This window comes from Manihot esculenta, chromosome 1 (genome assembly GCF_001659605.2).
Source record: "Manihot esculenta cultivar AM560-2 chromosome 1, M.esculenta_v8, whole genome shotgun sequence".
Classification (NCBI taxonomy): Eukaryota; Viridiplantae; Streptophyta; class Magnoliopsida; order Malpighiales; family Euphorbiaceae; genus Manihot; species Manihot esculenta.
The window spans coordinates 1879458-2023636 of record NC_035161.2 but is presented as its reverse complement, the minus strand read 5'-3'; the positions used below and the strand labels follow the sequence as shown (position 1 = coordinate 2023636).

Here is a 144179-nt window from a genome sequence, read left to right as displayed (position 1 = left end):
GTAAAGATTAAGTGACGTATGTTTGTAATGTGGTAGTTTATATTTACGTTACAGTTTAGTAGTTTTAGAAGTGGACATGTAATATAAGTTAATGTAATGTAAATTGAGATAATGTATGTAACTGATAGTAGAGTTAATGTTTATGGATTAGAGTGTGCTTGGCCCTATAGATTGGTTAATCCCTGTTGATGCATGGTTATGTAACGTTTTAATGTTGAGATGAGAACCAGGCTTGATGTCTGTAATGTTGACCCAGCCAGAGCATTTGATGAGGGCTCTAGCATGGGAAAGTTTATGTTCACAGTTATGTTGTAGCATACGGATCAAGTTTGGTGTATGTTCAGATTTCAGGTTTTATGTTAAAGTTTTGATCATGCATGGGATTTTACCAGGTAATAGTTTGTAGGTTTGGCTTGCTACGGGTCCCGGCGGCCTTAAGCCGATCTGGATCCTAGCGCCGGTGGCGGTTCGGGCCGTTACGGTAGGGTATCGGTTTCCGGGCTGTTACAATACCCTATCCTAGTGGACATGATTTCCTATTGTGCTTGACCTCCTCTAGCCTTTATGAGCCCGACACTGTCTCTATAGGTCCGATCATGTGAACCGAGGGCTCTGATACCAATCTGTAACGACCCCAAAATGGACTGTCACCGGCGCTAGGATTCAGGTCGGCTTAAGGCTGCCAGAACCCGTAGCAAGCCTGCTATACTCTCTGTGTACGTGTAAATCTCATACATGATCATACATTTTCTGTGAAAATAAAAACTCGTTTCTGAACCAAGGCTTAACCTGTGCATGCACTATCTCTGTACTCTGTACCCCTGGCTAGAGCTTGCTCTAGATGGGTAACTCATACCTGTTAAGCCTGGTTTTTCACATACTCTATAAAACATCTACATATATAGATCATGTACACAACAACAGATTTACAACACAAACTACTAAGTCAAGCACATTTGTAACTGAAAACACAACTAATACATCTCTTTAATATTACATGTCCACTCTAGGCTATTACACATTTCTTTTCTCTTTCTGCACTTTGCTGACCCTCTCCTGTACACTGTATACTGAACCTGCAAGTGCTGAACCTCTCCTGTACACTGTATACTGAACCTGCAAGACTGGGGTTAAGGGAGTGGGATGAGCTCTATAGCCCAGTGAGTAGAACAGTAAAACAATTCAGGAAAATATGATCTCATGGAATGCACCATATCACAGACAATCCACATCAAGAGTAAACCTGTCACCACATAGTCCCAGTAACTCTGTGCCAGAGCGTAGAATCGAGCACCTGGTCTTCCTGTCATATATGTATATGTGTATATAACACCTCTGTACTTACCATTGCCAGGGCGTAGTCAAAGGCTCTTGGTCTTTACTATACCTGCCAGGGCGTAGTCAAAGGCTCCTGGACTTTACTATACCTGCCAGGGCGTAGTCAAAGGCTCCTGGACTTCCTGTCTAAGACTATTGGATCATTCAGCATTCACTCACATCACCAAATAACGATGCAATGCAACATATTCGTGGATACTAATGCAATCAACCTAGTGCATAATCATGATGCATGAGATATGCTAAAACATTCCATTGGTCAATTAAAAGAGTTCAGTTTAGTTCCACTCACCTCTGGCTATCTGGACTGACTGACTCTGCAGGCTCTAACTCTGGAGCAGTACTCACTGCTGCTCTCTCTGGTTCCTCTGGTCTGTACCTATACAGATGGACTCAAATGAGGGACCCAACTAGCTTATGCATAACTCTATTAAACTCCCCACGAATCTCCTTAAACTCACACAACTATCCATGCAAAGCATGCAAAGGAAAACTGGACAGGACACTTTCGGCGGTAGGTTCGGCGGCCGAAAGTCCTCTCCAGAGACGAAACTCAAGCACCTTCGGCGGCCGAATCTCTACTTTCGGCAGCCGAACCCGTTCGGGGGCAAGTTTCGGAGGCCAAAAGGCACTCCAGAGACGAAAGTCTCTAACCTTCGGCAGCACCTTCGGCGGCCGAACTTCCCTCCAGAGCCGAAAGTCCAAAAGCTCGGGGGCAAGCTTGGGCAGCCGAAGCTACCTCCTCATGGGTTCGGCGGCCGAATGTACCTTCGGCGGCCGAACCTGAGTTCATCAGCAGGGCAGAAACTTGCCCTGCCTCTCGCCAAATGCACCAAATTCCTCTCCAACTTCACACCGCACTTCCTCAACTTGCATACACTCATGTATATGCTCAAAGGGGTCAAAAACTACCTAAACACCCCAAACACACAACACAAACAACACCGAAACAAGCTTTATGCACACAATCATCAAAACCTCACAAATAACCCTATTCATGCAACTCTCTCCATAAACCCCATAAAACCTTCAGAAAACATAAACACAAGCTCAAGATCTTCACTTACCTCTTGAAAACAAGAAGATGAACGATCCTAACGTGGAGTTTTGGAGCAACTTGCCTTCAAACTCTCCAAACTTCAAAACTTGAGTGTTTAGCTTAAAACCTTCCAAAAACCATAAAAACTAATCAAAGCTTTGCATGATTCAATGAAAACTTGAAGAAATACTCACAAAGGATAGGGTTTTACCTCAGAAGACAAAAGAAACGGTGCTTGCACCGCTTCAACCGACTGAGGGCCATTTATAGGTGGCTGGCCAGACCACCTTCGGCGGCCACACGTGAAACCGAAAGCCATGCATGTTCGGCGGCCGAACCTCAACTTCGGCGGCCGAACCTCAACTTCGGCGGCCGAACCTCAACTTCGGCGGCCGAACCTGGCTTTTCTGCCTTGGTTCATTTCACTCAAAAACTCATTTCCTTATGCTTAAAACTTGATAAACATATCAAAACATGATAGAAAAACATAAATCTAACCCTTCTAGAGACTTCCGACATCCCGGACTCCACCGGAAAGTAGAATTCCGATGCCGGACTCTAGCAGGGTATTACAGATTCCTATTGTATTTAAATAACATCTCCAAATATTCCTGGTTGATGTTCTTATCATGTTGGACAGTGATTAGAGCTGTTGAAACTAGTATATATTATGATATTTCATTTTAGAGGAAGCAACTGATTTCATAGGTTGAGATATGTGAGATATCTATAACTAATATGTAAGTGCTTATTTTATGAATAAGCACACTGAACCGACTTGCCTGAGAAATCCATATGAACAATAAATTGTGTCTATAGATTTCTCAAGTGATGGTTGTTTAAGTGATCCTTTAACTTGAAATCAATAAATAATCTTATATAGGGACTTTTATGTTTTGATTCATCTTACACGTTACTTAGTTCATAAGTAAGAAATGAGGATGAATTGGATATATTAGGAATTGTATGAAGGTATTTATGAGATTGAGATAGGATTCATCACCCTATATTAAATTAAGGAATGTGCGCAAGGTGGAATGAAATTAGTAAATGAGATTTGAAATTTCATTCAATAGGCTAATGGCTAATAAATGAGAACTAATATGATTTAACATTGGAGACATGTTTCATGCATCAAATATTAAATTGGGACATTTGTTATGAAAGGATATTAATTACACAGACAAATCATGTACTGAAAGGTTAAGTCAAACTACTTTTGCCATTTCGAATATTTGAGTAGTTTTGACATGTTGCTAGATAATATTCTTGACTTTCAAATTAATTAATTAGTTAATTATATTTGTTAGCAATATATTTAAAACTTAATGGGTCATATACATAAAGAATTGCATGAGAAAATAAAATGAGAAGTTAAATCAAGTAGGACTTGATTGCATATAAATTCATGTTAGGATGACATTGTAATTTAAAAGAATTATAATTTTGATCTAATTGATTAAGTATAGACTTAATTAAAATTATCTAAGATTTATATAGGTTACTTATTAAAATTCTGAACTATAGTTGTAATTTATTTATTTAATTAGTTAAATAAATAAATACTATTATACTAAAACCCTAGAGTTTTAGTATAAAATGACATCTTATGAGAGTCTGAAACAACTCTTAGCAGAAATCCTTTTGAGAACCTCTAGAATTTGTAGGAAAGGCACTAAAAAACCTCTCATCTTCTTAATCCCTTAGAATTGTTCTAAAGTTTTTTTATTATCATTTTGTGTGAATATCGTTAAAACCAGACATCTAGATAGTTTGTGGTTTGCAACAATCCAATTAAAATGAACGATCTCGTATTTTGCTGTAACGAAAATAAAAAGTATTTATTTATTTTTAGTTATTATTATTTTTTTCGTTTAAACGTGATTTATATTGATGAAAAATTTTATTTTTTCTTTCACTGCTATCAATCCAATTGAAATTCAACATGAACAAGTCAAGAACCTCAAGGACCTAAGGATAGTAGGGTTATACCATCAAGGTTGGTTGACCTCTATATCATATTGTCAGCCTCAAAACCCTAGAGACCTATATCATATTGTCAGCCTCAAAACCCTAGAGATGGGACGTTGGCATCTTTTCAAAGGAGGAAGACACTTCCTTCACAATTTCATCGTATTTGGGTTTAGAATATTTTGAAAAAAAGCATCGTTGAACTTTAAGAAAAACTAGAAACTTCTTTCACCTTTATTCAGACAAATGTGATTTATCACATGATGGTAGAAGAAATAAAAATCAAATAGTTAATATTATTATCAAAGAGCAAAAAAAAAAAATGAAGATTACAAAAAAAGTGAAAAATTCTATAAGAGATCATTGTATTCAGAAGAGATCATTGTAGTTTTTAGGATATTAAGTCTTTTTGGTTTTTTCAAAGTATCGAGTTATCTTTCTATTCCTTTTCCATTGTTTTAATTTTTTTATGTTTAATTATTAATAGGATTATTTTATTTTTATTAAATTTATTATTAAATTCTATAATCAATTATATAACATATTTGCTATTTGATGTAAAATCCAATATTTTTAAAAAATATTTAAATTTTAAATTTTAAATAAAAATATATAAAAAATTTATAAATATTATTATAAAATATATTTTTTATATTAAATTAATTATTTATATAAACAGATTCAGACAGTGAATATCCTATACATAAAATTTGAATCTAATCTGAATAATTTTTTAAATTTAAATTCGTCTTAAATCCAATTATAACTATCCAAATCCATTCTATTAAAATTCAATCCGATTAGATACTAAAAAATACTCTATTAGTTGCTATCCCTATTTTAAACCTCTTTCATTACGTGTTATGAAAATATATTATGATTTTATTTTATAAATATTTAAATTTTTTTATTAATAGTAAAATATTTATTAATTAGAGAAAAATAAATTAAAATTTTTAAAATTATATTTTAGTGAAATTTCATTTGTATTATAATTAATTTAATAATATTTTATATACTATTAAATGAAAAAACAAAGAAATATAAAATAATAGTTAAATTATCAATAGATTTATTGAATTGAAATTTTATAAGATAAAATAATTTTATTAATAATTAATTTTTAATTTCTGTGATAATGATGAGAGTGATGGAAAGAATATTATTTTTTTAAGAAAATAATTTATTTCTTTAAAAATAATTTAAATTTCTCATTTCCGGATTACTATTTTTTTTTTAAATGTTGCTTGCGTGAAAAAATAAAAAATTTAAAAATTATTTTCGTAAAATTAAAAAAAGCTAAAATAGAGAATATATTTTATAAATAAAATATAAAAAAAGAAACAATAACCAATATTAGTTCATCCTAAATGTTCAAAATAAATAAAAGAAAAAAGATAGAGAAAATAAACGATTTCTGCCGGGGGGCGGTCTTGACATCTACAATCCCTAAGATCTCTAAACTATTTAAAAGCAAAAGGAATTTCTTTTGCTGTTGCTCTTCAAATTCATGCGTTTAATTTGGTGATTACAAAGAAAGATCAAAACTTAACCCAAAAGAAGGGAAAAATTCATCAAAATCGAATCCCATGGGAAAGAGGAAAGATCGTCGCCACGCAGCTCTCAGCAACGCTGGACGTCGCGTCAAGCTGGATCTCTTCGCGGAACCCTCTGGTACTGTCTTCCTTTTTATTATTCTAGTGTTTTGGTTTTTCGTATTCAGGATGCAAGTGTAAGGGAAATCTTGTAAAAAGCCAATATTTTCGTATTAATTTGCCTTTTAGGGTTCCGCTTCCGATTATTGCTTAGTTATGGAGACATAAAAGGAGAAACTAGATTGGGTGTTCGTCGATTTAAGTTTAGGGTTTTGTTTATTCTGTTCTGGTTGAAGAAGTAATGTCTTTAGTGTATTGTGTTGAACGGAACTTCATTGGATATCTGGAGAACTAATTTAGTATGATATGAGTTATAACATGAGGATTACTCTTTGTTTGGATCCTTAATTGCATAGGGGAAATGAAGAGAAATTAAGGAGGAGAAATGAAGAGAAAAGAAAAAGAAAAAGAATAGAAATTTGATTTCTGTCTTTTTGTTTGGATAGGTTTTTAGAAGAGAAAAGAAATGTAATTTCTCTCTTTAAAAAAAGATGAGAAATGACTATTATTCCTTTCTCTCATAATTTTTGTTCACCTTAGATGTCCCAAAATTATTGTCCATTTTTTTTTTACAAGTTAATAACATGTAAATTAACTATTATAATTCTGTTTAATTTTATCTTATTTTCAAGGAATCTCTCAAAACATCTCTTATTATTTAATAAAATTTAATGTCTTTTATATGGGTATAATTGAAAAGTTAACAAAAAAAAAATTATGTTTCTTAATATGGGTGAAAAAGCAAAGTGGATAAAAATTAGATATCTTACAATTTAGAAAAAGAAAGCCTTTAGTTTAAAGGGCATTAAAGAATTTTCACACTAATAATATTAACTTCTCTCCATCTTTCTCCATTTCCCACCAATTTGGAAAGAAATGTTTTAGGTTCATTTTAAGGAATTGAGAATTGCAATTTCTCTTCTTTTCTCCTGGTTTAGTTGTTGCTTTAAACAAGAAAATTTAAAGAAATTAGATTGCTTTTCCTTTCTTTTCTCTCCAATTCTCTCTATCCAAACAAAGCATTAAAATCAATCACTGTAACTACCTCATGCTTAAATAGTATGCTGCAATTTCAAACATGGACTACATGATAACTCTATGAACATTTGTTAAATTTTCTAGGAGGTTTGGGTGGCTCCTCTGTAAATGGCGAAGTTGGAGGGGGCATAGATCCGACACAACGTGCTGGATTACCCAATTCACCTTCATCTTCAGGTGGGTTCCATCAGTTTTCTTCAAAAAGGATTATGTAGAGAGCGCATGAGTTTTGGTGGCATGTTATGTTGTTTGCCTCCAAGTATTTGTTGTCAGATTTTAGGTTGGCTGTGGTCATGGGAATATACATATCAGATCAGGTCGGGCCCTGCCACAGTGAATTTTTGAATGACTTCCGTTCTGTAATCCACTGTTTCGCAGCATCAAAGCATTTTGGAGATTTCGTCTCGAATTTTTTTATATCGGTTCGTATGTTTCTGGCTTTGATTTCTTTATGCCTACACTGACATTTCCTTTGCTGTCTAACAGGTGGCCCTAACCAATGATTCCAAAAATTTCCCAATGGATTTGTTGTCGAATTTTATTGCAAATAAACATCTTCTTTCTTTTGTATTATGTTCTGGCTGTGACTGCTGATGATGCTTGAATATTCTAGTGCATCTATTTGTTTTTGATGTTTAGTTATTGATATTCTAAAAAGAATGTAACATTCTAGTATCTTGTGTTCAGGTCAACCACCACAGAATCCTCTTCTGTTACTTGGACAATATAGTGATGATGAATTGGATGAGGAATCGAGTAAAAAGCCGAACCATGCTGTTGCAGAGAATTCCCCTTCAGACCATGTTGATCAGGTAATGTAACACATGATGCTTAATCTTTTATTGAGCCAGTTTGTAAAATATTTTGGATTGTAAACCTGTAGCTCAGTAGCTTAAAGCTTATGATAAGGCATGTTAGCTAACTACAAATTTCTTTAAAGTACTTGTCCAGTAGGCTTTTTTATACTTTCATGCTATAAGTGATTATGATTAGGGCATAATACCCAGATTTCCCCTGCTTTCATATGTATAATCACATGCATGCATATTAGTTATTGATGTATAGCGAGATTGATCTCAAGTGGAAGTAGAAGTTGATGGTGTTGCAGTCATTATTACTGTGTTGGTTACAGAGCTGGACGTTATCATCTGTGATTTTACTGATAAATTGGTATCGTTTGAATTTCTGGAACTATTTTAAGGACTTGCCATTACACAGTTGATTAATTAGAGCTTATGGTTGGGGTATCGCAATTAACTCATTGGAAATATTTTATCTAAGCAAGAACTATGCTCAAGTGTAGTGTCTAGTACTGATAGCAGTAAATTATTGACTTTTGTGGACTAAACTGGTTTATATTAGTCTGATATTGATTTTATCATCCAACAAATGTTCAAGCAATGCCTATATCTTGTTCTTTTATTTTCTTATGTTTCCTTGAAACTATTTTGTGTTTCTTGGTTGTATGTTCTATTTACATGCAATGTTGAAGCTCTTCACTTTCGTTAGGAGGGACCAACTAGTGATGGGAAAGAGGTAGATTTCAATGCAATTGAAGATATAGCTGATGAGAAGGTTGAACCACGGGACATGGAGAGAGATTCAACTTCAGTTGACATTTTACAGCATCCAGAAGGTGGTGATTCTGGAGAAGGTGATGGAACTGCCTCTGCTGACAAGTGCAAAGAAGTTGATTCCACAAAGTTTATCTCTGTCACTGGAAGTGGAACTTCTGATGCACAGAGTATTGGAGATGTGAGTTCAGGATGGAGGATAGTAATGCATGAGGAGACGAATCAATATTATTACTGGAATACTGAAACTGGGGAAACTTCATGGGAAGTACCTGATGTTTATGCTCAGACTACATCGACTTCTGATCAGAAAGCTCCTGAAAATGAAAATGTGGAAACTGCTCTTGTGGATACAAATGCTGTTATCTCAACATTAGGCATTGGATTGGATAGTTCTTCTGCTCCATTTACTGTAGATGGTTCAACTGGTGCCAATTTGATTAATCAAAGCCAAGAAGTGTTTTTTAGTGGGTTACAAATAGATGAGTCAGTTGAAGGATGCAAAATTGAGACTCTGGAAGATAAAAATTGGGTAACTAGTGTATACCAAAATGAATCACAAATTAATCACAGTGCAGCTAGTGTTCCCTTAGGTGCTGCTTTAACTAATGAAATTGGAGGGATGGATCTTTGTACTGATCTTATGAGACAATGTGAGTGTTTGTTGGAGAGACTCAAGTCACTGAAAGGGTAAGGATCTTATATTTCTCCTTATGCTTTCCGATTTTGCATTTCATTTGTTAAAACTTGTAATTGATTAATTATCTTTATTATTTAATTTTTCTTTCAGATATGGTAACCACCTGCAGTGTCATGAACAGATGTCAAAGTACATTTTAGAACTAGATATTAGACTTTCTGATATCCAGTCACTTTCATCTTATGGGTCAACTTTGCTTCCATTTTGGATCCATTCTCAAAGGCAGCTCAAAAAATTAGAAGATGCCATTAACAATGAAATATACCACCTTGCTGTATCTGCACAAATGAATGATGATGTTGTGGCAACTGCCAATAATTCTATTGAAGAAAAGGAAAAATCTTGGGGAAGTGTCGGCAAGCATTCTGACTCAGATAGATGTGAGAACAATAGGAAATCTGAATTTGCAAGTGTTGCTGCCAATGGTGAGAATGATTCACATAATGATCCTTGCGAAAATGTATATACCAGACATGTTTTATCACCTGAACATTCAGAAGGTGGTGCTGTGGTTAGTGAAAAACTGAATGCGACTTCTCACCTGGATCATTCTGGTGAAGATGATATGGATGTTGATATGGAAGTTGAAGATGAAGTTCCAGAAAGCATCGGAGCCTTGGGAGATGATTCAAGCACCAAGTTTATTTCTCCAGCCAGGCAACCGGGTCAGCCAAATACGCCTGCAGAATACCCAACTTTGACATCAGGGAATGAAACAAGTGTTCCACCGCCCCCAGAAGAGGACTTGATTCCACCACCACCCCCTGATAGTGATCAGGTACCTCCACCGCCTCCTGACAGTGAACAAGTTCCTCCGCCACCCCCACCTGATGAGCCTCCTGAACCTTCATATCCTTTGCTTCCTTCTTATCCAGAGACTCATCAACCTCTCCCATACACAGAACAATACAACTTACCCTATCCAGATCCTAATTTCCAATATTATGGACAGACAGTTGCTGTCCCAAGTAATAATTTATATGGACATGCTGATGGAAGTCAGGTTGGCGTGTCCCATGCATCACTTTATTATGAAACAGTTGCCAATACATATGTGGAAACCACTCCAGTCATAGTTAGCCCAGTTGAGCCAGTAGCATATTATAACCTTCAAGATGGATCAATGCCTTCTCTGCCTGATGTTAGAGTAGAATCTTCTTGTTTGCACTCTGAATCTGTTCCTGGTTGTTATGATGCTTTTGCTTCTGATCAAATTAGAACTGTTGATAAACCAGCTGAAGCAGGACAAAATCTGAAACTTGATGTTTCAGCTGTTGTCAGCGAGACAATCACAGCATCTGAGGGGCTGTCTTCTAACTCAGTCACTACTGAAACTCCTTCCACAACTAATGTGGCAGAGAATGTTTCTGCGCCTGCAATAAATCCTGGTAATGCTGCTAAGGTTCAATCCAAAGGTAATTGTTCTTTTCTGTACCTAAAGTAGTGCTTTCCATCATTGAACTTATTGATATGTTTACAACAATACTACTTTTTAGCTTCCATATGCCTGCAATTAACAATTATTGATGTTCCAGATTTTGATGTTGTAATTTATTAGGGTGTTCTATTGGCATGTCTTAATTTAAACATTCCAAATGGATTGTATTGGGATGATGCAGAGGAATAAAATTGCATGGTTAGTGATAGGAGGTGATGATTGGATAATGAATGATAATAAAATGTTTCTATCTGACAAGTGATGGGGAGAATTTGAGGTGTGTTTCCTGATTTATGAAGCACTTGTTTGAAGTGTAATAAATGCTTGGGTGTTTACGAATTGTGTTAATAGTATTATCCTTATGTTCCCTATGTCTTTATTATAACCAAATAACACTTTTAGGGTTTGTGAAGATTGAGATTTAAGACAATCTAAATTAATGTTAAAATGAATCAAGTGTAAGGTCTTTGCTGGGAAAAAAAATGTCGTCATGACTTACCTCCAATGGCCTTATTTTCCTATTAGAGAATCAAATACTAGCTAGGGATGGAGAAAAGCAAGTAGAGGAGATGATCAAATTTGTTGGTTTGATACTTCTTAAACATATTCTTTGTTTCATCATCATATTTTCTCACATCTGTTCATCTAAAATCTATCTTGGAAGGAATTGTTTGCGTACCTATAACGTTTTGGAAAATGGTTGTTTAGTTCAAGTTAGCAGATCTGGTCCTTGTTTGTGCAAGTAGCATCAGTGTTCTTAACCACATGGTAGTACTGGTAGGATGCAATTTATACAACATATGCTGCTCTGGCAATGGCCCCACTATATAGCTTAACTGTTCTACTCGTAATTATCAGATTGTTGTCCAAACTCAACAGCATTTTGTACTTGTGAACTATATAATTTCTTTATTTTGCTATGTTGTAATGTGAAGTTGCTTATTGAACACTCTAACTTCTTCCTTTTTATCAGTTCCTCGCAGTAAAAAACGGACAGTTGCTGTTGCACCCTCATTGAGGTCTAACAAGAAAGTTTCTAGTTTGGTGGACAAGGTCTACAATTAACCCCTCTTATCTTGATTTACTTAGAGAAATGTTTTTTCATTGTGTATTTTTTGATGTATTTCTGAACAAGTAGTTAAACTTTTATACTTATTTATAGTGGAAAGCAGCTAAGGTGGAGTTGAATGAGAATGAGGAAAACGAACCTGAAAATGCTTATGAGATGTTAGAGAAGAAAAGACAAAGGGAAATTGAGGTCTGTAAATAAACATTCTTTAATTGCAGTTTTAGCATTTTTTTCCCTGATACCTGACATTTCTTTGATTCCAGGAATGGCATGCTAAACAAATTGCCAGTGGAGGGGCCAAAGATAATGCCAACTTTCAGCCTTTAGGCGGTGATTGGTATGCTATTCTTGTGCTTTGTTGTATATATCTAATTATGACTCTACATGCTTCCCATTGGTGTGTTAGTGAGCCTAGTGAGAAAATTAAACGGTTATAAATTTTTTGATATTTGTCCTAGGTGATTTACTTCCACAAAAATATCGGAAAGATCAGTAGCTTGAATAAGAATGTATCTACATACATATAACCTGTTCTTTCGTTGTCTTTGATTCTTGTTTCTTTTTTCTGTTCCTCTCTCCCACCCTCGAGTTTTCCTACCTGCAAACCCCCATAACACACACATGCTTGTATATGTAGCCAGATGTTTGTTTATACACATAGACATGCAATTTCATGCATGGAAATAGAAATCCGATCATTATTTCTATATTCTTTTCATCTCATTTATATATTTGATAATTTCTCCCCCCTTCCCTCCCCTCATATTATATAGGCGTGAGCGAGTGAAGCGCCGAAGGGCTCAAGCAGCCAAGGAAGATGCAAAGACACCACCAGAGGCCCCCATCGTTGAAAACAAGCAACCTGATGTGGCAGAACTCTCAAAGGGACTTCCATCTGGTTGGCAGGTATTATTTTGGCATCCTGATATCCAGAATCTCCTGATGTTTACTAACTTATTATGTATAAACTAGTTTCCTCAACACAAGGACCTGTTCTGTGAATTTTTAGTATTTATTATCTTTCAAGTCCTGGGAAGAGACCTCTCATGAATTGAAACATGTGAAGTATATTAAGATTTATCTACTGCTAACCAATGAGCTTTAGATAGTGGTACTGGGGTTGTCTCCAAGACTAAGTCTGTAAAAGAAAAGGGTTCTATCTCTGGGCTTCTGTTCTTAGCGTTTTATTTGGTTGGGACTATATATAGGTAAAGGTCTTATTTGCATTGTGGTAGTAGGGAACTAAGGAAGGTCAGCCCTATGCTAGCTTATAACTATGAGAAAAAAGATAAAGAGGCAACTGCTTTAATTTAAGAAAGTTGGCGCTGATCATTATAATGACAGTGAGAAAAGAAATGAAATTCAGTTCCTAGGTTTATTGGTGTCCTACCTAAATTGTTGGCTAGTGGGTTTTATTGGATCTTAGAGTTGCTTTTTTGAGTCTGTATGTTGCATTTAACTCCTGATGCAGTTCTATGTTAATTTCATTTCCCCCCTTTTTAGCTGTATTCTGTTTATTTATTTTTAATTTTTAAATTGTTTGCTCTGTTCTGTACCTAGGCATATTGGGATGAAGCATCAAAACAGGTCTATTATGGAAATGTTATCACATCAGAGACGACATGGTGCAAGCCAACGAAATAACCACCATTGAATTTTAGAGATGCAATCTCATTTGTAATTAAATACATTTTTGGTTGTAGTAGTGATGGCTAGTTTCATTATTTCTTTTTGGAGTTCTTTCTTTTAAAAATTTCCCCCCAAATGTCTTCATTTGCCATGGCTCTTCATTGTTTCTATATTTGGTGCTAGGTTCTGGAGTACATGGTTTATTCTTATTTCTTGAGTTTGGTTAAAGAAAATTTCTTGTAACTTTAGGGAGCAATACTGCAGAATTCTAGGCACCGGCTGATCAATGATGATTTCTTTGAAGGGATAACGTAAAACATCTTGCAGAGTGAAATTTTTGCATGGGTAAATTAATAAAATTTCTAGAAACTATAAGTTTATCATTATTACTAGAATTTAATCGGAAAGTGTTTTGAGCTTGGTCATCATACCAACATGATCCTGGATCCTTGCGGGGCCTACAAGGACGTTTCTTGTGTTTGAGATTGAATGAAGGGAGATGGGCAAGATCGCTATGTTTTGCGCCAGTTTACCAACTTTTTCAAGACGAATATGTGGTTCCTGTTTCATCGGTTTATGAATCTGAATTGGTTCTCAAGTTTCTCTTGTGGTTTTTGATGCCTTATAAGTTAGTTAAAAGATCAATTTTGCCCCAAGAATGTTACAAGTCGCATGATATCCAATTCTTGACAATGTATCAATCTAATGTATGAAATGCCTACAAATCTATGTAGATTCCTAAAAGCGCTTAACATTCTTGGTTAAGGAAATATTATTTTATTAAATCCCAATTTCATAGCAAATGTTACGTGCCAATGCACAATTTACAAAAATAGGTTGAAGAAGTCGCAGAGGAGAAATTGACAAAGTGATAGCATGTGGGAGATAATCGATGGGCCGATGGGCCCGTTCTACGGAAGAGGTAAGTTTCAATGCTGCAAACTGGTCAGGCAGCTAGCAGTGTGCAAATGAGGCTCAGTGGATGCTTGGAGGATTGTTGGTAGGCTGTTGGTGAAAATGAGGTTCAGCGCAAGAACAATTCTCACAGCAACAGAGAGCAGTGAGGGTCAGTTGGGACGTGACATGTGACAGTCCCACACCGGCCAATGAATGGAAATATATGAGGTTTATATGAAGTTAATTTAGAAGAATTAAACAATTAACTTATTTTAATGGAGTAAAAAATATATTTAAAAGTTGTTCATTTCAATTTGAACCGAATTACTTGGGAGCCCTAATCAGGATAACCAAGTTAGGTTGGTCGTTGGCGGGGAGGGTTCATTATGTTTAAAGTGTTGGGACAGCAGGTACGCGGGACTGTGGGAGTGACGAGCTCAGGTGCAGAATGAGGCATTAATGACGCTAGAGAGGTTCAAATGGGTCTCTAATATTGGGTAGAAATTGATGGACGTCTAGTGGGATCTGTTTGGGCTGGTTTTTGGACTGTTCTGGTTGCATTCTGGGTTGTTTAAAGCAACAAGAGGAAAGTATATCCAACAAGCCATCCAGATTTTTCTAAGGGCTGGTTACTTTAATTTAGCTTCCCCAGCAAGTCTCATTTCCTAGCCACAAGTTGAAGAGGTGGCTCAACTATAAATAGGTTGAATTATATTAATGCCATGCAGAGAAACAATTAAGTCTAAACTAAGTAATGCCAATCAAAGGATACTTATATTAATTTGCAAATGTAAGTTCTCATTTTCTCTTCCTGGCTAGGTTGAGTTTAGGTTCCTAATTTCGAGTTGAGGTTCATCAAATAACATTTATTTCTTTCTTTTACTTTACTCAATTTCCATTTAGTGAATCACATTTATTTAACATAATTATATATTAGTCATTGAAAAAAATGTAACATTATAAAAAAGAAATCTATTTATTTTTATTAATTAATTTATTTCAGTAAATATTGAATTATTTTTTTAGTTTGCTGTAAAATTATAAAAGGAGAAAGGTAGATCTTCTCTCTTTTCTTGAGCGAGAGGATTAATAATGTCTATATTGTAAAAAGAAAAATTATCATCAGAATGTTTTATTGCATCGTAGACATTAAATTTTATTTCTTTTCCATCAAACTCCATTGTGAGCATGCCTTCATACACGTCGATTTTCATTCTAACTGTGTTAAGAAATGGTCTTTCTAGTAATAAATTTGTTGAGTTGGATGAACTGTCATCTTTCATATCCAAGACAAAAAAATCTGCTGGAAAAATTAATTTTCCCACTTGGACCAAAACATCTTCCAATTCGCCTTTAGGATAGACTATTGATCTATCGGCGAGTTGAAGTGTGATTTCTGCTTGTTTTAAAGGACCTGCATCCAAAAACAAATAAACTGACAGAGACATAATATTTATGGAAACTCCTAAATCACACATTGCCTTCTTGACTTCAAAATTTTCAACTTTACATGATATTGCAAACATGTATTTATCTTTACATTTTTGTGAAAACTTTCTTTGAAGTACAGCTAATACATTCTTTTCTACTTTAATCTTTTCGTACACATACAATTTTCTTTTATTAGTGTAAAGGTTTTTTAGAAATTTCGCGTATCTGGGTATTTGCTTTATAGTTTCAAGAAGGGATATGTTTACCTGGACTTTAAGAAAAATCTCCAAGATCTCTTTTTCTTCCTTTTCTCTTTTTGATTGAGCAAATCTTTCAGGAAAAGGAGGACGTATTACCTAAACTAGGGGCTGTTCTACCTCTGATTTTTGAGACTAATTCTCTACTAGAATTTCTATTTCTGCTTCTGCCTTCAAGTCTGTCGTACTGCCTTGGGCAAGCTTTTTCGGGTTAGCAAATTCCAACTCCTTCCCACTTTGCAGCGTAATTGCGCTTGCGTTCTGTTTCGAATTTGACATGGTTTGGGAGGGCAGTTTTCCTTAAGATTTTAACTTACTCATTGATGTAGCAAGTTGGCTCGTTTTGATTCTTCAAATTCTATATGCTCGATTTTGTTTCCTGTTAAAAAGCAAGAGTGCTATTAACAAGGGATTAAATAATGTCTTCTAGAGACATACCTGATTTTGGAGCTTGATAGTTTGCTCTTGGCTAAAAATTCTGTTGTTTATTCCCATAGCTAAAGTTTGGATAACCTCTCCACCCGAATTGTGAGTGCTTGAAAATGGGTCATACTTTTTTTGTTGTCCATTGAATCCTCCAATGTTATAAACCTGTTGCACCTCTTCCTGAAGGGTAGGACACATATCTGTGGGATGGTCAGCTTGTTTGCAATACTACAAGTTCATACATTATTTCCTGCAGCCAACTGTTGGATTGCTATAGTAAGTTGTGAAATTTTAGAATCTAAAGATACAATACTTACTTCATTCGCATTCCTAGGAACGTCCTCATCTCGGCCATATTATCTAGAGTTGGCAGCCAATTTCAAGATTAAAGTTTTATCTTCTTCAGGTTCCATTTCCGCAATGGCTCCTCCCCTAGCAGTATCTATTATTCTCTTTTCTAATGGTAAAAGTCCTTTATAGAAGTGAAGGTTGAGTTGTTTTTTAGTGATTCCATGTTTTGAAAAACTTGCACTTAATTTCTTATAACGTTCCCAATATTCATGTAGAGTTTCATTTTTTCTTTGTTTGATTCCACTTATTTCCTTTCTTATAGATGATACTTTGGTTGCTGGAAAAAACCTGTCTAAGAATAAGTCTCTAATTTGCATCCAAGTGGTGATTGAACCTAGAGGCAAATAGTAGAGCCAATCCTTAGCGGATTCGATCAAAGTAAAGGAAAAGCTACTAACCTTATTTATTCATTAGTTATACACTGTGGTCTCATATTTGAATAAACCACATAAAACTCTTTTAGATGACGATGGGGGTCTTTAGCGGCTGCGGCCAAAGTGTCTCTTCAGTTGGTGTCAATTGGAGGCTCGGTTGGTGTTGAAGACGAGGTGTCTTTGGTGCATAGAGGGGATCGGGCAGATGGTTGAGAGGCTTCTGAATTGGCCTGTTTTTGCAACTTGATTGTTTTTCTCAATCTTTTTGCAGTCTTCTCGATTTCTAGATCAAACTGAATTCTGCTATTTTCAGACCTAATCATAAAAATAAAAACAAATTGTTAAATGTTTTCGGCAACGGCGCTAAAATTTGACCGGTGTCGAATTTGTCAATTAAAACTTATCTCCCTTTTCTGGATTCAATATGAATTTGTAGATAGGGTAAGTGAGTATCGATCTCACAGAAACTTTAACTCTGTTTAATTTAGATAACTAGTTGAATAAGAAGAATGGTTTAAAACAAAAAGAGAGAAGAATGGAATTTTTGTTTGAAAAAATTGATTTTGCCTTAGGCAAGCAAAAAAAAAAACTTAAAAGATAAGCAAATATCGCAATTGAGATAGTGAGATTTAGTTGAAGGTAATCAAATTGAAGGGTTTGGCAGTTGATCATTGATTATAAAAATAATTCATTTTATTATCTATTGTTTAGTTATAATAGTCAAACACGTAAATCCCACAAATTCTTCATTTTGATTAAATTAATCCGCTTCACACTTAAATTAATTACTAGTTAAATAACAATCCCAACACGCGTGTAGATTTAATTACTTAACTGTTTTAATAGAGAAGAACCCAAACTTGATCAATAATAATACGCGAATTATTTAAATCAAATCTACTAATTTCTTAACATAAATATGTTAATTGCTACTTGTTATTAATCCAATTAAATAATTACGGATTTAGTTGAGTTAATTAGCAATAGGCTGTCTTCCCAAAAGATTCAATGGGCCTCTTGAATTTCTAAGAGGATAACAATGGAGGTGATGTTTCTCGAAATATAACTTAATAGAAAATAGAAATAAGATAAAGAGAATTTAGATACATAATCTCACAACTTAAATAAAATCTCAATTTTGGATTAACCTTCAACCGAAAAGAATTATTTAGCCTCTAAGGGCCATAATAAAATTGCAAAAACTAAAAAAAAAAAAAAGAAAAGAAGAAGGGGACAACAAAGGAGGCGGCCGAATTTGAGAGATGAGAAGAAGAGAAGAAAATATGATGCTAGGTTAATTCTTGGACAACTTTTATATAGGCTTTTCCTCCAAAAAAAAGATAAAAATTCTCAATTTAAAATAAATCCTACTACTTCTATCTTATCCTTATCCTAATCTAATTGTATTTGCTCTAATCTGAAACTGATCTTATCTCTGTACAGCTAGAAAAATCGTGTTGAGTTAGCGAAATTTTGAATTCTAGAGTTGTCCATCACCTTAAAGATGGCTTGGAAGCAAAATAAGTAATATGAAAATCTTTAAAATATACATTGATCAATAGTTGGTTGTACAAAGAGATTCGTCTCACAACCCTAACTCAAGTGCATCACTCAGGAAGAAGGCTTGAAAGGGGTTCAAGAAGATTCAAGAAGGGTTATGCGGAGGCCATGAGAAGCTTAGTCAATTGCTCGCAAGGCTTTCAAATAAGGATTTTATTGGCCAACCATGATACAAGATGCGGATGAGCTAATCTAAAAGTGGTAGAAATGTTAACTCCATTCAACCATCTCTCGAATATCGAGAAAAATGCAGTTAGCAATAAGAGACTCTGACTATTTTTTCAGTAGAGGTTAAACATTCTTTTTTTATTTTCAAAAGCGTCAGGACTAAGAAAGTTCGAGATTATAACTATTGACCATTTTAATAAGTGGAAGTGGATGGAGACAGAGATTGTTCAATCCATCACTTCACAGTAAACTATATCCTTCATTAGTAAAAATATTTTCACCCGGTTTGATATTAATTCTAAAGTATTCATATAAAATATATCAACATTGAAATCCACTCGGCTTCCCAGGATCTATGAGATCATTGAAATCTAGACTTGCATCCCTCATTCTTAGCTCCAACAGACATCTTATAGCTCCCTCAAAGTGTGCTTTTCTCTTGTGCCACACCAAAGAACCAGTATTTCCATGGTGATTTTATTACAGAACTGGCATTATAAGGGGTAAGAAGAAGCTTGAAATTTATTGTTTATTGTTTATTTACTTAATATTATAATTATTTAAAATAATTAACAATTTTTTATTGCTTTTTCAATAACGTGTTCGTCTCACTATATTTTGATAAGTTTTGACTTAAATCGATCGATAATCAATAATTTGGATAAATTTGAGCTAAAAATTGAAAATTGATTTATTTGATCTCCAACTAGTAAATCAAGGGTGTATCTAAACTTTTTGCCATTTTCAATTTATCTATTATATTTTATAATTTTAAATAATTCATTAATACATTGTTGTTGGGTAATGACAGATTTCTAACAAGTTTAATACAAAACATGATGAAATTCTATATAAAAATTATAGAATTCTTCGAATAGAAAAATATATTATATAATTTCTCCAAGGGAAATGTATAATCAACTCTATGAAATATAAGCAGTTAAAAGCAAAATTATGTATTCACAGGTTTAACCTGGTGATAAGTGTAGATCAGTAAATCTGGGAGGTGGGTTCAACTCCCCCAATCCCATTCCCCAATCTCCAATCTCGATTTTTTAAAAAAAAAAAAATCAAAACAATTAAAATAAATAAATGAAAGAGCTAGGATAAATCCTTGATATATATTTATATATAATAATAATTCCAAGCAATTAATTATCATGCCATGGATGTTAACGTCAACATACATATACATATTGAGAATTGAAGGGAAAAATCGCTAAAATCAGATCCATTATGGATCTGAGACATAAACATACGAGTCCCTTTTATTTTACATTTTTCAAGTTAATGATTAATCGAATTTAAACAAAAATTACCCATTAGTTAAAAATAAAGCTGGTTCACAGCTAATCACAATAATTATATATATTCTAAGCCAGGTCTCTAATGGAATGATGATTTTTAGAAGCTAACTCAGAGAGACTTGAGCCAACAGAATGTCCACGAACCATGCCATGAGTTCTATGGAATCTGCACCTAAAAGAGCCTGCATGTGTGGTAGGAGAGCAAAGGCAATTCCACTTTTCTCTTGCTGGTTTTGTCAAAGCCCTTTGCAGCTTTCGAGAATTATTTAATGATGAATCATTGTTCTTCTTATTGTACATTGCTTCCAAGTTTATATCTGGCAGTGGCAGTTGCTCAGGCACAGTTATGTTTGAAGTTTTATGTAGGTGCTGTTGCTTCTCATCAATATTTGAGGCTTTCTCATCTACTGTGTTAGACATTTTCATCTGTGCAAAATACTCAAACTATATAAATCATTTAAACATTATGAAACTTGTAAGATGGTATCGAGCTCTCCTAGAGAATGTTTTTTTTTTCATCGACCTTGCTTAAGAGACATTTAGCTCCTTCCGCTAGATCTAATCATATTGGTAAGTTTGTCGAGTAAAAATTATATTAATTTCATTGAAAAAAATTTCAAATTATGAAGCTAAATCACTAAAATGTTATTGTTTTCGTTAATAAATGAAAGTTAGAATTCGGTAATTTAGAATGTAGAAAATGATAAAGAGAACAAGAAATCATACCTAAGAAATAAATCTGTAATGACGAGAGACTACATATTAACGAAAATTTTCAGAACACAATCGTGATATGTATAGCGATTTTATTATAATCACTAATTATGATGAAATTTACAGAAAAAAATTTAGAATATCTATCTCTATAAGAAAATCTTATATTTGAATCTTGCTAAACAAGATAAAGGAGTTCATTTGAATCATGGTGTAGAAAATTAAATGAAGAAAAAAAAAATTAAAATTTCAAATGTACCTTTGAATTGTTTCCAGTGGAGGCCAAATGGGTACCAAGAGAAGGATAGAGATGGCCCAAGAGATATGTGTTCTTCTTAGGAGAATATAGAGAAAAGTCAAATGGGCAAATGTGAGAATAAGAGAACGAAATTATTAGATACAAATTTTTTGAATTCCCAATTCAGTTTGCAGTTGAGAATATGTGGTAATTCCTATTAAAACCATTTTCAACCACTAATTTTCTTTTCTTCCTTGAGAAAAATTAGGGTTCTTTCCTTTATTTTTCTCAATTAACTAACCTTTGCTAAATGCATGCATGCCCTATTTATTTATATATATATATATGAATTAAATTGATTGATTTTTGCGTAGAAAATGGATAAAATACGGGTCTAAAAAAGTTAAATTATTAATATATTTAAACATTAAGATGTTTAAAGTGGGCATGGGAGGCTATTTTTAGCTTCGTTTGGAATCAAACCATGATATAAATATTTTTTTTTGAAAGCCATGATATACATATTTATATTTTTCTTTTTCGCAGATAGGCAAAAATCCCCACAAATAAAATATAATATATAAGTGTTTAGTATAAGATCAATTTTATATAAAAATAAATTTAGTCGCGACTCAATTTTGAGTCGGACCGGCACCGGGACTTTGGCCGGCTTAAGCCCTCAAACCCATAATAAACTTATTATTTTTCATTTTATAAAAAAAATTCACAAAAAATGTTAAAAATGAAAAAATAAAACAAACAGAATTTTACCATAAACTGAACATAGCATCAAAAAGAAAACTCAACCAACTTGCATGTGAATAAATCTCAACAATTTGGAGAGTTCAGCTCGCTCTCACGATTTATAACATTATCAAATAATCAAAACAATAATAGTAATACCATAGAGAGCTCAACTATCTAAAATAAATCTAATATCACAAGAATATATTAGTTGAAATAAAGATTTCTACGATCTAGGGATACCCTTAATAGTCATAGTAGAGTTTTAGAATTAAAGTTTCAAATATCAAAATATAATAAAAATATACAAAATCCTGCGAGAAAGAATTTGCAGGTTGACTCTAAAAAAAATACACATGTCATCTGAAAAAAAAAATTGAATAGGGATGAGCATTCTACTCAATGAGCATGGATATTAATTATAATCATAAATCATGTAATTGTCTAATACTAATACAATCCAACTAATAAAAATGCATCAATTAATTAATTACATAATCTTCGCACAAGAGAATAAATTGGAGCTACTCACGCACTCATCCAAAAATAAATATTGGGAGTTGAACTCATATCTTGACTCTCTCAATCTAATTCGTTCGCTTAAACCATTTTGCAGTAGTAAGTGAAATATAGCGCCTTACCTACCTCGGGAATCCACATCTATCCATCTCTCTCTATACATATAAGAGTTCCAACTTATCCCAAGGCAGTAAACACAAAACAAAAAATAATACAAAGAGTAGAGAATGCTCCTAACATATCAACTAGGTATATAATATAAGTGATGCATGAGCATGTTAGATAAATATAAATATTATTGAATTTATAAAGATAATTAATATCCAACTCACAAAATGGAGTGACTTCTCATCTAACGGTTTTATTGGGAAGAAGATGGTTGATTCAAATTACCTATATAAAACCATCACAAGGTTATCAGAGCGCGAGGTAACAATTCTCGAAACCACAACCTTTGGGGGTATATATTTGCAGGAGAATCGAGCATTAATAGGGGTGACAATAAGGAGAATATCACAAATGTCCAGTTCCTGAGTCAAACTCCGAGTCTTGAAAACTATCAAGTCAGACGATTGAGTCTTTTATTTTATCCTTAGAAAAATGTTTGTGATTTATGGAAAAGTTATAAAACTAAGATGCATTCTTCAAACTTCTTTTTTGATAGGAAAGTCAAATGTTGGATGGATGAAAGCGAGGAGACAAGTACAAAGGCCAAAAATCTGAGCGTTGGTCTGTAGAAATACATTCATAAAATGGCCACATGGACATCTGGGCATGGGTCTCGCATAATAAGGCATCTCATGCCAGGTCATAAGGCAATCACCAGGCCAAAAATTCGGGCGATGGTCCACGGAAACACATTAAAAAAAACAGCCACAAGGCCATTCAGACATGAGTCCCACACATAATACGGGCGTTGGTCCGTGAAAATAATTTCATAAAAGACTACAAGGCCATCCGGGCATGGGTCCCGCATATAAGTCGGGCGTTAGTCCACGGAAATAAATTCATAAAAGGCCACAAGGCCATCCGGACATAGGTCCCGCATATAATCCAGGTATTAGTCCTTGGAAATAAATTCATAAAATGTCACAAGGCTATCCGAGCATGGGTCCCACATAATAAGCCATTTGATGCTAGGCGAACACGACAGGCCGACTAACTAGGTATTAGTCCTAGGAAGCTTCTAAGACATTTAATGCCAGGCCGCAAGGCGAGTATAAGCTAGGCCAGAAGGCCGGCTGTTAGTTTCGCATCATAAAAAGATTCTAAAGCATTTGATGCCAGGTCGCAAGGCAGGTATACGTCAGGTTGACAAACTGGGTGTTAGTCCCGGAAAGCTTCTAAGGCATTTAATGCCAGGCCACAAGGTGGGTATAAGCCATGCCAGAAGAACGAGTGTTGGTCTCGCATCACAAAAAGATTCTAAGGCGTTTGATATACTCCAGGCCAACTGATAGAGCATAATTTAGACCATATTATCATGATATTATTGATGTTAATTTACACTTTCTCTGCCTAATTTTCTGATTTTAATCTTATTCTACAGAAAATGGTGTAAGGAGACAATTTGATGAAAATGCCCCTAAAACTGTCTAAAATGGAGCAAAAGAGAGCAAGCATGCCAAGTGCAACTTGAAAAGAGCCAAATAAGGAAAGTAATTTGAAATTCAAATTTCAAATCCTTAAGAGAATTCAAAATTCAAATTCAAGATTCAGCTCATTAAGGAAAGTGCTAAATAAGAAAAGTGCTAAATAAGGAAAGTGCAGTCTGCAGAGCAGTTTGAAATTCAAGATCTTCAAGAATCCTTTTCCTTATTAAAGAAGCCAAATCTTTAGAAGATGCACATTCAAATTTGAAATTCAAATTCAGCTTATCAAAGAAGCCAAAGAAGTCACACATGCCACCTCAAGTCTTGCACATTCAAAATTCAAAATTCAAAAGAGAGGCTCCACCTCATCAATGCAAGATATGGGCGGCATGGGCAGCAACTTAACAACTTGGACAACAAGTAAGAACCTAGAACAACACTTTCAACTATAAAAAGACACATAAGGAGCCTCCCCATGCTTTTTCTACTCTCCATTGGACACACATACGGGATTGCAAGTGGCACAATCTCTTCTTCTTCCTTTCTTTATTTTCTTGTTTTGTTTCAGCCATGAGTGGCTGAAACCTTTTATTCTTGTAATACCCGGCTAGACTCCGGTATCGGAATCCCTACCGCCCGGTGGGATCTCGGATGTCGAAAACCTCTAGAAGGGGTAAAGTCATGTTTTCATAAAATGTTTTAATGTATTTTATGGTTTTACTCAAGTAAGAATGAGTTTTTGCATGAAAATAATCTTGGAGGAAGACCCAGGTTCGACCGCCGAACCTCAAGTTCGGCCGCCGAACGTGCATGCGTTTCGGGTGTGCCTTAGGCCCCCGAAACCATGAGTGAGGGAAGTCCAGGTTCGGCTGCCGAACCTTATGTTCGGCCGCCGAACATGGCATGCATGCGGGGGCACGTTCGGCTCCCGAATGTGGCCTGGCCAGCCACCTATAAAGGGGTCCCTTAGCCGAAATGGGCGAGCTCTTCTCCCCATTTTCGGCCAAGGTGAGCTCTCCGCCGTCCCTCACCGATCTTGAGTTTCTTCCTTCAAATCTTTCACGATTTTCACAAGTTTTCACTTTGTTTTGAAGATTTTGAGCATTGAGCAAGTTTTGAAGCTTGGAAGACACAGGAGCTCTTTTCCTTTGGTTTCCAAGTTTAGGTCGTTTTCCTCTCGATCTCCAAGAGGTAAGGGCCGATCTTGAGCTCACTGCATGTTTTAAACAAGTTTTAAGTTGATCTATGGGGTAGAAATGCATGTTTAGGTTTTGGTTGGTTTTATGGGTTATGTTAAGTTTTTTGGGCAATATATGATGTTTGTGGTTGCTTGATGTGTTGTAGTTGGGGTTTAAGATAGTTTAAAGCCCCTAGGAGCTTGTTTGCTTGAGTATGCATGTTGTAGATCAGGTTTATGCATGTTTGAAAGGTTTGGGAGGCGTTTGTGCATGTTGGAGTTGAGTTTCTGCCACTTTGGAGAAACTCAGATTCGGCCGTCGAATGGACTTTCGGCCGTCGAATGGACTTTCGGCCGTCGAACCTGCTTGTGGAGGCAGCCTTCGGCTGCCGAAGCCTGCCCCCGAAAGAGGACTTTCGTCTCTGGAGGGCAGTTTCGGCCGCCGAAAGTGCCGCCGAACATGCATGAGTTTCGTCTCTGTCTGGGAGTTTCGGCCGCCGAAGGTGCCGCCGAACCTGCCTGACTTTCGGCTCTGGAGGGACTTTCGGCCGCTGAACCTGCCGCCGAAAGTGCCCTGTCCTGCCATTTCTTGCATGTTTTCTATGATTGTTTTGAGGTGTTTTAGGGGGTTTTTGGGGGATGTTTTAGGGTTATGTTTATGTATGTTTGGTCCCTCATCTGAGTCCACCTATGTAGGTTCGGACCCGAGGAACCGAGGAGGTCAGCAGTGCTAGCTGCTTCAGAGTCCTTAGAGCATCAGCCAGAGGTGAGTGGAACAGAACTATGTTTTAAATTTAATAAAATGTTTAGCATGATCCATGCATCATAAATGCCATGTTTATGTAGGTTGTATTATATTAGTAATCACGAATATGATGCATTGCATTTTTACTGTTGATGTGGATGGATGTTGGATGACCCATTAGCTCTCAGTATGTAACCTATGAAGTCCAGAGCTGCCCATGCCACGCGTCCTGGCACCATGTTATGAAGTCCCGGGCTGCACATGCCACGCGTCCGGGCAAATGCATGATTGTTTAAGGAAATGAGAGTTATTGGTGACAAGTCCGTCCTTGATGTGAAATGTCTGTGCTATGATGCATTCCATGAAAGCATGAATAATTAAAATGTTTTATGGTTCTGCTCATTGGGCTTTTTAGCTCACTCCATTCCCTTAACCGCCAGGTTTGCAGATACAGGATAGAGCAAGAGGTCGGATAGAGTAAAAGTTTTGTTATGTAATAGCTAGTAGTGGACATGATGGATGTTGTAATGTAATGTTGAATTATGTAATGTAATGACGGTATTGAGGTTTAGAAGTGTGCTTGACCCTAGCTATGTAATCCCTTTATGAATGCATGATCTTTTATTGATGTTTATGTTTTACCAAACTTAATGCATGATTATGGCACCCCATTGGAGTATTGATGAGGACTCCATGGTGGGGTAAATGTTAATGTCTATGTTAATGCATGCACAGGTTGAGTTTGGTTCATGAATGAAAAGAAAAGTTTTAATGTTTATGTATGTCGTTGATCATGTATGGGATTAAACAGGTTCACAGGATGTATGTTAGGCTTGCTACGGGTCCCGGCGGCCTTAAGCCGATTTGGATCCTAGCGCCGATAGCGGTCCGATTTACGGGCTGTTACAGATTGGTATCAGAGCCCTAGGTTCATATGGTCGGACCTATAGTGTGTCGGGCTCATAGATGTTATAGAAGGTTAAGCACAATAGGAAAGATCTTGTCCACTAGGATAGGATGAGTAGTCCTGTCTTTTGATGATGATGTGAAATGCCATGATTATAAGCATGAGCATTAATGATATGTTATGTATGCTATGTATGTGATGCGGGTTCATGTGTTCTCACATGAACCATATGATACTAATGTTTATGTGATGTGTACTGTTTTTTCAGAAAACAGGATGAGGGGAACTCGTTGATCTGCACGATTTACTGGAGTACCACCTGAGGATGAGGGCATGAGTGCCCGTCCCCCTGCATTGCCAAGGGCAATGTCTAGCAGGTCTAGCAGGGAAAGAGCAGTAAGAGACCCTAGAAGGTCTTTGGATATGAGCAGAAGTAGATCAGTGAGGGGAACAGTTCAAGGTGGGATGTCAGAGGATATGGAGGATCAGATGGATGTGGACCAGAGGAGGGATGGCAGTCTCGGAGTAAGTATGTCGGAAGAGGGAATGGGAGAGTCCCAAGGAGGCACTCAGGCCTCGGGATTTGTTCAGCCACCTTACTACCCACCCTTTTCTCAAAACCCCGGGTATTCGATGGGAGGTACATCGGATTACTCCAGCTATAACCCTTATCACTCTCAGATGCCATACCCACCTTACTACCCACCATACTCACAGTACCCTATGTATCCACCCCCTCCCTATCATCCAAATCCAGCAAACTCTACCTCGGGGAATGTTGTACCTCCTCCACCCCCAGCAGAACCCACAGTTCCAGAAACCCACATACCTAAACCTAGCTCATCTGGAGGGAGCAATGTGAAGATGACTGACTACATGAAGCTTGGTGCTCCTCAGTATGACAAAGGGAATGACCCGTTCGAGTACCTCGGAAGGGTCAAAATGATTACAGATGAGATAGGAGCGGATGATAGCAGAGCCATTCAGATGGCTGGGTTCACACTCAAATGCAAGAAGGCCCGTGAGTGGTTCAAAAATTATGTGAACCCGAGGGTGGACAGCATGACCTGGGAGGAGTTTGCAAACGAGTTTGCTGGATGGGCTTTCCCTGATAGCTCCAGGGAATTGAAAATGATTGAGTTTGAACAGTTGAGGCAAACCGATGGGATGAGTGTGGAGGAGCTCACAGATAAGTTTTTGGAGCTGCTGCCGTTTGCAGGGCAAACCTTAGATACAGATCAGAAGAAGGCAAGGAGTATATCATGAAGCTTGACTCCAGGTATTCCTCCTTAATTCAGTCAACAGAAAGGGAGAGCTTCCATGCCATAGTGGATATGGCCCGGAAAATGAAGGCTAGCGCAATCATAGAGGGAAGGGTTAAACAGTCAGTGGATCAGTCTTCAGCTTCTAAGACACCAAGCAGTGCAAAGTGGGACAGATCCAAGTCCAAAAAGAGCAAGTTCTGGAACAAGATAAAATCTAGCCTGGAAATGGGAGGTGGCTCAAGTTCTGGTTTGGGCGGTCAGGTCTGTATGAAGTGTGGTAGACCACACAAAGGAATCTGTCGGGCTGGGACGAACACATGCTTCAGATGTGGACAAGAGGGACACATGGTTCGAGAGTGTCCTAGAGAAGTTTCAGGGGCACAGTCTCAGCAGACGGGTTCTGGTAGTGCAGCCCAACCAGTAGCTCCAGCCATGACACAGGCAAGTGGCAGAGGCAGAGGGAGAGGAGCAGCCTCTTCTTCAGGTTCCCGGGTGAAGGTCTATCAGCTCCAGCACGAATCTTCACCATGACACAGCAGGAGGCGAACACATCTAACACCGTGGTGGCAGGTAATCTCATCATTGGTTGTTCTGATGTGTATGCATTAATGGACCCTGGTGCATCTCATTCTTTTGTGGCTCCGAGAGCAGTAGAGAGGTTGGGTTTGATGGTCTCTGGGTTAGAGTGTCTCCTCTGGGTCAGTGGACCCAAGTGTGACCCGTCAGTGGCAGAGTCAGTCTGCCGGTTTAGTCCAGTGTTTATAGAGGATAGATGCCTGCCAGCCGACCTTGTGGTTCTAGATTTGACAGATTTTGATGTCATTCTAGGGATGGACTGGTTATCTACCCATTGTAATACCCAGCTAGACTCCGGTATCGAAATTCCTATCGTCCGGTGGAATCTCGGGTGTCGGAGACCTCTAGAAGGGTAAAACTATGTTTTCATAAAATGTTTTAATGTGTTTTATGTTTTAAGCATGAAAAAAAATGAGTTTTTGCATGAAAACAACCTTGGAGGAAAACTCAGGTTCGGCCGCCGAACCTCAAGTTCGGCCACCGAACATTCATGCGTTTCGGGTGTGCCTTAGGCCCCCGAAAGCATAAGTGAGGGAAACCAGGTTCGGCCGCTGAACCTTATGTTCGGCCGCCGAACATGGCATGCATGCGGAGGCACTTTCGGCTCCCGAACGTGGCCTGGCCAGCCACCTATAAAGGGGTCCCTTAGCCGAAAATGGGCGAACTTTTCTCCCAATTTTCGGCCAAAGTGAGCTCTCCGCCGTCCCTCACCGATCTTGAGTTTCTTCCTTCCATTCTTCATGATTTTTATGAGTTTGCAACTTTGTTTTGAAGATTTTCGAGTATAAAGCAAGTGTTGGAGCTTTGAGGTTTAAGGAACTCTCTCTCTCCCATTTTTCGAGCTAGGGTCGTTCTCCTCTCGATCTTCAAGAGGTAAGGGTCGATCTTGAGCTTATGGCATGTTTTAAGTAAGTTTTAAGTAGATCTAAGGGGTAGAATGCATGTTTAGCTTATGGTTAGGTTTATGGGTTTATGTTATGTTTTTGGACAATGTGGATGTTTGATGTGTTGTAGATGGGGTTTAAGATAGTTTGAAGCCCCTAGGAACTTGTATGCTTGAGTATGTATGTTTTAGATTAGGAAAAATGCATGTTTGGTTGGTTTTGGGAGGCAAAGGTGCATGAGGAGCCAAGTTTCTGTCCTCTGGCAGAAACCAGGTTCGGCAGCCGAAGGACTTTCGGCCGCCGAACCTGCCTGGGAGGCAAGCCTTTCGGCTGTCGAAGCCTGCCCCCGAAAGAGGACTTTCGTCTCTGGAGGGCAGTTTCGGCCGCCGAAAGTGCCGCCGAACATGCATGAGTTTCGTCTCTGTCTGGGAGTTTCGGCCGCCGAAGGTGCCGCCGAACCTGCCTGACTTTCGGCTCTGGAGGGACTTTCGGCCGCCGAACCTGCCGCCGAAAGTGCCCTGTTCAGCCTTCCTTTGCATGTTTTGCATGATAGTTTTGAGGTGTTCTAGGGGGTTTTTTGGGGGATGTTTTTAGAGTTATGTTCTAGTTGTTTGGTCCCTCATTTGTGTCCACCTGTGTAGGTTCGGACCCGAGGAACCGAGGACCCCAGCAGTGAGTCAGCTGCTTCAGTCATTGTCAGAGCTAGTTGAGGTGAGTAGAATAAATACTTATGTTTTAAAGCAAATCAATATAAATTTGAGCATGTTCATGCATCACGAATGATATGTGATATTCTAGGTTGTTTGCATTAGAATTCACGAATATGTTGCATTGCATAATTTGATGATGATGTGGATGGTTATTGGATGATCCTTAGTCCTCGATATGATGCGATGTAATATGATACGGTATGGTACGGAAGTCCAGGTTGTACCCATTCTACGTCCCTGGCACATTGGAATGTTATGTTATGTTATGTTAAGAGAAAGACCGGTTGACCCATTCTACGTCCCGACACTTTGGAATGTAGAGGACTCTTGGTGACAATACCATTCGTGATGTGATTTGTCTGTGATGTGTTGCATTCCATTATAGCATATGATTTAAATGTTTTATTATTCTGCTCACTGGGCTCTAGTAGCTCACCCCTTTTCCCTAATCCCCCAGGGTTGCAGGTACAGGCTAGACAGAGAAGTCAAGGTGAATGAAGTCCTGAGTTGTAATAGTTAGAATGTAGACATGACAAACTGTAAAATGATGTAAAGTTATGAATAGTTATGTTATGTAATTATTGATTATGAGATTGAGGTTTAGAAGTTGTGCTTGACCGAGTTACATGATAATCCCTCTTGTAAGCATGATCTATGTTTAAAATGTTTTTGTTCCATCAAGCTTGTGTATGATGAGATGCCCCATTGGAGCATTTGATGAGAGCTCCAGTGTGGGGTTTATGTTTATGTTTATGTATATGTTTATGTGCATGCACAGGTTGAGCTTGGTAAAAGAAAAGAAAAGTTCAAATTTTTATGTACCTTCTTGATCATGTATGGGATTATACAGGTTTACAGGTTGTATGTCAGGCTTGCTACGAGTCCCGGCGGCCTTAAGCCGACCTGGATCCTAGCGCCGGTAACGGTCCGATTTTCGGGTCGTTACACCCATGGTGCTACCTTGGACTGCAGGGACAAGATAGTCAAGTTCAGATGTCAGGATGGGTCAGAGGTTGTCTTTAGAGGAGATAGGGGGAGTACACCTAGAGGTTTGATATCAGCCCTATAGGCTCGTAGGCTGCTCAGGAGGGGTTGTCAGGGTTTTCTAGCACATGTGAGAGAGATCGATAGTCAAGTCAAGGAGCCCGCCTCAGTGCCAGTAGTCAGAGAGTTCTTAGATGTCTTCCCAGACGAGCTGCCAGGTTTACCACCTGCTAGGGAGATAGAGTTCGAAATTGAGTTGATGCCTGGAACTAGACCGATCTCTATCCCTCCCTACAAGATGGCACCAGCGGAATTGAAAGAGCTTAAGGAGCAGTTGCAAGAGTTGGTAGATAGAGGCTTCATCCGACTGAGTACCTCACCTTGGGGTGCTCCAGTGCTATTTGTGAAAAAGAAGGATGGGTCCCTCAGACTTTGTATCGACTACAAGCAGTTGAACAAAGTCACTACCAAGAATAGGTACCCATTGCCAAGGATCGACGATCTATTCGACCAGCTAGCAGGAGCGGGTTGTTTCTCCAAGATAGATCTGAGATCAGGGTACCATCAGCTGAGGATAAGGGAAGAGGATGTGCCGAAGACAGCCTTCAGGACCAGATATGGGCATTATGAGTTCCTTGTAATGCCGTTCGGGTTGACCAACGCCCCTGCAGCATTCATGGATCTCATGAACAGAGTGTTTAGCCAGTACCTAGATCACTTTGTTATTGTCTTCATAAATGATATCTTAGTGTATTCCAGGAATGCAGAGGAGCATACCCATCATCTGAGGTTGGTTTTGCAGACCTTGAGGGAACATGGCTTGTATGCCAAGTTCTCCAAATGTGAGTTCTGGCTGAGGAGCATTTCATTCTTGGGGCATGTAGTGTCAGAAAATGGAATCGAGGTAGACCCCAAGAAATTGGAAGCTGTAGCTAACTGGCCTAGACCCACCACAGTGACAGAGGTTTGTGTGGACCGACCAGTGCGAAGAAAGCTTTGAGGAGCTCAAGAAGAGGTTGACTTCAGCACCAGTGTTAGCTCTGCCATCTAGTAATGAAGACTTCTCAGTCTATTGTGATGTGTCCCGTGTGGGACTGGGTTGTGTGCTAATGCAAAATGAAAGGGTGATCGCTTATGCTTCTAGGCAGCTAAAGGAGCACGAGTTGAATTACCCTACACATGACCTAGAGATGGCAGCAGTAATCTTTGCACTCAAGATGTGGAGGCACTACCTCTATGGGGTTAAATGTGAGATCTTCACAGATCATAAGAGCCTGCAGTACATCCTGAGTCAGAGAGATTTGAATTTGAGGCAGAGAAGATGGGTAGAACTGCTCAGTGATTACGATTGCAAGATTCAGTACCATCCGGGTAAGGCGAATGTTGTGGCGGACGCCTTAAGCCGGAAATCACTTGGCAGTTTGTCCCATATTTCGGCAGAGAGGAGGCCAGCAGTGAGGGAGTTCTTCGAGCTCATGAATGAAGGTCTACAGTTGGAGTTGTCTGGTACAGGTGCTTTGATTGCTCAGATGAGAGTGGCACCCGTGTTTCTGGAGCAGGTGGCTCAGAAACAGCATGAGGACCCAGAGTTAGTGAAGATCGCCAGGACTGTTCAGTCAGGCAAAGATAGTGAGTTCAGATTCGACAGCAAGGGGATCCTCCTCTATGGGAGCAGACTTTGTATACCAGATGACATTAGGGGTGAGCATTCGGTCGGTTCGGTTCAAAACCGAACCGAACCGAATAAACCGAAAACCGAAATTTTAGTTTTTATGAAAACCGAACCGAACCGATTTTGGTCAGAAACCGAACCGAACCGAACCGGTCTGATTCGGTTCGATTCGGTTCGGTTTAATCGGTTTCGATTTTTAATATTTTTTTAATTTTTTACACTTTATTTTTAATATTTTAAAATTTAATTACAATATTTTAATTTTAATATAATTTAATTTCTCTATATTATTGAAAAAACATATTATTATCCCTAATCGGTTCGGTTCGGTTTTTTCGGTTTTTTTCTGATCAAAACCGAACCGAACCGAAATAACCAAAATTTCTGAAATTTAAAACCGAACCGAACCGAAATATATAAAAAACCGAACCAAATTTTCAAATCGGTTCGGTTCGGTCGGTTTTTTCGGTTTGAACCGGATTCTGCTCAGCCCTAGATGACATAGGGCAAAGAGGAGACATTATGAGGGAGGCTTATAATGCCAGATACAACGTTCACCCTGGAGCCACCAAGATGTATCAAGATCTGAAGAAGGTTTATTGGTGGCCAGCCATGAAGAGAGAAGTGGCATAGTTCATGTTAGCCTAAGAAGTGTGTCAGAGGGTGAAGCTGGAACATCAGAAGCCGGCTGGAATGCTTAACCCACTACCTATTCCAGAGTGGAAATGGGAGAATATAGCTATGGACTTAGTGGTGGGGTTACCGGCGACGTCCAACAGATTAGACTCCATATGGGTGATTGTGGACAGACTCACCAAATCTGCTCACTTCATCCCTGTCAGGAGTGGCTATTCTGTGGACAAGTTGGCGCAGGTGTATGTTGATGAGATCGTCAGACTGCATGGGGTTCCTGTTTCAATAGTATCTGATAGAGGGCCCCAGTTCACCTCCAGGTTTTGGCGGAGTCTGCAGAACGCTATGGGTACCAGGTTGGATTTTAGCACTACTTTCCATCCACAGACGGACGGACAGTCAGAGAGGACCATCCAGACAATAGAGGATATGCTCAGAATGTGTGTGCTGGACTTTGGCGGTTCTTGGAGGCAGCATCTACCTTTGGTGGAGTTTGCCTACAATAACAGCCATCATGCTAGCATAGGGATGGCCCCATATGAAGCTTTGTATGGAAGGAAGTGCAGGTCACCTGTATGCTGGGAAGAAGTTGGGGAAAAGGCCTTGGCAGGGCCTGAGCTAGTAGAAATCACCAGCAGGGTGGTGCCCATAATCAGAGAAAGGATCAAGACTGCTGCAAGCAGGCAAAAGAGTTATGCAGACATCTGCAGAAGACAAGTAGAGTTTCAGGAGGGGGATTTGGTATTGCTCAAGGTGTCTCCAATGAAAGGGGTGATTCGGTTCGGGAAGAAAGGTAAGCTGGCTCCACGGTACGTCGGACCCTTTGAAATCTTGCAAAAGATTGGGAATGTATCGTACAAGCTGGACTTGCCTGCTTCAATGGAGAGAATCCATCCGGTTTTCCATGTTTCTATGTTAAGAAAGTTCGTGTCAGATCCGAGCAAGGTTCTTAGTGAGCCTGATGTGGAGATCCAAGAAGATCTCACCTATGTTGAACAGCCGGTACGGATCTTAGACACCCAGATCAGAAAGTTGAGAAACAAGGAAATCCCGATGGTGAAAGTCCTTTGGAATCACCACAACATAGAGGAGTGTACCTGGGAGACACGGGAGTTCATGCTCTAGCAATATCCTCATCTCTTTTGAAGTAAGTGTTATGTGTTTTATGTTAATGTGCATGTTGCATGCTATGTATATTTATGTTTTATGCCATGCCAGGTTTGTTGGTGAACATTCGGGGATGAATGTTCTTAAGGGGGGAAGAATGTAATACCCGGCTAGACTCCGGTATCGGAATCCCTACCGCCCGGTGGGATCTCGGATGTCGAAAACCTCTAGAAGGGGTAAAGTCATGTTTTCATAAAATGTTTTAATGTATTTTATGGTTTTACTCAAGTAAGAATGAGTTTTTGCATGAAAATAATCTTGAAGGAAGACCCAGGTTCGGCCGCCGAACGTGCATGCGCTTCGGGTGTGCCTTAGGCCCCCGAAACCATGAGTGAGGGAAGTCCAGGTTCGGCCACCGAACCTTATGTTCGGCCGCCGAACATGGCATGCATGCGGGGGCACGTTCGGCTCCCGAATGTGGCCTGACCAGCCACCTATAAAGGGGTCCCTTAGCCGAAATGGGCGAGCTCTTCTCCCCATTTTCGGCCAAGGTGAGCTCTCCGCCGTCCCTCACCGATCTTGAGTTTCTTCCTTCAAATCTTTCTCGATTTTCACAAGTTTTCACTTTGTTTTGAAGATTTTGAGCATTGAGCAAGTTTTGAAGCTTGGAAGACACAGGAGCTCTTTTCCTTTGGTTTCCAAGTTTAGGTAATTTTCCTCTCGATCTCCAAGAGGTAAGGGCCGATCTTGAGCTCACTGCATGTTTTAAACAAGTTTTAAGTTGATCTATGGGGTAGAAATGCATGTTTAGGTTTTGGTTGGTTTTATGGGTTATTTTAAGTTTTTTGAGCAATATATGATGTTTGTGGTTGCTTGATGTGTTGTAGTTGGGGTTTAAGATAGTTTGAAGCCCCTAGGAGCTTGTTTGCTTGAGTATGCATGTTGTAGATCAGGTTTATGCATGTTTGAAAGGTTTGGGAGGCGTTTGTGCATGTTGGAGTTGAGTTTCTGCCACTTTGGAGAAACTCAGGTTCGGCCGCCGAATGGACTTTCGGCCGCCGAACCCGCTTGTGGAGGCAGCCTTCGGCTGCCGAAGCCTGCCCCCGAAAGAGGACTTTCGTCTCTGGAGGGCAGTTTCGGCCGCCGAAAGTGCCGCCGAACATGCATGAGTTTCGTCTCTGTCTGGGAGTTTCGGCCGCCGAAGGTGCCGCCGAACCTGCCTGACTTTCGGCTCTGGAGGGACTTTCGACCGTCGAACCTGCCGCCGAAAGTGCCCTGTCTAGCCATTTCTTGCATGTTTTCTATGATTGTTTTGAGGTGTTTTAGGGGGTTTTTGGGGGATGTTTTAGGGTTATGTTTATGTATGTTTGGTCCCTCATCTGAGTCCACCTGTGTAGGTTCGGACCCGAGGAACCGAGGAGGTCAGCAGTGCTAGCTGCTTCAGAGTCCTTAGAGCATCAGCCAGAGGTGAGTGGAACAGAACTATGTTTTAAATTTAATAAAATGTTTAGCATGATCCATGCATCATAAATGCCATGTTTATGTAGGTTGTATTATATTAGTAATCACGAATATGATGCATTGCATTTTTACTGTTGATGTGAATGGATGTTGGATGACCCATTAGCTCTCAGTATGTAACCTATGAAGTCCAGGGCTACCCATGCCACGCGTCTGGTCAAATGCATGATTGTTTAAGGAAATGAGAGTTATTGGTGACAAGTCCGTCCTTGATGTGAAATGTCTGTGCTATGATGCATTCCATGAAAGCATGAATAATTAAAATGTTTTATGGTTCTGCTCACTGGGCTTTTTAGCTCACCCCGTTCCCTTAACCCCCAGGTTTGCAGGTACAGGATAGAGCAAGAGGTCGGATAGAGTAAAGTTTTGGTTATGTAATAGCTAGTAGTGGACATGATGGATGTTGTAATGTAATGTTGAATTATGTAATGTAATGACGGTATTGAGGTTTAGAAGTGTGCTTGACCCTAGCTGTGTAATCCCTTTATGAATGCATGATCTTTTATTGATGTTTATGTTTTACCAAACTTAATGCATGATTATGGCATCCCATTGGAGCATTGATGAGGACTCCATGGTGGGGTAAATGTTAATGTCTATGTTAATGCATGCACAGGTTGAGTTTGGTTCATGAATGAAAAGAAAAGTTTTAATGTTATGTATGTTGTTGATCATGTATGGGATTAAACAGGTTCACAGGATGTATGTTAGGCTTGCTACGAGTCCCGGCGGCCTTAAGCCGATCTGGATCCTAGCGCCGGTAGCGGTCCGATTTACGGGCTGTTACAATTCTAGTTGAAGATTAGGTGATACTTTGGTTGTTTTATGGATTGTGAGATCTGAACATACCTTGTTATCTTTGGTTATTCAATATTTGTGCAATTTTATACTTGATTCCATTATTGCTTTGTTATTATAATCAATGTGGCCACTTGATTCTTGATTGCAAGGTAATATATTGTTAGTTTGAATAATTTTGAGTCCGTAATTGCTTGGATTGTTCAAACACAAGAACACTTGGTGTAAAAACTAAGGAAGTTGCATAATCTAGCAATATCACCATGCGTTTGGGTAGCTAGGATTAGATCTCTCTCTTTCTTAATGCAATTGACAGTTGTTTTGATGCCTAAGGCCCAAGGACGTTCCTTGGCAACTTATTGATTAGTGATTAATTAGAGGACGTTCCCTAATTGGTTTATGATTAAGGAGAGACATGGTGGTGAGAAACGTCTTCCATCTCCATAACTAATCTATTGAATCTATCAAGGGAAACTAAGTGTCAATGATCAATCCCAACAACTGAAGTGGATCCAATTCTTCAACTAGATCTTTCTCATTATTGAAATCTCTTTACTTTTATAATTCGCTTTCTTTTATTGCTTTCAGATTTAGATCAATTCAATCAATTTCAAAACCCCCCTTTTTACTTTACTTGCACTTTATTTTTATTTTGCTTTCAGTTTCTTTGCTTTTAGTTAATTCTCTTGGTCTTGACAAGGAAGATAGGTAAGTTTTCAATTTCCTGTGGATTCGATCATTTCACCACTATCTGCAGTTGTAATATTGTTGATAACTGAAAAGGTTATTTTTGATCGGCTTCGACAACTGACTGTCATCAACCTATCGGGTGTTAGTCCCACTTACAAGAAGTCTCTAAGCCATTTCATGCCAGGCCTCAAGGCGAATACAGCGAGGCTGACCTGCCCAGTGTTAGTCTCGTTTCACAAAAAGATTCTAAGGAATTTAATGCTAGGACACAAGGTGGGTATACGCTAAGAAAAAAGATTGGGTTTGAGCCTTGAGAAGTTTCTAATGCATTTCATGATAGGCCGCAAGGTGAGTACACGTCAGGCCGACCTACCGGGTATTAGTACCACTTCATGAGAAGTCTCTAAGGCATTTCATACCAGGCCTCAAGGCGGGTATACGCCAGGCCAGGAGACCTGGCGTTAGCCCCACTCACAAGAAGTTTTCAAGGCATTTCATGCCAGGCCGCAAAGCTGGTACACATTAGGGCGACCTACCAGGTATTAGTCCCACTTTATAAGAAGTCTCTAAGGCATTTCATGCCAGGCCTCAAGGAGAGTATACGCTAGGCCAAGAGACCGGGTGTTAGCCTCGCTCAATAGAAGTTTCCAAGGCATTTGATGTCAGGTCGCAAGGCGGATATATGCTAGGCCGACCTACCGAGTGTTAGTCCCACTTCACAAGAAGTTTCTAAGGCATTTGATGTAAGAAAACTCGTCAGGGCTAAAGAAATCCTAGAAACTCGTAAGGGCTAGGAAAATGCCCAAAAGCTCGCAAAGGCATTTGATGCTCAAAAGCTTGTCAAGGTTAGAGGAAGCCTGGAGGCACATCAAGTCTAGGATCAAGGCTAAGAAATTCATGTAAAGGCTAGAAAAGGCCAAAGGGCTCGTAAGGGTTAGAAAAATGCCCAGAAGCTTGCAAAAGTATTTGATGCTAGAAAGTTCGTCAGGGCTAGAGAAAGTCTGGAAGCATTCCAAGGCTTGAAAATGCTTGAAAGCTCGACAAGGTTGGAAAAGGTCAAGAGTTCGCAAGGGCTAGAGGAAATACCCGTAAAGGCTAGAAAAGGTCAAGGAGCTCGTAAGGGTTAGGAAAATGCCCAGAAACTTGCAAAGGCATTTGATGCTCGAAAGCTTGTCAAGGTTAGAGAAAGCCCGGAGGCACATCAAGTCTAGGATCAAGGCTAGGAAATTCACGTAAAGGCTAGAAAAGGCCAAGGGGCTCGTAAGGGCTAGAAAAATGCCCAGAAGCTCACAAAAGCATTTGATGCTAGAAAGCTCGTCAGGGCTAGAGAAAGTTCGGAAGCATTCCAAGGCTCGAAAATGCTTGAAAGCTCGACAAGGTTGGAAAATGCCAAGAGTTCGCAAGGGCTAGAGAAATACCCGTAAAGGCTAGAAAAGGCCAATGAGCTTGTAAGGACTAGAAAAATGCTCAGAAGCTCACAAAGATATTGGATGCCAGAAAGCTCGTCAGGGCTAGAGAAAGCCTGAAAGCTTGCAAATGCTAGAAAAATGCTCGGAAGCTTGCAAATGCATTTGATGCCAAAAAAGCCCGGAGGCACATCATAGCTAAGATCAGGGCTAGAAAAATGCCCGTAAAGACTAGAAAAGGCCAAGGAGTTTGTAAGGGCTAGAAAAATATTCAGAAGCTTGCAAAGGCATTTGATGCCAGAAAGCTCGTCAGGGTTAGAGAAAGCCCAGAAGCTCATAAGGGCTAGAAAAATGCCTAAAAGCTCACAAAGGCGTTTGATGCCCGAAAAGATCGTCAGGGCTAGAGAAAGCCCGGAAGCACGCCAGGGTTGAAAAATACCCAGAAGTTCGACATGGTTATAAAAGTCTCAGGAACTTGCATGGGCTAAAAAAAGCCAAGGAGCTCATAAGGGCTAGAAAAATGCCCGGAAGCTAGCAAATGCATTTTATGCCAGAAAGTTCATCAGGACTAGAGAAAGCTCGTAAGCACGCTAGAGCAGGAAAACACCCAGAAGCACGACAAGGCTGCAAAAGTCTCGGGAGCTCGCAAGAGCTGAAAAATGGCTAAAAAATCATCAAGGCATTAATATATTATTCGGATCAATTTTTGCCAAGACAAACCTTAAACCTGACTAGTCGGCAAGGCAAGCAAGAAGAAAGTAAGGATATCATGTACTCAGTTTGGACAAACAAGCCATATGATCCAGATCATGAAGACAACTGTCACCTTTAAATCTAAAGAATTAAAGACCAGCGGAGGACCTCTGATGCTATATGAGACTCGCCCAAAGTAAGCGGTGAGTTATTACCATAAGACTAGGCCACATGGTAAGGATATGATAAATCAATACGCGGTCCCATTCGTAGAAAGGAAGGTCCGGAAGATCATGGTGCCCGAAACTAAGAGAAAAGGAGACCTGAGTGCTTCAGGATAGGTCGGCCACAGGTTGGACAATATTCGCCCTCTTAACTTCAGGGTGAGGCTTCATAAGGAAGTTAATGTTAACAGCTACAAACCAGCAGATCTTCTTTACACCTTCGATCACGGGATTCCCATCTAATTAGTGGGTGAAAATGCTTTACCAACGAGCGGACCGCATCATCACCGAATTATCAGGAGAGTTGTTACCATAAGATTAGGCCTTGTAGCAAGGATCTGATAAATCAATACGTGGTTCCACCCGTAGAAAGGAGGCCCAGACAATCATGGTGCCAGGAACTAAAAGAAAAGGAGATCCGAGCACTTCAGGACAAGTCGACTATAGGTTGGATAAGATTCACCCTCTTAACTTCAAGGCGAGACTCCATAAGAAAATTAACGTTAACAATTACAAATCAGCAGATCTCCATAAGTATAATTAATTAAAATGTTTTTATTTTTTACAAAATCAAAATATAGTTTGAAATCACTCCACTAATGTTTTTTGAATTAAAATATAAAAAATAACTAAAAAGTATTTAAATAGAAATATGATTAAAAATTTTAAATTTATATAAACTCTATCGTTAACTATATTTTAAATTTAAATTTAAATTAATTTAATTTTAGCAAACCATTAAAATTAAGTATCTTTATTGTAATAATTGTAGGTTATTAAGGGCATATTAGGAAATTTAATTGTTCTTTTCAATATGATTCACAGTATCCCACAGATTGCGCTGATTCGTCTTCAACCTAGGTGGCGATTCCATTATTTTATCCAGAATATATATATCATGTTGTTGGTACTGATAAAATTAACGTCGACACTATTTATATCTAAATAATTTATTTTCTTAAAAATATATTTTTTAATTAGTTGTTTTCTACAACTACTTTTATTTATAAATTATTTTTTAAAAACAAATTAAATCTTAAATAATGATATTTTAAATTGAGCTAAATATAAAAATTTATTTATATAATATTAAAATAATTATTATCTTGTTAGTTTATCTTAATTAATTAAAATATTTATGTAGTTTTAAAATTATATTAAAATATTTTTATATTTTTATTTTAGTAACTAAACATATATTCATTAATTTTTATTTATTTTTAACGTTAAATTTATTTTAAATAATTAAAATATACATATAATTTTAAAATTACATTAAAATGACTTAATATTTATATTGTGTTAACTAAAAAAATATTTATTAATTTTTATTTATTTTATCTTTAGCTTATTAATTAAAAATAAAAAAATTAAATATAAATTATATAAAATATTTATATTTTTACTAAAAACTATATAAGTCTGATTTTTTTTTTTTTTAAAATAGGGGGTGGGGGAGTCAAACCTTTGACCTCACAAGACTACAAGAATGCACTTTCCACTAGGCTAAGTCTCGGAGTGCTATATATAAGTCTAATTTATTATTTTTTATTAATTAAATTCATATATTTTTATTTAAAGATAAAATAAATCCAGTCATAAAATAATAATATTTTTTTAATAATAAAATACTATTTTTATTATTAAAATGTTATTTTTATTAATAAAATTTCATTTTAATAATTTTAAAATTATTTATTATCTATATATTTTTTAAATATTTTCATGTTAATTAAATTAATACATTTAAATTAAAAAATATTTTGTTATTAAAAAATATTATATCAAATCAGGACTTATTTAGTCATTGAATAAAAATACATGAAATGAATTGGTCAAAAAATTAAATTAAACTTAATTAACTCTTGAATAAAAATATATAAATTTAATTAGATTTATTTAAAAAAAATTATCTTCAATTGTTCTACTCATTAAATAAAATTCACCATCCATCCTTTTGATATATAATTTTTTTTAATTTTGACTAATAAATTAATAATAAAAATAAATAGAAACTAATGAAATTTGTATTTTAGTTAATAAATTAAAAATATAAAAATATTTTAATATAATTTTAAAATTAAAAACATTTTAACAAGTAAGGGGTATAATATCAAAATTGTTTTTAATTTTAATTAATAGATTAATAAAAAAAATAATAAATATTTTTTAGTTGACGGAATAAAAATATAAAATTTTTTTAATATAATTTTAAAATTATAAAGATATTTTAATTAGTTAGAATATATTATAGGGGTCTATAATATTTAATGTGTTAATACAATTTGTAAATCATATAAAATTTTTAATTTTAAAAGAAAAATATTTTCTTTAAAATAAATTAATGTCTATTTAATTAAAAAAATATTTTTATCGATTAATTTTTAAGTAATTTATATGTTAAAAATAAAAAAAATTATTTAAAGATATTTTTATAAAATAAATTAAAGTTAAAATTATAAATATCTTTAATACTTTTTTGTTTGCCTAATTTTAAATCTATCCTTTTTTTAAAATTTTCTAAATAGATTATTAAATAAAAATTGATTTTGATTTTATTTTTCCTTTCCTTATATTCAATTTTCTTTTTTACTTTACTATTTTCAAATAAAGTTTGGCCATGAAATTGGTTCGTTCTCTTATTGACAAAACCCTGAATTTTGTAGTGGGAAGGGTTAATTTGTTTGTCTTCAGTCGGCTAAAAAAAATGGAACCGAAATTTGCTCCCGCAATCAAAGCAAGGCACGAATCCAAACAAAAAGGTCTAGTAATCCATTCCAAGATCCAAAGTATGGAACCAGGCTTAGCTTTAATTCTTCATCTTCCTTTCACAATTACCAGCCAAAATAGTGCCAGTTTGATCCAAGAAAACTATTATTTCTGCTTCTTTTTGGGAAGATTATCAAGAGAAGATGGAGAATCCAATCACCAGAAATTGCTGCAACACTCAACTATGGTTGGTCATTCTTGTCTCCTTCATTTTCTGTTTTGTTTTGTTTGGCTTTGATTATTCAGCTCTAATTGGAACCCAAGAAAGGGTCACTGTTTTAATTACTGATTATGAAAATTCAATCTCTACCCACAAATCAAAATCCCTCCACCTCCCTGAAAATCTCAACCAAACCTCCATTGGACCCGTTAAAGCTGACTATCTTAGAGAGGACAATGTGCTACCAAAACCTGTTAAAGATTCTTGTTTGGGTCGATACGTTTATATTCATCATCTTCCTAGCCGATTCAACCGAGATTTGCTTGAAAATTGTGAGTCTATCACCCCAGGAGCTGAGCATAACATGTGTTCTTATTTGGTTAACTCTGCTTTGGGTCATGAAGTAGAAAATTCGCAAGGAATTTTATTAAACAAGAGTTGGTATTCTACTAATCAATTCTTGTTGGAAGTCATTTTCCACTTTAGGATGAAGAAATACAAGTGCTTAACCAATGATTCTTTCCTTGCCTCTGCTATTTATGTGCCATTTTATGCTGGTCTTGATGTTAGCAGATATCTTTGGGGTTTTAAAATATCAGTGAGAGATCAATCTGCTTCTGATCTTGTCAAGTGGCTTGTAGAAAAACCTGAGTGGAAGAAAATGTTGGGCAGAGACCATTTCTTGGTTGCAGGGAGAATTGCTTGGGATTTTAGAAGGCAAACTGATAATGAGTCTGATTGGGGTAGCAAGTTTAGGTTCTTGCCAGAATCTAATAACATGTCAATGTTGGCAATAGAGTCAAGTTCATGGAACAATGATTATGCTATACCATATCCAACTTGTTTTCATCCCTCAAGAGACAGTGAAGTGTTTCAATGGCAAGATAAGGTGAGAAGACAAACAAGGCCATACTTATTTTCTTTTGCTGGTGCTCCAAGGCCTGATCTTCAAGATTCTATCAGAGGCAAGATTATTGAAGAATGCCTAGCTTCAAAAAACTTGTGCAAGTTATTAGAGTGTGATTATGGTGTCAATGGTGCAATTAGTTGTGATAACCCAGTGAATGTGATGAGGCTGTTTCAGAATTCAGTTTTTTGCTTGCAGCCTACAGGGGATTCATACACAAGGAGATCCATATTTGATTCTATATTAGCAGGGTGCATTCCTGTTTTCTTTCATCCAGGTACAGCCTATGCCCAATATAAGTGGCATTTACCAAAGAATTATAGTAAATATTCTGTGTATATGCCTGTGAGAGATGTTAAAGATTGGAAAGCTGGCATAAACCAGACATTGCTTAGAATACCAGAAAATAGGGTATTGGCTATGAGAGAGGAGGTTATAAAACTCATTCCAAGGATTGTATATGCAGACCCCAGGTCTAGAATGGAAACCATTGAAGATGCATTTGATTTAGCAGTCAAGGGAATTCTTGAGAGAATAGAGAGAGTTAGGAAGGTAACAAGAGAGGGAAAGGATCCTAGTAATGGTTTTGCAGAGGGGGATGATTACAAATATACTTTTTCTGGGTATGTTGGAGAAACTTGAATAGAATTTAATTCATTATTGCATAGGACTTTATTAGTGAATGTTCGTTTTCCAGAATATTTTAGCAAACAACTGATGTAATCATATATGCTTATTGCTGTTAGTTGCGGCTGCTGCTGTTGCTTTTGCTTATGGTTTTTCGTTTTTTGAAAAAAAAATTATAGGAATTATTTTGGGGGTAACGAGCTGTGAGATTTTTGGGTTAGGTTTATTATACATAGATACGATGAATATGTTTTGAAAATTAAGAGGGAATGATAATAAAATATAGTATAACTACAAAAAAATTTTGAATATTCGCATTTTAATAAATATAGTCTAAACTATAAAAATTAACTAATGTACCATGTACTAGCTATTTAAATTTATTTATATTTATCGTTAAGTTGTATAGAGTGTCGGATCCGAACAAAGTTCTTAATGAGTCTAATATAGAGATCTTAGAAAATCTCATCTATATGGAGTAGCCAGTATGAATTATAGACACGGAGGACAAAAAGTTAAAAAACAAGGAGATTATGATGATAAAAGTTTTATGGAATTATTACAATATGAAAGAGTGTACCTAGTGTACCTAGGAGACTAGAAAGTAATCTAAGAGGGGGAGTAAATTGGATTTATAAAAAATTTAAGGTAAGAGACAAATTTAAAAGGGAATAAGGAAGGTAAAGAAAGATCAACACAATGGTTTATAGAGGTTCAGCTATCTCAAGCCTACGTCCTCTCCTCAAAACCCTCCTTGAGAGTTCAATTCCATTGTCAAATCTTTTTTGGGTGAAAATTAAAACTCTTTACAATTTTAGAGCAAAACCCTTACTTTTTTACAAATCTCTTTTTCTCACAAGAGCAATACTTTGCTCAAAATCACATCCACTATAATTAATTCACTCAACAATCTTCACTCAATGTTAAAACTCAAACCAATTACAACTCAAGACAGACTTTCAAGAAATTAATGTTATGGCTCAAGGTTTTGAGAGAGAGAAAGAGTGAAAAAGACTTTAATCTCAATAAGTGTATGCTTAAATAGTTATTTTAACCTTTTCAGATAAAAAATACATTATATTTATAGTTATATTATAAATATGGCCGTTCGGGATGCATTAAATGTAAATAGAGCCATTTGTGTACAGAAATAACCGTTATATCGTGCTCAGAAAAACTCAGATTCAACAGCTTAAGGTTAAAGTTCGGCGGCCGAACCATTTAAGATGAAGAATATCATTCTTGAAAATAGACTTTCAGTTGCCTAAAGTACATGTTCGATGGTTGAACATTTTAGACTTTTGCCTCTGTCCCTTCTCCTTTGAAAGCTGAAGGTTTGTCCTTAGGGGGCATATTGAAAAAGGATTTCGGCAGCCTAAAGTCCGTGTTTATAAACTTTTTAGGATTGAAAGAAACCTTGAGCCATCACAATTAATTAATTGAAATTGACAATGCATAAAGAAAAAATTACATTCTGATCCCTTTCTTGTGGTATGCTTCCAAGATTGGCACTTTTCACTTTTGAAACTGAAGCGAATTCATTCATTTTAATAAGGGACCTACAAGTTCAATACAAATATTTCAAAACAAACATTTTTGAAAGCACACTAATTGTTTATTAATCATCAAAACAAGGATTATAACATTTAGATCCAACAATATTCAATAAATATTTATTATAAATAAGTTCTTATTTTATAAAATCACATATAAATAATATATATTGAAGTATTTTATTGAATATTTATACTCAATATTAGAAATCATGTGTATATTTTTTGTTTCTGAAAAACTTTACTTTCTATTAATAATATTATAAATAAAATGAACTATTATATGCTTTAAATTATAAAGTTTTATTTTTTTTTCATATCTTAAGTTTTTATTAATAATCTATGATATTATAAAAGTGAGAATGGGATTAATAAAAAATAATATTGTTGTAATAAAAATATGTATTTAAGAACTATTTTATTAGTTAAATAAAAGTTTAGGGATGATTTTGTAATTTACTGTTAATTTTTTTCAAATTCAATTTAATTATCTTGCCTATAATTGTGTTAAATTAAAAAAGTTTAGTTTTACTATTCAAAATTTAAAATTTTAAATAAATATTAAATTATAATAAACGTTTGATTTTTTTTTTCAATAGCCCTAATCCAAAATTGTATCTATATTTTGAGATGTTTCATATTTTTATATCCCACATCTTATTATTGAATTCAAGTGATGTTTTAAATGCATAAATTGATAATGCGTTGTTTTATTAAAGAAATATATAAATGTTACTCTTATAATAGCATGGCCTCCAGTGTCCAAACAGAAAACTTTTCATAATAGAAAAGCAAGACTTGTCACACAAAATATTATGGTTATGTATTCTCATGACTTAATTTTTATGGTTAGTCTATATTGCATGCGAAGAATAACATAAAAATCTATGGTTTAAGTGTAAGGATTTCATCTCTATTTGTGTTATATAGTTTAAATTTAATCATGATAATCTAAGATCCAGAAAGAGGTAGGATTTTAGTGTGCATCAGTAAATTATAGTTGCTATCAGACAGAGCCGTACGTACGGACGTACTGCCTTTTCACCATCATCAGGTCGCCATTTAATTTCTGTTCAACGCCCATGTTGATAGGGACATGGCATAACTGGGCTTATTCCCCTACTCCTCCCATCATGTCAGATGAACTGAGTCCCTTTTGGATGAGTCCGATCTACCCGATTGTGAATTGGATTGCATACTAATGTACTAATTTGTGCAGTGAGCTCTGATAGGTTTTGAGCTTGCCTTTCTGGTAAGACTCCGGCTGCGAGTTTAGGTGACAATGGCCTAGCGATCATCAAATCACATGATGAAATATAAACTTAAAATATGGAAAATTACTTATTAGTCCCTGAGATTTAATGTAATTAACACTTCTGTCCCTCTATTTTGGCGACCCAACACTTAAGTCCCTCACTTTCTTTTCTATTCAAATTCGTAGTCCTTCCGTCCAAAATATCCATTTGGGACACGTGAATTGATAAAATTAACCCTCTTCTTCTTTGGACGGAAGAGAAAGTGAGGAACTTAAGTGTTGGGTCGCCAAAATAGAAAGACAGAAGTGTTAATTACGTTAAACCTCAAGAACTAAAAAGTAATTTTTCCTTTAAAATATAATTCACAGTCTAATTATACCTTTTATTAATCAAATCACATGATGAAATATAAATTTAAAATATAAATTTAAAATATAATTCACAGTCTAAATACCCAATAACAATACAAAAAGTCTGACATTTGCATGTGCAATATTATGGTATTATAGCCTTAAAATAAAGAAAGTAAAAAAAAAAAAACATTAAAATTAGTAAAAACTATTAATTAACACAAAAACACTATAATGTAATAAAATTACGCATAAAATAATAAAAATATTTTATAAAATAATATTATTATTTGATGTAATTTTCAAACCCATCATTTATTACACTAACTATAAGAAGATTAACTACTGTAGTAACTAAAACAAACGAAACATGCAACATTACATCAGTAAAATAAAACAAAATCTCATTTCAGCTAAGAATACAGGCCATTTTGAATCTACGGACCGCAATGCACTAAACCTAGATTTGAAGATAGGCTAGTGTTATGTATATTAAAACTAAAAAAACAATACCCTTTAATTTTATTGATTTTCCATTCGATTCAATTTAAATTAAAATAATATTTATAATATCTCGCTATTAACGAATAACAGTAATTTTTAATCACCATCAATTAATATAACACGAGATATTAATTAATTTAATAAAAATTAAACTATTTTCTTTAAAATATAAATTTCTTTTTTTTAAAATACAAATAAGTAAAACTAAAAATAACATTTTTTATATTTTTTTAATTAATAATTATATTTTATTTATTATACCATTATTTTTTTATGCCGTTAAAAAATTAAATATGATATTACGGATATTATTTTAATATAAATCGAATCATAGATCTTGAAATAAAATTGTTTTTATTTTTTTATTTTTATTTTATTTTGTTTTGATTAATTGGTTAATTTAGTATGATACCTAAATTATAATTAAATAAAATAACACCCAAAATTTTTTTTATATATATTTTTATTTTATATGTTGGTCAATTTTATGATTTTACTTGGTATTATTTTTCTAACGTAGATATAAAAAAAATTATCATGTAATTTGGCATTTTTTTAAGTAAAATTTTAAAAAACTCATATATTTTGACATCCTTAGCAAACTGATACTTTTCTTTAAAACAGTTAATATTGACATGTCATTTAATAATTAATTAAAAATTATTTTTAATCAAAATAAATTACATTTTAATTCTTAAAATTTTATAAAACATATAATTTAGTTATAATTTTTTTTATAATAACTAGTTTCTTAGTTATAATTCATCCATACATTTTTTATAAATAGCTTGTTATAATTATTTACAAATAAGTGTTTATATTTTTTATAAATTAATTTTATATATTTATTAATTTTTATATCTTATATTTAGAAATAAATTAATTAAAATAAAAATTAAATTAAAAATCTTAGCACAATATATATTTAAATTTAAATCAAAAATTTTTTACTCATTTAATTTTTTCTTTCTCAACGGTTTATTTTTTTATTTAATTAATTAAGATAAAAATAAAATAATAAATTTTTTATTTAATTTTTATTTTATTATTTTATATATAAAATATTAAAATTTAATAAATAAAGAGATAGATTTGTAAATATAAAGACTTATTAATAATTATAATATTTAAAAATAAAAATGGAAATAACAGAACTCACTCTAATTTTTTTTTCTGTACCAGTTTTAATCCAAATTTCTCTTCCTTTTTTTTTCTCTTTTTAAACAAAAGAAAAAGCAAAAAGCTCAAACTACGCTCCTCAAAATCTACCTTTTCATTATTTTTTATTTTCTTGTGTTTTATCTTTTCCATATTCTCCATATCTTTTTCAACCAATCTTAAGCAAAAATCCAAAATTCCCTTCATTGAAACGCCATCATATTGTTAAAACCTTTTTTTTTTTTTTTTTTTTGCATTTCAGCACCTCACTTGAATCGACGCTTGGCTCAATTAAAAGGATGAAGAAAATGCATAATCAAGCTCGAAGATTCAGATTTTGTTGGATTAAGCTCGTTCGAGTCATATGCTTCCTCATTCTCGACTTCTCAATTGGTTAGTTTTCCTTCATTAAGACTCAAGTTTCTTGAAAAAGAAGTGCATCTCTCTTGCATCTGGTATCTTCATATTGTAGTGGTGTTTAATATTAAATGAGTAATTTATATTTTTTTTAATTAAGAAAATTTTTGTAAGAACATTTTGGATTCTAGGCATTTTTATATAGAAGATGAATTTTGATATTTATCAAAATTCAATTTTAGTTTAATACTATTTGTTTGTTAATTTAAAATTTTTATCAAAGTTTTTTCTTAGATGTTGTTAGATATGAATGCTGCTTGTGGAACATTGAAATTTCAAGGTTTTTTTTTTTTTTTTTTCTCTAGATTTCTTCTATTGTAATTGAAAATATATATTTTTTAAAACTGAAACGATTTAAACCAATCGGTTCAATTCGATTTCAATTTTTATTAAGTTCAGTTTTTTTTATTTTATATTTGTTCTAATCGAAGTAAAATAAACCAGCAGATGCACACTCCTAGATGCATCATATAGCACATAGATGGTAAAAAAGGGAATTCAAAGTTGTGCTTTAATAATGATATTGCTGAGATTAAATTGATAATATTGCCAGAGTAGAATTGACCTACGATTAGCTACAACCTGCGAAGAAGAAAATGTGAGGTGATTGTGGGTGTCCGCAGCAATTCTCTTTTATACTGTAAGAAGATTGAAATAAATATCATAGTTTCTAAAAATTCGGTGATAATGTGGTCGACTGCTCGGTAATGGATATTAGAGAAACTACAAATAAAACACCGAAAAAAAAAAAACAATACAAGGTAGTCTCTTACCATTAGATACTATTAAAGTCAATTGTGAGGCAACTCTAATAGAAAAATGGAAGGTGATCATATACACTCTTAGTATGATTGCTTGAGATTTTACAGGTCAAGTGTTGGCAAAAACCTGTTCTGAATGCTTGAACGTAGGAAGTTGAATACCAAGCTACAATTTTCGCAACTATTATGGTAAGAGATTTCTACTTTGAAAGTATATGGCTTGAAATATATTGCCTCTCAACAATCCAACATTTCCAAAGTTCAACCCCTCCATGGAATGAGTATGGTTCCTGATATGCTTGAGATCCGGTGGGACAAGAGACGATGATATGTAAGCGAGGGTTTGATTCACAGGGAAATTAATGGATCTGATTGGGTAGTTGAGAGCCGAGAGCTGGTAGAGTTTGCTTTTCTAATTTGTGGAGGTTCAAATTTTCGAGAGAGATTGAGAGCCTCTAGTCTTTGGGATAGTTAATACCTTAACCGCATCGGGGCTGTCTGACGGATTATTCTATCGGATAGGATGGCGGAGTACTGTAGCAGAAGTATCAGGCGACTCATTTATGGTGGGTAGTCGGCTAATAAATGCTGAGCCACTGCATCCATGCCTTATCCATGCCAGAGTGAAATTGACCTACGATTATGACCCTAAATGAGATATATGTATTTTAAAGAGGTCGGCCTGTTTGCTTCGAGCATTAGCCTGTTTGCTTCGAGTATTGGTGAGGTCGATTGGTATATTCTGGATATTGATAAGATTGGAGGTGTAGGAAATCTGACCTGCATACTATGACTGTTGGACCTTCCGTAGTATGGTCGGACTGGATATATTGATTTAGACCCTTCTACTTCTCTTGTACACGTGTTACGATCTCAACAAAATTTATCATTATTATGTTATCAGTTCCAGATTGCTTAGCGTGAAAATTTTATCTCCCACCTTAGAAACTTTAAATTGTGTTATACATTTAGAAAAGGTAATACTGTAGTTCATGAGCTTACTAAATGGTCTTTAAATTTTAATATTCAAGTTTCATGAGCTTACTAAGTGGTTTTTAAATTTTAATATTCAAGTTTCAGGTTTGATGGAAGATATCCCATCCCCTTATCTTATTTTGTAATGGCTGAATTACCAATTACTTAATGTCTATCTTATTTTATAATGGCTAAATTACTAATTGCTTAATGTCGATGGTATTTATTCTTAAAAAAAAACTCTCATAAAAACTCAATATATGAAAATTAAAGGAAAGGCTGAATTACCAATTGCTTAATTTCTATTAGTTAATGGTATTTATTCTTAAAAAAAAAAACTCTCTCATAAAAACTCAATATATCAAAATTAAAGGAAAACAAAAATACAAAAAAAAAAAAAAAAAACAAAAAAACAACCTCATCTAATAGAGAAGGAAGGAAATCTATTATATGGTGAGGCGGAAAAAACTCTCTGCCCGAAAAGGACAAAAAAATTATAAAATCGAAAAAAATAATGCCTATCACTTTAGGAGAAAAAATCTAACAAAAAAACTTCTCACTAAAAAATTTAAAGAAACATTTAGAGTGCGTTTTAATTACAGAAAATAATATTTTAATTTCTATACCTATTTTTTTATTTTTTCAAAGAAAATAAAAAGAAAACGTATTCATTTCATGTAATATTAAAAATTATTTTTAATTGAAAAAACTAAAAAATATAATTAAATTATCATTATTTTTTTGTAAAAAATATATTTATTTTTTTAATACTTCGATTTTAATTTTTTATATTAATTTAAAATAAGAAGTAAAATTCATGCTTTTTATATTAATTTAAAATAAAAAAAAATTATAAATGTTTAAATACAAAAACATAATTATTATGTTTTGATACTGTCAATCCAAAACTTGGATACCACCGAACTTTCCTAGTGTCTCTCTATGATTTGATACTGTCAACGTCAATCACAGATGATGATCTGTGGTGCTTTCTCTCTCATGAATTCACAATGATAATTACTCTAGCGTCGTTAACGTTGATTTTCCAAGCAACCCAGAATTGCTTACAAATGAACAAATCCTAGGAGCCCACTTACTGGAACTTCTTGCTTTTGTCTGCATATTTACCAAGCAGCAGCAGAAGCATCATTGGAATTTTCAACTGGGTTCTTTTCACCATTGGTTCGATTCGCATTTTTCTCCTATGATTTACATGTTAAATTTAGAACATGAAGGTGTTCGAGCCATGGCCAAGAAGAGCAGAGATCTGAAAAGGACTGTTCATTTCTACAATGGGAAGATCGTTTATCTCCGCTGTGGATGCAGCTTGGATTTTCAGTGAAGCAGCTTGTTTTCTTTTACTACTATAGGCATTATATTGTCAGAGAGCTGATACTGTCATCTATTTCAAAACAAAATGCCTCTTTCTAAATGTACATATTCATTTCCTGAAACTGAAATTGCAGGCTTCAATTAGTTCTAAGTTGATGACAATTACAGGAGAATTAAGAAACTTTTCTTATTTGATATTTAGTCTGAAGATGTCCATTCAAGATTCATCCACATATACGGACTGAATGGATTATTGCATGCATATTCGTAAACTATGTTCTCAGGCAACCCCTTGCCACCACAATAGTTCAGGTGGATACCTATATCCATATATCTGAAGTGCAGTCACCACCTGGATATCTCATCTCATGGGCAAGGGAAGGACCATCAGGTTCAGCTGCAAAGTCCACGAAAAAGTTTGGGTTTACTTTGAGACCACCTTGCTCACTGTCAACATCGATCTGCAACATGTGGGATCCTTTCTCCAAGATTTCAGGATAAAACTGACGATCCCAAGTGCTAAAGAGTGAGTTGGTGACATAGAGCCTCTTTCCATCTAAACTTAGCTGGATCATCTGAGGTCCTCCTCTCAATCTTTTACCCTGAACAGAAAATATGAAAGTCACCAATCTCTATCAAATATAGAGGTCCTTGGGCAGATATTGATCAGAGTATGCTCTGTGTCATGATGATTTCTATAAATAAAAATTATCCTGGTTAATGCAAGCCACCATCATGCACTGGTAAACAGTTGAACACAATTATTTTTGCTTCCCAGCCACCTAGGAGGTATGACGCTTGATGAAAATGTTTCATCTTCCTACCTAACTTTTTCTATCCTGGCGAGATGATTAATCTGCCAAAGTACATCAAAATGTGTTGGTACGGAAGTTTCTGTGCTGAATGATAGAACTATTTGACCACAAAAACTACATTCAAGGATCACAACATAGTGGCCCTAAGAGTTCCAATCATCAGCAATCATTAACTTCACATACTCAGTGAGTATTAGGTCACATTAATGGCAAGGATGCAACAGTGGACATCATTACAAACCTGGATCTCAGGAACATCAGCCTGCCAAGTGTCACCATCTTCTTTCTCAACAACTATAGGGCTTCCTTTCTGGATCAAGCCACCAACCCAAACGTGGCCTGTCAAGACTGGATTTTTGACATCCTCAATGTTATACTGTCTGACATCTCCGTGAAGCCAATTGACAAAATACAGAAACCGATCATCAAGAGAAATCAGAAAATCAGTTATGAGGCCTGGCATTTCTGGAAGAATCCAGTTTCTCACCTTCAAGGGTTTCACTGATATAGCCAGCTGCAAAACAGAATGAACTTAAACAACCATTTGAAATGTTGCACGTGTTAACAGCATAGACAGCATTTGCCACATGCATACCTCATGGCTCCAAGATCCATCTGGGGTCTTGAAAAATCGCACCATGTTACTGGTCAAAGCACACCCAACAAACCCTGTATCTTTAGAAGGATCATGCAGGAACCTTGTCTGCGAGCAATCAAAACACAAATCAGAGAGTTAGAGCCTCAATTGTTTTCTGCAATGCAGAAAAGACATACATAACTATGTGCATGTTCATTGTTCCACACACAAAGAAATATTGACCATATATAAGCTGCATGAAGCATGACTGTAAATATGTATTTTTAGCACTCACCTCCAAGGGTAAGAGCCCTGTGTCACCAAGATCCAATGTTTGTTTCAGTTCACCATTTGGCCAGCTATAGACATGCAAATGCCTCCCATAAAGACCATCTGACACATGCTGAAGATTAAACCCTTTAGTGAAGGCTGCAGGAGCTCCCCATGACGAGCTGATCATTGTGTTGTGTCGGGGTTGGTACCAGAAATCATAACCAAACAGAGGACTATGCCCTGGTTTCTCCCACCTAAAGAACATGATGATATCCAAAAGGCTCTAAGAATCACATTGGCAAGTAAAAATTTAACAATTCCATTTGCATCTCTCACAATTGAATTGGTCATACTACTTGTTTGAATACTATTGAACCATTGGACAATAACATAATTGTAGAATCAAGCAAGAGCCCAAAACAAACAGATGATTAATGACAATCCAAAGAGTTACAAGAAACCATGCTAACATTTTAAGAGGATGTTAACAAAAATATACCTTCCTTTCACATTGAATTCTGAGTCGAGAAGAAGAAACCCACTTCCCTTTGCATGTCCATCTTTATCTCCTAGGCAGGAGATCATTATATCTCCAGAAGCAAGGCAATGGGAAGTGTGTGGGTAGGCTAATCCTGTCTTCTCTAAAATGTCTGCTGCCTCAACAACTTTGTGCAACGATGGAGCCTTTGGATCTTTTTGAGTGTCAACCACATAAACGTTACCAGATCTGAAAGAATTATAGTATTTCAAGATAACACAACTACACAAAGAAATGAGCTGACTAATGTAGTGCCCTAACTCCTAAACAGCAAGCCCGCCAATATATTGAAGAGAAATTTATAACTGGCTTTTTCCTTCTTGTGCTTGTGCAGTGTTCAGGTCATGTTTTGGCTCTCTTTAAGCATATACTCACTAGACTTATCTGAGAGGATTATGAATTCAAAACACCCACTACTGAATCTCAAACCACGATTTTAAGAGGATACTAGTCATTAGTTTTTTGAGTTGCATAGTTATATTTAATAAATTATCAAGGCACCCAAGAATTTTAAAGCTTCCAAAACATCAGTGCACAGTACAACTGCTGGCTGATCTATCTCTCCCCATTGAACTTCAATAAAAGTGAAGCCTTATTCATCTCTTCTTTATTACCCGCTACTCTTCACAGTTTTGACACCTTGCATCCTTTTGTATTTCCTTTAGTTAATCTACTGATTCTTATACACAAAGAAAATGAAAAACTGGAAATTTGCATTCTCTTACACCAATGAAGGCAGGATTAGGTAACGCCTATCTGCAGATGGTTCTCCATGGCAAGAACTACAAGCATTCCACCCTGAATGATGCAGTTCATCTCCTAGATATGGCACAGGTAGCCTACTGATCACTTTTGAATAAGTGGGTGAGTTTGGATCGACGTCCACTGTAGCTAGATAATCAGGCTTTCCTCTTCCCGTTCCTGTATAGATATTGAAATAAATTTAAGTTTTCGTTGCCCCGATTCAGCAGATAGAATGAATTTCAAAGAAAAACCCAAAATCTATGAAGAGATTGAACCCACAGCATAATCATTTATCATCATGGACTGAAATTCAAACGAATGATGACTTACCAGTGTAGATACAAGTGACATAGATCAGAGACTCCCTAGGACCAGCCATAGCCTCAAGTGGGGAGGCATAACCAGGTCCCTTGTTGCAGCATACATGACCATTACTTGAGCTCACAACTTCTGCAGCCATTTCTGGTTTCTCTCTTACAAAGGTCGCAATTGAGACGATATGTGATAAGATTATGTCCTTGCAACTTATAGCCTGAGAGAGACGTGTATTGTGTCATCATTATCGGGTTTGTGCGATTTATGTCCAGGGGGGATGTATCCGTAATTACACCTTGCCTACGATTTGTAATACGTTCAGTTTCTAATTCTGGGCCCACCCTTAACATCTGCTTGTGATTTGTGAGATGCGACGGTGATAGCTAAGCTCCTTGTCTGTTATAAATGGATGGTATGGATACTAAATGATTCCCATGCGACTTTGTTAAAAATAAAGTAATTAAAAATTAATTAAATTTTATATTTTAATTTAATTTTTAAATAATTTTATTTCTAACTTAATTACTACCCATTCATAACTTTTATTCATCTTTTTTATTTGATTATTTTAAAATTATTTTAAAATTATTTTAAAATTATTTTATTTTATATTTATATAGCTAATTTATAGTCTAGTCTTTAAATTTTAATCAAATTCTCAAATTAATTTCTATTTAAAGCATTTGTAATCTTTCAATCTTTAAGTTTTAAATTCGTTAAATAGATTAGAGTTTTTGTTAAAAATAAAATAAATTTACTGTTAATTAATTTTTTAACACCAATATATTTTTATACAATGTGGATGTCTATATTAGCCAATAAAAAAATTATTTATTGTTAGTTTGAAATTATTAAATAATTTAAATATTTTATATAAAAAATAAATTTAAAAATTATTTAAATTAATTTAAATCGAACTATTGAAATAAGGTGAAACTATTCAAGTCATTTGCGAATTAAATACTTAAAAATCTGATCTTGACTCAACAATTATAACAGCATTAAAAATGTCACAGAATTAAATATAGAAATGGATTTTTCTTATTATTGCATATAATCTCACATTATTCACCACAAATTATTAGATCAATAGCTTCTATTAACTATTGCAAAAAAAATCCACATCATAATCATCATCTTTTCTCCATCATGGAAGACACTTTCCTTTCTCTCTCATGCATGCTGCTCCAATTTTTTCCTCTTTTTCATATCAACTCTTATGGTTGCCCCTCTCTAATTTTGAAAGAGTCTTCTCATATAAATTTTCCCTGTCATCCAATAGGAATCGAGCGAATTTGGGTCATGTTTATAATATTTATTGAATTTGTTAATCAGAAGGTTTTTGCAAAAATGAATGACTTAATGACAAAATATTTCTCAAGTTACGTTTGAAGTGAGAATGTAGCATAGAAGGATCTTGTATTTGAACTTGATGAACCTATTTTAGTTCTTGAGAAATTTTTAGAGAAGTTTGGTTGACGGGTACATAAAATCAGGGAATTTAGTCAGGCATGTTGATGAAATGCCTTAAAGAGATGCAATGTCATGGACTATATATAATGTTTGTCTTCTACGTAAATGCTGCAATATGCTAGAGAAACAAGGTTACAAACTACCTAGCAACCACATTGACATGGACATGAGCTAATTACATGAAAGTTGGCCATGCAGAAACATGTTAGAAATATAATCTGTAACCTTATTTGTTGCATTAGCAGCTAAAGAAAATGAGACACAAACAATATAAGAACTTAAAACTCTAATAGTTATTACAAAAGCTAGGATTCTCCATGGAGGCACTAATTGAGAGGAAATGACAAGGGAGTGAAAGATTTGTATATCTGTTTCCATATATAATGATAGCAGAGGAACTTCTGATCGAAGTAAGATTCATAGTCTCAAGTATAGCTCATGCCTTACCTTGCAAAGGGTATGAATTCTAGATTTTATTACCTATCCCGTCCAAAAAATATACCATATATATTCTGGACAATAACGACCACTGCATAGAGAGAAAATTGACTCGTCTAAGCTACATCAACATTAAATTTCTAACCTTAATGGGAAAGGGGAGCACCAACCTTTCCAGTAGAATGTGAATCTGATGTAGGACTATTTAGACTCCGTCAGGAGTTTCAACCAATCTGATACAGGACTATTTAGACTCTGTCAGGAATTTTAACCAATATCGTTTGGCTAAGACGAAATAAGAGAAAAGATAAACTAGAAGACTAAAAGTCTTATTGAATTTCCTCAAAGATTGAAAAGTGAGTTTCTAATAGCTAAGGGAGGCTATTTATAATAGAAACAAAACCCTAATATGCAAAATTAATCCTAATCCTAATAGGAGTCTAAAATCCTAATAGCCAAGGGAGGCTATTTACAATAGAAATAAAATCCTACTATCCTAATCCTAATAGGAGTCTAAAATCCTAATAGCCAAGAGAGGCTATTTATAATAAAAACAAAACCCTAATGTGCAAAATTATGAAAATACCCAAAATATCCAAAAATAATAATTAAAATACAAAAGTTAGCTCCGGTCTAAGTCTGCCGTAAAATCCAAGGTTAGTTGCTCCGTGTCATTCCCTTCCACTTGTAAAGAACTTGACCTCGAGTTGTCATCAGCAGGGTAGTACTGAAATAGATCTGCCACATTAAACATCTTGGAAATTTTCATCTCATGTGGGAGGTCAAGAACATAGGCATTGTCATTGATCTTCTGAATGATCCGGAATGGACCAATCTTCTTGGCGTCAAGTTTTTTCTGTCCTCCACCACGCTCCTTGCGTAAATACACCATAACTTGGTCACCGATATTGAAGGACTTGAAACACCTATTGTAACAGCCCGGCCCTTTCACCGGCACTGTTACCGTTCACGGCCCAGGGCTATCCCTCGCCTGGCCTCTTGCCATTGACTTCTGTAAGGCATTGTTGTACCTGTTTGAAAACATCCACGTACTGCTTTACCAAGTTGCTTGCTGCAATACTGTTGTGAGCAAATTCCACCTGGTCTTGGAGGATTTCACTCTCCTTTAGACTCATCTCGTAATGAGGCAGATTCGATAATTTTAATCCAGGAATGCGATTAATCTGATGTTGGATATCCCGCGGAGGTGAAAACTTGGATGATTCCTCCACTATCTTAGGAAACTCCTTCAACAGCTCTTTGATGGGTGGTAGTAAAGGTGGTGCATTCTCCATTGTACTTTTTTCTCTCACCAATAAAATCATTGTGTCTCGAGATTTTTCAACTGTGCCTGATAGCTTCTACACTCCCGTAGAAATAGCAACAACATTCTTCCCTTCCACTTTAGAATGTTTCGCAGCACCGGAAGGCAAGATAGTAATCTTTTTTTGATTCCACGTGAACATGTATAAATTCTCCTTCCCCTTATGCAAAGCATCAACATCGAACTGCCAAGGGCGGCCTAGCAAAATTCCACAACAATCCATATCCACAACATCACAATTAACAAGTTCAGTATAATATTTACCGATCGAGATAGGCACGCTGCAGATTCTGTTGACCTCAATTGTCAGACCTTCCTTAATCCATCCGACTTTGTATGGCGAAGGATGCAGCTGTGTAGGCAACTGCAATTTCTCCACCAATTGCTTAGCTATCAGATTCTCACAACTACAGCTATCGATAATTAGCCTGCAAATTGCCTCTCCTACTCGACACTTAGCCTGGAAAATCTTCCTCCTTTGCGTCTCATCCTCCTGTTTAGTTGAGCATAAGATTTTCTTCACTACATAGGTGACTGCTTTTCCCTTATTGTCGACCACAAGATTGGCGGCCACAGGATTGGCGACTGGTTGGGGGTGTGCGGTGGCGGCGGGTTGGTGGATTCCCTGCTGCAAGGTCAATTGTTCGATCATCTCCCTCAATTCTGCCAAAGATGCCTCAATCGCAGCAAGTCGCGCCTCTTGGTTATCTGCCATGGTCGAACTTCGCTCTGATACCAATCTGATATAGGACTATTTAGACTCCGTCAGGAGTTTCAACCAATCTGATACAGGACTATTTAGACTCCGTCAGGAGTTTTAACCAATATCGTTTGACTAAGACGAAATAAGAGAAAAGATAGGCTAGAAGACTAAAAGTCTTATTGAATTTCCTCAAAGATTGAAAAGTGAGTTTCTAATAGCTAAGGGAGGCTATTTATAATAGAAACAAAACCCTAATATGCAAAATTAATCCTAATCCTAATAGGAGTCTAAAATCCTAATAGCCAATGGAGGCTATTTACAATAGAAATAAAATCCTACTATCCTAATCCTAATAGGAGTCTAAAATCCTAATAGCCAAGGGAGGCTATTTATAATAAAAACAAAACCCTAATGTGCAAAATTATGAAAATACCCAAAATATCCAAAAATAATAATTAAAATACAAAAGTTAGCCCCAGTCTAAGTGTGCCGCAAAATCCAAGGCTAGTTGCTCCATGTCAGAATCAACATAAACTCCTCCTTGCTACGACTCTAGCAAGTTAGCAGAAATACAAGCAACCATAACTAGAGGATCATACAATATCTGCTTGAAAATCCGTTTGTTTCCCAATACCTTATAGAGTAATAACAAAAGTTTTCATTATCTTATTGCGATAAAGATGCTTATCTAGCAGTTTCTATAGCTGCGCCCACCATTTCATTAAGGAAGAAAAGCTCGTCAATTTTGGCTTGTAAGCATACCGGCTTAAAAACCAAGTAGCCTTAGCATGGTCATACTAAAAGAGAACATGTTCCAAGGTCTCCGGTTGTGAATTAGAGCACATATGATACATCTTATGAAAACCACAACTAGCCATGTTACTTGTCATAAACACAACATTGTGAAGAAACTTCCAAAGAAACACTTTGACTTTAGGCCGTCACCACATTCTCTTCCAAAGGTGTTGAGGAAAAACATAGAATGAGAGGGATGAGACTTGGCACTAAGATTGCATGAGTGTTGAACTTTGATATGATACCCTGACTTAATAGAGTATTGTCCTGATTGGGTATAGTGCCATATAAAAGTATTCTCACAACCTTCATGAGCCACCAGAATGGTCAAGATAGCTTAGCTTGAGTTGGTGCAAAGAGACAATGAACCAGCCCACAATTCAGTCCAACATGCTAGCTAGGGTCAATCAGTTCTGTCACTATATTAATATTAGTAAGATAATATATAGGTCTCAAAGATCTAAGTTATTATTAAGCGACACCCATGGATCACTTGTCTCAATAACTTCAAGCAACTCTTTCCCTATTTACTAATGAAACTAAAAAATTTTCTAAGAAAGAAAAAGTTTATACAAAACACTCGCCTTCTCAGCAAGGTTAAGCAACTTAGTATTAGTCCCAACATCAATAATCAAATATTATTTACTCTTCTTCTTGACCATTAATTCGAATAGACTCTTCTCAGTTGGATTTGTCACCAACTTTACTCTCTCTTCAAATTTCAAAGCCTTAATCCTAACTTTAGACATGGCTGGAGCTACCACCTTTTCATTCTCCTCCAAATTAAACTTTTCATTTTCTCTTCCTATTTCCCTTTCTCTCTCGAGACCCTAACCATCTTAGTCAAATAATCGCATGCAATTTAATTCCATTCACCTTCAAATCCTCTCTCGCATTTCTATTAAAATGATGATATCACTGACATTCAATCTTGTCGCACACAAAGGAGCGACAGTTACAAGATTGAAGACGTTGCTAGTGATGAGATCCTTGACAATAAGGCAAGTTTGGCCACTCTAGAACATGCCTTCAATAGCCTTAACGATGTCCAGTCTTTAACCTCCTTACAATGCATGACCATAGGGATGTTAATAGAGAGGAAAAAGCAAGTGGCAATAAGGAGGGCAGTGCAAAGGACATCGCAGATAAGGTCGATGGAGGCGAAGGAAGAAACTAATGAGATTAAGGTTTGGGAGATGTGGCGGAAGAGCAAAGGGTATAAGATAATGAGACAGAGGTTGATATAGACTGCGGACAAGATTAGAGTTTTTTTTCCTTAATCTAGTTAAATTAGGGATTATAATTATTAATTTATTAAATTATATTTATTTGAATTAAAAGAAATAAAAAATAAGAATATTACTAATACATATATTGAAAAAAAGCTAAAATCTTTTTACTTTGAAACAGCAACAGCTGATCGTGAACAACTTTATTTTTACAACTTTTCTAATTGCAACGGTTCAAGGGTATATGATCTGAACAACATCTAATTGGTGGGTTTACTAAATAAATACAAAGCAGCTTGGGTATGAAACCTTCGATAAGTCTTTTGAACCTCTAATCCAAATGCCAGAAGTCTAAAAATTCTCAATTTTAAGTGCAAAAAAATTGCAAAATATCAAATTACAAGAAAAAAAAAATCTAAATCAAGAAATTTAGATTTTGTGGATCAACATCAATGAGTAACTTAGTCCGGTTGTTAAAACCCAATGTAAGAAAAAAGAGAGTTAAGATTTTTGATGCCCCAGGGAAAATTTTTTTAGCAATTTTGATTTTAAAAAGACTTAATTGTCAATTTGAGATTTGACTTGTAAATTTTTTTTAAAAAAAGAAATATGTGAGCTTGTATTATAATTTTGGCTACTTTTTTTTTTAATTTTTTAAATTATTAATATATTATAACAATATATTTAGGGAAAATTATTTTTTAGTCCCTGAGGTATAGCGTAATTAACATATTCGTCCCTCTATTTTTAGAACCCAACGCTTTCGTGTCTGAGGTTTAATTCCGTCAAAATTAGAGGTCCCTATGTCGTTAGTGATAGGAAAAATGACCGAATTACCATTTTTTAGAACTCAATACTTTAGTTCCTAAAATTTAATTCCTACAAATTTATAGGTTCCTCTCTCAAAGAATTGAAGGAAAAAATACATTTTTGTCCCTAAGATATTACATAATTAACATATTTGTCCCTCTATTTTTTTGAATTCAACATTTTTGTCCCTAAAGTTTAATTTCGTCAAAAATTCAAGGAAGAAAATCTCAAACTCAATCTCCATAAACAAATAAAAATTTTAATAAATTTAAGATTCAAATTCAGCAAAAATAATAAAAATCAAAATATATAAAATTTAAATTATTAAAAATAAAAAGTTAAAACGCAATATAAATATTTTTTGTGATGTTGTTCGTCATCGATCACTGCTCGCCATTTTAAAAATTCATTAAAATGTCTTTGATATTTTAAAAAATTTACTAGTTAGTCTTTCCGTTAATTTTAGTCGTTAAGTGTTATAAAAAAAATCTAAAACTTCCATGATATGGAGTGACTAATTAGTAAATTTTTTAATAATTTGAGGGACTAATTAATTTTTTTTTTTAAACTATAGGGACTAAATAATAAAATATTTAGTGATAAAATTAATAGAGGAACTAACTAGTAGACTTTTTAAAATGTTAGGGATATTTTAATATATTTTTCAAAATTGAGGGACTAAGTAGCGAGTTTTTCCATACTATAGGGACTAAATAGTATTTTTTTATTTTATTATTGATAAGGGTATTTTTGGGATTATATTTATTCTCTTTCCTTTGACCAGGTTAAAATCATTGACTTAACAGAAATGTTTTACGGAGAGAACTTGAATTTTGACGAAATTACGAAAGTGTTGGGTTCTAAAAATAGAGGGACGAATCTGTTAATTACGCTATACCTCAGGGATTAAAAAGTAATTTTCCCATATATTTATATTATATTAATTTAATAATATTTTTATATTATAATTTTTATGATAATAAATATTTTTTATAATTTTAATATATTTTATTATTAATATTTAAATAAAAAACTACTAGTGTTATATAATTTTAATGTTGTATAATTAATATTATGTTGCGATTAGTTAAGTGTAAAAATATCCATGTCATATAAATATAATTAGTAATAAAATTTTTTAATTATTTTTTATAATATATTGTTTTTATGTTTAACGTATTAATATAATAATATGTAATTCAATAATATTAATGATTTGGTATACTTTTAATTATGGAATAATATCATTTTTTAACTCTAAATGTTTTTTTATGGACTTTTATAGTGTTTTATATATTAAGAATAATACATTATATTAAATATAATAATTATTTATCAATAAATTATTGAATTATTTGTAATTAAAAAATAAATTAATTAATTAATATAAATATTTAATATTATAAAAATTTAATTTAATTTTTATTGAGTCGCTCTCGTACAAATAGAAGTACTATAATTAAAAGATATGGTAACTATTTATTAAAAAACTTATAACTATATTATTTAATTATAATATTACTATACTAATATATTAAAAAAATAAAATTATTTAAAAAAAACTAAATTTATTGAATTCTACCAATTAAAATTAATTATCAATTTAAGTAGTACCAATTATAAAGTATTACTTTTAATATATTATTATAGTAATATTATAATTAAATAATATCAATTATAAATTTATACATAATTATTATATTTTGTATAATATTTTATTATTTTTAATATATATATAAATATTATAAAAATGATAACAATAATACTTCTACATAAAGATATTTAAAATTATAATATTATCTTACTATTAAAATGTTTATAAAAAATTATAAAATTATCATAAATCTCTTTTTTTTTTTTCTTGTTTACTGGTAAATATATTACAAAATTAATATTATTTTGTGATTAGACTTTGAGAGATTAATTTAATAAAATATAAATTTAATTTTTTTAATTTTAAATATTTATATTGATTAATTAATTTTTTTAATAAATTATAAACAATTTAATAATTATTAATATTTAATTATGATATCATTTTATAATTTTAAATATTAATATATTTAATATATTAAGATTTAATATATTTTATTATTAATATTAAAATTAAAAAATATTACTGATATTATATAATTTCAATTTATAAAATTAATATTATTTTACTATTAGACTTGTACGGTTATATAAAAATAATCTAATAAAATATAAATTTTTTTATGATTTTAAATATTTATATTAATTAATTAATCTATTTTTTATAAATTATTTAGTTTAGCGATTCTAATAATAGAATAATATTATAATTTTAAATATTTTTTATTATTAATTTTTATAATACTCTTGTATATTAAAAATAATAAAATATAATAATTATAATAATTACATATTAATAATTTATAATTAATATTATTTAATTATAATAATATTATAATAATATATTAAAAATAATAAAATATATTATGAAAAATTTATTATTATAAGAAATTATATTATAAATAATATAATTAAATTAATATAAATATATTATTATAATATATTAATAATTAAAAGAAATAAACAAATAACTTGCCTGTTGCTCCTCTCAGTGACATCAAAGCTAAAATTAAAAAATCTCACGACGCTTTTGTAAAAACGCCAGACTCTTGACGCGCTTAGTCTCGTGTATGGGAATGGCCCCCAGCGCGCTCAGCCTCGTGGGTAGGGAATGATGAAAGTATTTTTTTTTTAAATAAAAATTAAAGATGAAAAAATACAACTTTAAATTTTTTAAATTTATTTAAATGTATTATCGTGATAAAAATATTTTTAAATTTAAAATATTTTTATATTAATTTAATAATAAATTTTATGAATAAATGATTTATAATTATATGAATTTAAAGTTCAGAGTTTTAATTGTTTAATTTTAAAAATAAAAGTTTAAATTTATTAATTGTGTTAAAATTTAGTAATATAATTTAATTTACCAAATACATAATGGACACCTGGGATCCCTTCTCCTCCAGCTTTTCCAGATCCAACACAATTTCAAAATCAGAATAAAATAAGACCCCTAACACCAAATTCAAAATTTCCACTGTTAACGGCTACATATCTCTCTCCTCCATTCTCTCACTTCTTCCCTCACGTCTGCTCCTCTTCTCTCGCTGCCTTGTCCAAACCCTACTTTCCCTAACTCTCTCTCTCTGTTGTTGTACAATTTCCACAATGAAGCATTTTGTACAGTCAAGAAACGCGATTTTAAGAGAAGCACACGCCAACGGTGAGCCTGCATTACAGTCGCCAAACCCTAGCTCCAATAAATTGAAGCCATCGCCAACGCAGTTTTCTTCACGGAGGCAAAAGTTGTATAAAGAGAACGCTCCGCCGTCAAATCTGAATTCTATTCCACTGCCGTCAGATCAAAAGCCCTCGCCGTCCCCTGCTGCCAAGATGAAGAGTCCATTGCCGCCCAGGCCTCCATCCTTCAACCCTCTCAAGCGCAAACTCAATATGGAAACCGTGCCGGAAAATGCTGTCCTGGATTCTGGTGTTAAGGTTATTATTTATTGTTCCTTCACGCAATTCGTACCGAATTTAGGTTTCTGTTTGGTCAAACTTTGGTTTCAACTTCCTTGTTGCTGCTTTCTTCCCCAGCATGAAATGCCTGGATTTTTTTTAAGGTTTCTTGTTTGATAACTAAGATGCCTGTGTCGGTTTTACTTTAGGCCTTATCTTGATACAGCGGAAGTGTTAGTTTCATTTATTTATTTATTTTTAAATTTTCTCATTGGTTTCTTTCTTGTAAAACATTTTTACCTTTAATCAAATTTAAGTTTGTTTTTATTTGTGAATTCTGTTTTGAATTCACTCTCACTTTCTTTACTTGAGTATTCAGATTTCTGTCAAATTTAAACCCTCTGTAATTGTCAACCAATGCAATTTTTTTGCTTAGTACCTAAATTAAATTGGAATTTTGGTCTCAAGAAACTAAGGACTATATGGGGCTATCATCATCTCTCCTTTTCTTTTACCAATTTTTTTTATATCTTCCGATGTTATTGCTTTGAGCTCAAATAATTTTGGCTTCCTAGCATTAGAATCCTAGTTGATTGTGTTTTTGCCACTTCTTTTCCCTTTTCATTTTCACAAAATCTCAGGTTATTGTGAGAATACGACCAATAACCAAAGATGAAGAGGAAGGGGAAACGATAGTTCAAAAGGTATCCGATCAATCTTTGTCAATAAATGGCCATAGCTTCACATTTGACTCAGTAGCTGATGCACAATCAACACAGGCAAGATCTCTATCATAAATATCTCTGCAATATTGCTTGATGATTTTTATTGGGAAATGCTCAAAGCTTTTCTTTTCCCTTCTTTTTTTCCACAGCTAGACATTTTCCATCTTGTAGGAGCCCCTCTTGTTGAAAATTGTCTTGCTGGATTTAACAGTTCAGTATTTGCCTATGGACAGGTTCATTTGACTCTTGTTAACATTCTTCATTTTGTATTATATTACAATTGGCAATTTCCCAACTTTTTTGTCCATTTCAAAATTAAATTATTCAGACAGGAAGTGGAAAGACCTACACTATGTGGGGGCCAGCTAATGCCCTCTTGGAAGAGAACTTATCCAGTGATCAACAAGGTTTAACTCCTCGTGTCTTTCAACGGCTCTTTGCCAGAATAAATGAGGTAGGGATCAATTTTGTTGGTTGCCAAAATAGTGAAGATCAGATTTTGCAATGCCCTTTTTATCTCCTGTGCAGGAGCAAATCAAAGATGCTGACAAACAACTGAAGTATCAATGTCGCTGCTCTTTTCTTGAGGTTAATTACTGTTCTGGTGAATTCCCCTATTTTTTCTGCATATGTTGCACCCAATGCTTCTTCAAATTTGTTTTTGCAGATTTATAATGAGCAAATAACAGATTTGCTGGACCCAAACCAACGAAACCTCCAGGTGATCAAGAAGATCAGATTTTGCAACCTAAGTTTTTTATTTATATTGACAAAAATTGTTTTTCTTATATTGCATTTCTGCCATCTTTCAGATAAGAGAAGATGTGAAATCTGGTGTCTATGTTGAAAATCTAAGAGAAGAGTATGTGTTTTCAATGAAGGATGTGACTCAACTTCTGATAAAGGTTTGGCTTTTTAACTTTGCTTGTGCTATGAAATAATCTATGTTGTGAAATGCTCTGACTTGTGCTGAGAACTGTCTGTGGGATGGCACTGATAAAGTAAGACAGCATCTGAATGCTAGTATTTACCCTTTTATTGTAGGAAACACACTATTAATTATTAGCTGATATAACAGGAAAGAAAGTAGAGTTGTCAAAGGGGAAAAAGTGGCAAAGTTATTTAGATGCTATCTTAGCTAAACTACGTGTATGTTATTAATTAGGTAGCATAGCTTGTTTGTTCGATTAGGGTGTGTATGTAGATCTGTTGTAAATCACTCGACTTCAATCAACAAAAAAATAGTTGCTTTTCTCTCAAAATTTGTTTTTATAGTATATGCTGCCTGTCCTTACATGTACTAAGTCAACCAAAAAGGCCTTGTTGACCCATAAAGTATTAGCCAATAGTCATATAAGTCTTTAAATATTTTCTAGATCAAAATAAGACCTTCAACTTAAGCCAAATAAGTCTTAATTTTTTTGAAAAAAATAATCGATTAAATATGCTTTAAAGGGACATATATATATCTTTCATATTTTAAAATGGGACAAATAAGTCCTTTAACTTTTAGAGATAGATAAAAGATAGACTAGATTATAATTTGCTTCAATTCAAATCCAACTAAAGTCATACACAAAAATTTTCTAATATATGAGGTTTTCATCATCCATCATATATACTCGATTTGTAACATTACGATGAGTATTTGAAGTATCCTAAAGAAAATTGAATATGCTTTTTGGTTGAATGATTCAAAAAACTACTTTACAGGTTTACTGCCTTCTCCTTAGTTACCATTACTAATTTGATTATTATCTAATGAAGTATGATTTTGATACAATATAAGTTGACAAACATCACCGAAGGATGTTAGTCACATAGTAACAAGATAGAATATGAGAAAAAAAAAATGAATTAGAAATAAGTGCTTATTTGAATATATTTTAAAAATGTGAAGGTTTTATATAACCTTTTCTTTAGAATTTGAAGGGTTTTGTGTTCTTTAGGAGAATAATTAATCTATTATTAAAATTTAAAGGTCTTATTTAATATATTTTAATAGATGAAAAGTTTGTTTAGCTCTAAAAAAATTGAAGAGCTTATATGACTATTGGCCTACACAAATAAGCCTTTTGCTTGCTTAGTCATTGTGTTATGTTATACTGGTTGTGGCTTTAATAGTCCTTTGGCATAACTCTGATGTTTCTACAAACAACGTGTTAATGATGAGCAATGTTGCAGGCATGCACACACAAACATGCATATGATCCATTCACTTAAGGATACTTACAATTGCCTAATAAATTCCTTAGGGGTTAAACAACCGAAGGACTGGTGCAACCAGTATAAATGCTGAGAGTTCTCGTTCACATGGTGTTTTCACTTGTGTTGTTGAATCTCGATGCAAGGTAAAGTTCCATTATCTTTGTATCAATTAATCGTGTCTTATTAAAAGAAATTATATTGTCTTCTCATTTCTCTTTAAGCATCATTATCTCATCAGGTGGGATTCATGCCTCTCTTTCTTCTTCCTCTACTGCTTGCTCTCTAGAAAGGGCATTTTGACCTAAATATAATCGCAAACATAGATTAACGTGCTGACTAAGCAAACTGGCTTTTGTGAAATCTATGTCATAATATTTGTTTCTTGAAACCAAATCTCTTTATGTGGATAGCAACTTTTCAAAAAAAATTAAAAAGTACATTTAATTGGTAGTTTCTTATTGCTATTCCAGTGGAATCCTAAAGTAAACTGTTTACTTATAGGGTGTGACAGATGGCATAAGCAGCTTAAAAACAAGCAGAATAAATCTTGTTGATCTAGCTGGGTCAGAGCGACAAAAATTAACCGGTGCTGCTGGCGAACGTTTGAAGGAAGCAGGGAATATAAACCGATCTCTGTCACAGCTAGGGTACTATCACTTTCTATTTCATTTTTTTTAATTCCTTCTTGAAAATTAAAATTTATAACTTGTTGAGTTTATATATGCAATATGATACAGCAACATGAAGATATTGGATGTCCTGTAAGCTACAATTATATGTTGCTCGTGGTTGTGTGATTGAGTTCAAGCTATGCTGCTGTAAAAAGTAAATATCATTGATCAAATGTAACTGAATGCATAAAAAATAAAACATGTTACAGTAAACAATAAAAAAGTTACATATAAATTAGAATATACATGTTCTGAAAATTGAGTTTGGTCTTGCTTGTTTTTCCATCCAAACTACCCTAAATGTGAGTAGCTTAATTGTCTTCATATCCGGCCATGAGTTCCCTAACAATATTTCATCCCTCATCTCTCTTTCGGCTCAGTTGCTCTCTTTTGATTTAAAATTTCACTATTTTTACTATCTCACTACATCTAGCTGGATAATTATGATGCAAAAGCCACTGACATCAGGTTATTTATTTTAGTTTCTGTTTACTGAATACTTAAGTGAGACCTATTTAGAGCCATTCATGGTATCAGTTTATCTATTTGTTTGTTATGGAAAGCGTGTAATATGAAGAGCTTAGATAGACATATGGCCCAAAAATGAATTGAAATGAGCATTCTCTTGGATAACAAGTATAGGTGTCTATCAAACATTGTGAATGAAAACCATGTTACTTTGCAGACAGTATATGAGAATTGATTGCTTGAAAAATAAAGTAAATTGTAAAAAATTATTGTCCTTTCAACTTGCTTTTTATGTCTTTCTGTTAATTATGAGAAAAGGAGTTTGTATGTTTCTCAGTTGCAATAGTCGTCATCATGGGCATATTCAATATTATGACCTTGCATAAACAGAGAGATATCTGCTAGTTCCAAATTATTGGATTTGCAGGAACTTGATAAACATTCTTGCTGAAGTTTCTCAAACTGGTAAGCAAAGGCATATCCCTTATAGAGACTCAAGGTTGACATTTTTGTTACAAGAATCTCTTGGAGGCAATGCAAAATTAGCAATGGTGTGTGCTGTTTCTCCTGCACAAAGGTAATACTGTTGATGGCTTTAAACAACCTTCCTCCGCCATCTCTCTCTCTCTCTCTCTCTCCCTGTCCGTCTGTCTGTCTGTCTCTCTCTTCTCTCTCATAATGGCTGTTCACTGTAATCAATAATGCAGTTGCAAGAGTGAAACTTTCAGTACATTGCGGTTTGCACAGCGTGCAAAGGCAATCAAGAACAAGGCAATCATTAATGAAGAGATGGAGAATGATGTTAATCACTTGCGAGAAGTAATTCGACAGCTAAGGGTAGGCTCTTATTATTGTTTATAATCAGGTTGTTTCAACTATTGTGTTTTTATTTAACTCAAAGGATAAACACAACAGGATGAATTGCATCGAGTGAAGATGAATAGCAACAGCCCAACAGGCTGGGATCCTCGTAAAAGCTTGAACCTACTGAAAAGTCTTATTCATCCGCATCCACGACTAACTCAAGTAGATGAGGATGGTGATGAAGAGATGGAAATTGATGAGGATGCTGTTGAAAATCTCTGCATTGAAGGACTGCAACCAGCAGACACTGAAGATTGCAATATTATTGACAAAAGGAGATGTAGTTTCGAACAAGATCCTGATGCAGTTGTTGAAATGGAAGAAGGCATTTCTGAACAAGGTGAGAAACAGGAAACTGTGTATGTTGATTGTGCTCACCCTGTTAGAATTGCCCAAGGTTGTTCCAATGTTAATGACAAGGATGTCCAAATACTCATTCGTACGCTTGATGAAGATTCCTCCAAAGGGCCCTCCAATAATAATGACAAGGAAAAAAGAAATCTTAGCTCCTCTGTCGGTAAATTGTTGACTGAACAATCACCTAGTAGAATGATGGAATCTGATTCTCAAACTAGATTTTCTATGGAAATGATAGTGGTGGGCAAAATAGATGGCTCTCAAAATGATGCAATGCATTGTGCATCACCTTCTAGCCTCAGCATAGTCCCATGTGAAGCATCACCTACCCTTAAGTCTCCAACTCCAAGTGTTTCACCCAGAATTACCAGCAGCAGGAAAAGTCTCCGAACCTCATCCATTTCAACAGCTTCCCAGAAAGATTCTAAAGATGAAAGTAAATCAAACCTGGAGGATATACATATATCTTTTGCAAAATCCATGAGTAGCAGCTCATGTGATGCTTTGACTTCTCAAAAAAGTAAAGGTTTTCCTGCAACAACAGAGCATTTGGCAGCTAGCCTCCATCGAGGCCTGGAAGTTATTGAGAGTCACCGCAAGAGTTCAGCATTCAGGCGATCATCCTTTAGGTTTTCTTGTAGACCTCCAGAACCCAAGCAAGTGAAGCTGGTTGAAAAAGTTGATGCAGGCGTGCAAACATATCCTGAAAATAATGACATACCAGAAGAAGATGAAGAGTTTGTCTGTAAGAGATGCAAGAGCAAGAAACAACTGGAGGAGAAAGATGCTGATGACAGCTCAAACTTGCAGTTAGTACCTATTGATGGCTCAGAGTGTGCTGATAAATCTAAAAAACAAGTTCCCAAAGTAATTTCATGTACAGCTTGATTATTAGCATTGCTTGTCAGTCTGATGTATCTAGAGAGTATTTCTGTACCATATTCTTAACATTTTTGCTCATTTACTAATTAGGCAGTAGAGAAGGTTTTGGCAGGAGCCATCCGGAGAGAAATGGCTCTGGAAGAGTTTTGTGCCGAACAAACTTCTGAGATAATACAGCTTAAGCGTCTGGTAGGGTTACTACATTGTAGAGCAACCAGCTTAAACTGTTAAATACTTTCAACTGATGTGATGACTTCGTGGCCAATATTTACAGGTGCAACAGTACAAGCATGAGAGAGAATGTAATGCCATAATAGGGCAAACAAGGGAGGAAAAAATTCTTCGGCTTGAAAGCCTTATGGATGGTGTTTTACCTACTGAGGAGTTCATAGAGGAAGAGCTAGTATCCCTTATGCATGAACATAAGGTATGATTTTGTTTGTTAAGATTCTCTTGTTTACTAAATTCTTTTGATCTATATAAGGTTTTATTTACAGCTTTTGAAAGAGAAATATGAGAATCATCCTGAAGTTCTAAGGACAAATATTGAGCTGAAAAGAGCTCAAGATGAGCTAGAACATTATCGGAATTTCTATGATTTGGGCGAAAGGGAAGTGCTGTTGGAAGAGATTCAAGATCTAAGAAACCAATTGCAGTACTATATTGACTCTTCATCTACTTCTGCTCTAAAAAGACGTTCACTATTGCAATTAACTTATTCACCTCTTAGTACAATTCCAGAGGCAACTGGGGGGTGTTCTGAAGTGAAACTTGAACAGGAGAGAATCAGCTGGACTGAGGCAGAAAGCCAGTGGATTTTGCTTGTTGAAGAATTGAGAACAGAACTTGATGCTAGCAGGGCACTAGCTGAAAAAAGGAGGCAGGAATTGGAGACCGAGAAGAAATGTGCAGAAGAGTTGAAGGAAGCAATGCAAATGGCAATGGAGGGACACGCACGCATGCTTGAACAGTATGCAGATCTTGAGGAAAAACATATTCAATTACTTGCAAGCCACAAAAAGATCCAGGAGGGAATAGACGGTGTCAAGAAAGCTGCTTCTAAAGCTGGAGCTAGAGGTGCTGAATCCAAGTTTATAAATGCCCTTGCAGCAGAAATTTCAGCATTGAAAGTAGAAAGGGAAAAAGAGAGGCGATATCTTAGGGATGAAAATAAAATGCTTCAGGCTCAATTGAGGGATACTGTTGAGGCTGTACAAGCTGCTGGTGAATTATTAGTGAGGCTGAAAGAAGCAGAGGAAGCTATTGCTGCTGCAGAGGTTTGCTTCAAAATGATCCTAGTTTTGTTTCCCTGTTATTGATTTGGATAGGAGCTTGGTATAATTATTTGACCTTGTTTGGTTTGCAAATATAGTCGTAGCATTCTTTGCTAAAAGGTAAATTAATAAATAAAATGTTTACCATGTCTGAAGGACTAAGTTGGGAAAAGGAAAATAGGTCAGAAAAGTTATTTTATTCTGTTTGTGAATTAGAGAAAAATGAGAGGGGAAAAGAGACTTGAGGAAATAATTCAAAATTTGGGTGAAGCAAATATTATCACCCCATAATGGAGAGCAAGTGGGAGGAAAACTAAAAAATTTATTTATTGATCCACTGTAAATAATCTTCTCTCTTAAATTCCTTGCCATAACATAATTTTTTTAAAAAAAAATTCCCTTCTCTTTCCTTTTAGTTTTTCTCTTAAAATTTTCTGAAGTTGTTAAATACAAGTTTTTATTCAATGTGGCTTTATGTAAATTCATCAGCAACTGGCTTTCAAACAGCATGTACCAATCTTTTATGTGTTAGTTATATTGATGCTTGTATGTGTATGTGTGTGTGGCTTGGGAACAAAATGCTTATATATTGTTAATGACTGCTGCTTAGAATTGGAAAATGTACTAGATAAGTTACGCTTTTAGAGTTGGTAAAATAGTGAATTATTAATATAGGCTTTGAGTCATCTAGTGTTGTATGTGCTTGTCTAATTTGTTGTAATTCATTCACTGGTAAAGTTTGGTCACATGACATTCTTACATTACTCATGTAACTTCATATATTTTTGCAGAAGAGAGCAGATGGTGCAGAGCAAGAAACTTCAAAAGCATATAAACAGATTGATAAATTGAAGAGAAAACATGAAAATGAGATAAACACTCTTAATGAGCTCCTTGCAGAGTCTCGCGTACCCAAAGAAACAATACAACCTGCTTGTAATGATGTTAAAACAGCCAAGTATGATACAGGTGACCATTTCAATGAAGGCGAGCGATGGCGTGAGGAATTTGAGCCATTCTATAATAATGGTGAACATGGTGAGTTATCAAAGCTTGCAGAACCCTCATCATGGTTTTCTGGATATGATAGGTGCAACATATAGAGAAAATACTTAGAATCAAGGTGGTGTATGTATTACTAATATTTCTGTGAAATAGCTTGGAAGGTGCATTTTGCTGTTTATGTAGGTTGATACCAGTTCTCACCATTTGTGAGGACCAATTTTTGGTTCTGTGTCTTGTATTGAAATTCAGATTCTTGCAGTTCATAAGAGTTGAATGAATGATGTTCTTTTTTATGCCTATTTTGTAAGCATCAAAATTGCCTCTTTTTTTTTTTTTTTTCCAATTTCTTCTACCCAAATTCAGATTCTTGAGCACAATAACATAGATACTGTTTTCTTAGAAACCAAGCATGTATATCGGAAAGAGCATTAATAACCACACAACTTGTGTTTACTATCTGCATATACTCAAAACACATGTAAGCATGACTATTACACACTGATACCATTTATTTGATGTTCAAATAAGTTGCATACTATAAAATATAGTGTTAAGTAGTAAGGTCACATTGAAATGGAGCAGGATTTTCTTTCCGTTAATGACAAGTTTAGTGTCATGGGAATGAAGATTTGATTCAGCAGAAATTTGATAATGATGCCTAATGGTTCAATGTATAGTTTAAAAAATTCAAAATCAACCCCTGAATTGATCCATTAACCATACACACTAAATAGTCTTTCTTTATCAATTGAACCAATTGATTTCAATATAATTTTTTTTTAACTTAAGATATATATGGCAGTATACTTTATTAGATTATATTAATATAAAATGATTATTAACTAACTAACTTGTACGTCAAAAATAAAATTATAATTTAAATAATTCATATTATTAATAATTTAGATTATTAATTAAGTTAAATTATTACTTTACTTTAATTTTTTTTTTACTTTTTTGGATTAAAAAGTAGATAAAAATTCAATATTTCATATAAATATAATAATATGATACTTGTAAGTTTTTCCACCAAGTAATTGCTTCACCACCAAATTCTTTCCTTTTGAGCACTGTAAGTCTTCAACCCAATTCCATAACTCCTTTCCGTACCAAGAAAATTCAAGCATTTTTTTTCTCCCTCTTTCCCTCCTGAAAAGAAACAAGAGAAAGAAAAGAAGCTAAGCAATTTCAACCCCTATAAAAGCAAAACCTAATTAATTTTCAAACTGAACTACTCACTAATTGAATCCATACTTTAAACCATACTTGAATTTCCCCCAAAAGCAAAGAGAACTCCTAAAAATGTTAACCCTAATCTCAGTACCATGCTCTCCATTTCTCTTTGCATACAAACAAAATGCAACAAATTCACATTCTCATGCTATTAATATATGTACCATACAACAGCATCGCCACGGAGACCACCGTCGTCATCACATTCTCATGCCTAATTTCAATGAGGATCCTTCTCTCTTCGCCCTGAACTTCTTGGCCCACCAGACAAAGAAGCCAAACAATTCAGATGTCCAGGGAGGTAATTTTCCACCCTTGCCGTGGATGCCTCATCCATTGCTGCTGCCACCTCTACCTGCATGTTGTTGAACATGCAATCAAATTTAATAAAACTTTATGTTAACCCTATTTCTTTACATCTATTACCATATGGTTGTGCAAAATAGCAAGTGGGCATGTAAAAATAATAATAATAAATTTTAACTGGCATATACACTTTCTCTAGTGTCAATATGAAATTTAGATGAAAATTTAGGAATTTTAAAAAAGTTGACTTATTATGTCAAACTTAAAAGAGGAGATCGAACTGAATTAATTTAAAATTTCAGTTCGGCTTTTTATTTATTTCGGTTCGCTTTGATTTTTAATTTTAAAATTTTCGATTATTTCAGTTCTATTCGATTTTGATAAGAAAAAACTGAAAAAATCGAACCGAACTGATTAATGATAATAATATAATATATTATTTTTAATAATATAAATAGATTAGATTATATTAAGGTTAAAATATTTCAATTAAATTTTAAAATAATAAAAATAAAATGTAAAAAATAAAAAATTTATTAAAAATTTAAATTGAATAGAATCGCATCAAATTAGACCAATTTGGTTCGATTTGGTTTCTAACAAAATTCAATTTAGTTTGATTTTTATAAATACTAAAATTTCAATTTTCAATTTATTTGGTTCAATTTTAAATCGAACCAACTGATTGATCACCCGATCGGTATTATGTCTTCATTAATTAAAATACTTTTTGTAGTTATAAAATTACATTCCAATGACACTATATTTTAATTATGTCAATGGAAAATGACTTCTGTCAAACTATACCAATTTTTACCGTTTAGTCCAAAAGAAAAAAACTAAAATGATCTCATCTATGTTTGCCCTCAAATCCAATTCCCAAATCTAACCTAAACGTGTTGATTAGTGGGGTTGGTCAATTGATCATGGTTTTATCATGGAATGTGATTGTTTTGGGGCTTGCTGGGGCTAACACTGCCGCCTCCTCCAGTGACCCAATCTCCCTTTCACTTTCTATCAATCCTTTAGCTTTATCTGTTATTCAGGGTTTTGCATTTTCTACTCTGGCTACTAGCTTGATAGGATATGCTGTTAGCTTTCCAAACAGCTTCTTGATAAGATTTAGTGTTTATGAATCTCAATTCTGCAGAACAATTTAGGTCTCAATCTGAAATACTCTCAAATGGGATGGGATGGGATGGAAGAGTTGGGTCAGTAATTTTTTCTAGTGAATATTATGGTGGAAATCCATGGAGGCTTTATTTGTTGAATCAAAGGATTTTGCTGCCTCAAAAAGATAAACAACCATCAAGCGTAATTGAGTAATTCATTTCGTCAAACGTTTGTAACAATGCTGGTTCTCAGTGTTTCTATTCTCATAGGTTCTTTCTTTTGCTCAACCTTTTTAAGAGCCCTTGATTTTGTTGGAGTTTATGCAAATTGTTTCCTATTTGATATGTGTTGAATCCCACATCGGTCGTGGAAAGGGGCAACATACCTTTTTATATGGACTATAGACACTGATAGTTAGTTTTTGGGGTTGAGTTAGACCTGACCTAAATTTAACGATATGCTTCCTTTTATAACGTTGTATGTACAACAATTCAAAAGGGACTCGTTACCAAGAATCTCAAGTAAATTTAACGATATGCTTCCTTTTATAACGTTGTATGTACAACAATCCAAAAGGGACTCGTTACCAAGAATCTCAAGTTTATTTACTAATGCATGCAGTAATATCTTGTCACAAGTTGCATAGATGCTTCTTGCTTTGGGCTTTTTTTTTTTTGAAGAAGAAGAAGATATGAGAAAGATGGAATAGAATAGAGGAGAGGTATTGAGTAATTAGATTTATTTGATGTTAGCAGGGGTAATTTTGATATATAAATAAAATTTTTTTATTCTAATTAATCAATAAATTATTAAAATAAATATAATTTAATGTAATTCTATTTTTATTGACTAATCAAAATTTTAAAATTTTAAAATTATTTTTATTAGCTAAGGTATAACACAGATATAAGGATGATTTTTTATTTGGTAATTACCCTTTCGTAAATATTTTTATGATTAATTTTGTTTAAAATCAAATCGAATTAAATAAATTAAAATTTAAAATTTTAACATTTATAAAAATCGAACTGAATTTATTTTGATAAAAAATTAAATTGAATCAAACCAATCTGATTCAGTTTAATTAATTTTAATTTTTAATAATTTTTTTATTTTTTACATTTAATTTTTAATATTTTAAAATTTAATTAAAATATTTTATTTTTAATATAATTTAATTTCTCTATATTATTAAAAATAATATATTATTATTATTAATTAATTTAGTTTAATTTTTTTATTTATTTTATTAAAATTAAATTAATTAAAATTAAAAATTTTGAATTTAAAAATTAAATTAAATTAAAATAAATAAAAAATCAAAATAAAATTTTAAATTCATTCAATTCGATTTTTTTTTTTTTAATTTGAACCATGGAATTTTGACATACATACATGATGAAATCGGATACTTCTTTCTCTTTTTCTCAATAAAGCCTTTTTATTTTTTTCACTGTCGAGGGTCGACGGGCATCGGCAACCTGCGCTTCTCTACTAATCCACATACGGCACATATAGACAGCCGCTTTAAAATTCATCAAAATGGCTCCTTCATCAGTTCTCATGGTAAAATACATATGCTTATGCCTTTCTTTTTTCATTTTTTTTTTTCTGGCAATGCTAAAATTTTTCTCTTGGTTGTTCGAAATTTATCATTGTGATTTTGCAGGTTGCAGAAAAGCCCAGTATTGCTCTATCAATAGCTTCTGTACTCTCCGGTGGTCGGGTACTGAATTTCTCTTTCTTCGTTTTTTATTTCAACCTTTGTGAGGTCCTTTAATCTCTTGGGATAATCCATTCTGTGAAAATTCTTTATATTGTGGAAGAATCCATTTAGGATTCAATCGGTTAAGCTGTTGATTTTCCTATTTAGTTTTGTAAAAACTAAATTCTTTTTGATCAACCATTTATTATATGACATCATTTTACCCCATCTTCCCTTGCATTGATATTATTTTGCACCATTGCCTTCGTGCATATACAAAGAATTTAGTTGCAGAGGAGAGACAATGACAGAATTTGGTTATAGAGGTGAGAGGCAAAGCAACAATCACATGAGGAAAAAGTCCATTATCAGCCAAATTAATATCATAAAAAGTAAGCAAAACTGATTGGAAAATGGCAAAATCAACACAAACATGCATCTTATATGCAGCTTCAATGCATGTTCATTGGCAAGATGAAAGATTGGACATCTTTGTTACTTGAAATCAAAAGTCTATTTTGAAGAAAGTAAGGATTAAATAGCATATACTACTTTTGAGGAGAATGCTAGATGATACTTATGATGGTGGAGTAGGAGAAACTGGTGAGAAAAAATGTACCAGAGTTTGAAGGAAAAATAGAGGCTGGTAGGAGAAGAAAGAGAGAGAAATAGAGATGAAGGAAGAAAACAAGGAAAAAAAATGGGAAACTCAAACTTTGCTTCCCAAAACTTACCGCATTCATTTTATCATATTATGGGCCAAAGCGTGAGGGAAAAAATGCAATGATTTTACTGAAGGGTCTTCGGCTTTTTAACTGTTAAAATAACAAAAAATGAAAAACAGAAGTGATACTGAATGCCCCTTAACTTCCATAGTTTTTGCTGTTGCATTAAGGCTTCATTAAACTTCAATCTCATGCTTATGGTGCACTAATTTTACAAAAAAGTTTATAATATTAATTTTAATTTTATAATTTTTTTTTACAAAATAAAATGAAACAATACATTGTGCCACATAAATGTAATTCACATGCTGAATAAATATAAATTGCATGCCATGAATTAAATTAGCATACCAAATAAGCTAAATCCATGTGTAGTTGTGTACCCTATATTTAATTGAGTGAATTATAACTACTAATTTATCTTTGGGTTTTAAACATAAAATCTAATGACAATGACTGAGATTTGATGATATTAGTGTGCACACTGTGCAGGGGCTCAAAATTGACGTAGCTCAGGGAATTAAAGCATAAAATTCGTTGATCAAAACCTATAATTCTGAGTGGAGTATTTCCTACTGAATTCCTTTAATCTCGAAAAGAAATGTAAAATTCTATGCTGAGACTCTTTGAACTTTCAAGAATTGGACTGAGAAATATGTTTGAACTTAACACTGACTTATGACACGTTCACATTAAATGGTTCAGTATAATATTAAGATTCGTTAGCATACAACTTACTGGGATTCCTCATGGACTACACTTAATTAATTAAGTTAAATTATAAAAGTAGTAAACACAACTTTGATTGGTCAACTTGAAATGTTGTCGGCCTAGAAGCACAATGACTTTCAATTTCTAAGTTTTTGAAGCTGACCTTTCCTTAAGAATTTCACGTCACTGTGTACAGTTCTAAATACATGGAGATTTGTATTTAATCTAAATACACTTTCTTTCTTATTGGATTTGTTGATTGTTTATTGAGGGTACTACTACTAACACCAATAATGCTTGAACTTTAACTTGATTTTTACATGAGCTCAAATTTAAATTTCTTGCAATCACGTTCTTAATCATACCAGTAATGTTTAATCTAGTGCATTAAGTCAGAATCTCTTGCTGGAATGTTGATAATTTGATATGGCCTCAAGCACTTCTTTTCTTTTAAATAAGAGCAATAAGTTCATCAGGTTCATTAGGTTTCATTATTTTTCTCAACAGTATGCCATTTATTTTTATTATTGTGAATTTCAGTGTGTTTAAAGGTTTCAATGATAGTTCTCCTATTAAAAAAATATGTTGGCCCTTGGTTAGTATTAGTAATGTTGTTTATATATCAAACTCAACATATCTATAGAGGGAAGGCTTTAATGTTCAATTTCCAGCGTGAAATTCTAGCCAAATTTACTTAACTCAAAATTATTGGCACCGGCTTGTTGAAGCACTTGGTTGCAAAAAATGAAGGTTTAACTATCACATAGGAAATAGGTGAAAGTTTACGAATGTTACTGAATCTCTTTGTTTTTGGGTGCTCACCTGTATGCATTCACATTTATCCTTTTGTTCTATTGTGTTTATCTGCCATTGTCATTCTAGAGAAAAATTTTTATTAGTGACTAACAATTGTCTAAACTACAGATGTTCACCAAGAGGGGTAGTACAGAGGTCCATGAATTTGATGGAACATTTCTTGGATTTCCTGCACATTATAAGGTGACATCAGTTATTGGGCATATTTTCAGGTCCTTTCTCCCTATTCTGATATAGTCACAGAAAGAAGGTTTTCTTTTTTAGCTTTCTCTTTATTTTGGTTATTGCTATTGCAACTGCAATAAATTGCAAAAGTAATTTTCTTTTATGCACCATACAAAGTTAATTGCACAATATTAAACTTCTGTAATGAAATAGGAAATCTCAAATAGATAATGCACTTCTGTTTTCTTTATCCTTTTCAAGTATTAAATGGAAACCGAAACCCTTTCTTGAGACTAGTACAATAGTTTTCACCTACCAATTTTCTTCCTTTTGGTTTAATTTGCTTCAGAACCTGTTACAAGAGTGTAGTGTTCAGTTCAATAAGTTTTGTAAAAACAAATCAATTATTTACCTTATCCTATTATTGATGGATTTATGTGAATTAATACATGTTCTCGTTTACTCTTTCTGGAATTACCAAAGATAAATCTGACTTTGAAAATACGTATACGTGCTCTTTACTAATGATTTTCTTCATACTTCTAACTATTGGGTTTCCCTTTTTTTGTTTTTCTCCTTCTTATGCAAAAATAGTGTAGATTTTCCATCAAAATATCAAGATTGGACAGTCACTGATCCTACGGATCTTTTTCAAGCTCAAATTGTTAAGACTGAAACAAACCCTAAGGTAATGCTGGCTTCTTGTTTACCATTTAAGGCCTGTTTGGCATTGCTGATAGAGCTCTAGTTGAGAAAAGCACTGTTTTAAAAATATTATTTAGAAAATATTAAAAAATAATTTAAAATTATTTTTGATATAATTTAGTCATAAAAACACCAAAATAACAAACAACTGTTTCAAAACTGCTTTTTTCAACAGCATCTAAAGTGATGCTTTTTCTAAAAAGCACTTTTTTGGGCTCCAAACTCGATACCAAACAGGCTCTTAGTTGTACTTTCTTTTTGCCTATGCATACTTTCTATGTTAATTTTGTCTTGTATTGATAGGCAAGTGTCATAAGTAGAAGTATGAGCACTCCATTAACAAAAATATTGTAATTGAAATCCTTAGGATAATAACAAAAATTGGCACTCTTATGTTTTTCTAGTTTTTCTCAACACATGAATTTACGTTTTTATGATATTTAATATAATAATTTCATATATTTGTACTTATATGTGTATAGTAATATATAACTATTTGCATATCTATCTTTTGATGTGCATGCATATTTGTGCTTGATGTGTTATAGTTAATCTATAGGGCTCTTCGCTTCTTGATTGTATATAGGTATGGAGGAATTTGCCCTAGACAGTTTTGATGGTTGCAGACGCACGCATTAGGTGCTATCTTATGCAAGTGCTTGTCTTGTATACTTTATGCTATAAGTGAATATTTCCAATTTCCTTAAAATAGCTCTATTCCTTATTTGGAGAAAGCTCTTGATGCACCCAAGAAAGAGCCTTTTTAGGAATTATTTTTATTTAATTTTTAATTGTAATATTAAGATATTTAATTTAGGTTGTTTTAGTATTATAAAGTTGAAGATTTCTTTATTATTTGTGTAGTAGTATTTTATTCTAGGAAAAATTACTATTTGGTTCCTGTGTTATATAAAAACTCATTAGTTAGTCCCTCAAATTTGAAAAGTATATTAAAATGTCCATGACATTTTAAAATATCTACTAATTAGTCCATCTATTAATTTTAGCTGTTTTGTTGAAAAAAAATTTAAAATGCTCTTGATACGGAGGGACTATTAGTAGATTTTTTATAAAACTGAGAGACTAACTAATGAGTTTTTTCAATTCACAGGGATTAAATAGTAAAACACTTAAACTAAAATTAATGGAGTTACTGATTAGTTGACTTTTTAAAACGTTTGGAATGCAATAATGTATTTTTTATAATAGACTAATTAATGAGTTTCTCCATAATATGAGGACTAAATAGTAATTTTCCCTCTATTTTGTTTAGGGAGTTTGAGTTGGTTTGGGATTTCTAATTCATATCTGTTGGTTATTAGTTGTTAGGATTCCTAATCCTTGTACTAGTAGGACACTAGGACTAGTTATTATACTTGTGAAGTATAATCCCTATGATAGTGATTGTGCTACAACTGTTGTTTAGGAAAATAATAAATACAAATATGCAGGAAATATGTAGGGTTCGACTTTCCTTAGTAGTTGGGGCATATATGTGTATTAATTATGCCCAACTTATTACAAATATTGTCAATCCTAGCTCCACTCAAAGTTTTTGTGGATGTATCTCTCATTTGTTCTCTAACTTTTATATATCCAATTTAGATGATTATTTGTAGAATATTTTCTTGTACTATGCGACAATCAATCTCAATGCATTTAGTTAGCTCATGGAATACTGGATTGAAAGTAATATGGAGGGCAACTTGATTATCACATTACAATTTGGCAAGCAGTGAGGTCTTTTAGTCTAACCTCGTCTAGTAACCTGATGAATTACTTCACTCATGGTCCTATATTCTGATTCAACACTAGATTGAGAAACCATACTAGATTTCTTACTCCCCCATACTTCCAATTACCTCTAACAAAGAAGATATCTTATAGTCGACCTTTTGTCAACTTTGAATTCTACCCAATTTACATTTGAAAAACATTCAATATTTTAATGTCCATTATTGCTATATAATAAGCCTCATCCTACAGCTCCCTTCTACTAACACAAGATTTGTCTTGAAACTTCTGATGAGTGACAATTGAGAAAGACATAAAATTTTATACTAATAGAATTTGCAATGTCAGAATGAGTTACTGTAAGATAATTCAACTTACCCACAAACGTCCTATATTTTTTAGGATCCTAAAGTAACTCACTATCCTCTGCTACAAGTTGTAAATTCTGAGTTGCTGGTACACTGCAAGATTTAGCGCCCATTTTTCTTATTTTTTGCCAAAAGATGAAGGACAAACCTTCTTTGAGAGAAATTAATGCCTTTTTTACTTGTCATTTCTTCCATATCCAAGAAATGCTTAGTAGTATGGTGTCTTTTGTCTGAAACAGAGTATGAAGAAAAGACTTGAGAGATGAAATACCTATCGAGTCACTTTCATTGAAACAATATCATTCACATAAAATACTAACAGAATTAGATCAACCTCAAATTGCCTATAGAATATTGAGTGATTACCTTACTTTTTTGCATACCGAATTCCAGTGCCTCCTTACTTAATACCAAATCAAGCCCGAGGACTTTGTTTTAGGCTATAAAGTGATTTGCCAAGATGTTTAATTACCCAGTCCTTGAGCAACAAATTTAGGAGGTTACTCCATATATTGCTCATCTTCAAGATCATGTATGGAGAAAAATTCTTTGTAACGAACTGATAAAAAAGCCAATCATATGTTGCTATCAAAAAAAAAAAAAGAATTTACTATATATTTATAAGTTGGCCATAGGGGATAATGTTTAGAGTGATCAACCCCATATGTTTAAGCATATCCATGTACCGTTAGCATGTAAGGTTTCCATTTCCTCTTTCATAATAACACTTCAAGAAGGATGGGACAAAGCCTCACAACAGTTCTAAATCTAGAAAGTAAAAAAACACCGAGAAGAAGGAGATAGATGTTATAAGAAACAAAAGAGGATATAGGATAAGTACACGTATGTTTATCTTTTCGAAGGGGAATGGGGAGATCAAGGTTAGAATCAATGGCCCATTTAAAGACGCTTGCTACAAAGAGAACTGTGCAAACTCTTAGGCAGATACCAAGATTGGTTTCTCAGAGGATGAAGCTTAGATTTCTTATTTGCCATATTCATAATCTATGAGCTTGATTTTTTCTCTGAAGTTTCAAACATGACCCATCCTCAGTTGCCTCCTCTAGTGCCCTGCTGTCAATTTGCATAGCAACTAACAAGAGTACCACCAATACATTGTGAAATTTATATGAAATTTAAGTACTTTTATGAAGTATTATGGTGAACATGCCTGGCAGGGAAAAAAATATCAAAACTAGAGAGAATAGGAGGCTTATTAGTATCAATTATCAAACTCTAGAGATAAACCAGTAAAAGAATTCATACTAGCCATTTGCTCACACTAAGCCTATTGTGCTTTTATATTAGGGCTAAAAAGTAAGAAGACGTTGAGTTACTTGTAGACTTGTTTGAAATCCATAAAGTAAGCTATGAGAGTCCTATTTTGTCTCTTAGCTCAATAGAAGGTCCCATAAACATTATACGTGTGAGAAATATTTCTTTTCCTAAAATAAAAAAATCCAAATATTCCATCAATGCTAATTATCTCTCTAGAGTTCAGAAGCTGTAAGAAAAAATGGGCATCCTCCCATAGCGAGGCTTGTTTTGTATCATTATTCGGTGGATTACATGTGAGATGTCATCCTTATTGATGCTCCTCGAGTAAATCCTAGCTGTGTTACTCCACTCCAGGTAATTTGAGCCATTAAGCTTGTGCTTAGTGTTTCTAGTTATCACTGTTGTGTTTGGTGATTTTAATCGTCACTGGAATCACATCCAGAATCACAACCTTATTTCACCCTTGTCTTTAGCAATAATAAATATCTAAAATTCAAAAAGGTCTTCATGTAACAAAATGAAATTTGCTCACTGAATACAAGAGAAAAGCCCTATGAACAAGAGATTTGAAATACCCAAATGGAAAATTAGAGAAGGAATCCACAAAAGAGGTATTGAATATTTGAAACCCAAAACCGACCATGGGGAAACTGCAACAGCAAACACCAATCTGATGCAGAAACTTAGACTGTGAATAGTGCTGATGAACAATGCCGATGAACAGTATTCTTGAAGAGTACCGAAGCCTTAATGAATTGGAAGCTCTGGTATGGTATCATGTGAAGAGAATTTATTTTCTTATATTGATCAAGAAAGATATACAAATATATTTCATGAATGTAATCTCTATGATTGTGCTACTACAAGACTAGTCTTTAGAATACAATAAATACAAATATACAGGAAATATGCAGGTCTGACTTTCCTTAATAATACTATTAATGCCTACATCATGTACATATTCTATTAGAGACTTTTATTATTGACAATGATCGTTGTTTCTCATCCCCTTTTGGGTGTTCTTTATTGGTTCTAAATCAGTTCCTGATTATGGTTTGCTTGTAATTCAAAATTTCCTCTGATAAAAAACTTTTTTTGTTTGAAGCACATGCATGACATTTGCTATGAGTTGTTTTTAATATTCATTTCTGTATAAGAGTCATTGAGTTCTGTTTTTATTGAACACTTTTTAATAGTTATTTTTGGTATTAAGGCTCATATTTGTAGGCATTTAAGCCAAGAAGCTCGTGGCTGTGGTCATTTGGTATTATGGTTGGACTGTGATCGTGAGGGAGAAAATATATGCTTTGAAGGTAACTTTTATTATTTTTAGATGCTTTGATTTCCACTCTTCTTTTTGCTTACTGGATATAACCCAAATAAAGCGTTTAAATCCTTGATTTTTATCAAGAATGAGTGTGAGGATAAGCTTTTTTGCAATCACAAGGTTGTTTAATATGGAGGTCATGGGTTGAAGCTAGTGAGGCAGCCACTTTGCAAGGGGAGATGAAGGTTGTGCATATCCAATACTAACCTCCCTGGGGACGCTCTTTTATCAATAACAATAGCTGCTCTAGATATATTTCAGATTTACAGTACTAAAGGGTCTAATTCAATTTTGTGGACTTTGAAGGGCTCTGTCCATTTTTGTCAACTTGATTGATGGGAGACCAATTAACTAATCTGTCATAATATGATATTTTGATGGATGAAATCAGATTTGATTCTTAATAGAGGATGTATAGTTCTCTGCATGATGTTTAGAAGAAAGCAAAACACAAAGAGAGAGCGAATAAAATCAAATTGGGATTGTTTGGATGCATTTTTTTGTTCCTGTAGTGTAAGATGGATGATTTCTTCAATTCCTCATCTCTTTCTGTCAGGAACAGGCCTCATGCGCCTTTCAATCCAACATAGTGAAGAATAGAACAGGAGAAAGGGGAGAGAGAGATAGAGAGAGAGAGATAGAGAGAGAGAAAGGAAGAGAGAATGACTGTATTATTAATGATCTGAATGCAATACAAGGTTGGTATATTCTCTCTTATATACTGAATCTCCTGCCAAGGTAACTACTCTCAACTGATTATAACAACTCCACAGCTGACCCTTAACTAACTTGCCAGCTCACTAACTATTAACTACTAACTACCTGACTAACAGACTCATTTCTCTTTCCTATTATAACACTTTCTTTCTCTACTTCTCCCTAATTTCTACTCTTTCCTCATCTTCCCTCTATTCCTCCCTCTTTTCTTCAATTTCTTTCTAATTCTTTGTTATGATAAGGAGAATAAAGGGTGCTACAAATAAATAGAGGGTCTTTGGGGCTGAAATTGTAATAAAAGAGTATGAAATTAGAGTCTGTTAGGGATTAGTTAATGGGTGGCAAGAAGAGTTATTTCTTTACTAGAATACATATATATAGAGTAGCTTGTATTAAGAGGGATTCATTCAAGAATCAAATACAAGAAATATCTCTTCTTCTCTATTTCCTCTCTAAATCTCCTCCCCTTTCTGTTTCTTTTCTCAATCCAATATATTTCTCTCCTTTCCTCTCCCTATTTCTCTGCTTCAAATGGCATTGCAGGCTGGATATGTAACATTCTTCTGTCTTCTCTAATTCTTTCTTCCATTTCTGTTTCGCTTCTCATCCACTCTCACTTTTAGGTTGCATTTCTATTTCCAAAGAAAGACATTGTTCCTTCTTATTTCTTGAGTTCTTGAATCACATTTCCTTCTTTCTTGAAATTCACTTCTTTTTCTTTCTCATTTCCTTAATGATGGAGAATTAACAAAGGAATGAAGACGACCAGCTGGAATTGAATCTTGAAATGAACCTGAAAATAAACTTGATAGTCCAAAAACTGGACCTGATGACGTTGAGTCATCTGGGTCCTGGGTCCACACCAGTGAATATTGTCCGCTTTGGCTCAAGGCCGCACGGTTTTGCTTAAAACGCGTCCACTGGGGTTTCAAGGATAGAGACTTATAAGGCCTTCTTCCTTTCAACCTCTTTCCGATGTGGGATACCTTTGATCCACCTGCATAGGGGGCCTTCCCCCCATACAGGCCTGAGTGTGCTCGCTCAGCGCACCGTACTCGTAAGGACCAGTGTTATGTTTTTTCCCACAGACGGCGCCAATTGATGATCTGAGATCCAGAAAATAGGCTTTTTCCAGTTTTACAGAACCCTTGTAAAACCCTATTTTCTGGATCTCAGATCATCAGGACCAAATGATAGAGATATTAAGGGCTTCACAATCAAAAGATAAGGAAACTGTTTCTCAGTTGGTTCCAATCCAACTTCACATGAGAATGATACTAGCAGAATTTTGTGCTTGCCACTTATGAAGGTTAGCAAAATTGAGGAACAAAGTTGTGGAATGGCATATAATCTCAATGAAGATCAAGAATTTGATAACATGGATTTCCATAATTTAGATAGTTCCAATCTTGAAAAAGAGAGTCTAGATTCTGATGGCAATGATGGTCTTGCAATGGATGAAGCAACAAGCAAGTCATCTGTGAATTTTGGTTGTTCTAATCTTCAAGAACATGATTTTGATGGGAATGGTAATCAGGTTCTTGTATCCAAATTAAATTCTTTTCAAATATTTGGTGAAGATGTAGACTCTTCAATTCAATATTTTTTTGCCCTTCACTTTGCTGAAATGCTTGAGAATGAGCATGGGGAATTATTTGATAAATTTGATTCTAATCCAAGAAAATTGACATCAAAATCTTTTCTTGTTGCTGGGGCTGTTCTTGATATGGAAAAAAATGAAACAAGGGAAGGAAGACATTGCGAAAGCTGGTATCAATCTCGTGGTATTTGTGATTTGAAAGTGCAATTAGATAATCTTGTGATCCTTAAAGAAGAGAGATTTGAAATTAGAAGGCAGAGAAAGAAGAGGTATCCTTGGGATACTGCAATCATTTGCTGCTAAAAGAAACCGAGTCTCGAATGAGGAGTCGGCAGAGGAAGAAAATCAGGCCCTTGCTGCTGCTATTTGTTTGCCAACTGCCACTCCAAGCAGTTGCAACAGAAGTCCTTCCTGAAATCACTTGATAGTGGAATATATTGCATATGAGGCAACAGTTTAGGTATTATTAAAATTGATGAGATTCTTAAGTCTTAGTTCAAGGGATATGTCTTCCTTAATTTAACAAAGCCTTGGCAGTTTTAGTATTATAAATATGCGATGTATTATGTAAAGAGATACAATAATTGATTAAAGATGTAGCCTATATGGTTTTTCCTTCTCCTCCCTTTCCTCCTCCTCTTCTTCTTCTTCTTCTTCTTTATTATTATTATTATTATTATCGAAAAACTTCACATGGTATCAAAGCCATTAAAATTTTTGAGTCTCTTTTCCTGCTCTTCTTCTTCGCAATTCAAAGTTGGGTTTGGAGTCCCAGCTCACTTTCCCTTTTCTCTTGGCTGTTGCTTTGTCATCAATTTTTTTTGGGTATTGTGTGTTTCACCTACTGTGATTTTAGGGTTTCATCTATAGGGATTCTTACAAAAAGTTGCAGTTATTCCTTAGAGTATTACAAATGAATTTCTTGGTCCTACGAGTACGCTTTAATGGGCAGAATTTATTTCTCCTCAATTACAATAGGCTTGGGTTTGTGGTATAAGATATTGGATCTCCTTTCTCCTCAAAGTTTTGGGCATTCCTCTCCTTTTGCATTCCTTTTAGAGCCTGGGTGAAGTCCTTGCACCTCTTCTCCTTTATGACCAGGGTTTGAAGTCCCTACTATGTTTCTTTTTCTTCATAAAGCTATGGTTTGAGTCCCAAAAGCTGTTCTCCTTCCGATTGGTTTGAGTCCCTAAACTCTCTTTCTCCGTAAATTTCAATCCTAAAGCCCTGTTCTTTTAACCAACTTTCAATGGGGAGCAGGAAGCCTAGCCAAGTGTTGTGTGCCCTGAGAGAGAATCAAGTCACAGGTCGTGAAAAAGTGAAATCCTCAGTGAAAAGGGACAGATCCCCTTTGTTGATATTTCGACCCTTCCTGGAATGACCTATGATGACACAGAAGAAAGCTCGTGAGAGGGAGCTTAAGACCTCTTGTGTTGGTAATCAAATTCTGCATGTCTTTATTTCATAAACATGTTCTCCTTATATAGAGAGATTCCATGGAATTTAACAAGGAAAGACAAGCTTAATTGCAGCCTAAACTTAAAGGCTTGAATTAAGCTTATTACAATCTTAAATTTCTGCTGATTACTATCTTAAATTGCTGCTGAAATCATGATCAATCATTGCTGCTAATTGAGACGTTCTTTCCTTCTTTATCCTGTAGTTCTGATTGTCCTCTTCTTGCATAAGCCTTGTCGACGAATGCGTCTCTAACACCAAGTTTGTTGCTTCCTTTTGAAGGTGTTTGTACACCTGCTTTGGTCCTAGACCCATTGCAATGCTTCCAAGGAGAACTTTTGGGTCACTTTTTTACTGTTGGTTTTAGTTTTGATGTTTTGTGTTACTTATGAGTTGACCTTTGGATAGAATAATAATAATAATCTCATTAAGGTGAGTGTCAAAATGGATGAGATTGTCCTTAAACTATGGAGAAGATTACTCCTTAATTTAGGAATGAATTGTCTCTTAATTTGAGGGATATGTCTTCCTGAATTTAAAAATTTAAATCTTGGTAGTTTTAGTATTATAAATATGCAATATGTACTATATAAAGAGATATAGTAATTGAGTAAAGATGTAGCCTTTATGATCAACCATTGAAATTGGGAATTAACATAAATTGGTTAGTTTTAGTTCTTTCACATTTGTTTGTACTATTGGTTCTACATAATGTTGCCAAGAACTAGATTTGGGAATTATTTTGAAATTAAAAAAATCTTCAATCTAATTTTCTAGTACAATTAGAAAGTCTGTTTTTCTATTATTTAGCTATTCTATTATTCTTTAAGAATAATTCCTGCAATTCTATTATTTTTTATGAATAATTCCTTCATTTTAGGTTTAGCAATTTTCTAGTTGGCATTGATGTAGTGTTTTCGTATTTTGGCCCCTTTCCTAAATTCCTAATCCTAATAGCAATAGGATTAGTTATTAGTCTATAAATACTAACGTAATTCAAGTATTCTCTGAGAGCTTGTTCTTGTTCTCGTTTTAATTTTGAGAGTTTTAGTTCTTTTTCTTCTTCTTCTTCTTATTGCAGTGGTAGTAGTAGTTGTTGTTGACAATTGAAATTGAGGATTAATATAAATTTGAGAGTTTTAGTTCTTTCCCTTTTGATCACTCTATTGGTTGTATGTTAATTTGGTATCAGACTGGGTTTGATCAAGATTTCTTAATTTTATTGTGATCGCTTGCCTGTTCATCCACCAAACACATTCATCTTGTTATATTTGTTGATTTCTTGTAGTCCAACAATGTGACTTTACATCAAATAGTGAATGTGCAATTTGTGAGGAAACTACTTAGCGAAACACAAATCACTTTGCAACCAAAAGGTAGTAGTAAAGCTTTCTTATTGGGACACAATCACAACAGATAAGAAAATCTTGCTATCAACATAATATGAATTTGAAGTTAGGTAGCAACCTTTTTGAAGATTTTGAGAGAGTTTATTACTGTAAAAATTGATATTTATAAGCTATGTGCATTCTAATTTATACATAAAGAATCAAAGCTAATAAGAAAATTAGAAGGAATAAAATCTCTACAATTATGTCCTATAATTTAGTCTAAAATATGGCATGAGATCAACCCTTAATCTTTGTAATTATATCCTAAAGATCTCCTTACTGGTCAACACTCCCCCTCAAGTTAGTGAATAGATATTACTAATGCCCAATTTGCAAACCAAGTTGTGATAGGTCCTATTATTAAGCCCATAGTGAACACATCAGCTAGTTGCATGCCAGAAGTCACATGGGCTAAGTTCAAGACACCATCTATTATTTTTAATGAAGTGCCAATCAATCTTTATGTACTTTGTTTGTATGTTGGATCAGGTTTTGAGCTATATTGATGGCAGCTTTGTTGTCAAAGTGCATGAGTAATTTGCCCTTTCAATTCCTCCAATAGCCTTTGCAACCACAAAAGTTCGTGTGCTCCTTGAGCCATTGCTCTATACTCGACTTTAGCACTTAACCGAGCAACAACAGTTTGCATTTTACTTCTCCAAGTAACAAGGTTTCCTCCCACCACTATTGTGCAGCAACCAAAGGTTGATCTCTTATCATAAGGTGATCCAACCCAATTTGCATTTGTAAAGGCTTCTACTTAAAGATTATCATGTTTGGAGAAAAGGAGACATTTCCCAAGAATAGACTTAATATGTTGCAGAATGCAGAAAACAGCTTGTATATGTGAGTCGCGTGCATCATGCATGAACTGACATACTAAGCTAACTGTATATGCAATGTTTAGTCGAATGTGTGAGAGATAAATCAATCTCCTCACTAATCTTTAGTACCTACCAATCCATAGACTCACCAATTCTAGTTATAGCTTTTGATTGCACTTCATGGGAGACTCTACTGGTTTGCAGCCTAACATACTAGTCTCTTCAAGAAGATCCAAAATATACTTCCTCTGAGAAATAAAGATTTCCCTCTTTGATCTGGCAACCTCAACTCCTAGAAAATACTGAAGCTTTCCTAGATTTGTCATCTCAAATTCCTGAGCCAAAAAGCTTCTTTAAACGAGCCATTTTTTCTTTGTCATCTCCTATCATAATGATGTCATCATGAACTATAAAAAGAGTGATTTTATCCATAAATAGGGTATGATCAACATTGTTCTATTGATAATCAAAAGAAATCATGGGTTTGCTAAATTTGTCAAGCTATGCTCTAGGCGACTGTTTTAGTCCATACAAGGCCTTCTTCAATCTGCATACCTTTTTTTGGGCTTTCTCATTAGCAAAGCTTGGAGGAATCTCCATCTACACCTTATCTTCTAAATTTCCATGGAAAAATGCATTTTTCCTATCAAATTGCTGTAAGTCCTAATCAAGATTAGTAGCGCAAGATAATAGAACACTAATTGAGTTTGTTTTAGCAATAAAGGCAAATGTTTTTTGGTAATCCACTCCATAAATTTGAGTGAATTCCTTGGCAACCAATCTAGCCTTGAACCTTTCAATTAAATCATCAGCTTTGTGTTTCACAGTGAATACCAATTGCAACCTGTTTAAATTTGGGCTAGGCCTAACTCACCCCAAAAGCTAGCTCAAGGGGGAGGAGTGCCTATGGCCCATATAAGGGGCACACTACCCCTTTCCACAATTGATGTGGGATTCAACACACCCCCCTCACGCTCAGAATTTTACTGGTGTGTGACATATTTATAGGAGGCCCAACATCGGATGGAGAGACTTTGATACCATGTTTAAATTTGGGGCAGGCCTAACTCACCCCAAAAGCTAGCTCAAGGGGAGGAGTGCCTATGGCTCATATAAGGGGCACATTACCCCTTTCCACAACCGATGTGAGATTCAACACAACCAATTGGTTTTTTTCTAGGTGGAATAGATACAAACTCTTAGGTCTCAATTTTGCCGAGCCTTTCATTTCTTCGACCATTGCTCTCTTCCATTTAGAATATTTGAAAGCTTTCTTTTAATTTTGTGGGATAGATATAGAGGAAATAGACAAGATAAAAGCTTTATAGGATGGAGACAAGGAGTCATGAGAGAGAAAGTTAGAAATAAAGTGTTTAGTGCACGACATAATTCCTTTTTTTTTTATCAGTTGATTTATTTAGATCATCAATGGGTTCAAGGGTTAGAAATAACTCACCAGATGGATACGAGGAAAATTCTTGACAGCGAGTAGGTTGCACAATGACTTTTTCTACTTCTTGAGTATCTTCTTAAATCTGGTTTATCTAAATATTCAGTTATCTCTCCCTGATCAACAATAGTCGTTCTTTGAGTAAAATGCTCTAGAGTTATAGGATTAGGAATCTTCTCTCTCATTGCTCTTGGAGAGGTGATGAGGTGGTACTGAAGTAAGGTTCAGTCTCTAAACGTAATATCCATACTGATAAAATGTTTTCTAGATGGAGGAGGGTAACACTTGTAATCCTTTTGTGTGGGAGAATACCCAACGAACACACATTTAAAAGCCATGGGATCTACTTTCCCAATTATCTTAGCATGAACAAAGCACGTACATCCAAACATCTTGAGTGGAGCATTATAAGCAATTCTTTCTTGTGGCACCTCTAAAGGACCTTTAAAGGCAAGAGGGGACTTTTAAAGGCAATAGCTTTGAGAGGCATTTTATTAACGAGATAAGCAGACCACATCTCCTCAATAGGTTTTTTGAAGATTTATGGTGAAAAGAAGAGATCCTGTTACTTCCAACAGGTGCCTATTTTCCTTTCAACAACACTATTTTGGGCACCAGTGCAGGGACAACAAGTTTGATGTAGTATCCTACTAGACTGAGTATAAACAAATCTTGTGAAAAGATTAAAAACAAGAAAACACATCACATTTTGTCTTTATCAAATAAACCCAAGTCATTCAAGTGTAGCAATCAATAAAAGTAACAAATCAATGACTAACAGATAGGGAAATAGTCTGTGTAGGTCCCTAAAAGCAGAATGGATAGTCATAAAAAGGGTCATACTCCTATTATTTCTCAAAGAATAAGAGCTTCTTGTATGCTTAGCATGCTTATAAGCATCACAAAATAAAGAACAAAATAAAGAACCAAATTGAGTCCTTACTTATTAGATAAAGTGTTTCTAGAACATAAAATGATAGATGTCCTAATGGTTTATGCCACTATATGATTTCTTAATTGACATCCTTATTTTCTCTAAAAAAAGCTTGAGATGAACCAGAATTTGGATTCCCTTCCAATATGTATAAGCGGTCCTTTCATTCATTGTTTGTCGGAGATGTCTTTCTTACCCTTTTAAAGGGGGAAATTACACTTTAATTCTTAAGTTTTAGCATAATTAATGAATAAGTTTGTATATTTTTAAAATTGATACTTAAATCTTTTTATAATCAGTTCGTCTAAACTCTAGCATGTTCATTTATTTTGTTGCCATTAAAAGCGTACAAATATTTTTATTGCCCTCTTTTTAAATTAAAAATATTAAAAAATTAGGATTCCGTCCTTTTTTCCTTATCTATCAAAATTTAAACACTTTGGTCTTTCATTTTTCATTTGAAAGCACACTTAAGTCCCCCTTAATTTTTGTTCAGATTATCACATTCAACTAATTTTTAATACTTGTCCTTCAATTTCTATTCATTAAAATACTTCAATATTTGATGATTTCAAAACTTTAAGAAAAAGTTTACAACTTTAGATTTTCAGCTATTTTTAAGTGGTATCAAGTAGACTTAAAATATATTGTAGACTTTCACAAAGATATTTTAGGAAGAAAATTGTATTTTTAGATGTTTGACCACCTATTAGCTTTGAATTATTGTGTATAATGGATGGAAGAACAATGGTTTTGGACCGACTGAATATAGAGGGATTTAAAGATGCAATATAAAATGCTTCACTCACATTGGTAGGGATTTAAGTGTTCATGAGGTATTTTAGTTATTTGAAATGTTTGTTTTCCTTTTGGCTTGTTGATTAATAGAATTATGGATGAAAAGACTTCTAATTTGGACATACTTATTTTCGAGGAATTTAAGTATTCAATTTAAAAAATACAGGGACAGATCCATTAGTAACGCTAAAATTCAGGGATTAAAGTGTACTTTACCTAACATATATGCTTCAACTTGAGAGGGAGTATTATAGTAAGTCAATTATTTAAATATTATTAGCATACTTATAGGATACATTAGCATAATTAAAGGGATATTTTCCTAGTTAGAATATATGATTATAGGATATTTTGTATATAAATATTTTATCATTCTCAGAGAAATATACACAGAAATTCAAACTTCCACAACGAAAATTAGGTCACCAATTGAAGACCAATTTCTCTCATTGCTAGCTAGAAAAGGTTTTTTGACCACCTAACGGTAGTTTCTAAGAAGTCCAAGTCACCAAACTATTGAATACAGCCCATGAATCTCCATTATCTTTTGCTGCCGTCTTATGCACCAGTTTGTGATGGTTATTTTTGGGGTGACTCCTCTCTCCAACGTTGTCTCAACGTGATTGGCGCTGTCCTGAGAGTTTCATTGGCTTTTCTTGTGTTTCTATTGGTATCTTCACACATGTCAACCTTTGGAACATTGGGTGATGTTTGATCTGTTATGTTTTTGATTTGATTGCAAGTTTACTGCTATATCTCTTGCTTTGGAGTTGTGATTGCTAAGAACTTTTTTAGCATCTCATTTATTTGAAGCCTTCATATAGGTTGTGAATGACCTGTTTGTGAAATTCAGTAAATTGGTTTGTATTTTGGCATCTTAAATTACGCGCTGTGAGTTAGTCTCTATCAGTCTCATACAATGGTGGTTGGGGAATCTCTCATCTTTTGATAAAACTATTTTAGTATCTGTTGAAGAGTTTCTCCTGTTCTCCTAATGTAAAGCATCATTACAGCCTAACAGTTTCTCTATCATTTGCAATTTAGTTTGTATAAAACAGGTTATGGCATTTGCAATTTAGTTTCAGTTTTTTTGCTTGAAGTTAATTTTCCTAAATTTTAATTGTTCTTGCAGTGATTGAATGTACTGGTTTTCGCGTAAATGATGCTAGAAGAAGGGTATATCGTGCACGGTTTTCTTCAGTAACTGAGAAAGACATTTTCAAGGCTCTGGACAACCTTGCTCAACCCAACAGAGACGAGGCATTGGCTGTAGATGCACGGCAAGAGATAGATTTAAAAGTTGGCGTTGCTTTCACAAGATTTCAAACTAGCTTTTTCCAGGGAAAGTACGGGAATCTTGATTCAAGAGTTATCTCGTAACCCCTCTCTCTCTCTTTCTCTCTTCCTCTCTCTACAATTATATTTATCATGCAAGAGTTATCTTCAGGATTTTGAGGCTTTCTTTAATGCTTTAGGTAGTTTGAATGCATTGTCCGGAATGCTGTCCTGGTCTCGAATCAGTGACCTCAAATAGTTTGGAGAAAATAATAGAGTTAATGGATGTGCATCTGGATTTATTTGTTGATTTGCTTTTGAGGATAATTAGACAATGGAGTATCCCTTTCCTAGCCATCATTCCCGAAAGTCCTTCTGAGAAACAAATATGGTCTTATTGCCAACTTTATATTTTGTTTACAAAAATGATTGTGAATTGTGATGCCTAGGAATGAACTTGCAAGGCCTTTTGCAAGTGACAACATCTTTTATGCTGCCTTCTTGCCTCTCTACTCTAGCATCTATCAATTTTTTTTTTATAACTTAATCCTGCCGCATAGGGATGAGCAGTATTCGGTTCAAACCGAAAAAACCGACCGAACCGAATTAATTTGAAAATTTGGTTCGGTTTTTTATTCATTTGGTTTTTAATTTCAAAATTTTTGGTTATTTCGGTTCGATTCTGATCAGAAAAAAAATTAAAAAAATCGAACCGAACCGATTAGTATAATAATATATTATTTTCAATAATATAGAGAGATTAGATCATATTAAGGTTAAAATATTCCAATTAAATTTTAAAATGCTAAAAATAAAGTGTAAAAAATAAAAAAATTATTAAAAATTTAAATGGATCAAACCGAACCGAATCGAACCAAACAGATCGAATGCTCACCTCTACTGCTGCATGTTGTACTCTTTTGATAACCATAAGTTGAAGGGATAGGCATCAAGTAAAATTGCAATAACAAAGTAAGGTGACTTGTTAGACCCCAAGCTTTTGAGACTGAAATGTGACATTTGAATTGATACTAAAAGTCCGTAATTAAAATAGTACAATCGTAGATTATGTGGACATGGACAAGAGACGGCTCTGGACTTTAACAATTTTTATAAAATCAAAACATAACACACGGGGAACATGCCACACACCTATGACACACATAAACATACAAACATATATACATGATTAATAATAAAAAAAACTTACATAAGATCCATAGTTATTAAAGGCTCAAGGCTCACTAAGGCGTAAAGGAGTCTTGGGGCCTAGGCTCTAAGCACATGTTCATCTGAAAGAATGAGACTTAAAAAATAAAATAAAAAGGCAATTTTAGATAATTAAGAAGCATAGAACCTAAGTAACATGTTAATATTTATTTTCTTTGGACGTATATGACATATAATCCAGAAATATATTACTTAAATAGCATGTTAGTGTCATTTTTGGAAAAATAAATAAAGAAGCAAATATCGTACTGCTATAATAAATTACTCATGTAGCATTATCAATGCATTTAAAAAGGATAGTTTTCAATAAACTAGAAATGAAGGAGTACAAAAAGAAATTAAGGTGAGAAAGATGATAAAGGAATACTGAAGGTGACCTCTTAATTATAGTCTAATTAGGTCGATGGGGAAGGAAGGAGAACCTCTGATTAGATTATGTAGGTAGGGAAAACCTCTTAATTCTGTTAGCATGAGAGGGAGGGATATTTTTGTAATTGCTTGTTTCTCCTATTCCTCCCTTCAAATGAAAATTTTATACTCTGTAAGAGGTAGTGTTTTGCTTGTTCACTGATTCATTATTCTAATTCACATGTTTGTTGTGCGAGTCTTTTCCAGCATTGAATATGCAGCAAACTTACATGTATTGGAATCATGCGAGGGGTAATGTGGGCAAGGCAATCTTGTCAATTGGAGGCAATATGAATGTTGCCCCCTGCTGATAGCTTTCCTCGCTTGTGATTGCATGTTTACTTGATTGAAACGTGTTCATTTTTGTGTATGTATTGGTGCATTCTGTGTTCCATTTTCATTCCACTTTCATCTCTAGCAATCAGTTAACTATGCTTGCCAATTGCCTGTTTCAGCTATGGGCCTTGTCAAACACCTACCCTTGGCTATTGTGTACAACGTTATTTGCAAATTGCAACTTTTAAACCGGAAAAGTTTTGGGCTGTGCAACCTCACATAATTGTTGATGGCTATGAACTTCAACTAGAATGGGAGCGTCACAAGTTATTTGACTTAGATGTGAGGTGTTCTTTTCCTTGAGTTGGATTATCTATAGTTTTTATTTATAAAATAAGGTGTTTCAACTTTCAAATTTCTACATGTTGCAGGTTGCTATGATGTTTCAAAAGCAGGTAATACAGGATGGAATATTAGAAGTGATTGATATATCAGAGAAACAGGAAAACTATAGTCGCCCTCCTGGTCTCAACACTGTCAACCTTCTAAAGGTTAGAATACTTGGAATGAACAAATGGTATTTGGTTTCGTGTGATGGACACTTCTTTCTTTTTTTTCTTTTTCTCTTTTTTTTAATCTTTTTGTTATGTGTGTTGTTAAACTGTTTTTATGTTTTTATGATATAGTTAGATGTGTATTTTGTTAGTGTCTATTGTTAGACAAGGAAGTTAGGGGTATAAAGGCTATGATAATTTATAATATTATAAATGTTTGGTGGACCAAAAGGGGCATATATATAAATATATATAAGTGTAGTTAGCTGAATAAGACCCTACGTTTATGTTTTATTTTGCATTTTAATTCAAACATTTATATTTTGGATGAACTGGACCAACGTTTGTGCTTGGTTGTAATATTGGCCAATTTTTTAAAAATCAAAATGTGAGAATTCATGTGGAATGCCACATGTAATATTTTATTGTGAAATACTACCAACTTTTACTTGACCACAGGTAACTAACACTCCTTCCATCTCATAATTTTTATTCACCTTACTTTTTCACACATATTAAGAAGGATAATTTTTTTATTAACTTTCAATTAATCAAGTTTTTTAAAATATTAAGAGATATTTTGAATACTTGTTTAGACAAATGACAATTAATGAGGTTGTTTTGGAAATAAGATAAAATTAAATAGGGTTATAATAGTCAATTTATATGTTGCTATAATATAATAAAGAAAGTGGACAATAATTTTGGAAGAACTTAAAAAGGAAAGATGGACAAAAATTATGGGATGGAAGGAGTATATTTAATTCCAAAGACAAGTAATCTGATTGTTAAATATTACACCTTCTTCAACAGTAGGTGAATTTTGTTTTGCATTACTAATTATGAAGATTTTATAGCAGAACTGCTATTTAACGAAACTGGATATCATTGACAAAGTTGGATTCAATAAAGTCAATACTTACCACGCCTTTAACTAAGTTTACCCTTCGTAAAATATTTTTAAAGTAGCAGCATTATAAAATACATTCAAAATAGCAGCATATACAAAATAACCAAGAATAACATGTCTACTATAAGATCTTCATAATTATTAATGTAAAATTAAATTCATCTAGTGTTAATGGTGTAGACTGCATATTTAACAATTGGGTTGCTTGTCTGTGGCTAAAATATATTAGTTAACTAGATTAAGTGAGAGTTAGTAATATTTTCACATGTAGAATTAGTTTATATTTAAAAATAATAAAATATTACATGTGCACCACCTAAGTCTTAGATTCTCACATTTTGATTTGGAAAATTGGCTAAAATTGTGAATCCATCTAAAATTTAAAAATTTGGATTAAAATGCAAAATGACACAAAAGTTGGACCTTTTTCAGCTAATTGGCCTTTGTTTTACTACAATTGTATTCTTATAGTGATAAGTTTATATAAGTTACATCCTACTAATTTAATTCATTATTATAACTGAATTAATCAGTTGTAATTGTTTTTAACAATCCAGTTGTCGTCTTAAATTTTTATTTGAATTGATTAAGTTTGTATAAATTAATAAATGCATGCAATAATCATGAGAATAATAATTCTAATGTATCTGTAATAATTCCTTTGCTATTAAAAAATATTTCTACCAAAAAATATATAGAACTTGTTGTGTATAATATAATATGTACATGCACGGGCAGTGTACATGAAACAATCTGTATTTTTGGAAAAGAAATCTGAAAAATGTGAAATTCTTGGTCTAATAAAAGTTCATTGAATTTATTTTCTACAGATGATATTGCTTCTTTTTTGTGTTAGTTTTCAATGCTACCATTCCATTTATATTGGGTTAGAAAGTTGGGTTGCTACTTTACTATGTTTGAGAGCTTTTGTTGGATTGGAAAGGATGGTGTTTAATCTAGGGGATATGTGAGAAAAGAAAATGAGAGGTTGAGTAAATTTTCATCTTTTAAGCATTAATGGTAGAATAGTCATATTTATTAATATTAATAATGTCGAGAGAGGGATAGCTCTTATTCTTCCCATTTTGATAGAAAAGAAAACTATTTGCCTCCTTATCATTGTGCCTTTCTTTTTAACCCTATTAAACTCCTAACAAGGTATCTCTTTTCTTTGACATTTTTATTTCTTATCCTTTCTTGTCTCTCCATCCAAGCAAAGTACAATCCAGGTCCAGGTCCAAGTCCAACGCCTTAATAGTGATACACTTTTTTACTCTTGTAACCAAACAAAGTACATTCACGAAGGAAAGAATATCACATATTCCCCTATATTTTGTAGAAGACTTGTCAAAAGAGAAAGGAAAATGAATGGAAGTCTTATAAGCAATGGTAGTACCGTAGTAGCCATCATTGTTAAATAATTTGTATTTCAGATTAGATTTGAAGATTTTTTTAGTAGTGGATTTTTATGCAGTTTTGTATTTAAAGGTTACAATTTTTACCACAAAAATATATGAAAATATATTTTTTGGTACCATTTATAGGGTGAGTGAGTAGAAATTAGGGCTTTCCTTTATATACTAGGAAAGAAAGAAACCCAAAAATTACAATAGTACTTTTTGATAATTAGAACTACCCTAGGCGGACTGTACCATACCATCGCTTAACACCTTTTCCTAGTGCTTCAACTGTGAAGCATCTTCCCTAATATTAGCATCAATCTCGACACTGATTGATTCTGTAGATTATCACAATTATTTTTTTCTTCTGCCTTCTTTTCTTCATATAATTTGTTATAGAGATTTGCCATACAAAATATTATATATCTTATTTCCAAAATGCATATGCTGCTTGGTTCAGTTATGAACCTGGCTTTGCACTCGGTCTCTAATAGCCTTAGTTTCTACTTTGCTGGGATCAGCTTAAAAACTTGCAAGTTGATGAGTCCCAGCTGAGCTGTCTGAGCTCATAAAGCGTTCTTTGTGCTTGATCTGAGATTGCACCGTGTTAAGGAATATTGTTGGTCAAGCCAATTATATGATTAGTTAGATACATAAACAGATTCTTCAAAGGTAATGGCATAGATATTTTGAAGATGTTTTACTATTCCTCCCCACACGTTTAGGGTGGATAAGTGAAGGGGGAAGGGGGGAAGTTAAGATGACAAGAGGGAAGTGGAAAAAAAAAAACAATTGACAGGTTCTGGACACTGATGTGGATTTGGTGTCTAACAGAGTTGAATAATAACAAAGGAACCATATAATCAATCCTAACTAGTTTGGAATTAAGGTTTAGTTGTTGTTTAATCCTGCTCATTTTGAAGGAAACAACTAAGACCGAAGGATAAAGTGTACGCATGATTGTAGGATTTTAATATATCTTCCTTTTTACCATATTAAGGAGGATTAATTATCTTCTTTCCTATAGTTAGTTGCATCCTTATCTCTTCTCAAATTCCTTATTTATTCCCAGATGGAAAAAGCTAGAAAGTGGAAGTTATTTGTTTAGAATGTGACTACCAATGAATGCATTGTCTTGATTTCTTCAGGTTGCTTCGAGTGCATTAGGCATTGGACCTCAAACAGCCATGCAATTAGCTGAACGCTTGTACACTCAAGGATTTATCAGGTTTTCTTGCTTCCTTTCTTAAATCTAACTACTCTGTTGTCTTTGACCTCTTTCATTTTTCAAGGCTAGGATTTGAATTAGTTGCTGAGCTAGATTTTTATTATTTAATTTTGTTTTGGTGAGATGTATTGAAAGGTATATTTCTGAATTAATAATAACTTGGTACATCTCAAATATGATGTATACAAGTATTCTACCCTAAATAGGAAACTAAAATTATAGGAAATTATGAATACAATAGGAAAGAATCTACATTCACTGCATAATAATCTGCAGCTGCTATAATTAAGGGATTTACAAGGATTCCAATACTCTCTCTCAAGCTAGTTCATGTATATCATGCATGCCTGACTTGCAAACTAGAGTATGAAATAATATGCTTCTTAAACCCTTAGTGAAAACATCGGCCAATTGCTCCTTTGAATTCATGTGAGAGACACTCAAGGCATGGGATCTTTACCAAGCACATGAATCCTAATCTAATCAAGGGATTTAACAAGGATTCCAATTTCCAACAAGATGTAAAAGACCTGAAATGGAGAAGGGGTTAGAATCAGCATAAGCTTCCCTTGCTATATGTATAAATTAGTTGCCAAGTCCTAGATATGAGTACTATTTGAGCTGTATGAAATAATTAATTAATGGAGTTCCATGTTGTAGTTTAACAGGAAATTATTGGGTAAAATCGGTGTATATTATTCTATGAATGATAGAGCTATATATACAGATTACAAAGGCTCATACACAGTAAGAATATCAATCTCCTGCAAATCCGCCTCCTAGAAATTAGTCCTATAATTATGCTCTTTATACATGGTAGGTAATCAGTCACAGGTGTACATACTATAACACTCCATTTCAAGCTGTACTCTGACTTAGCACTAAATCTGGATATCACATTCTGCTTCTTACTTTTCCATGACACTAGATTTCCTCCAACAAGACCTTCTATCACTTTTAGATCCAACTCAAGTAGTATCTAAGAAGTATGTGAAAAGCACTCGATCGTTGCATACCTTTGATCGTTATAAAGTATGTTGAGTCCAAGAGTCCCTTTTAGATAACATAAAGTTTGCTCTAGAGCGGCCCAATGTTTTACTGGAGGAGTAGACATGAACTGGCTAACAACACTTATTATAAAAGCAATATCTAGCCAAATCATTGTAAAATAGTTTAGCTTTTCAACCAACCTCATGTATCTTTTTGGGCCTATAATGGGTCGTCATAGGCATCCAAATTTTTTGAGACATATTAGGAGTCATTAGTGTGCTATAAGGTTTAGCTCCTAACTTCCTATTCTTTGTAGCTCCTAACTTCCTATTCTTTGTTAAGTAAATCAAGGACATATTTTCTATGAGATAGAAAAATTTCTTTTTTACTCAAGACTTCTTGCTCCAAAGAAATACTTAAAGCTGACCCAAGCCTATGGTATGAAAGCTAGCATGCAAGAAGGATTTGGGAAAGGAGATCTCCGCATAATCATTCTTTATGATGACAATGTCATCTACGTACACAACAAGAAGAAGGATAATACCAACATCTAAATGTATATAGGACAAGTATTTGTGGAGGTTTGCTGAATAACATTGATACCCCTTTTGAAGATGAGAATATCTCAAGAAGATACACTTTAAAGTTTTAGGATTAAGTTTAGTTATATGAGGTCGAACATCCCATATTGCAAAAAATACATGGTTCCAATGGAAACAATGACTTATTAGGAAAGAGTATACCATATGGAGTATCACCATTAAGTACCGAGGAGGGTATGCGATTAATGAGAAAGCATGTGGTAGAGACAGTCAGCTCAGAATTTAGAATTGCTTAGGAACTTGCATTTGGAATAACAGGGCTCGGGCAATCTTAAGAAGCCTATTATTCCTTTCAACAATCCCATTTTAAGTTGGTGTATCCACACATGATGATTGGTGAAAAATATCATCTTGAGTTATATAAGTGTGAAATGAGTCTGACATGTATTATTTAGTGCTGTGTTTTTGCAAAATATGCACAGAAACATTAAATTGAGTCTTGATTTCAGTACAAAAAGCAGAAAAATAAGAAAATATTCAAAACGATGCTCATAAAATAAATTCAAGTCATTCTAGAAAATCATCCACAAAAGCGCTGAAATATCTGAACCCAGTCTTAAACCCAACAGGACAAGATCTCCGAATGTTTGAATGAACTAGTTCAAAGGCAGATTCAACCCGTTTATTGATTCTAGAATTGAGTGAGATACGTTGGTGTTTTGCAAAATGACAAAACTCGCATTCCAGTGAAGGGACATAATGAAATTAGGGGCATAAATTTTTCAAAATTGGTAGGGAAAGATGTCCTAACTGGCAATGTGCTTCAAATGGAGAGAGCACACTAGAACAAATAACTGACTGAGGCATCTATGCATCCAAAATATAGAGATCATCAAATACATGTCCTTTTCCAACAATCTTTTTCATCATAAGATCCTGAAAAAGGCAATGATCGGAGAAGAGATAATAATTTAGATCTTTGGTAAGTTTATTCACATAAATTAAATTAAAGGCAAGATTGGGTAAATTTAACACAGATGATAAAGTGATGGAAAAAGTAGGCTTAACAATCCTAGAATCCTCAACATTATATTACGACCCATCAATTATGGTTACAGGAGAAAGTTTCTTATGTGATTGGAAACTAGAGAATGTATGAGGATTATCTGTTATATGATCTGTGACACCAGAATCAATGATCGATTTGTTTGAGGAAATAAGGCATGTTTTACATGTCTCAATAATAATAGTGACTGAGTGGACCTTTTAAGTAGGTCCTAATACTGGATATATTCATTAGCTGAGATATTGACAGTATTCCCAGAAACAGATGGATGTAGCAACATTAACCATCAGAGTCTTCTGATTTTATTTTGCAACTTCTTACAATATCTTTTTGCATGGCCATATTTCTTACAGTACCAACAAAAAAGATCACTCAAATTATTGGTCTCTGTAGCATTTCTACCTCAATTATTATTTTCTCATCCTCCTTTGACAAGCATAGACTTATTATCGATGACCACTTTTAAATTTCTAACTAATCAACCAACAAGTAGAATTGCAAAACCGAACACAACTCAGCACCAAAAGAGTAAACTAAAGAATCATAATAGTACCTGAAAATCAGATTTGAACGAGACCCAATCCAACAACGTCACAAATCTCACAAAATCCAACACTTCAAAGCACCACCAAGAAAGAGGTTCCAAAAAACAAAATAACACGCAGGGCTGGAATTGCAAGGCATGTCAACAAAAAAACTAGATGCGGCTTCCGGACATCGTGAATAGTACCACTGAACAGCATCCGAATAGAAAACCTCAAAAAGTTGAAGGCCCTGATACTATGTAACAAACTAGATTTGCAAGAAATAGTTAATGTATTCTCTATTGAACAAGGTATTTATATACAAATTACAAGGTCTTGTTAAGGTAACAAATGATTCTCCTAAAAATCCTCTATGTAGTATCTATTAGCCTTGCGATTTTGCAATCTATATCTATTCTAATGATGTATAGATTATGTTCACACTATAACAGTTTGAAAGGCAACAAAACATGTAACTCCTCATATAGTTTCTTGAATTCCATGAAAGTGAACTATGAGTGATTTGACAGCATTTTCAGCACAATAAAAAGCTTGGCACACATCATACATTCCAGATACATTTCCCTTACCAGAATATAAAAATTCCAAATAATTCATTAATCCTTTTACTAGCTCACAGTGATCAACTAAACCAGCCACCTCACTATTAATAGAATTGGTAATTTGCAAAAGTAAGCGGGCATCATCCCTGAATCATGCTTATTTAGTCTCATCATTGAGATATCTTAGGTTAAATGGTCATCTTTTTCAACACTTCTCAAGTATACTTAGATTTTTTTCCTACTCCACTCTAGATAATTAGGCCCTCTCAACTAATCTTCTGTAATTTTGGTAGGTGTTGGGATACTTTCAACAATATAGGATTTACTACTGCTAGCCATTTCAAGATTCACTCAACAACAGAAATATAACACACAGAATCAAAGTTCAGAACCAAACAAAAAACCACAGCCCCTGCCTTCAAACAGTAAACTCACAATAAAAGAACAACACTCTAATAGTACTCGAAAGGAAGAACCTTTCTCCAGCAAGGTCTGACGGCAGAAGTGACATAGGCGAGTGGCTAGAAATGTCAAGGCGATGCCGGAGAAGGAACCAGAAGTCAGATGGAGGTGCCACGCGTTGCCACTCGCCTACGCGTGAAGACTGCAACAGAAACAGCAGAGTGTTCGGGAGACTCACTTGCTCACCCCCCGGTCGCTGGTCTCTGAGGATTAGTCGGAAACCCACATGTGCTCCTCTCTAAGTTGGTGGTGAGACGAAACGATCACCGGAAAAGGTAATCCAAGCACACCAGTTTCATTGGAAAGGAAACCCAGAAACTAAAAAACTCAAAATTGAGCCAGCTCTGATACTATGTAGTTTAACGGGAAATTATTGGGTAAAATTGGTTTGTAATATTGTATGAATGATAGAGCTATATGTGTAGAATAGAAGGGTTCATATATGGTAAGAATATCAATCTCCTACAAATCTGCCTCCTAGAAATTAGTCTTATAATTATGCACTCTATACATGGTAGGTAATCATTCATAGCTGTATATACTATAACGCGTGTTTTATTTCTATAGTATTGGCTCCAATGTTTGAGTCTTTATTTTCCTTCAAGCCCTTTTCTTACTATTAGAATGCTACTCTATTTGAAGTTGGTGGACCTTGAGGGTCAACTAGCCAAATAGTAGCTTTATATTCCTATTGTATTTAGGGGTCTTAAAATTCTACATTGTTAAAGTTAGAATAATAGAAGAGAGAAGAAAATAATACGAGAAGATTTACGTGGTTCGGATAAGAGAGCCTACATCTGCGGACACAAAACCTCAATGGGCTACATCTTTATTGAATTGGATTCTCTTTTTATAATACAAAGACTTTCTTATTTATAATGGAGGATCCAAGATATATATGATATGATATTATAAATTAAGGAGTCCTCTAACTATAATAAGTATATATCAAATCTCGCACAAAGGCACTCACACAAAGTACAAAAATGTAAAACTATCCTTAGAATTGCATTTTCCTCTCCAAAGCAATGGCGGCGAGGCACTCACACAACAAAGTACAAAAATGCAAAACTATCCTTAGAATTGCATTTTCCTCTCCAAAGTAATGGCGGTGAGGAAACATCAACACAAAATCTCTCTCCAAAGGCAATATCGATAAACATCAATACAAAATCCCTTTCCAAAGGCTATATCAGCTAGGAAACATCAACACAAAGTCCCTCTCCAAAGGCAACATTGGTGAGGAAACATCAACACAAAACAACTCATAGGATTGAACAAACCATACCAATCGAATACAAACATAGGTGTGAATAATGCCCATAAATAGTACCAATGAGTAGTGCCCATAAATAGTACCCGTGAACAGTGTTGGTGAACGGTGCCGATGAACAATATGGATGAACAACACCAATAAACTGTGTCCAAGTCTCATAATTGAATGCTCTGATGCCATGTTGAAGTTAGAATAATAGAAGAGAAAAGAAAAAAACACGAAAATATTTATGTGGTTCGGCTATGAGAGCCTATATCCATAGATACAAAGCCTAAAAGGGTTACATTTTTATTGAGTTGTATTCCCTTCTCATAATACAAAGGCTTTCCCATTTATAATGGAGGATTCAAGACATATATGGTGTGATACCATAAATTAAAGGATTCTCCAATTATAATAGAAATATTTCAAATCCCCCCATTTTAGGAGTATATTGATACATATATTATTCTATCTATTTTTTAGGATTACAAATCCTATATTAAATAGGAATAACTTTCCTTAACACTCCCTTTAATTCTAGCATGGAATCTCATCAATTCTACCGTATATAGACCCTAAACTTCTATGTATTGAGTTTTAGTTTTTCAGCAACAATGTTCCAGCAGAGTTATTTTTCTCTCAAGCACTCTGTCTATGAGTGTGTGATGTTCTAGTGAGCTTACACTTTGTGTTATAGATGGTTTAGTATTTTTCCCTTTTTGGAATTCCTGTTCCTTGCAGTAGGACTGGTTATTTTAGTAGAGAGCTTAACTATTGTTAATAATTGAGAATCAATGCAAATTTGAAAATTTTATTTCTTTCGTCATTCATTGCTCTATTGGTTCTAATCAGTGTGCATGTTGTTATATGCTTCATTTGATTTTCTAGTCCCCAAATTGTTAGTGAAATCTAATAACCTATGATAATTGCTTTACATTATTATTTCAGTTATCCACGTACAGAAAGCACAGCCTACCCTTCCTCATTTGACTTCAAAAGCACACTTGGTGCAATGTCAAACAATTCAACATGGGGTAACTATGTCCGGAGATTGCTTGCTGATGGTTATCACAAACCGCGATTAGGAACTGACGTAGGTGACCATCCTCCTATTACTCCAATCCAATTAGCAAGTGAGAATATGCTAGGCAAAGATGCTTGGAGACTATATCAGTATGTCTGTCAACATTTTATAGCATCTGTGTCTCCTGACTGCAAGTATGTGAGGTAGGGACTTAAGGTTTTACCTTTTCATTTCTAGTCTATTATTAGTGTCCATTTTGGGATTCTACTATTTTTAATTTTTCTATCTTTAATTCCTACTGTTTTTGCTTAATTCTATATTTGTTTTACCATGCATGTACCTCGTGTTTTATGCATGGTACATGTAGACATGAGGGCATATTGGACCCTAGGCAAGGTTTAGTGGGAAGGTGTGCTGATGTAGCATACTCATATTGAAGTATATATAATTTCTGCAAGAAAGATTTTAGTGAGTCATAGATGACAAAAAAACTATGATATTGCTTTTAGCTGAAATAGGGGAGCGTGGTGCTGTTGTAATTTGTAACACGGTTGAAAGTTCAATCTTATGCAAACTATTCAATTTCATTTAACTTCTACCTCATGACATGCAAACCAATTGATTAAAAAATCATCCAAAACCATACTATTGAAAGACATTTTTCCTTTGTTGAAAAGAAGGCCAGATAGGTTTGCCTAAATTTTGATGCTTATATGGATTATATAGTTAAGATTTTCTGCTTGATGGCAATAGTCCAGAAAGACTGGGTCAAGAACCAGGGCTTTTGAAGGTGTACTACGGGAAAATTATAAGAAGAAAGAAGTCCAAGGTGTCTTACAGAAAAAACTATAATAACGGTCATGTTAGTTCAATTTGATCCAACTTTGTGGTACTGCAAGTCGGTGTCACATATAGAAGGAGGAGATATAAGAGGGAGAATCACGTGAGAGGTGAAAGAGAGTAGTTACTTGTTCAGTTGTGACAGCTGTCTCAGTTAGTTAGACAGTTATGAGAAGAGCTCATCAGCTCAACTAATAAACAGAGAAGGGAGAATCTGTTGTAGGCATTCAGAACTCTCTCTATTCTCTCTCTCAATTCTCTCTTCCTCACTTCTAATTCCCTTCTTCTTCTTCTTCTTCTTCTCCTCCAATTCTCTCATCTCTTCTTCTTCCCTATTTCTCTATTTCTTAACCTTTCTAATGCAGTAAGTGCAGAAGCCTAACAGTCTGCAACTGATTTTCATTTTGTTTCTAATGTTGATCTTTATTAGCTTTATGATTATATGCTAATTTTTGCTAATCTCTTCTTATGGTTTGCTACATGGATGCATTTCAGGACAAAGGTGGAATTTTCTGTTGGGGGAGAGTTCTTCCATTGTATAGGCAAGCGTGTTACAGTAGAAGGATTTACCTGTATCATGCCATGGTTGGCAGTAAGTGAGAAAAATCTCCCTCAGTTTACAATTGGTGAGAAAATAGAAGTTTCAAAGGTGGATCTCTATGAGGTATTGTTCGGATGTCCATGTTTGATAGTTACATATTTGTGAAAATTTATCAGTTATATGCTCCTTTTAATTAAATCTCAGTCCAAATTGAGTTAGTTTTTCAGCCATATGAATCATTTCCTTTTCATCAATGGGCTTTAGCTCATTGGTACTTGAGTCGTCTTCAAGGCTATAGGTCTCGTGCTTGAGTAAATTGTACTAAAATAATAATTTCCTTTTCATACTCATTTTAGAGTTATATTCTTGGAAATGTCTATATATGTTAATCTTTCTTGGTTTGTGGCAAGATTTTGCCAAATTGTGTAAAAAGACAATTTTGTCCAACTATGGGTTTTAGGTGTTCTTTTTATGTTTAAATAGGTGAATTAATGTAAAAGAAGGATATGTAGGAACCAAAAATCTTGTATAAGATGAATTGCTACAAAGAAGTTGAATGATTCACATAACAGGACTCGAGGTTGATGAGAATTCAGCAGCATGTTGGCCAAGTTATGCAATACATGTTGGCCTATCTATAGATAATTGCTTCTCCACAGAAATAAAAGTAAAAGGATACTAATTAAGAAAATTAAGCTAACATAACTCTAGAATTTATCTAACTTAATTAGAAAGGGAGACAAATTTCCTTTACTAAAATAGGTGCTAGCCAAAATCTCCCGAGATTGGAAGATCTTCCAAGATTGAGTTGTAGTTGACTTCTCCATTTGACTAGTTTGGTTTAAACCGTTAATTGAACATAGGCTAGGTTTGTTTTTGTTAAATTTGGATCAGGGCTAACTCACCCAAAAATTAGCTCAAGCAAGGGCACATTACTCCTATCCTATCTCAAATCAATGTGCAATTCAACACACCCTTCATGCCCAAAACTTCACTGGAGCGTGAAATATTAAGGGAGGCCCAACAACGGTGGGGAGGCTCTAATACCATGTTAAATTTAGATCAGGCCTAATTCACTCTAAAGGCTAGTTCAAGGGGAGGAGTGCCTAAAGTTCTTATAAGGGACACATTAGCTATCCCAAGGTTGGAGAACAATTAGGCAATATCTTTGCAAAATCTTTGAATGGAGCTCAAGGTTGACTACATTTATAATAAGTTAGGCATGATTGACATATGTGCTTAACTTGAGAGGGAGTGTTATAGAAAGTCAAATGTATGGTATGTAAATATTTTTTTCCTAAGCATAATATAGGGATATGTTCCTATTTAGAATTTACAGTCATAGAGACTATTGTATATAAATATTTGTACCTCTTTTAGAATAATATAGTAGATAAAAAAGAGTACACATATGAGAATCGAATCAATAGAGTAGGAACTTATCAAGGTGGGTTTAACCTAGATGTTGCAAAGTTCCTAAACAGCTCTTATTTCAGATGTTTAGACTATTGTATAAGGGCTTTAGATATTACTACCCTTGAGCGAGCTTATGGGGTGAGTTAGAGCTGGTTCAAATTTAACAAGTACAAAGAGTCAAGGAAGTCTGATGACTATGAACTCTAGAGTTAAAGCACGATGAATGGATTGGCAAAATATGACAAGCATCTTATCTAATCATAAAATGCCAGTTAAGTTGAAGGAAAATTTTACTGGACAGGTATTAGATTATTGTGTATTATTTGTATATTGTAGAAAGTATTGGGTGGTGAAGAATAACATGCACACAAGGATAGTTTGGCAAAAGTGAAGATGCTAAGATGGTTATGTGAAAATAGAAGTATGGATTGAACAACAAATTAATATTGGTAGGAAGGTGGATGTGACATCTATTGATGGTTTGTCTAGAGAAGGGAGATTTGGGATTGTTCGGGCATGTGAATTATGGATTAGCAAATGCTCCAATTTAAAGGTTTGAGCACTTCGATGCTGCGGGAGATGTGAAAGGAAGATGCAGGCATGAAATCACATTAAGGCCCAACAACTATAGATCTTTCTAAATTGATTTTCTAGTCCAAGTATAATGGAGGAATTGGGCCCATATGGGAAAAGGTAACAAGTTTGGACTTGAGGCTTAGTTGAGTTGAGTAAAAGAGTTGATTTGCAGATGTAATTCTTTGCTTCTCGAATGCATCATTGTTGTCGTAAATTCTCTCAAGAACTTAGTTTTACCCTCACTTTTTCCCTTTTATCATACGTTATAGCTAATTTTAAATTTTTCATAAACATTCCCATTCTAGCATCTAGGTAGATTACTATAATGTTCCCCTTTTGGCCTTGATTAATTATCACCTATAGCTTTTTTTTCTTAGTGGTTTTACTCATCCATGACTTTCCCCTACCAACCTTTTTTAAATCCTTGTATTTATTCTATCAGCGTGATATTCACTCTATGTGAAATTAGTTTGTTTATGTATATATACCCTTTTCTAGGAAGAAAACTGGGGAAAATAAGGGGTTAATCGTTGTTCTCTAGTTCTGTAATGTGCTTTTGTTCCTCGAGAGTAATTATATTGATGGTTGAAGAATTTTTGGAGAAATTTTCAGATTCTATTCTAATTAATTTGATCTTTACAAGTTTTAGGTATTTATACACAAAAAATCACATCTAATTAGAAATATTTACAATAAAGGCAAAGAATAAAATCTCTACAAATCCAGTAGGATTTCTATATACACTTTCTCTTCTAAGTCTCTATAGAGAAATGCATTTTTTATATCAAATTGCTATAGGTCTAAATTAAAGTTGGCATTACAAGATAGCAATACTCTGATTGAGTTTATTTTAGTAATATAGGCAAATATCTCTTGCTAATTTACTCTATAGGTTTGAGTGTATCTCTTGGCAACTAGTCTAGCATTGAATCTTTTAATTAACCCATCTACTTTGTGTTTCATATTAAACATCTATTTGCAGCCAATTGTTTTTTTTTTTTTCAAGGTGGAAGAGATACAAACTCCCAAGTCTTTTTAGTAAAGGCTTTCATTGTTTCAACCATTGCTCTTTCTATTTAGAATCTTTGAGAGCTTCTTTTCAATTCGATAGGATAGACAGAGAGGAAATAGATAAAACAAAGACTTTATAGGATAGAGACAAAGAATCATAAGGGAGAGTTAGAAATAGGGTGTTTAGTGCAATGCCTAATTTCTTTTCTTTGAGCAGTTGGTTTATTTAGATCATCACTAGGCTCAATGATTAGAGAGAACTCTCTAGATGGAGGAGAGGAAGATTCTTAATACTGAATAGACTGCGCAATAGTTTTTTCTATTTCTATTTGATCTCTTCTTGAGTATCTCCTTAAATTCAGTTTGTCCAAACGCTCAATTAGTTCTCCTTGATCAACAATAGTCTCCTCTCAATTAAAATTCTCTTGGGTCATAGAACTAAGAATTATCTCTTATCTCTCGTTGCTCTCCCCTTGAAGAGGTAATATTGGAGTGAGGTTCAGTTTCTGTGGATGTAACATCCATGTTGACAAAATATTTTCTGGATAGGGATGTAACACTTGTAAGCCTTTTGTGTGGGAGAGTACCCAACAACACATTTAAGAGCCTTCGGATCTAGTTTCCCAGCTGTCCTATAATGAACAAAACTCGTGCATCCAAATACTTGGTGAAATAATGTAAGTATTTTTCTTTTGTAGCACTTCTAAAGGGCTTTTAAAGGCAAGAGCTTTCAGAGGCATTCTATTATGAGATAAGTTGCGGCTAAGACTGCATCTTCCTAATAGGTTTTGGGAAGATTCACAGTGAAAATAAGAGATCTGACTACTTCTAACAGGTGCCTATTCTTTTTTTTTCAGCAATACCATTTTGGATATTAGTGTGAATGACAACTAGTTCGATGCAGTATCCCATTAGATTATAGATAGTTAGAAAAACTGCTATTCGTAGACTCTGTGCCATTATCAGTTCTCAAAACTGTTATGTTGGCATCAAATTGAGTATAATTCATCTTGTGAAATGATTAAAACAAGAAATCGCTTCACTCTTTGATTTTGTCAAATAAATCCAAGTCATGTGAGTGCAACAATCAATAAATAAAAGTAACAAACTAGTGATTATTAGATAGTGAGACAGTTTGGATAGGTCTCTAAATATCAGAATAGGTAGTCACAAAAGGGATCATATTGCTATTGTGTTTATTTCATTCACAATGAGTAGTATTATATATAAGCTATGAGAGTTTTCCTAATCAAATAAAATACAAATTCTAAAATAGAATTCTAAAATAGACTTCTAAAACAATACTAATACTAAATAGACTCCTAACTTATAGTGATAACAGTCAACAATGGTACAAAATGACGAAAGTGATACACTGTTATATAGCACATTATAATTATGTTTCTAAATCTGCAGGGCAAAACTGTTCCTCCAGATTACCTCAGCGAGAGTGAGCTGATTTCTCTGATGGAGAAGAATGGAATAGGCACAGATGCATCAATACCTGTACATATAAACAATATATGCGAACGTAATTATGTGCAGGTACATTGATATTGCTACCAAGCTGTTCATAATCTTTCTGCCCTTTCTGTTTCCTCTATTTTTTTGTACAGAGTTGATGGGAAAAAAACAAGGCAGACAGGCTGGTATTGTATTTGTGCCATGTAGTTTACAGCATTTGTGAATTTTTTTTTAAACAAGGAGAAACATTATCTGTGATTATTTATTCATTTCTTTTAGTTCTTTTTTTTTTTTGCTTCCCAGCAGTGCTTATTTTTCTCACTTTTCAAATTGCAGGTACAAGCTGGCAGGAGGTTGGTTCCAACTACATTAGGTATCACCCTGATAAGAGGCTATCAGTGTATTGATCCGGATCTATGTTTACCTGACATTCGTAGTTTCATTGAGCAACAGATTACACTTATTGCCAAGGGCCAGGTGGATCATTCGCGTCTTGTGCAGCATGTACTCCAACAATTCAAGCAAAAATATTGTTACTTTGTTAAGCAGGTTAGACAAAATTATGATTTGATATCTTTCTACATGAGTCCATACCTCGAAATTATTCTTTTGCTTGTTCGGTAAAGGAGGGAGAGGCTTGTGCTGAACTTGACTTAGCTGGCCTGGATACAAGGGTTCAGCTCTTGTATTTTCTGAGTTGCACTTGATTCAAACCATTCTGCGCAAAGTTTTGTCTTTGTTGCATACGGTATTTTGTGAAAGCTGTCCAACCTGAAATGTTTGCAGGTGGAGATATCCATCAATAATATAAGATCAGTATCTGTGCTTAATGAACATTGTGTGCTCAATGTTATCATAACAAATGGGCTTGGCCTGAGAAACATGAGCTGAACTTGAATTGTTGGACCATTCAACTTTGTTACTAGACATGTTGAAGGAAGTCATTTATGGAGAACATTTAAATTCAATTTGAGGATTTGAATTATACTGTGAGCTATTAGCTTTCTCAATCTTCAAGATTGTATGATTTTTCTTATTTTAAACTATATTTTAGAAATCTATTCTATTAAATTAATTATAAAATAACTGATAAAAAGTTTTATATTTGAGTTTTTTTTTTGTTATTTTTTTAATATTTGGGACAAGTCATAAATTTAATATCTATATCAATTATGATAAATAAAAATTATAGCTTTGGGGTTAAAAAAGTCAAAATAAATTTTTATTAATAAAAGTTATGGTTCTAAAAAAAAATAAAATTGATTTGCAATTTGTTGCTTAATTCCATTTCATTAATTTGCTATAATGATAATTAATTTAAGTTTTATAGTCTATATTTGATGTATTTGTATCTATTTTATAGTTGTGTATATTATTTTGACTTATATCTATCAATATCAATTCATTTTATGAATTTTATAAATTATTTTAAAAATTGTGTAGTTTTAAGCCGTTACCGTTATGTTATAGTTGTTATAGGCCCGTTTTTGTTATTTGTGACCGCGATTTAAAACCGTATTGCCACAAACACATTTGGTGCCCAAAAGGCCATTTTCCGCCACTAGATATTTGATTTATTAAATTTTTTTTGAAAAAATACAATTGAAATTTATTTGTGAAAATACTATTTTACTCTTATCTAAGAATCTCGTCTTGAGATTCTAGATTCCAACGGAGATTTTGTAGGGAATTTGAAATTCCAACTCCGGAATCAAGCTTATATTACAAGCAGAGGATGATAAGTTGTTTGAAGATAAAGGACGACATTGCTTATTTCTCAAAGGTTGCTTTGGATCAAATTTTATGTTATTTGAAACAGATTTCAGGGCAAGATTTATTGTATAGTAATGGGCATTTAAACGTAGAATATTTTTTCAAATGTTGATTGGGCAGGTTCTAAAATATATTATATAGGATTTTTTTTGTGTCCTGTAATAGTTTCTCGATCTAGTGCTGAATTAGAATACAAAGTTAAGCACTATCAGTGCATGAAGTGGTGTGGGTACTTCAATTATTGGATGAAATTGGTTTAAGACCTCCCTGCCTATGAAATTCTGGTGTGAAAATCTCCTTCAATTATCTGTGATCCAATTATCTGTGATCCAACTTGAGGGGAGTGTTTTGGAAGGTCAAATATATTGTGTAAATAGGTAGCATAATTTGAGGAGATTTTCCTGTTTTAGAAACCACAATTATAGCAAATATTTATGTTTTGTACATAAATATTGTATTTTCCTCTTCAGTAATGAAATGCACAAATATCATTTCCAACAGTCATTCAAATTCTGATAAAATAATTGTAGGCATCCATTTAACCGTAAATGAAGGCATCTAATTTGCTTTACGCATGATATTTTCTTTTTCATCCATTTCTCTGATTTAATTGTACAACTTCACATTTCAACTGCCGTAATAGAAGTTTAGAACATTAAATATGTAAAAGTTAATTTCCTTCTTTACTGAGTTTTTAGCTGTCTGTTCTTGTGATGCAGATTGACAAGATGGACTCGTTGTTTGAAGCACAGTTTTCTCAACTTTTTGACTCAGGCCGTGTTCTTAGTAAATGTGGAAAGTGCCTGAGGTACATGAAGTACATTTCAGCTCTACCATCACGTCTTTATTGTGGTACATGTGAGGATGTTTATTTTCTTCCTCAGAAGGGCACCATCAAGGTATAGTAGATTTTTCACAGAAAATTACACGGTCTTAGACTTATATTTAATAAGCAATCATTAACAACTGTTCCTCCTGACATTCTTTGACGATTTACAAGACACCAAATGAATGATCTTTTCTTACATCCTAGTGTCAATGAATCAATCTTGCAGCTATACAAGGAACTAACATGCCCTTTGGACAACTTTGAGCTGTTGCTATTCTCCATGGGTGGGCCAGAAGGGAAGACGTTCCCACTTTGTCCATATTGCTACAATAGTCCCCCATTTGAAGGCATAGATAAATTGTTTGGTGCAAGTGAGAGTGGTAATTTTGGCAAGCTAGGAAAGGGAGCAGGCATGCCATGCTTCCTCTGCCCCCACCCAACGTGCCGACATTCTCTGATTGCTCAAGCAGTTTGTGCTTGCCCAGAATGCAGTGGAACGCTTGTTTTGGACCCAGTAAGTGCACCCAAGTGGAGACTTTATTGCAATATGTGCAATTGCCTTGTCTTGCTCCCTCAGGGTGCTCATCGGATAGCCACTACTAGGGAACGTTGCCCTGAGTGTGATTCAACAATCATAGAAGTGGACTTCAACAAGAACACAACACCATTGGAAGATGGAGCTACTTTGCACATTGGTTGCATTCTTTGTGATGATTTACTTCATTCACTTGTGGAGGTGAAGCATGGTAAATCATTTTTCAAACGCATGGGTAGGGGAGGAAGAGGAAGGGGGAGAGGTGGAAGAGGACGGGCTTCTGCAAGGAGAGGGGATCCGAGAATGAGCTTTCGGGATTTCTAATATGTTCTTAGATAAATTATTTTCAGTATACAATTTGATGTATTCATTAGGTTGCGTTTGGATTTGGATTTGGATTTGGATTTGGATTTGGATTTGGATTTAGATATTAAATCTTGAATTTAATATTTAAGATTTGAAATTCATAAATTTGAAAATTCCATGTTTTGAATTTGAATTTTATTCAATGTTATTTCTTGCTAATAAATATTAAAGATTAAAAAGCTCTTCACAGTTTGTTGGTGTATTTCCTCGCCTCAAATTAACATGATAATGAGTTCCTCGATATGGAGCTAAGAAACCTGGGCTAATATTTATAAGAAATTCAAATCACATTATTTGAAGATTCATATAAATTATTGAATCAACATCTCTTATTCCACATCGGAATCTTATAGAAATAGAAGCTCTTCTACAAATAAAAATTTTATTTTCACTTTTTATTATATTTTAAATTAAAATTTTAATTATAATAAACTTTATTTAAATTATTTTTAATTTTACTATGGCCTTTTAATTTAAAAGTTTAATATTTAAAATTTTAAATTAATTAAATTTTGTTAAAAGTCTTTGATTTCAACCTTGAATTAATTTTGTTATTAGTTTAAACGGGATTTTCATGAGTCAAATTCGAATTGAATTTAATTATAGTATTTAATTTTTGAATCGAGCTAATTATTAGTTCAAATTCAAATTTTTAAAATTTTTTTAATAAACGAACATAAAGTTTATAAAGTTCGGCTCGGTTGAATTACATCCTTACATCCATTTCACCAGCTGCATAGTCTAGTAAAAGTCAAGTATGACAAAAAATCATAACCAAATAGTTAAATAAATTGGATTCAGTACAATTTAATTTCTATAACATCAATTTTTTTTAATTCCAATATAATTTGGTGCAATTTTTCAATTGAATTTGCAATCTTAAAAAATCGTACATAGTTGTATTCTAAGCACGTTAGGATAATAAGAAAAAACTAATAGTAATAAAAGGAAAAAAATACTCACGCTATAGAAAAATCTTAGATGGTCATTTAAATGAGTTAATTAAAATGTTTCTTTTTAAAATTTATAATTTTAATTTGGTAAAAAAATTAATTTTACAGTAATTAGGGACTCTTACAAATTCTTACCCAATCTTAGGCAAAATCTTGTACTTTCTTCATCCACATTTTCTTTTTCACTTTTGAAATTTTGACTTGTTCAAAATTATAGTTCACCTAAGGAATATTAAGAGTTTTTTTTTTTTCAATTTACCCTTATATTTATTAAAATATAATAATTATTTTTACAAATTCCTAAAAATCTGTTTTATTATTAACTTTTTCTCTCTCATAATTATTGTATTTTTTTATTAGTAAATTATTGAAAAGAGAATCATTGAGATTGAAATATATTTATGTGAGATAAAACTAATGTACTCAAATTAAGCAAAAAATTTTAAAAAATAAATAAATAAATTACTTTTTAATTTTTGAAGTGTAATATAATTAATAGATTTGTCCCTTATTTTTAAAATTTAATATTTTTATTTTTAATATTTAATTTTATCAAAATTCAACACTAGATCGAAATGAATCTATTAATTATGTTATATTTTAGAAACTAAAAAATAATTTTCTCGATAAATAAAAGTAAAGCTATCGGAATCATGATCGTTACATTACTCTTTCAAATAATTATTTTATATTATCATTGAAAGAACATAATTTATTAATAATTAATTAAAAAATAAAAAATAAAAATTACTATAATGAATATTTTTTAACTAATAAAATAGAAAATTAATATATTTATAGAAATTTTAATATCATGCTCAAACTAAAAGTCAATTCAAGTGAAAATTATTTCAAGTGAGAGGAGTAGCTAAAATTTTTATAAGAGATATATTATTTTTATTTTAAATTAATGTGAAATTTAATGAAAAATAATAAAGTTTTTTAATTTTTTTTTTGGTCTGAATATAAATTAAAAGAAAAAATAAAGAGGATGGAGAGAAAAAAAAAAAAAAAAGAAAAGGAAAATTATATTTTTTAATTTCATATTTTCCTCCAAACTTTTAGGAAGATACACCTAAATGCCCATCTTTCTTTTAAGGGAGAAGTTTGATTTCTCTACTAAACTAATCATCAACAACATAAAAGTAAATCAAACTTCCTGAAAGCAACCGCACCATGCATGTCCGAACATAGGGTTAATCTTTAGCCGAGAAGAAAGCAACCGCACCAACAAATGGTGCATTGATATACGTAGCAGGCTCAGATTGCTGGTAGTTATTTCTGTCATCTGCAAAATTGTCTTTATTGTCAGGACCACCTAGTATGGCTCCAACCAGGACATTTGGATTGGGTGAACTAGAATACAGGTACTGGAACCCATCGTTGCAGGAAATGCGATTTGGGTGTGTGCGTATAGATGGAACAGAGGAGCCCCTGTGGTGCACATGTTGTGGATACCTGTTTCCGAAACCCACCATGTATGACATTTTTGCTGGATTATCTCCTAAAATATAGTCCACTTGCTTCTTGGCTTGTGATATGAGTGATTCTGCTGTCACAGTTGAACCTCCACATGTGACCATTCCTCCATTTGAGCTAAGATATTTAGCGTATGTCAAGAGGAGGAAAGATGTTGAAGTTACGTATTGTAGATTGCTTTCACTTGCTTTGTAGAGAAGCCCTCCTGATTAGTGTAAAATTTTATGTCAGGTTCATCATAATATTGACAGGGCGAAGAAGGGAAGGAAATTAAAATTACTTACCTGGTGTGTATTGGGCCTGGAAACGAGAAGTTCCTGGAATTAGAGAACACATGTAGTTGTCTGAATGTGCTTTAAACAACTGAAATTCTTCTACATGTTTCTCTAGGAATGCCTGTTGAAAACCCAAACAGATTCAACGCTTCAGCTTTAAATAACCTGAAGATTTTTAGGTGAAGCAGGAGTTCAGTTTTAGAGTAGAACCTTGGAAAGAAGAATCTTTGTCCCAGCTCGCTTGTCATCCCAGCTAAAGGAGTAGTCATCATCATCGGCACCCATTGTGTGACCATTTGACTGGATGTAAGCCAGGTATGAGCCGTTCTGTGAGGCTCTATGAATCCATGATGCTCCCCAGAGAAGCTCGTCCTGCATACAAGTGCTGGGATGAAGACAATAACCGCGGTTGATTGCTGAAAACCATTAGGCAAATGATTTTCTTACCTGGTATCCTGAATAAGAGCAATAAAATGGGCAGACTGCCGAACTGAGAGAGTCACTGTAAGAACCTCTGTACTTGTCAGCAAAATCGAAAACCTGCATAATCAAAATAATTAAGCTTTTTTGTAAATGGGAATGGTGAAATCAGAGAAAAAGCAAGAAAATGGTTGCTGGGAAAACTTACTTGCATTGCTGTATGAAGCAATTTGGAAGAATAGGAAGGATCAGAATCTTTGAAAACAATTGAAGCAGCAGCCAAAGCAGCAGCTGTCTCAGCAGCTACATCGGATCCTGGGTTTTGAGAACTCACTTTGTAGACATTGCGTGGTGTGTCCATGTCTTCAGGCCTCTCCCAGCATTTATGATCTAAGTTAGGATCTCCGACCTGTACCAGCCATTACCCTGATTAGCTTCATTTTGAAATTGAGCAATGCTTTTTGGTATTTTTATATGCAATTAAATTATTTGCTTACTTGAACATATAGGGTACCCGGAGTGGCAGTTGCTGCTTTTAAAAGGTAATCAGTGCTCCAACGAATGGCAGCTTTGGCATTTTCAATCTGGTTCTGCATTGACTCGCCAAATTCAATGACACTCCACGCCAACAATGTAGTAGTAAAGGCCATAGGGAGACCAAATTTGACATTGTCTCCAGCATCATAATATCCACCCACTAAGTTCACCTGAAATTCAATCCAAACAAATTAAAAACCTAAGCTTACATGCTCATTCATCATCATTCTACGATCACCAATGAAAGTTTGCAGCAGAGTTTGAAATACATGATAACTAGAGCCGTCGGACAAACCGGAGTTGCCCCTCCATTTCATCCTCTGGTTCGGCGGCAATGCACCTGAGCGCTGACCCTCAAAAAAAAGGATGGATTTTTCAAGTGCATCACTATATTGCTGAGAAGTAAAGGCATTGGAAAACAGGCTAAGAGAACAAAGAGTTATGAGAAGAATCTGCCCCAGTAATGAAAATTTAGCAGCATTAGCCATTTTGCCTTGATAGTATCCTTGTGAACGACTGGTTATAGTAGAGGGCTCAAGGGCTTGTTTGTGTGAGTTGTGCAGAGGAAACGGTTGCATTTATATAGTGGGAGAAGTAAGAAGTTGGGGATTCGTTGGTGGTCGTTGACAGTGAGAAAGACTGAAGGATTCATGCTGGTCACGGGATCAACTGCGTAAATTTGGAAGTTTTGCTGTGGGGACAAACAACATTCAAGCTACTTTATCCAAAGTTGGAAGATATGGCAACTTCTAAAGTCATTGATGAACGCAGGAAAAGACACAAGAAGGACCAAAATTTTGACATATCCTCAGCTAAATTCTCGTGCGTTATTATTGCAGTTAACAGTAACGGATATTAAAATATTCAATAATGTAGTATTTACATTTAGCAAATGAGAGTAAAAAATATAAACTAACTAGAATTAGATTTAATAAAAAATTAATTCTAAATTATTAACTTCAACTCATTAAATTTTTATTTAATTAGATATATATTTTTATATAAAAATTAAAATTTTAAGCCGATTGTCTCTACGGGCGCTTTTAATAATTGGATTTTATTAGTAATTATAATATTAGAGGATAAATTATCCAATATAATATCGCTCATGAGTTATAACATAATTAATCGATTTATTTTTCTAATTTTTAGAATTTAATATTTTAATTTTTAGGAATGAGTAGTTTTCAATTCAAATCAAAAAAATCGATCGAACTGAATTAATTTAAAAATTCAATTCGATTTTTTATTCATTTCGGTTCGATTTGATTTTTAATTTTAAAAATTTTAATTATTTCGATTCGGTTTAATTTTAATCAGAAAAAATCAAAAAAATAAAAAAAACCGATCTAGTGATAATTATATATTATTTTTAATAATATAGAGAGATTAGATCATATTAAAATTAAAATATTCTAATTAAATTTTAAAATACTAAAAATAAAGTGTAAAAAATAAAAAGTTTATTAAAAATTTAAACTGATCAAATTAAACTGAATCAGACCAATTTAATTCGATTCGATTTTTGATCAAAATCAGTTCGGTTTGATTTTTATAAATACTAAAATTTCAATTTTTAATCTATTCGATTCGATTTGATTTTAAACCGAACCGACCGAATGCTCACCTGTATTACTTTCTCAATTTTAGTTTCCGTCCAAATTCAAGATTTTTCATCCAAAAATTATATTAAGACAATACTATGCCTAGTCAAAAGAAATTGAGTAAAATATGATTTCAAAAATACTCTTATTCTCCTTTTCTCTTCTTCCTTCCCTTTCCCCTCCTTCCCACAAGCCTATCTCTCTCCTTGTCATTGCCACCATTGAAGGAGAAGCTCCCCTTGACGCTGAGAAAAAGCACCACTAGCCATCTCCACTACCTTCATCGTAGCTGCGTAGAAGCTCTCATCATCATCACTCCCCTCATCATCGCTTGAAGAAACACTCCTCGTCGTCTTGCTATTTTCGCCATAACTGCGAAATCGCTCCCATCATCATCGCTTGAAGAAACACTTCTCATCGTCTTTCAACCTTCGTCGAAGTCGCGAAACCTCTTCGTCACCGCTTGCTGCCTTCATCGAAACCTTGAAGAAGCTCTCATTATCATCGTGAGTGGGAGTAGCAATATGAGAGGGAGGCACAGCTAGTGGCAGGCAACAAGACAGCGAGCGACGGGCAGGAGTGATCGTTCGGTCGGTTCGGTTCAAAATCGAACCGAACTGAATAAACCAAAAATCAAAATTTTAGTATTTATGAAAATCGAACCGAACTAATTTTGATAAGAAACTGAACTGAACTGAACCAATCTGATTCGATTCGATTCGGTTTGATTTGATCGATTTCGATTTTTAATAAATTTTTTATTTTTAACACTTTATTTTTAATATTTAAAAATTTAATTAAAATATTTTAATTTTAATATAATTTAATTTCTCTATATTATTAAAAATAACACATTATTATCACTATTCGGTTCGATTTTTTTAATTTTTTTAAATTAAAACTGAATCGAATCGAAATTTCTAAAATTAAAAACCAAATAAAATCGAATTGAATAAAAAATCGAACCGAATTTTCAATTTTTTCAGTTTGAACCGAATACTGCTCACCCTAGCGACGGACGATAACACGATGATCGTGGATGGCAGACGATGGAAGGATGAGTGAAATCAAATGGTTGAATGAGCACTCAGAGGGACATATCATCGAGCAACATCAGCCTGATGATTTTTGAATTTGACGAAATTAAATTTTAAGAATCGAGGTGTTGGATTTTAAAAAGAATGGTTTGACCACTTTTCCATCATTAATAAGATTTTTGATAAAAAAAATTTTAATTTTGACGAAATTAAATTTTAGAAACTGAAATGTTGAATTTTAAAAATAAAGAAATAAATCTATTATTTATATTCTATCTTACACTACAAAAATTTGTCAGAATAATAGCGGATATTAGTTATGATTTTAAATTCGTTATAAATTAATAATGGATTTATCACGTTTTTTTGTACTCAGCTACTTACTAAAATTGTTTTAAATTTAATAAATAATTTTGAAATCTATTACTAATTAATTATTAAATTAATAAAAAATTAGTAATGAATCCCAATTTCGTATTAAATTTATTATTAAATTAATTAATAAATAAATAAATTATTTAAAATAATAACAAATTTAATAATAAAATATAAACTATTACTAAATTAATAATGAATTTAATCTGCTATTACTTTTTAGATAAAAAGTAAACTTTTTATTTTTATAAAGTTCCACATTTTGTTTTTTAATTTAATAATGAATATAATTCATTACTAAATTGATTATTAATTCTAAAATTAATAAAAAATTCTATAATTTATTATTAAATTGTGAAAAAAAATATTACCCTTTTATTTTAAAATCTCACTTTTTTTAATTTAATAACAAAAATAATTTATTATTAATCTAAAACTTAATAATAAATTAAAAAATTTAATAAACAATTTAATTTAATTATTAAATCCGATATTAATTCACTATTTTATATACCAACGTATTTCATTTCCATTCATCATTTCATTTATTTTTTTCCTGTTCTCACTCCATTTCCTTTATTTTTGTTTTATCTTATTTTCTTCTTGACTCTATTTTTTTCTTCAATTTTCTTTCGTTATTCTTTCTTTCTATCTCATACTTTTTATTTTATGTTCTTTAATTTCTCTCATATTATTTTCCTTTTTCTTTCATTTTCTTCCAATTTTTTCTTTTACTTTCTATCATTTTTCCTTTCTTTTTTTTTCATTATTCTTTGATTTGCTTTCTTTTCTCTCATATTCTCCAACTTTTTCTCTCATTCTTTTCTATTTTCTTCATTTTATCTTCATCTTTTTTTTCATTTTCTTTTCTTTTTCCTTTATTTTCTTCTCTTTTTCTCATTTTCTTTAATTTTCCTTTTTTCTTATTTCATCTTATTTTTACAATTATTTTATTCTATTTTTTTCCTTATTTTCTCTTCCATATCGAATTTTCTTCCATTCTCTCGCAATTTTTTCATTTCCTTCAATTTTTCTCATATAATTTTATAATAATTTTCTCATAAAATTAATAAAATTTAAAATACTAAAGTTAACATTTAATGTAAAAAATAATAATAAATTAATAGTTTATCAAAATAAAATTAATATTTAATATAAAATATAATGAAAAAATAATAGTTTAACATAATTTATTTAATATTTTTTAAAAATTAATAACAGATTTAATAATAAAATATTATTTTATTTTTTATTTTATCAAATTAGTAACATATTAATAATACATTAACAGATTTAATTGTCATATTTTTTATTTTTTAAAATTTTTATTAAATTAATATCAAATTTTAAATTTATTATTAAATTCCGTTATAAATTTATTATAAAATTAATAACAAATTCATAATAATAAATATAAATTCGTTACTAAACAGTAAAATAACATATTTTTCATAGATCAGTAATAGAAAAATTCTTTAACTATTTCACATATATAATAATTAGATTTTAATTATTAATTATATGATATATATGAGAACAATGAATACAATAAAGTCATTCTATGGAGAATTTTTTGGAGAAAGATAGAGCTAAGGTAACTGTTAGCCATGCCAAAGTCTTAAAAGCTGCGCAAGTTGAGTGAGGAAAAAAGATTAAAAAACTAATGGTTGGGCAAAAGACTTGAACTTTGGATACCGTAATTAATGGCAGAGTGAGGAGTGCGGTAATGGATTATGTAGACAGATTTTTGTCCTTTAGCAATTAAGTCACGGATACGTATAGAGCCTCAGAAAATCACATGAACGTCAAAAAGCCAACTTTTGAGTCCATCACCAGCCTATCACGTAGAAAGAAGATTACTGTTACCCACAATTTTATCAACGGTTTTATTACTTATTAATGGGAGCATGTGAAATTTGAACGTATAGGCCAGGCTTTTGGGTATCACATGGTTGGTCAAGAATTTTATATTTTCTTTTGGGTATGAGTTATCATTTTCTTTGCATGAATGTGGCTTGATTTTAGGGTTCCTGTGAGAGCACGAGGATTGTACTATTTCTCTTGAGAGAGGCTTTAGCTTCGAGGTTTTGAGTTGCCTTTGGTTTGGCAATCAGCCTTAGGTATGACTGTACTTTCGATGAGCAGAAGAGACATTCTTTGAAGCTGTTATTTCTTCTTCTAAAGAGTGTTTTTATTGGATAACCCAACATTCTTCTGAACGCAGCTAACGCTTCTTGCTTTAATTAAATGTTTCTTTCAAGAAAACCTAAACATTCACATGGAGACCACAGCCAAGGTCCATGAGAGGAAAAGTTGTAAAAAAAAAAAAAAGTGCCAAAGATAAATTTTGTTGTCCAAATGGTCCACCAAAGGTAATAAATCTCATTTTTATCACTAAGACATCTAATTTTGTCGGCTTAATTTACTAAACCTTTTATTTATGATAAAATTTACTATTTTTAGTAAAAAATAATTTTTAATTCTCTTAATTACTACTCTTCTATTTTTTATTTTTTAAAATGAGAATTGAGAATTAAGAGAATAGAACTTGAAATATTTCATATTTATTCAGATATATTTACTATCAGATTAAGTCTGTGTACTACTCTTCCATTTAAATTGTATAGTTTCAGCGGCATAACATTCGATAGAATTTTAAGTTTTGGCATAACACATTATATAAATTCATAAACGCTCAATACACTTATTTTGTGAGTCTCCACAGACCAAAAATCAAAACTACTTTTTCCGTTTAAATTGTATAATTGCACTATTTTGCTTCGGTAAATTGGGTGCATAACATTAGAGAAAATTTAAGTTTTGGCATAACATATTATATAAATTGTGTGGGTCATATTAAAGAGATGTAAGTCTATATATATATAGTCAAATAATATGTTTTTTAAGTAAGGACATAATTTTTGATAAAATGGAATTGAATTAACATATATGGACAATTTATTCTAATTTTCTACATTTTATCGATCACACATAATAGGTCAATTCTGATTAAAATTCTATAAATTTCATACTTCATAAATAGATCGTATGACTAGTACATAATTTAAGAGCTTAATTGCTATATATATATATATATGTTAAGATGATATAATATCTTGACTAATGGGACTTGGAGTAGACATAATATGTCGAGTTTCCGTACATTTTTTCAGTCTTGACGAGCTTCTTGGCCTTTTTCAACTCTATCGAGTTTCCGGGTATTTTCAATCCTGATGAGCTTTTTGGCTTTTTACAGCTCCGATGGTCTTCCTGGCCTTTTATGGTCTTGATGGGTTTCCAGCCCTATCGAGCTTCTGTGCATTTTTTCAGCCCTGACGAGCTTTTGAACATTTTCTTGCCCTATCCATCTTTTGGTCATTTTCCTCCTTACAAAATGTTTTAGATTTCCGAGAGTGATTGTAAGAGTAGTGAGACATACTTGTGATTCTCTTTGTGAGATGTGATTAATGCTCTCAGTCGCATGGCATGTCTCATACCCGTCTTATAACCTTGGCATCAAATGCCTTGGAAGCTTCTTGTGAAGTGAGAATAACTCCCGGTTGGCTTGGCGTGTACCCGCCTTACGACCTGGCATCAAATGCCTTAGAAACTTTTTATGAAGCAGGACTAATCATTTGGTTAGTCGACCTAATGTATTCCCACCTTGAGGCCTATCATAAAATGTTTTACAAACACCTTATGAAGCGGGGCTAACACCTGGTCTTCTAGTCTAATGAGCTCCCGATTTATGGCCTTATTTTTGTGGGGATAATACTCAGTCTTTTGGCTTGACGGATTATCGACTTATGGCCTGGCATGAGATGCTTCGTTATACGAGACCTATGCCCGTATGGCATTGTGGCCTTTTATGAATGTTTATTTCTACGAACCAATGCTCGGATGGCCTTGTGGCCTTTTATGAATGTTTATTTTTGCAGACCAATGTCTGGATTATATGCGGGACTCATACCTGAATGGCCTTATAGCCTTTTATGAATATTTTTTTTCTGCGGACTAATGCTAGGATTATATGCAGGACTTATGCCCGGATGGCCTTGTGCCTTTTTATGAATATTTGTTTCCGCGAATCAATGCTCGAATTATATGCGATCCATGCTCAGATGGTCTTGTGGCATTTTATTTGTTTCTACGGTCTAATGCTCGGATTATGGCCTGGCAGAAGTTGTCGTGTGATCTGGCATGAGATGCCTTGCTATGTGGGACCGACACTCGAATGGTCTTATGGCCCTTTATTGGGGCAAACGCTCGGATTGTCTGGTGGATTCCTGCCTTGCAGCATTTATTCTTGTCTCCATACTTTCATCCATCCAACGTTCTTGACTTTCCTATAAAAAAAGAAGTTTGAAGAATGCATCCTAGTTTTATAACATTTCCATAAATCACAAACATTTTTCTAAGGACAAAATAAAAGATTCGATCATTTGACTTTACCGTTTTCAAAACTTAGAGTTTGACTCAGGAGCTAAACATCTGTGACATTCTCCTTATTGCCACCCCTATTAACACTTGGTCCTCCTATACTGTCATAAATAATTCTCACAGTTTTATTGTCAGTGGTTGTTTTCGGAATTGTTATCTCGAGTTTGGACCTCCTATCTTTTTTACTCTTTCTGATGAACTTTCGAAGTGTGTCATTTCTTATTAACCTCTCGATCTCTTCTTTTAGCTGCCGGCACTCCTCTATTTTATGTCCTTGGTCTTCATGAAAATGACAGTATTTGGTCTTATCTCGCCTTCCAGCTTTCTTAGGATTGAGTTTAGGAGGCCATCTAACTTCCTTGTCATTTTTCCTGATCCACACTAAAATATGTGTCCATGAGTCATTCAGGAAAGTGTAATTCTTATACTTACCTCGGTCATTCCTTCTTCAAGAGACTGGGTAACTTTTGGGTTCTCTCTCATCTCCTTACTTCTTCGACTTTTGGTCTTGCCTTTGACTCGTCCATTTGTCATCTTCCTGGTACCTTTGGGTAGCCTGTATCAGCTTATAGTCGACGTTCTTTGGAGCATCGTTCGAGGATTACCCTTCCTCGAACTTGTCTTTCTCTTTGGATCGCATCTGGATTGCCCCTGTGTGGGGCCTTGAGGTATTAATGGGGACTTTCTTCCTTCCTTTGAGAGCTATGAGCGATGCTTCCTCTTGAATTTCGCATTGCTCGAAAGTAACATGTAACCTTCTGATATACTGGAGCATTTGCATAATGTTCAGATTGTTGAGATCTGCTTCATTGACCATTGAGGGCGTGTTTTGTCCACTGCCAGGGGTGGAAGAAATGATAGCATCATCGTTGGTAACAACTTTAGCAGCAACTTGAGAATTTTCAATGTCGAGAAAGAAAGATGAGATATATTTTTAAGAGAAAAGGGGATAATAGACCGGTCTTAATCCAAATGAATAGAGAGAATTCAATGGATCTTCTGATAACTAAATCAAATGATGTTGCTGAAACAAGAATGATGACATGGCCGGAATGGAGTCGTGTTGTGATTAGCTAATCCTGCAAGACAGAGAAAATGAGATGGTAAGTGTCCACGGCAGCCACTTCGATGCTTAAGTCAGTAGACTGGAAAAAATGATGAATGAAAAACTTGAAAGTATTTTGTGTGGAAAAATAGCATACATTTACATATGTGATTGTTCACATTTTCTACTGTAAGAAAGTAGAGATAAATATAATATTTTCTGTTAATCCGACAATGATGTGGCTAGCTAATTGGTAAAAGATGTTCACCGACTAATTGGTCGGGAATTCCGTGATTGCAGGCATAAAGAAGATTTTATGGATTGTAATTATTTAACGATAATTTCCTTATGGAGACTCGCTTTAAAGTTGAGAGGGCGAGTCTATTCGATCTGAGGTCGACCTGTCCTGAAGCCAACCTAAAGCGCCCGAATCTTCTTTTCTATAGGTGAGACTGCGTTTAGATTTACTAGATTTTTATCACGTGACCCTATTTTATAATGATAGCCCATCGCCTATTTTGAGCGAATATTATGTAGCATCTACTAAGATCGCTTTATATGTGCTTAACCTATTACTTTTCTAAGTAAGTGTACACAATTCCATATGAGTCATTGGTTAATAGAAAACTCTACTTAAGTGTTATTGAACCTTGCTACTTTTTTGTTGTGTCTAAGATTTTTTTTTCTCTTTCTAAGATTTTTTTTCTTTTTCTTTATACATTCTATTAAAATTTAACCTTTCATATCATAAAGAATAATTGCTAATTAAATAAAAATTATTAAATAAAACAAATAATTATTGACAATATGATTTTAAAACTAATCCAATATTTAATTATATTTAGCATTGAATTATATATAACTTAATATAGATTATGCTTTTTTTTTTTTTGAAATGGATAGATTATGCATTTAAATGTTACAATTTTAATTAAGTATGCCACAAAATAATTAAAAAATACTAGTAAAGTAAGAGAATTTTTTAAAAAAAAATTAAGAGAACTTTTGGAAAAATTTTATTAATAATTATAGTTTATTATTAGAAGATCAAAAAACTAATGAATAAAATTAAAATTAAAAGTTAAAAAATCAAATTTAATAAGCTCTTTTCTTGAATTTATGTTGATTTGCATATTGTCTCTTTTTGCTGCTACGTCTTCAGTAAACCCTCCTTCAGATAGAGCAGACCTACAGAGTCAAACTTTGAATATACCAAAACAGTTGATTTCTTAGTGCTAATTAGTGAGCCGCCTTTAATACATTCGGAATTGGGAATGAGCTTCATGCTCTGCTTCATCGTGAGACATTGATCCCAGGAAAAGGGTGAAATAAATAAATATATATATATATATATATATATATATAGTCTTAAAAATTAAAGTATAATTTAATTATTGCTTGGCAAAAAAGAGATATGATCAGAGGGAAATTATTGAAAGAGGGAAGAGAACAATATGGAGGAGAACATTACCTCCAAAACGAAGAAGGGTAAATCAAATATTTTATATTTTTAAGAACCCTTTCACCCTTGAATCGGTCTGACTCAATTTAATTCGATTTAATTTAATCGGTTGACTTTTTAATAGATTTTTTATTTTTTAGTATTTTAAAATTTAATTGAAATATTTCGATATTAATTATGGTCTAATCTCTCAGTATTATTAAAAATAATATATTATTATTACTAATCGGTCCGATTTGATTTTTCTAATTTTTCTCATCAAAATCGAATTAAACCAAAATAACTTATTGAAATTAAAAATTAAATCGAATTGAAAGAAATAAAAAATCGAATCGAATTTCTAAATTAATTCAATTCAATCAAATTTTTCGATTTGAACCGAATATTACTCATCGTGGATTGCGTATTAAATCGAAGATATTCTCTTCCTGTCTTGGTGTAAGTTGGCTTCAGAGTGCAGTAGCCATCCTTTTTTTCTCAGGTAGCAAATTAATGGCTAGGTTACAAGAATGAATACAATACATTTATGATAGCAAGCAAATCATTCAAAGCAAAAACCTCGAAGCTAAAGAAGGTTGTTGATAGCTGCATAGAAAACGATTGTAGAAGTTGAGTTCATTAATGCTATAGAAATTTTCTAAGATGGTTTCTTAATTTAGTTCACTGTTCAAAACAACACAGTAGTAGAATATAGTTCATGAGATTCTTACTTTAGAGAAAAAAAAAATATATATATATATATAATTGCACGCTATATTTAAATTTAGCTCCATGGTAATATTAATGGTTTGATTAATATTAGAGATTGAATAAATAAATGATGGAAAATTATATATTTTAACATTCGACTGAACAAAATTAAAATAGTTGATAAATGACAACTATTAAAATAATTAGCATTATGGAACAAAGCTTGATCTTTGGAAAGATTGGTTGGCTCTAGGGAACTAGAAACTATAGTTGTAGAGCTCCCGTATATTGATAGGAAAACTGATGCCTTTGTCTCCATCAAGCAACTCTTTGGCAATTATAAGATTAGCAGCTTCTGTAGGGTGATATGCATCCCAAAACACATAATTAGATCTATCATCACATAGAATAGAGCTCGCCTCTGCATTATTTTCCTTGAAGCAGACAAATGGTGGAAAATAACCCCCGCAGCATGGTTCATCGCCATTCTCAAATCCTACCATTCATTAATATTATTGTACAAACAAATCAGTGTAACCAGATTCAGACGTGAGGTTCCATTTATTATACATATATTTAAAAAAAAATTATCTACTTACCGTATTTACGAGAATTAAGGATGATGCTTAGGACAATGTCATAAGAATTTGCGTAGATGAAGATAGATTCAGGTCCCATTTCTTGATTTAATCTATTGAGCATGTCACGCAATTTCTCGTTGTAGCCTTGGATTAATTCATTCACCGTTACTGAGCATTTTCCCCTTGGCAGTAGATTTAGTGCTCGAACAAATGGAATGCAACCAAGAGGCCCCACACCCACCACAATGAACTTTCTAGCTCCTAACTCGTGGAGTCGCTTCAGGACAAGGTACAAAACATATTTGAGTTGCCAATAATTCTTGCATGTTATACTAATTAAGTCCAAATTTTTCTATGTTAAATATTTAACTCGTGGGGTTCTGAATCGCACCTTAAGCTGTGTAGTGAGGTTGGAAACCATAAAATCCTGTAACTCAGTAGAAGAAACTTTGTCACCCTCCAAAAAGGGTATGTTTGGCTGCACGTAGTTTAAAATATCATTAGACCCTGTGGTTATTGAGAAGATTGCTTTCTTGAGGAACTCTCTGGTCTCATTCTCCCCCATCACATTCACCATGTAATTTCTACTTTCCTCAAAGTAGCTTACTTGTTGCCCTAGAGGAACTCTTCCAATCTGCTTAAATAATAAATCTTATAAAATTAATCAATTTAGTTTTTTAAAAGCCAATGATTTTACACAAATACTTACAAACAAAAATCCTGTTTCATCCAAGATTCCGGATGCTCCAGAAGCGTAATTGATTCCTCCGATGATTGCATCAACCTGAGTGTTTGGTGCTAGATAAGGAGGTGGAAGAGATTTAGCTCCAAGTTCTTGACCTGATAAATTCAATTATCAATGTAATCTTCCGATTACAAACTCAAGATCTTACGAAGAGACCCATAGTATTTACCTACAATATCAGATATGGTACGACCATTAGTGAATCTTCCGGTGGGTTGCCCGTGGGATGGCTTGAAGTCTATCCCATACGGAGGAGAGTTGGCCTTGGAGAGGGTAAACAAATAATTATTGTTGCCTGCATCAACCAAGGAATCGCCAAATATAAAAGACGTGAAAGAAACACAAGAAATAACTTGCCATGACAAAACTAACAACGCAGTAATTGAAAGAGAAGTCATGTGTAGCTTAGCAATTCCCTTTTCGATTCCAAATTTCATAAGAATTAACATGTATAAATAAAAATGGATTCTTGGTGTAGTTATTGATGACGAATGGCCTGGCAGCGGCAGGTATCATCTTAGAACTGCAGGTATCATCTTTGAACAGGTATCCGGGAATGGGTCAATTTTATTTCGTTTTATAACAGCACTTCCTGTTTGTTTTTAGGTTTATTAATAGATTTTAGCATGTAACCGTATTTGGTTCAAATCAAAAAAATTAAATAAATTAAAATTCAGTTTAATTTTTTATTCATTTCGCTTCGATTTAGTTTTTAATTTTAAAATTTTCATTTATTTTGGTTCAGTTCAGTTTTGATAAGAAAAATAAAAAAATTGAATCGAACCGATTAGTGATAACCTTATATTATTTTCAATAATACAAGGAGATTAAATCATAAAGTTCAAATATTTTAATTAAATTTTAAAATATTAAAAATAAAGTATAAAAAATAAAAAAAATAATTAAAAGTTTAAATCGATCAAATCGAATCGAATTAAATTGAATCAGATCGATTTGATTCGATTTTATTTCTGATCAAAATCAATTTAGTTTGATTTTTATAAATATCAAAATTTTAATTTTCAATTTATTTAGTTTGATTTAATTTTAAACCAATATGTACAAATACTCGCCACTAGATTTTAATAAAATCCTTTGGTTGATTTTTTTAAAAGCATAAAACTTTATATAAAACAGATAATATTAAAATATATAACTAACGTAGTTTATTTGATATTTTTTTATTTATTTAATCATTTTTTCATCTTTAAAATAGAGAAAGTAGTCGAGATTTTGGATTCGAGTCTCGCGAGCAACTTATTTTGAAATTGAATAAACTGCAATTTAGTCCCTCTGATTTAGTGAAATATAACATTTTATCCCTCCATTTTAAAAAACCTTCAATTTAATTCTTCACATTTAAAAAAACTGCAAAATAGTTTCTACTGTCAAATTTTCAATTAACCTTCCATTTATTTTAATAAAAATGACTAAACTACCCTTTTCTTCTCATCCTTCTCCTTCTTTTCCCCATTCTCTTCTTCCTTTTCTCCTCATCTTCCTCCTCCTCCTCCTCCTCCTCCTCCTTCCTTCTTCTTTTTCTTCTTCTTCTTCTTTTTCCGATCCTTTCTCCTCGTTCTCCTTCTCCTCCTCCTCCTTCCGATCCTCTTCTTCCTTTTCTCCTCATCCTCCTCCTCCTCCTCCTCCTCCTCCTCCTTCTTCTTCTTCTCCCAATCCTTTCTCCTCCTCCTCCTCCTCCTCCTCCTCCTCCTCCTCCTTCTTCTTCTGTGTTGGGATGGAGTGAATACTGTTTGGTTGAGTTTTTTTACTTAAAGGGTAGTTTAGTCATTTTCATTAAAATAAACGGAAGGTTAACTGAAAATTTGACGGTAGGGACTATTTTGCAGTTTTTTTAAATGTGAAGGACTAAATTGAAGGTTTTTTAAAACAGAGGGACGAAAGGTTGTATTTTATTAAATCAGAGAGACTAAATTGCAGTTTACCCTTTAAAATATTCAACTTAATCGTGAGAATTTTATATTCGACATTTATATCTCTTAAGAAAAAAAAGCTCACATATGTAAAATATTTAAACCAACTATCAGCATAAAGTAGGAAAGTTATAGAATACTTGTGGATGCTAAAATTTTATACTCTTTCTCACAAAAAAAATCAATTATATTTTGATGTTCTGAAATTCAAAAAATAGGATTTACAATTGTTATATAAATTTCGATGGAGAGGGAGACATTCCACTCCTTTTATCCTTTCCCTTTTGTCCGCTAATGATGTCTAACCGTCCCTCTGCTACAGTATCCCTCTCCACACCAGACGACTATTTAATTCTCCTGACGCATATGCAGGCAGGACTGTAAAGTGACCGGACCTGCTCCATTTTCTCTGGTCACGTCACTAGGCTAGGCTTCTTTCGAAAGGGCCCGCGCGGGAGGCCAGTCCGACCTGATTTCCCAACTGCACTAGGACGCGCAATCTGGGCTAATTTATTTCAAGAAAGACTTGGTGGGCTTTGGGTTTGCCTTCCTCATTAGGGCCTGGTCTTGTCCCAGGTATAGAAGACCCGACGGTCATCATACTTTAAAATAATAAACTTGAATCCGATTTAATTGTGAATAAGGTTAATGTGCAACTAAGTACCTGTTGAGCTCTACAAAGAGCATGTTATATTAGGTGATAATTTTTTACTTTTACTCACCAAACAATTAATTCACGAGTTTGTTTTGATAATCATTCTTTAAAATAAGATTTACTAATTATTTACATTATTAGTTGAATATAATACTTAACAAATGGTAAAAAATTAAATTTATTCTTAAATTATATCGTAGATAAAAATATTAAAATTTATCATTCGATTCAAATTTATCTTTAAATTATCATTGAAGGCTAAATAAGTTCAAATAAGACTAAATAGAATGCGGAGAGCATAGCTCAAACTTTTAAATCCCAATAAATTTTAAACTGTTCATGGATAGATCAAAAGATAAAATTCTATATTTTTCACTTTAATTATAAAGTTTAGGATCAAATTCAACCTGGCCAGAATAAAAAATACAAACATGGAGAAGTATTTAAAAAATTACTATTTAGTATCTGTAATATAGAAAATTTATTAATTAATCTATCAATTTTAAAATATATATTAAAACGGTCTTAATATTTTAATAATTCTACTAATTAATCCCTTTATAAATTTTAAAAATACATTAAACTTTTTTGCAATACTTAACGGCTAAAACTAATGAAGTGATTAAGTAGTACACTTTTTAAAATTTTAAGAGTATTTTAATATATTTTTCAAAATTGAGAGACCAATTAGTGAGTTTTTTCGTACTATAAGAATTAAATAATAATTTTTTTCTTTTATTTTTTTATTGACATTAAACCAAAATAATGGTAAAATAAAATTTAATTGAGTTTGATACGGTAGTTTTCTCTAAAATGCCCAATAAAATGCCCTTGAACAATTTGGATTGAGTTCCACTTGACTTATATACTCTTCATGCATTTTCTATTCTTTCAGTATGGAATTTTCATATCTCAAACAATAACAAACATAATTTAATTTTTATAATAAGAAAATTAATTTTATTTATTTATTTATAGAATTCAAATTCCTAAATAATAATCCTTTCTGAAAAAGGTATCCTTAGAGTCTCATACAATTTGATCAGAACTTAAAATTTTTTTTATATATATAATTAAATCTTATTATTAGGAAAATTATTCCACTGCATGATTTTTTTGTCACATCTGCACATGGCTAAGTTTGGCCAAAGGCTTCATTTTTTTTAAATTGTAAACTTGCCAAACGCGATGAAATTCCGCATCAGTTTTATCGATGCTTTGATATTACTTATAAAATAATTCTTTAATTTATTATAAGTATAAACATGATTATGAATATAATGTGAATTACAAACTCGGAGATTATCTAATGTCCCAGCAATAGATATTAAATAAATTAAATTTCATAAATATAGAAAAATATATTTAATGAGAAATAAATATAAATTATATTAATTTGATATAAAAAAAATTTTAAATTTAAATAAATTGATTTCTCTCTATTTGATCCTTTTTATTTTACAGAGTCTTTTAGTAATAGAATTTTATAGAAAAAATTATCCTAATATATTTGATACTTAAAGAATACTGTGTATATATAAAACTTATTATAGAATGAAAAATAATCGATTTATTTATACCTTTGACTCTATTTTATATATCTATCAAAATATCAAATAAATGGATAGAATTTATTTTAAACTTATTAAAATAGATATTTTTTTAATCTAATAAAAATTCTAATTATGGGTAAATTCGTTGTATATCCTACCCATTAACATCCTAGGTGAGAATCACTGATGAAAGTGAGAGGATGGACTTATGTTCCATGTATACTCCTCTTCTCCCAAGTATGCTTCACATGTACAAGACTTTGAGGATGGTGGTCAGAGTCACTACTGAAAGTGAGAGGATGGTCTCATGTGACCAAACCAGTGTGTGATAAATAAAGGAGGTCCCAAGAGATGTTCAATTTTGAAAATATAATCCTTAACATTAAAAGGTCAGGCCCTATATATTCTAGTAATTAACGTACAACTTGTGAGCTAGTGGATCAGTAAACTTATTTGAAGAGTGATTAGAAATTTATGCTATGTATCAGTTGAGTAGAGTAGTTTCTTCTCCTGGAGGTTCAACAACTACCTACCTTTCTTACTTGGCAAACAATGTTAAATGAAACAATGAATTAATTTATCTTCGTCTCTAACTCTCTCTCTCTCTCTCTCTTTCTCTTTCTCATATGAATTTTAACAAGAAGCATTCCCACACGCTTCATCAATTTGTGAGGCGCATATGGTAATGGTCAAGAAATTTAGTGTAGTATTAATTTCCAGGACCATTTTGGCATGGAAATCAAGAATCACGACCCCGATCCTTTAGTTTCGACTTAGTATAGAATTTTTCATATACTGCACTGCTTTCAATGGCTTGTCCTCAACTCGTTTGACTCTGCTGCCTGCCTTTATAAGTTTCTTCCCTTCCCTCTCTCTCTCTCATTCTCCTTATTTCTATCCTCTCTCGTTACTTTGGACTCTAATAAACGATAGTTTACGTGGGCACTTGTGAGAATGGGAGTAATGGGCAAAACCAGAATGGTTTTAACCTTAACATGTAGAGCTGTGCATGAGGCTGTGAGCTTCGTCGTTTTTTGTTTTCTTGATCTTCTTGATTCTGTTCTATGTTTCGCATACAAAGTAGCAGATTTCTTCATTGAAGCAGATTGGAAACCCTGTTATTGCACCTCAGCTAAAGAAGCCATCACTAGCAGTGGCAAGATCTTGGTTTCTGAACAAGGTGAGTCCAAGATTGTTTGCCTCAGCTCTAGCAAGTTAGAGCTACAAGAGATCTCAGACACTCTTTATACTCGCCCTTCCCTACTTTCTGAAGTTTCAAAGTTGACTGTTAATGTATTAAAACGAATCAAGTTGGAAAGGAGCATTGTACAATCCTGGAAGAAGGTGAAGAAAGGAACCCCGAGATCCTCTTTCACGATTAACTCCACCATTGTTGAAATGCTTCAAGGAAAGATTGAAGGGCAGCAAACGCATCCCATCCCCAGATGGTCCGACTGTGATTGTCAACATTGCACTAGATGGATCACCTCTAGCAAAGATAATCTATTTGTTAAAGCTGAAGGCGCAGACGAAGGTGGTAATAATAATCAGGCAAAAGTAGATGTTCTCTTCATCCATGGATTCATTTCATCTTCAGCATTTTGGACAGAAACTGCATTTCCTAACTTCTCGGATGCTGCTAAAGCCAAATACCGATTCTTTGCCGTGGATTTGCTAGGATTTGGGAGAAGCCCAAAGCCAACAGACTCTCTATACACACTTAGAGAGCATTTGGAAATGATTGAAAGATCTGTGATCGAACCTTACAAAGTTAAATCCTTCCACATTGTTGCTCATTCTCTGGGTTGCATTTTGGCCCTAGCTCTTGCAGTAAAATACCCTGCATCCGTCAAATCACTCACTCTCCTTGCACCAGTAAGTTAATATCATTCGGTGTCCCAAATTCATTGGAATAAGAATGCAATATCTCTAATTATAAAAAAAAAAAAAAAAAAAAAAAATCTCCTGTCATCTTTCTTTTCTTTTCATCTCATTGTTTTTGAATAATAATATTCATAATAATTATTTAATTACTAATTTATATATTTGAAATCGTTAATTACCCATCAATGCCTTGACAGCCATATTATCCGGTGCCAAGAGGGTTACAAGCAACACAGTATGTTATGAGAATGGTAGCTCCAAGGCGCGTATGGCCACTCATTGCATTTGGCGCGTCGATTGCCTGTTGGTATGAGCATATAAGCCGGACGATTTGTCTTCTTATATGCAAGAACCATAGGCTGTGGGAATTTCTTGCTAAACTCATCACAAGAAACAGGTAAACTCCTCAAATCTTAAGAATAATATTTTCAATCAAAACCTTAACATCTCTCTGCCTGTATACGCAATCAATGTCTTGTGTCCGTTTTCTAAACAACCCAAACCAACTATAATTTTAATACCTTTTAAAGGAAATTTTAAAATTTCAGGTATGCTTGTTTTTATTAGATTTAAAATTATATAAATTAAATATTTTATTTTTTTAATTCTACATCGATTGTGAAAAGGCATAATATATCTTTTATATGGATTATAGGTACTTCTTCCTTTAACCTAATTTTTAGAGTGAGTTAAGTCTGTTTCAAATTTAATATGATATTAGAGTCTTTTATTCGATATTGGGCCTTCTATAAATATATAATATACCAATAAAATTTTAAACGTAAGGGTGTTGAATCTCACGTTACCATCTAAACTTCAATTAACAAAACCTTTATAAAAAAAATCATTTTCTGGATATTCATTTTGGAGACAAGTGGTTGATCCATTAATGAGTGTGAGGCTAGAACTTTATGGTTCACCAAAGTACAGCTGTGATGGTTATGGTTTGACGTTTCTATGAATAGAAGTTTATTTGCAAAGTGGACTCTTTCTTTCCCATAAATAAATGAATGGGCATTTCTAAAAGATTTGGACCATCCAAATGTCTTAATCTTATTGTTGAACGTACTTAGATGATTGGGTAGGCCACCCATACAATTTCAAATAGTGAAAATTTTACATTGCTTGTAGTTTGAAAACATTTCACCGTTTAGCGAACGAGGAATGCTAATTTATTTATTGAAATATATTATTATTAGTTATTAATTAAAATAAAGAAAATAATAACTAATATAAGAAATAGTTTTTAATGCGTATTAGACAATTAATCGTTTAAAAAAATATTTATATCTAACATTTTTTTTATGAAAAACACAATGTTTCGGTGCGTGTGTATATATATAATTAGTATTTAGTCTCTATGGTTTAGAAAAATTTATTAATTAGTCCTTCAATTTTAAATTAATTAGATGAAAATTAAAATTAATTTTAAATTTATTAAGTTTTTCTATTTTTTTATTTTTGTCTTCTGCTGATGAGATGGTAAGCTAAATACATAAAATAATTCGCTTTGATATTAATGCAAATTTTCCCAAAATATGTTCACAGGATCAGGACATTCTTGCTCGAAGGATTCTTTAGCCATACCCACAATGCAGCATGGCATACCCTACACAATATTATCTGTGGAACCGCCGGTAAGCTCGACGGCTATTTGGATAAAGTCCGGGATAATCTAAAATGTGATGTCAATATCTTCCATGGGAGAAATGATGAGCTTATTCCAGTTGAATGTAGTTACAACATAAAACGAAGAGTTCCTCGTGCTCGTGTCAAGGTGATAGAGAAAAAAGATCATATTACTATTGTTGTTGGCAGGCAAAAGGCCTTCGTTCGAGAACTAGAGAAGATTTGGAGTAGATCAGGTCATTAAGACTCTACTCTTTTACATGCAAGTCCTGGCTATAACCTTTAAGTCACCATATGCATATATCCTATCAAAGTGGATTAGTATGTTTTCTTCTACTTGTTCAAGGCAATCATTATTATTGGGTATAAAATACTTGATTATTCAGAAAATCACGTGTAAGTTCATAATAAAATAAAATAAAATTGCTTGATATTGAATCTGGTCTATATATGCATATACATGTGCTACCACATTTTCTTCTTCTTTTCCGATACCTTCTGCTAATTTGAAAAAATAAATAAATAAATAATTTTTGTAACTTAATTAGATGAACTTATTTGCACACTAAATGGTTGTAACCAACGAAGCATGTCAATGAGTTCTATGCTACATAAAAAAAAAAGCAACTAATAGAATAGCCTTCTAAAATTTGAAAAATTATTCGTATCTCTAAATATTTATGAGACGATTTTAAGAGTTATTCTCATTATAAAGACGAATATTATTTTCATTTTTTAAAGATTAAAGTTGTTCCCATATCAAAGGATAAACACTCATCTTTATTTTTAGAGATAATTATCGTCGTCGTCCCTTTTATGTAAGAATAGTTATCGCCTTAGTTATCGTCATCCTTAAAATATGGATATCTTCCTCTTCTTATAGGGACTATTTTTGTCACTATATAATATATTTTTTTAGAAAAATATATTTTAATTATCCTTAAATTTAATACTAATTAATATTATGCATTAAGTATGAATATTGTTCCTCATAGTAATCAATTGAGGAAAATTATTATGCTTAAATATAAATGTAAATATCTCATCAACATCCCTTGAATTAAATTTAATCAATTATCCACATAGTTACAATTCGCATTAGTAGTACTCACTCATTTTGTAAATGTCCATATACTAGCTTTCATTTATTTCATGAAAAATGTTTTTTTAGAAAAAAATTTTTTGCATTTTTTTGATATTTGGAGGACTAAGAAAATTTAATCAATAAAAAAATATTTTTCTAATCTAAAAAAAATTAAGACATTTTAAAAAAAAAATTCTTTTTTTCAAAAGATAAAGTCATTTTTCATACTTTAAAAATCTTGATAAGACTTCTATATATAAATTTGCTAATATATTTTACTTTTTAAATTAAAATTGAACAATGAAAAATAAGTTATCTTATAGATTAAATATAAAAGTATTTTCTAAATATAAATTATTTTCTGCAAACAAATGAAGACTAAATAAATTAAATTTATAATCACAAAAAAATTAAATAATTACAATTGTAAAATAGATATTGATATCACTACAAAAAAATAGATTATCAGCGACGGATTTAGCGACGGAAATTACTTCCATTGGAAAAAAAAAAATTTAGCGACGGAATTAGCGACGGATCAGTGATGAATATTGTATTTTGGCATTTCTGACAGATTTCCGACGGATTATAAAAATATTAGCGAC

At 33.7% G+C, this 144179-nt stretch overlaps 8 protein-coding genes across 14 annotated transcripts; 5 read left to right on the top strand and 3 right to left on the bottom strand.

Annotated features, from left to right (window-relative positions):
• The first annotated feature begins 5727 nt into the window (after positions 1 to 5727).
• Positions 5728 to 13768, top strand: LOC110624173 (formin-binding protein 4). Of its 3 annotated transcripts, none has more exons than XM_021769291.2 (10): positions 5728 to 6022; positions 7126 to 7218; positions 7729 to 7853; positions 8551 to 9305; positions 9406 to 10730; positions 11727 to 11806; positions 11916 to 12011; positions 12086 to 12159; positions 12596 to 12728; positions 13383 to 13768. In XM_021769291.2, the coding sequence occupies exons 1-10, from the start codon at positions 5938 to 5940 to the stop codon at positions 13464 to 13466; spliced, it is 2850 nt and encodes a 949-aa protein (XP_021624983.1). In that variant the 5' UTR covers positions 5728 to 5937; the 3' UTR covers positions 13467 to 13768. The 3 variants fall into 3 exon arrangements, with proteins under 3 accessions (XP_021624983.1, XP_043807112.1, XP_021624989.1); XM_021769297.2 differs by having other exon boundaries at positions 5966 to 6022; positions 7126 to 7463; XM_043951177.1 differs by lacking the exon at positions 7126 to 7218 and having other exon boundaries at positions 5729 to 6022.
• A 28879-nt stretch (positions 13769 to 42647) lies between these two features.
• Positions 42648 to 44628, top strand: LOC110624157 (probable xyloglucan galactosyltransferase GT14). The gene has a single exon (XM_021769280.1). The coding sequence runs from the start codon at positions 42934 to 42936 to the stop codon at positions 44497 to 44499; it is 1566 nt and encodes a 521-aa protein (XP_021624972.1). The 5' UTR covers positions 42648 to 42933; the 3' UTR covers positions 44500 to 44628.
• Positions 44629 to 52882: 8254 nt separating this feature from the next.
• LOC110624164 (selenium-binding protein 2) lies at positions 52883 to 56284 on the bottom strand. The gene is made up of 7 exons (XM_021769285.2): positions 56068 to 56284; positions 55719 to 55914; positions 54955 to 55182; positions 54478 to 54709; positions 54201 to 54308; positions 53847 to 54119; positions 52883 to 53392 (listed from the first exon to the last, which is right to left on the bottom strand). Exons 1-7 carry the CDS (start codon positions 56195 to 56197, stop codon positions 53111 to 53113), a joined length of 1449 nt encoding a protein of 482 aa, XP_021624977.1. The 5' UTR covers positions 56198 to 56284; the 3' UTR covers positions 52883 to 53110.
• A 9540-nt stretch (positions 56285 to 65824) lies between these two features.
• Positions 65825 to 75075, top strand: LOC110624147 (kinesin-like protein KIN-12B). Of its 2 annotated transcripts, XM_021769263.2 has the most exons (16): positions 65825 to 66361; positions 66964 to 67101; positions 67197 to 67280; positions 67376 to 67501; positions 67576 to 67635; positions 67715 to 67768; positions 67860 to 67952; positions 69303 to 69398; positions 69757 to 69902; positions 70822 to 70971; positions 71102 to 71231; positions 71310 to 72482; positions 72588 to 72686; positions 72772 to 72924; positions 72995 to 73774; positions 74563 to 75075. In XM_021769263.2, the coding sequence occupies exons 1-16, from the start codon at positions 66032 to 66034 to the stop codon at positions 74872 to 74874; spliced, it is 3924 nt and encodes a 1307-aa protein (XP_021624955.1). In that variant the 5' UTR covers positions 65825 to 66031; the 3' UTR covers positions 74875 to 75075. The 2 variants fall into 2 exon arrangements, with proteins under 2 accessions (XP_021624955.1, XP_021624964.1); XM_021769272.2 differs by lacking the exon at positions 65825 to 66361 and having other exon boundaries at positions 67056 to 67101; positions 67380 to 67501.
• Positions 75076 to 78835: 3760 nt separating this feature from the next.
• LOC110624128 (DNA topoisomerase 3-beta) lies at positions 78836 to 119322 on the top strand. 4 transcript variants are annotated; one of them, XM_021769236.2, is made up of 15 exons: positions 78836 to 78994; positions 79098 to 79154; positions 81494 to 81597; positions 82145 to 82238; positions 86849 to 86948; positions 97267 to 97510; positions 99503 to 99665; positions 99755 to 99874; positions 103336 to 103415; positions 109769 to 110047; positions 111180 to 111348; positions 115645 to 115773; positions 116029 to 116241; positions 118185 to 118364; positions 118521 to 119322. In XM_021769236.2, the coding sequence occupies exons 1-15, from the start codon at positions 78971 to 78973 to the stop codon at positions 119151 to 119153; spliced, it is 2589 nt and encodes an 862-aa protein (XP_021624928.1). In that variant the 5' UTR covers positions 78836 to 78970; the 3' UTR covers positions 119154 to 119322. The 4 variants fall into 4 exon arrangements, with proteins under 4 accessions (XP_021624928.1, XP_043806934.1, XP_021624941.1 ...); XM_021769249.2 differs by having other exon boundaries at positions 78894 to 78994; positions 81494 to 81568; XM_043950999.1 differs by lacking the exon at positions 115645 to 115773.
• Positions 119323 to 121157: 1835 nt separating this feature from the next.
• On the bottom strand, positions 121158 to 123429 carry LOC110622550 (endoglucanase CX). The gene is made up of 7 exons (XM_021767101.2): positions 123129 to 123429; positions 122820 to 123029; positions 122531 to 122731; positions 122350 to 122442; positions 122113 to 122274; positions 121912 to 122023; positions 121158 to 121832 (listed from the first exon to the last, which is right to left on the bottom strand). The coding sequence occupies exons 1-7, from the start codon at positions 123345 to 123347 to the stop codon at positions 121345 to 121347; spliced, it is 1485 nt and encodes a 494-aa protein (XP_021622793.1). The 5' UTR covers positions 123348 to 123429; the 3' UTR covers positions 121158 to 121344.
• Positions 123430 to 133769: 10340 nt separating this feature from the next.
• LOC110623946 (GDSL esterase/lipase At5g41890) lies at positions 133770 to 135236 on the bottom strand. Its single transcript, XM_021768977.1, has 5 exons — positions 135008 to 135236; positions 134803 to 134933; positions 134485 to 134727; positions 134112 to 134370; positions 133770 to 134008 (listed from the first exon to the last, which is right to left on the bottom strand). Exons 1-5 carry the CDS (start codon positions 135234 to 135236, stop codon positions 133770 to 133772), a joined length of 1101 nt encoding a protein of 366 aa, XP_021624669.1.
• Positions 135237 to 139617: 4381 nt separating this feature from the next.
• On the top strand, positions 139618 to 142935 carry LOC110623351 (probable lysophospholipase BODYGUARD 3). Its single transcript, XM_021768264.2, has 3 exons — positions 139618 to 140852; positions 141059 to 141258; positions 142410 to 142935. Exons 1-3 carry the CDS (start codon positions 139932 to 139934, stop codon positions 142732 to 142734), a joined length of 1446 nt encoding a protein of 481 aa, XP_021623956.1. The 5' UTR covers positions 139618 to 139931; the 3' UTR covers positions 142735 to 142935.
• The last annotated feature ends 1244 nt before the right edge of the window (positions 142936 to 144179 follow it).

Excerpts from the sequence above, each read along its gene's own strand:
- LOC110624173 (XM_021769291.2), top strand. The coding sequence starts at position 5,938 with ATGGGAAAGAGGAAAGATCGTCGCCACGCAGCTCTCAGCAACGCTGGA. Across the intron at positions 10,731-11,726 it reads TGCTAAGGTTCAATCCAAAG|TTCCTCGCAGTAAAAAACGG; the intron begins GTAATTGTTCTT and ends CCTTTTTATCAG. Across the intron at positions 11,807-11,915 it reads TTTCTAGTTTGGTGGACAAG|TGGAAAGCAGCTAAGGTGGA; the intron begins GTCTACAATTAA and ends ACTTATTTATAG.
- LOC110624157 (XM_021769280.1), top strand. The coding sequence starts at position 42,934 with ATGGAGAATCCAATCACCAGAAATTGCTGCAACACTCAACTATGGTTG.
- LOC110624164 (XM_021769285.2), bottom strand. The coding sequence starts at position 56,197 with ATGGCTGCAGAAGTTGTGAGCTCAAGTAATGGTCATGTATGCTGCAAC. Across the intron at positions 55,183-55,718 it reads CTAATCCTGCCTTCATTGGT|ATCTGGTAACGTTTATGTGG; the intron begins GTAAGAGAATGC and ends TAATTCTTTCAG. Across the intron at positions 54,309-54,477 it reads CAGGGCTCTTACCCTTGGAG|ACAAGGTTCCTGCATGATCC; the intron begins GTGAGTGCTAAA and ends GATTGCTCGCAG.
- LOC110624147 (XM_021769263.2), top strand. The coding sequence starts at position 66,032 with ATGAAGCATTTTGTACAGTCAAGAAACGCGATTTTAAGAGAAGCACAC. Across the intron at positions 71,232-71,309 it reads AAGTAATTCGACAGCTAAGG|GATGAATTGCATCGAGTGAA; the intron begins GTAGGCTCTTAT and ends TAAACACAACAG. Across the intron at positions 72,925-72,994 it reads CCCTTATGCATGAACATAAG|CTTTTGAAAGAGAAATATGA; the intron begins GTATGATTTTGT and ends TTTTATTTACAG.
- LOC110624128 (XM_021769236.2), top strand. The coding sequence starts at position 78,971 with ATGGCTCCTTCATCAGTTCTCATG. Across the intron at positions 86,949-97,266 it reads AGAAAATATATGCTTTGAAG|TGATTGAATGTACTGGTTTT; the intron begins GTAACTTTTATT and ends TTGTTCTTGCAG. Across the intron at positions 103,416-109,768 it reads TACACTCAAGGATTTATCAG|TTATCCACGTACAGAAAGCA; the intron begins GTTTTCTTGCTT and ends TTATTATTTCAG.
- LOC110622550 (XM_021767101.2), bottom strand. The coding sequence starts at position 123,347 with ATGGCTAATGCTGCTAAATTTTCATTACTGGGGCAGATTCTTCTCATA. Across the intron at positions 123,030-123,128 it reads CCGACGGCTCTAGTTATCAT|GTGAACTTAGTGGGTGGATA; the intron begins GTATTTCAAACT and ends ATTGAATTTCAG. Across the intron at positions 122,275-122,349 it reads GCTCTTATTCAGGATACCAG|GACGAGCTTCTCTGGGGAGC; the intron begins GTAAGAAAATCA and ends ACTTGTATGCAG.
- LOC110623946 (XM_021768977.1), bottom strand. The coding sequence starts at position 135,236 with ATGACTTCTCTTTCAATTACTGCGTTGTTAGTTTTGTCATGGCAAGTT. Across the intron at positions 134,934-135,007 it reads TACCATATCTGATATTGTAG|GTCAAGAACTTGGAGCTAAA; the intron begins GTAAATACTATG and ends TGAATTTATCAG. Across the intron at positions 134,009-134,111 it reads CCTTAATTCTCGTAAATACG|GATTTGAGAATGGCGATGAA; the intron begins GTAAGTAGATAA and ends AATGAATGGTAG.
- LOC110623351 (XM_021768264.2), top strand. The coding sequence starts at position 139,932 with ATGGGAGTAATGGGCAAAACCAGAATGGTTTTAACCTTAACATGTAGA. Across the intron at positions 140,853-141,058 it reads CACTCACTCTCCTTGCACCA|CCATATTATCCGGTGCCAAG; the intron begins GTAAGTTAATAT and ends ATGCCTTGACAG. Across the intron at positions 141,259-142,409 it reads AAACTCATCACAAGAAACAG|GATCAGGACATTCTTGCTCG; the intron begins GTAAACTCCTCA and ends ATATGTTCACAG.